This window comes from Cheilinus undulatus, linkage group 17 (assembly GCF_018320785.1).
Source record: "Cheilinus undulatus linkage group 17, ASM1832078v1, whole genome shotgun sequence".
Lineage (NCBI taxonomy): Eukaryota > Metazoa > Chordata > Actinopteri > Labriformes > Labridae > Cheilinus > Cheilinus undulatus.
In genome coordinates this window covers 32,508,358-32,652,536 of record NC_054881.1, presented here as the reverse complement: position 1 = coordinate 32,652,536, position 144,179 = coordinate 32,508,358, and the positions used below count along the sequence as shown (strand labels likewise).

At 39.5% G+C, this 144,179-nt stretch overlaps 2 protein-coding genes across 8 annotated transcripts; both read right to left on the bottom strand.

Annotated features, from left to right (window-relative positions):
- Positions 1-10,973: 10,973 nt before the first annotated feature.
- On the bottom strand, positions 10,974-34,002 carry LOC121525308 (ectonucleoside triphosphate diphosphohydrolase 2). The gene is made up of 9 exons (XM_041811216.1): positions 33,607-34,002; positions 26,328-26,445; positions 21,422-21,572; positions 15,585-15,744; positions 14,954-15,181; positions 14,036-14,305; positions 13,682-13,801; positions 11,926-12,060; positions 10,974-11,818 (listed from the first exon to the last, which is right to left on the bottom strand). Exons 1-9 carry the CDS (start codon positions 33,721-33,723, stop codon positions 11,603-11,605), a joined length of 1,515 nt encoding a protein of 504 aa, XP_041667150.1. The 5' UTR covers positions 33,724-34,002; the 3' UTR covers positions 10,974-11,602.
- Positions 34,003-47,878: 13,876 nt separating this feature from the next.
- On the bottom strand, positions 47,879-119,702 carry grin1a (glutamate receptor, ionotropic, N-methyl D-aspartate 1a). 7 transcript variants are annotated; one of them, XM_041811422.1, is made up of 22 exons: positions 118,995-119,702; positions 109,306-109,440; positions 103,788-103,964; positions 94,326-94,388; positions 93,476-93,573; positions 91,752-91,873; positions 90,579-90,753; positions 86,961-87,105; positions 83,340-83,426; positions 82,791-82,938; positions 82,348-82,475; positions 78,883-79,047; positions 76,255-76,373; positions 75,787-75,899; positions 75,055-75,203; positions 72,895-73,052; positions 72,172-72,333; positions 71,745-71,854; positions 71,241-71,386; positions 62,875-62,901; positions 62,065-62,175; positions 47,879-49,752 (listed from the first exon to the last, which is right to left on the bottom strand). In XM_041811422.1, exons 1-22 carry the CDS (start codon positions 119,241-119,243, stop codon positions 49,684-49,686), a joined length of 2,856 nt encoding a protein of 951 aa, XP_041667356.1. In that variant the 5' UTR covers positions 119,244-119,702; the 3' UTR covers positions 47,879-49,683. The 7 variants fall into 7 exon arrangements, with proteins under 7 accessions (XP_041667356.1, XP_041667357.1, XP_041667358.1 ...); XM_041811423.1 differs by having other exon boundaries at positions 82,803-82,938; XM_041811424.1 differs by lacking the exon at positions 94,326-94,388.
- Positions 119,703-144,179: the final 24,477 nt, after the last annotated feature.

Genomic DNA, 144,179 nt, shown 5'->3' with positions numbered 1-144,179 from the left:
TAGCTCAGTTACAGTTGTGGATGTGTGCCCTTTTGGAGGGTTTCTGGCAGCTTAGTGCTGCACCTGACACAGATGGAGCAAACTGTGAGCCTAAATCTGCAGGAGGATGATCAGGAGTGGATTGTCAAACAGAATCCATTTCAAAAAGGCAAGACCAGAAGATGAATCTTATTACAAACTGCCCAATTGTATATATTTTTGTTTCATGTTTTTTTTTATTTATTTTAAATCATATGTTGTTATACCGTTTATATGTGAATGTCATATTTCTGCTCTTTATTTTTAATGCTCATAATATTATCACTGTATGGATGGTGCAGTGGTTGATCTGAACCCCTGCTGGACAGGGTCTTTCAGTGTGGAGTTTGCATGTTCTCCTTCCTCTCACAGCACAAACATGTCTGTAAGGCTAGTCAGTGAATCTTAATTGAGAGTGACTGCTGTTTGTGTCTGTTTGTCAGCTCAGTGACAGATAGGAGTCTAGGGTGTACCTAGTCTCCCGCTCCGTGACAGCAGGGACTGCCTCAGGCACCCCCCAGCCAAGCCAGGGATATCAGGTGGAATAAATGATGGATGGATCTAATGGATGGACGGAATAAATGCATTCTTTGTATGTCCTTAAGCACCTTGAATTGCTTTATTAATGGCACTCTTTCAATAAACATGCTGTGCTTTGCTGATCCAACCAGTTAAATGCACTAAACAGTTAATCCATCAGGAAGGATAGCCTCATAGGACCATTGCCTGTTAATCACATTAAAATAGCATTTAACAAACAACAACACTGATGGGATTTTTCAAGTTTTCATTTTATCAGTCAGTGTAAATTCTTGAACTCTGACATTTTAGTCCACTTTATTAAGTCCTTACACTTCAGACTCTTCCTTTAGTCAAAATATTTATTTTCTTTAATTTTATTATTCTTATTTTAACATTAAACCAACATAACAATCATATTATTACATTAACATTACTGTAATTACTTTAAGATATACTGAAGAAAATACTGATGACTTAAATTTCCTCTACCTAGCCTTGAGTTTTGATTGAATGTATGGTGGAGCAATATATTGGACTCTGAATGTCCAATAGTTACAATTAAAGGTCACTTATTATCAGGCTTTTCCAACAAAAATATGTGCCCTGGCCTGTCCACAATCCCCCCAAGAATTACAACCAACCCCCTTCAAAAAATGTGTGCTGAAACAAGCCATTCTCAGATTTTCCCCTCATGACGTCATGTGGAGTTAGCCCCGCCCCTAGGTTTGATTGGCCCTCCCTGCTTGGTTGAAAGTGCTGCCCTCCTCTCCTGATCCTTCTGTCAGCTGGCAGCTCAGAGGAAGATCAGGAGAGCCACATCCATTTCCTGAGAGGGGTGTGGTCAGGGGCGGAGTCAGACAGCTTAGTAACATCTAAAAACACAGACACAGAAACAGCTGGTTCTGAGCAGGGCTGAAACAGAGGGGTTTCTTAGACATACAAAAATCCAAGACTGGCAGACATCACAGGCAAGTTTTGGAGACCTCTGAGACCAATATAAACTTATCTTAAAAGGGTAAAATAAGTGACCTTTAAGTCTTGTTTTGATAAATAAACTTACATTTGGTCAATTTTTATCATCACAGATGTATTTTTAGCTAGCATTAATCCAGAGGAAATCTTTACCATGAGGCAAGGACAGGCAATTGACTGGGGTCCTGGACTATGAGGGGCACTATGATGACATAATTAACTTAACCCTTTCTCCTGTATTCTTGCCATTTTCAAATTTAAGGGGTTAACACTTATTCAAACCTAGAAATACCAAGTAAAACATACATCAAAGGTAAAACTATCATGAGTCTCTTTCACCACAAACACAGAGGATGCTGAGAGGATTCCCTCACACTGCTGCCTCAGACTTACTGTATGGAGTTGTTTCAGTTCCACCTAGTGGTCACTTTGGGTACATCATCTGCCTGTATCTTATCAAAGTATGAATGTATGAAGTCATGGACACCCACCTTTACTTGATTAGAAAACACTTTACTACCTCAGATGAAGCTGGCAGAGCAGTAATGTAATTGAGTTAAATGATGGGAGGCTGACTCGACCAATGAGTGACTGCAGCTAATTAAACAAATGGAGCTCAATGACGGGACAGTGATTGAAATATTGGGCTGTAATAGTGCAAGGAGCTGGAGGGCAGTAACATTCATCTTTTATGTTCTTAGAGATGTGAGGGGATAGATCTCCTTCTCTCTGACTAATACTGTTAATTAATCCTTAACACAGGATCAATATCACAGACACAGACCTGTGTAAAAGGTCACTGCTCTACAGTTTCATTTGCATTACAGTACAAACAGTTAAACAAGGCAGTGAGTCAGTAAAATATGAGGGCCATATAGAAAGATGGAAAAAAATAGGAACTCATGATGGAAAATCGTGCTCATAATGTGGTGATCAATGGATAGCTTTAAGGTACCTGCAAGTCGAGGGGCCTTTCTCAGTTTGGGATTGCTGTCACTGGCACTGGCGAGACTAGGATGGGTGGTCCGGACAACGGGGGCAACCTTCTGCATCGTGGAGGAGGCAGCTGGGGGGATGTGGCGTGGGCCTGGTCCAGGCCTGGATGCAGGCCATCAGGAGGCCAGAGCAGTACAGGACCAAGTTGACATGGTGAAGAGCCAAAGAGAACTGTGGACCTCCTGGACTACATTCAGAGCAAAGATTGGAGCAATAATCCAATAAAAGTTCTAAAAAAATAAACTATTACATTTAATGTCACAGCATCTGTTTTCAGTGTATGATTAGTCCTTTCATTTGTATTGCATGTATTTTTCTCAAGTTATTCAACCTTTGAACAAATTTTGGATTAAAAAAGACTTACTGTATATATCTCTAGAAAGATAAGTAGCAAAATACATAAATAAATGAATAAACACAAGGAAACAAGCTGAATCTAGTTTAAGGATACGGGGAAAAGAGAAAAATAAAATAAAAGTATGCTAAAGTTCCAGCTGGGCCATAAATACAAAGTGAAATGGAACATTTCTGTTTGATTTACATTGGTCATCATTTTAATGGAATATTATTCAATTTAACTAAAGGAATATAAATGAAATGAGTCGATTTGAAGGCTGCTTGATGCGTTAAAATAGCTTAGAAAAAAATCAAAAACTAAGCATCAGTCAACTGGTGAGTTTCCTCCGGTTTCCTCGTACTTGGCGGACAACAGAGCCGCAGGTGAGTGACGTCAGTGACGTGGTCGCTCTAGCAACCTGTGGCGTCTGGAACAGTGACGATCATAGCCATGAAATTATTTGAACGTAAACAAACTCGGAGTTATCTGAGAAAAGTCTCAAAGTTTAGACGAGCGAGTTGATCGTTAGCAAACCTCTGTACTGCAAGATTTGTACAACAGCGACCTCCACAGACGATCATCGACCAGCACCATGGACAAACTGGATTTCCTCTGGACAAATGTAAGGCATTTGATTTGATGTTGAGCCTCGTGAGGCGACACAAGTCCTCACTGAACGATGTCACTGACAATGAGAATAAAGTCTGAAAAATGACATTTTTATGCTGAATTGATCACATTTGACAGACATTTGACAAACTCTACACAGGTGTAGCAGAATATTGTTAGAATAATCCACATTTGAACAAGAAGTATGAAATGTAGTCAAGCTGAAGCTCCTTTCAGGTCCACGTGTTTGATACCATGACATATAAATAGCTGCACTGCTTCTATACAGGGATATTTCTGCATATCCCCTTCATCACTATGTTATATTCAATTTATCACCCTTTGAATGCAAAATCTTTCAATAAACTGTCTTGAAATGAAAGAAACCCCCAAAGCTTTAATGCATTCATGGTGTAACACAAGGTCAAATGAGCTCTGTGTGTGAGCTAGCATCGTTTATAGACATGTATGAGAACTGAAAATCTCTTCAAATAATTATTAAAGAAGAGTTACTACTGATAGAAGGAAAGAAAGTTGTTTATAATGACGATGTTCAGCACATTACTAGATTTATTTAAAAACTAGCCCAAGCTTTGCTAATAGTTGGATATTCTAATAATTCAGTGAAAGGTAGAAGATGTTGCTTTCCAGGTGATTTATTATACTAATATTTATGTTTTTAATCTCAAGTGCAACAGTAAACAGTTCATTCAACGAGATGTACACATAATTAAATCAATTTCTAGCTGCTTTTTCAATGCAGTGAAGATGATTCTTAATTAGATATGTGTGTATATATTTTTACAAGTGATTGCTATAAAATGTTTTACAGAAACAAATCCAGCCAATTGAATGTACTAAAAAGAAAAAAGGAAAAAAAAAAATCATAAAAATGACAAAATAAAATTGATAAGAATTCAAATAAATTAAGGTCACAAAACAAAAAGTGAAAAAACGTTGAAATAAGACAAATTAAGTATGAGTACATTTTAAGTATCTAATGACATCTAAAGGTAAAAATAAATCAAATTAAAGAAATTAAAAGGAAATACTGTATAAAAAAAAATGAAAAAAGGTTAAAGAAAATTAATGTAGTTTAAATTGAGGTATGAAAACAAAAAATAAGAGACAAGCAAAAAAGAATAACATTATTATAAGAATTAAATACATTTTGTTCTTATTTTAACCATATAAAAAACAAAAAAAAGTATAATATCCTAACCTAAATGCAGACCATAAATGAAAACATGAAAATAAAACAAAATAAAGAAACAAACAAGAAAATGAAATAAAAACCCAAATAAAAGAATTCTAAAGCCTGTAAACACATTTCAATTTCTCATGAGTTAAAAAAACAAAACAAAACAAAACAAAACAAAAAACTATGGATAAAAATTAAAGAAAATACAACATTTAAAAATAAGAAATTGAATGTATATTTTGATAAATCAAATCAAACTTTTTAAAGTTTAAAAAATAATAATAATAATTATAAAAAACCAATAAAATATCTAACCGTATACCAGTAGCAAAAGATCATATGAGAAATGTGTCATGTGTCATGTTTTCATTTCATGGGAGGTTTCAGCTGACTTGTGTAATTCCTCTCTCTACATTAAATTGTTTTGGGACCATTTCATGAGGTGGAGGGCCGTATGTGGCCCCCAGGCCTCCAGTTGCCCAACCCTGATTTAGCCTGTTGTTACTTGAATTGATGCTAAAATATCTTTAACATAACTGTAGATAACTTGTTGAATGTTGAAGACTTTGACTTTAAATGGTGTTTGATGGAATAATGATTTCCTACAGTAGATTTGATTCTATTTCACTGCATTGTAATGGAATAAAAATGAGCTGATGAGTCTATTTGAAGGCTGCTTGATGCATTAAAACAGCTTTGAAAAAGTTGATCCAAAACTTAGCATCAGTCTGCTGGTGACTTTATCTGCTCCTCGTGATTTTGATGAAAAAGTTATTTTAATGGACGTGACGGTCAACAGAGCCGCAGGTGAGTGACGTCAGTGACGTGGTCGCTCTAGCAACCTGTGGCGTCTGGAACAGTGACGATCATAGCCATGAAATTATTTGAACGTAAACAAACTCGGAGTTATCTGAGAAAAGTCTCAAAGTTTAGACGAGCGATTTGATCGTTAGCAAACCTCTGTACTGCAAGATTTGTACAACAGCGACCTCCACAGACGATCATCGACCAGCACCATGGACAAACTGGATTTCCTCTGGACAAATGTAAGGCATTTGATTTGATGTTGAGCCTCGTGAGGCGACACAAGTCCTCACTGAACGATGTCACTGACAATGAGAATAAAGTCTGAAAAATGACATTTTTATGCTGAATTGATCACATTTGACAGACATTTGACAAACTCTACACAGGTGTAGCAGAATATTGTTAGAATAATCCACATTTGAACAAGAAGTATGAAATGTAGTCAAGCTGAAGCTCCTTTCAGGTCCACGTGTTTGATACCATGACATATAAATAGCTGCACTGCTTCTATACAGGGATATTTCTGCATATCCCCTTCATCACTATGTTATATTCAATTTATCACCCTTTGAATGCAAAATCTTTCAATAAACTGTCTTGAAATGAAAGAAACCCCCAAAGCTTTAATGCATTCATGGTGTAACACAAGGTCAAATGAGCTCTGTGTGTGAGCTAGCATCGTTTATAGACATGTATGAGAACTGAAAATCTCTTCAAATAATTATTAAAGAAGAGTTACTACTGATAGAAGGAAAGAAAGTTGTTTATAATGACGATGTTCAGCACATTACTAGATTTATTTAAAAACTAGCCCAAGCTTTGCTAATAGTTGGATATTCTAATAATTCAGTGAAAGGTAGAAGATGTTGCTTTCCAGGTTTTTAATCTCAAGTGCAACAGTAAACAGTTCATTCAACGAGATGTACACATAATTAAATCAATTTCTAGCTGCTTTTTCAATGCAGTGAAGATGATTCTTAATTAGATATATGTGTGTATATATTTTTACAAGTGATTGCTATAAAAATGTTTTACAGAAACAAATCCAGCCAATTGAATGTACTAAAAAGAAAAAAGGAAAAAAAAAAATCATAAAAATGACAAAATAAAATTGATAAGACTTAAAGTAAAGTTAGGTCATATAAAAAAGTGAAAAAACATTGAAATAAGAGAAATAAACAATGAGTAAATTTTAAGTATTTAATGATATCTAAAAGTAAAATAAATCAAATTAAAGAAATAAAAAGAAATATAAATAAATTTAAAAAATCGTTAAAGAAAATTAATGTAGTTAAAATTGAGGTACGTAAACAAAAAATAAGAGACAAGGAAGAAAGAGTAACTTTATTATACGAATTAAATACATTTTGTTCTTATTTTAACCATATAAAAAACAAAAAAAAAGTATAATATCCTAACCCCTAAATGCAGACCATAAATGAAAACATGAAAATAAAACAAAATAAAGAAACAAACAAGAAAATGAAATAAAAACCCAAATAAAAGAATTCTAAAGCCTGTAAACACATTTCAATTTCTCATGAGTTAAAAAAACAAAACAAAACAAAACAAAACAAAAAAACTATGGATAAAAAATTAAAGAATGTACAAAATTTAAAAATAAGAAATTGAATGTGTATTTTGATAAAACAAATCAAATTTTTAAGTCTTAAAATCATTTAAATCAAATAATAATAATAAAAAAAAACAAATAAAATATCTAAACGCATAGCAGTAGCAAAAGATCATGTGAGAAATGTGTCATGTGTCATGTTTTCATTTCATGGGAGGTTTCCAGCTGACTTGTGTAATTCCTCTCTCTACATTTTCTCCACTGAAGAAGAGACTGCACACTGACAATGGCCCTTTTCATTTCATATTTCACTTTATCTGTTTGACTGAGCTTACTGATATTTAGCTGATGGGTTGGTCAGTTGACACGCAGATTTTCACACCATGGGTTTGTTTCTGTTTTCAGTTCCCGAAGAGCTTTACGTCGGCGCCAGCACTGCTACTGGAAGACGACCTGGACATCCCCATCCTACGACAGCGATGGAATGAAGCCATGTCCCACAACAGCAGCTCTCCAGGCTGCTCACGCAAGTTCTCCTCTGTCGAACCTCCAGTGGCCTCCTCCTCCTCATCTTCCTCATCCTCCTCTTCTTCCTCCTCCTCCTCCTCATCGTCTTCCTCCTCCTCCTCTTCTTCTTCCTCCTCCTCCTCCTCCTCTTCCTCCTCATCTTCTTCCTCCTCATCTTCTTCCTCCTCCTCCTCATCGTCTTCCTCCTCCTCCTCTTCTTCTTCCTCCTCCTCATCTTCTACCTCCTTCTCCTCTTCTTCCTCCTCCTCCTCTTCTCAATTTTTTCCCTCATCCCCGAGTTTTTCCTCCTCCTCCTCCTCTCAAAGCCTGTTTAGCTCCCTTAGCTCTCCTCCAGGACTGCACCCTCCTGAGTCAGAAGATGAGCTCTGGACCTGTGTTCCACATAGGGAGCTTAACAGGATCGTTTTTAAAAGGGTGAAGAGGAGGAGCCAGCCCGAGGTAACAAAAGAGGAGACACACCCTGTTCCCCGGCCCCCAGTTAAGGGTCCATGCAGTTTTGTCCCACCTGCTCCAGTGCCACAGTGGGCGAAAAAATTACGGGCACTGTTGAAAAAGAGAAGCCAAGGGTGTGGACGTAAAAGGGCTGCTGAAAAGCCTGAGGGTTGCTCGCCAAAGAAGCGCCGTGCAAACAGTTAACCCTGTTTGCCAGCGTTTTATCATGTACATACATTAGATGTAGTTAGATGTTATTATAAGTTATTAGATGTTATTGTAAGTTATTAGATGTTATAAGTTTTTAAATATTATTATAAGTTATTAGATTTTATTATAAGTTTTTAGATATTATCATAAGTTATTAAATGTTATAATTTTTTAGATGTTATCATAAGTTATTAGATGTTATTATAATTTTTTAGCTGTTATTTAGTGTGCTTTAGTGTTTTTTGATGTCTTGTGCCGTGATGTGATGTGATGTGTTGTGTTGTGCTGTGGCGTGATGTGATGTAGAAAAAAAAAAAAAAAAAAACCACGAAAAACCCCACAAAAAAAAAAACAACAAAAACACAAAAAAGACAAAATAACAAAAATATTTCTTGCCTGTTTTGTCCCTTCATGTGATGTTTTGTCATTATTTGTTTTGTGTATGTTGTCTGCATGTTGTATGTATGTTGTCTGCATGTTGTCTGGGTGTTGTCTGTGTGTTGTCTGCATGTTGTATGTATGTTGTCTGCATGTTGTATGTATGTTGTCTGCATGTTGTCTGGGTGTTGTCTGTGTGTTGTCTGCATGTTGTGTGTATGTTGTCTGCATGTTGTCTGCGTGTTTGCATGTTGTCTGCATGCTGTGTGTATGTTGTCTGTATGTTGTCTGCATGTTGTCTGTGTGTTGTCTGCATGTTGTCTGCATGTTGTCTGTGTGTTGTCTGCATGTTGTCTGCATGTTGTCTGTGTGTTGTTTGCATGTTGTCTGTGTGTTGTCTGGGTGTTGTCTGCGTGTTGTCTGTATGTTATCTGCATGTCGTCTGCATGTTGTATGTATGTTGTCTGCATGTTGTCTGCATGTTTGTGTGTTGTCTGCATGTTGTGTGTATGTTGTCTGCATGTTGTCTGCATGTTGTCTGTATGTTGTATGCATGTTGTCTGTGTTGTCTGTGTGTTGTCTGCATGTTGTCTGTGTTGTATGTATGTTGTCTGCATGTTGTGTGTATGTTGTCTGCATGTTGTCTGCATGTTTGTGTGTTGTCTGCATGTTGTCTGTGTGTTGTCTGTATGTTGTCTGCATGTTGTCTGCATGTTTGTGTTGTCTGTGTGTTGTATGTATGTTGTCTGCATGTTGTGTGTATGTTGTCTGCGTGTTGTCTGTGTTGTATGTATGTTGTCTGCATGTTGTGTGTATGTTGTCTGCATGTTGTCTGTATGTTGTCTGCATGTTGTGTCTATGTTGTCTGCATGTCGTCTGCATGTTGTCTGTGTGTTGTATGTATGTTGTCTGCATGTTGTCTGCATGTTGTGTGTATGTTGCATGTATGTTGTCTGCATGTTGTGTGTATGTTGACTGCATGTCGTCTGTATGTCGTCTGCATGTCGTATGCATGTCGTATGCATGTTGTGTATATGTTGTTTGCATGCTGTCTGTATGTTGTGTGCATGTTGTGTGCGTGTGTGTGTGTGGGTGTGCATGCACACAGGGTGTGTGGAGCATCTGCTGCTGTCCTCTAGTCTTCAGTCAGTATTTTCTACATGCAGTCTTGTCCTCTCTTCCTGTCTCTCCTCTAACAGCAGCTGCTAATGGCTCGTCTTCTAAATACAGACTGAAAAAAGAGGAGGTGATAGTTGTATACTCTTCCTCTTATAGTAGACAGCCTCTCCACCACCAAGACTCCTGCAGTGCCTCCCCGTGGCCACACATGGAAACTGGGTCTCTCACAGTCTCAGGCTGAACTGCAGGGGATCTCGGAGCAGCAGTGGTCCCCAGAGATGTGGCGTACAGGACCAACTCAAAGTGGAAACTCCCTGACGCCCATCAACCACTGCCACTGCTGTGGGAGAATAGCCCCACTTCAGTGTCCTCATTCTTCTGAGATGAGCTTAAGGAGCCTCGTCTGACAAAAATAAAATACACTGTCACAAGAGTCAAAAAGGTTCATGAACTCAAGTTTGCAGACAACAGCAAGATATTAATGTAGTAAATAAGTTTAACATAACTAGATCAGTAAAGTGTCATCTTGGAGTGCTTCACACCGTAGGTAAGGTGCATGATGGTCACAAATTAATTCATGTAGTCTGTTATTGGAACATTAAAGGTGAGTTTGATTCTCATGCATGTTTATGAGAGAGGTTTGTGTTAGATGCTGGTTGACTGTTTTCTTTGTCAGTGTGTCTTTGGACTGCAGGATAGGGACCTTAAAGACAGAAAGACCTTCATCAGAGATACAGAAAGCCAGACAGACCCAGGATGAGCAACAAGGAAAAATTGTTTTCCATATTTCAACAATGCTGCAATATTCAGTCTTCTCTCGAGGAAACAGAGGCCTGCAGAGATCTGCAGATTTTCTTCCAGCAGCATCAGCCAGATCCTCTCCAAACATTTCACCTTCTCCTTTGTTCTCCTTCAGTCCCTGCCCCACTTTCAGGGCCTGACCTGCAGATTTAAAGGGGACTTAGATATTAAAAGAAACATTTTCATTGATTATTTTCTGATCATTCATTTAACCTTCAAACCTACATCGGAGTTTTCTGTGGTGGTTTTTCTAGGGCTATTGGCTGTTTAATGAAGTGTTCAGGGCTTCTTATTCACTCTCTCTCCTTAATTGAGTATGCAACTAAGATAAAATGATAATATACTGTAGTTTTTCAACCCGTGAGTATAAATACGCTTTTTTGTGTTTAAAAAGGCTAGATGTCATAGACAGGGGATCCTTTTGTAAATCAGTTTATTTAAAAAAAAGGACCAAAAAACAATAACTCCAATAATAATAAAAAAAACAACACAACAAACAACAATTCAGAAATCAATGATCTACAAAATATTTTCAGTTATTTTTCACGAGACACAAATACAGCAAACATATTTAGATGAAACTGAATGAACAGAGTGAAATTAATTGTTAAGACTTCAATAAGGTAGAAAATTCTGGGTAAAAATCAATAAAAATGTTCAAAAGTGTGATCAAAATTACATTCAGACATATTTTAGAGTGTTAAATTAAACAGGAGAGAGCTGTGTGCTTAGATTTACCAATAATATTTTAAATGTGATGAATGTTTTTATTTGGGTTGGCTCTGAACTCTACAAACAATAATAACTATTGGATAAAAAAAATCCTAGAACTATCAGGTTAAAGTCTTGACTTTGGATTTCAATTTGAGGATATTTGCATCTAGATTTGATAAAAGAGAGGATTCATGTTAATGTGTGGTCCTACCATGCAAAAAGAAATATAGTGGACATGTTCAAAGCTAATGATAAATATGTAAGTCCCCATGTTCAGGGTAAGTTTCCTTCCTCATTTAACCACAGCTGGGGTCCTTTGACTCAGTACAAAGTAGACATACTTAAAAACAGAAGGAGTTCAGAGCTGTACAGGCTGTTAAAATATCTAGATGGGGCTTTCACTGCCTCCTTTCTTCTTCCCATTACGGGCACGGATTAAAATGAAGACGAGGACTGCAGCGAGCAGGAGGACAAAAAGACAGATTAATGTTCCCCATGCCCCCGGGGTCAGGGCCTTCCTCAGCCCAACAGTCTCTGCAGGCAGCAGGTTGCTCAAACTCAGCATGTAGCCCAGAGCCCAACCAACTGAGGTGTCACCTGCCTGGAGGATAAACAACAAAATAAATACTCTTAATCTATAGGTCTTTATTTACTTAAATGTATAAATATATCTTCGGGTGTACTTTAAGGTGAAGATAAAGATGTCACCTTCTTCTGAAATGAAATGCGTGGAAATGACGTCTCATCAAAGCCGTACCCTCTCAACATGAGAACATTAACAAACACAGAGGAAGCACAGTAGTCCTGCAAACGAGACTTTTGCTCTGGAGCAAGAAGCAGCAGCTGAAACATACAAATAACATGTTAAAAATATTTAAACACAATGAAGAAACAAAATAAAATGTATATGTAACACAAGTTTGACACTTTATGAAGAGTACACAGAGTGCAACGTGTGCCAGTAGAATGTTTAAAAAACTTAAAGGTCCTAACTGTCAGTTTGCCCAAGTAAGAGCTGCTTTGACTCTACATTGCCCATAAAAAGCTCTCACCCCCTTTGATGTTTTACTCTTTTTTATTTTATAAATCAGTCATGGTCAACACAATTGGGCTTTTTGACACAAAAAAATGCAAAAGAAAAATACAAAAGAACAATTGGGCTTTTTGACACACAAAAAAAAACAAAAACAAAAGAACTTCTTTAGTGTCAAAGTCAAATCAGATTTCTAGAAAGTCGTGTCAATTAAACAAAAATACTGAATTCAACAGAAGTCCAGCCAATCAGTGCTAGCAGTCTCACATTCAGTAAAATGGGGGTCACCTGACTGCAGTGAATGTGTCTCAAGTGATTGTAGTATAAAGACACCTGTGTCTGGAAGGTCCAGTCACTGCTTAATCAATATTCCTCGCTACCATTACACCATGAAGACAAAAGAACACTCAAAGCAACCCAGAGTAAAGGTTATTGAAACTTATAATGTAGGGGATGGATCTCCTAGAGTTCAGTTAAATCAAAGGAATATAGAACGTGTAAATCTGCCTAGGTCAGGATGTCCTCACAAACTGAGTGACTAGTAAGAGAGGCCTCCAAGACACCTATGACTGCTCTGAAGGAGTTACAAGATTCAGCAGCTGACATGGAGGAGACTCTGCATACAATTATGGGAGAGTGGCAAAGAAAAAAACCACTGTTGAAGAAAACTCATTAAATCTTGACTACAGTTCATCAACAGACATGAGGGAGACTCCATGGTCAAGTGGAAGAAAGTTCTTTGGTCTGATGAGACCAAAATGGTGCTTTTTGGCCATCAGACAAGACACTATGTTTGGTGGACAACAAACATTGCACATCCCCACTGTTAAGCATGGTAGTGGCAGCATCATGCTGTGGGGATGCTTCTAGGCAGCCGGCCGAAGAAGGCTTGAAAAGGTAGGGGGTAAAATGACACAATATAGGAAATCCTGGAGGGCAACCTTTCCAATCTGCAAGAGAACTACAGCTTGGGATAAGATTTATTTTCCAGCAAGACAATAAGCTGAAGCATAAAGCCAAAGCTACACAGAAATGATTTAAAGACAACAAGGGGAATGTTCTGGAGTGGCAGAGTCAAGAAAGAAGTAAGATTCATCCTCCAAAAAGTATTTCAGTCCAAACTACAGAAATTACAAAGCTGTCATCACTATTTATGTCAGTGGAAAAAATCTACAAGTTGGATGAATAGGCTCCGTATTTGTAAAATTCTTTAATTGGCCAGCTTTAACTGGACTTATTCATTAAACTCTAAAAGTAAAAACGTTAATTTTTATTCTAATAAAAATCTTTTGAGTCATTGCCGATGGCCATTGAGATTCCACAAGATATGATGGGTAATAGACTTTTTTCAACTGCTCGTAATCAACACATGCATGTTCACATACATGAGATACTTAGAATAAGATAAAAATTAGCAGAAGAGACGAATACCTGATCGAAGGTCATGTTGCACACAGCTCTGGCTGCCTCCTCCAGCTGTGGAGGAGTGCTCACAGAGATGCCTGTGATTTGCTGCAGGAAGGAGTGAGTGTAGAAGAACGCAGAGAATGCCTGATAACAGAAATAGAACAAAATTACGGCCAAAGCTCATTTTGGGGTAATAGATATCATGATAGGAAGTAGTTCAGCTGTAAACACATATGCATATGGAAATCATCTGCAGAGCTTTATTTCTTTTCTCTTCAGAGTCCATGCTATGATTTCTAGCATGATATATCTGCCATTACAGCATGCAAACCCAATCTCTAATTATAGAAATTCTATACAACGAGGCCTGGTGCTTACCATAAAGCTTCCTGTGACGTTTGGCTGGAAGACTTTATCAAAGGAGCACTGGGAGAAGGGGCAGCTGTCAAAGGAGAAGATCTCTGACACATTGCCCAAACAGTGTTCATAATGTCCGCTGCCTTGTACTGTCAGAGAGGCCGTAGAGCTGTAGGGGCTGGGTTTGGACTCCACTGTACACGGGGAGTTGAATATGCTACTCATCTCTAAAGTCCGACTGTGGCCTGCAGGATAGCAGGGATGAGTGATTGAAGGAGAGTAACCCTGAGACTGAGAGAGAGAGAGAGGAATGACATGTTTGTCAAAGTCATTAAAACTCCTATGAACATCATGCCTTATATTCTGTTACAAGATTCAAAGAAAATATGTGGGTTCTTTATATTCTTTAAGAAGTCTAAAAATAAAATAATTAGAAATCAACTAATGTTTGTACTTCAGATTTTATTAGGAGAAGGGGTCGACTGGTTACTGACCTTGCCAATTATCTTAAAAATATTTGCCATTCAGCTAAATTAGTGCTAAATTTAACATTATGCCATTATGCTGAGGAGCTCTCAGAGCTCATAATAACCACAAGATCAACATTCACAGAAATCACTGGAGGCTAATGCCACAACTATAGCCAAGAACCTCATATGACCCAACATCAAAAATCCCGAAATATCCCTTTAATACCGGCAGCCATTCATAGCTGCATTGTAAGCGCTCAAAGTCCAAAAATTTCAACAACTGTACAGCACATTAATTGACCTTCCAGTCAACATGACCTCCTGCTGTTTCAAATGTTGATCAGATACCCTGATAACATGTTTTCTTGTTCAGTTTTTATTCTCTCTCCAGTGTTTTCATACCAATACTATAACAAGGTGGAAAAGCACTACATCTCTACATATTTACATGTTTGGTTTTTCATTTTACCTTCAGTACATGAGCCAGCAGCCTCTTCAGGACCTGATCCTGCCCGTAGCACAGGAAGCTGTGCGTGTACAGCGAGTACACCTGGCCATAAAGCTGCAGCTTCATCATGTCCTCTTTGTCCTCCACATCCTCCTCAGTAGCAAACGTTATCTGGGTCGATGCACCGCCAAAATCAAGCGCTCCCACTGTGGGCTTGCCAGAGCTGAACCAGCGCCCCACAAAACCATACTGGAAAGAAATGGCATGATTAGCTTTGTCATGCTTATTATTATCAGCACAGAAATCTGGTTTCTATGGGGGATGTATTTTATAAGCAAACTCTTCTCAATCCAATTTCTCCAGCTGATCCCAAGGTCGAAACAAAAACCCACCCAGAAGGGAGTTATGTATAACTTATTATTAAGAGAGGCCACTAGGTGTCCTCAGACTTCCTCTGATGAGCTTCAAACAGTCGAACAACTCAGATGAGATCATCTCTGCAAAAAAACCCAAACATGATACCTGACAATACTTTGCCTTTTTTTGTTGAAGATCCTTCATGAATCATTCATGACTGACCGAAGTTAATAACCATGCTCCCACTGGTTAAACCCTGCTGTAAACAAACAATACTACATTAAATCTCTGGCACCTTGATGAAGTTCTCTAAGAGATAGTTGACAGTGACCCAGCCGTACGCCCCCTCCTGCTGACCACTCAGTATGGCTGCTCCCCGATAGCTGAAAGGGTAGGACTGGATTTTATGGCCCACTTCCTGCAGAATCCGATCAGACTCCTCTGGAGTGGACATGCTGGTCGAGAAAGACAAAAAACAATTAACTAAATGATTACAGCAAGCTGCAACTACAGCAATATCATTTTTAGACATGAATTTAGAGGATGTAATAACTGATGCTTTAACCAAAAGACCCCACCACTGAGATCAGTTTTCTAAACAGACACCCCAAAAAAGCTTTACCACAAAAGCCTCAGCCAAACACTGGCACTATTTTAATGATTGATAGGATCACGTGCTGCAGATTTTTTTTGAGAAAATCTTACATACTCTGAAGAAAAAGCTTCAGCATACTGTCTAAATCATTATCAATATTATTAACAATATACTTTAAACATTTAACTGAAAGAGGAGATTACAGTCTGAACTGTACAAACACGTTGGCAATATTTGAACAAGAGGGTGAAGCTGGAGGGGGCACTTGTTCAAATATTTAAAGGCTCATTTATGAATACAGGCGGCGCTTCCCATTCATTTATTCTGTCCATATTTGTGTGTTTTCTGTCAAAGTTGCCAGAAACAGACCAAACATTGCAATACAGTTATCATGGGGGAAGTGGTAAACAATGCAGCCAACAGCTCAAGACAGAAAAAACACAACGTGAAGAAAATTTGAAAAATGGTGGGACTTTTTTCAAATGTTCTGAGGAATTATGGTGTGGTGTGAGGTGCTGAAACTACAAACATAGGGTGCATTCAGAAAGTATTCAGACCCTTTAACTTTTAATATTTTCTTATGTTGCAGCCCTACGTTACAGTAAAAAATACATTTTTATTCTCATTAATCTACACTCAGTAACCCATCATGACAAAGTGAAAACAGAATTGTTGAATATTTTGCAAATTTATGAAAGATGTCTCTTATATCTCTGGATCTTTGCTTTGATCTAAATTAAATTCACTGGACATGATTTAGAAAGGCACGCACCTCTCTACTGAAGGCCTCACAGCTGACAATGCATATCAGAGAAAAAACCAAGCCATGAGGTCAAAACTGCCTGCAGAGCTCAGAGACAGGCTTGTAGACAGGCACAGATCTGAGGAAGGCTACAAAAAAATTCTGTAGCACTGAAGGTTCCCAAGAGCGCAGTGGCCTCCGTAATTAAAAAAAAAAAAATGTAGGAAGTTTGGCACAACCAGGACTCTTCCAAGAGCTGGATGCCATGCCAAACTGAGCAATTACAAGAGATGTGACCAAGAACCTGATGGTCAGTCTAAGCTCCAGAGATCCTGTGTGGAGGTGGGACAAAGTTCCAGATGGATAATCATCACTGCAGCCCTCCACTAATCTGGGTTTTATGGCAGAGTGAGTAGACGGAAGCCTCTCCTCAGTGCAAAACACAAGAAAGCCTACTTGGACTTTACAAAAATAACTCAATGAGAAAGCCAAATGTGCTTTCATGTGTTTTACACTGAGGTGAGAGGGGTGTGAAGCTTTTCAAATCATGACTTATCAACTTGATACCACAGGTGGACTGTGGTATCAAGTTGATAAGAGGGAACTGTGCTAAATTTCAAGACAAAAGGGTCTCAATACTTGAATTGCGATACTTCAGTTTTTATTTTTAAATACATTTAAACAAATTTCTAACATTCTATTTTCACTTTGTCATGATGGGATACAGCACTGATCATCAACTGGCGTCCCAAGGGCCAAATCAGGCACCCCAAAGCTTCTTATTCGGCCTCCATTAAATTCAGAGAAGGAGGAAAAGAAGATGTTCTGGTTTTAAGATTATCTTTTGGCTTCAAATGTCTGCAGCTGTTAAATACATCCCAAAAACAATTAAGAACTGAAATATTTAGTTTAAGAATGATCTGATTTTGATCTGTTTTTACAGAAATTCACTCATCAGTCATTATTAGAAAATCTTTTTTTTTCTTTTTTTTTTAAAATGGGTTAAAACTAAAATGTTGCAAAGATGGCCAGAGTAAGTGATGAAAAGGGGTTAGAGAGTGGCAAAATGGGTTGTGGAGAGGCACAGAGTGACAATAATGTGCAGGAAAAGAGGTTAAAATGTGGCAAAATTGGTTAAAGAGCCAAAAAGTATAAAAATAGATTATTAGTGGCAAAAATGGTGCAAAAAAGTGGCACTAAGGGGATAAAACGTGCAGGAAAAGTGGTTGAAAAGGGGCTAAAAATAATGGAAAAATGGTTTGAAAGAGGCAAAAGCATCTAAATGGGGTTAAAAGTGGCAAAAATATAGCAAAAATAGCCTGGCAAAGTAGTGAAAATGGGTTAAAGAGTGGCACACAGGAACAGTAATTGGCAAGAAAGTTGCAAAAATGGGTTAAAGAGTGGCAAAATAGGCAAAAAGTGGCAAAAATGATCAAAAATAGGTTAAGATGGGCAAAAAAGTTCATCAGAGTAGACCAGAAATGAGTCACGCTGTAAGTGTTCAGACAACATACAACTGTCATGGAGAACCACAAATTTAGTACCAAAGTAGAAAGACTTCCTTTTACAGCAGTGAGCAGGAAAAGTTTTGTGCATGTGTTTTCCACAGATAAACATCTGAGCTCCTGTGCATTGACTGCAATTATATAAGTGTCAGATTTATACTAATGCAGAGGAAGGTTCTGATTGCACAGACAGGCTGTTGCCTTTCACTCAAACTTCAGGACACATTTGCACTGAGTGAATGATTTCCATATTCAACCCTGGCTGTGAGATTTGGCAGCTGCATTCTGCTCAACATTTGCATAAAGTCAAATCGTACTTAAGGACAGTGATGGCGTCTTTCTCAACAGTCCGTGCTCTTGAGGAATCGTGAACAGTCACATGGTACCACTCACCAAACTATCCAATACTGAGAAGGTGCATGCAGCGAGTTTATGACAGCAGCTATTACCAATCCATTTATGAGCTCTACACACAGGAACTTAAACCATTTTGCAATCATATGATTCAGACAACCCAGACTATACTCTGTGCTTGTATTCCCTTATTGAAATAACAGATGAGAAGAGACAGAGCTGATAATCTGGACAGACAACAGGCTGCAGGCGGCTGTGCATGCAGAATATTAAAATATGTGATTCGAGATAAGATATGCAAGTTCACTGAGTCGAGAGGATGTCACTGTAACTACTGTGAGTGCAGACGTCTGCGGATTCAGTTAAAATAAATGTTCTTTTACAGCAGTGTGTTGGATCAGATCCATTGTGTTGCATAAAGGGATGTCACTGCTGATAGCATTAAAACTACAGTGAGAAGTTTTAACAGCTTATGAAACTGACTGAAATAAATACTGATGCTTCAATATGACCTACAAAAGTTAAGAGACCATGAACAATGAGACTGAATCCTTCTTTACAGGGATTTTAATGCCTTAAAGCTGCCGCTGGGTCATTACAGGGACAGCACAGATACCAGAAGCCCCCTTATGAAAACTAATTTTTTTTCAAGTATTTCCCAAGTGCTATTACACAGAGCAGAGTAAGGAATGTTTAACACAGCTTTCCCATCATAGTTTTATTTTAGATGCTTATATGCACACAGAAAAAAAATTATTTCATAGTAAAAACAAAAACTACCTAGGTCTATTGAAATTATTAGCCCCCTTCAGAACTGACTTTTTTGTTGAGCCATAGCAAAAACCACTGTTGTGCTCTAACTTTGTGAAGCTCAAAGCTTGTAAACTCAACTTAAAACTGAGGGTTTTCTTCTAATTTACACACAGTATAAAAACTTCAGTAAGAGTTTGAGCTGTCACTGGAGAAAACATCATAATGGCTGTAGACGGGAGTGTTTATCTGCTTGGTATAACAAGCTTTACGTAAAAATGGACCAAGAAAATATGTTGACTCGCCCCTACAAAAAACGTACAAAGCACTTCATTTCTCCCAAAAAACCCTCTGTGTCAGGCACTAATTTACGATGCAGCTTTCTGCATTTTGTCTCCTCCTGCCTCTGCCTTCTTCTCAGGAGCGATCCTGAGTTACCTGGTGGAATAGGTGCTGAAAATGCGAACCCATGCACGAGATGGGTGCATGGGTTCGCATAATGGGTGTTATGGAGTGAAAAGGAAACACAGCTGACTATTAGCATCACGGGGGCTAATAATTTAGACCCTGGTAATTTTTGTGTTTTGTGAAATAATTGTGTTTTGTGTTGTGTTGTACAAAGTAAAATAACATAAGCATCCAATACAAAACTAGGGTGTCTTAAAAAACTGCAATACAAAAATTCCTTGCTCTATTTAAGAGCACTTGGGAAATACTTAAAAACTAAAATTTTCATGGGGGTTAATAATGTTCTTCTCATCTGGATGTGGAAGTTTAAAGGTCACATATTTTAGCTCTTAAACACAAGTTTATTCTGGTTTCAGAGGTCCCCAAAACATGCCTGGTAAGTTTGTTGCTGAAAAAACACTCCAGTAGGCCTGCACGATATATTGGTTTTATTGATTAATTATTAATTTTGTTTAGGATGAATCTTTAAAAAAATTCAAGATTTTCTGATATTCCTCCGCGGTCGTCTTTCTCTCCCCCTGGTGCTCCCGTAGTTTACACCGTACCCCTCCTTCACCACAGACGCACACACAACAGCACAGCAGCTGGTGCAAATCCTGAGTTTCGTCCCATAAGAACTGAATATTTTTTGTCAGCTGTTTGGACCTGGTTCAGGTTTGCAGTTTCAGACCATGAACCACAGCATGCTGCAAAATTTGTTTAAAAGCCATGGAAACTAAAGGAAGCAGCACGGCAAACATGTCAACATCTCAGTCAAGGACATGCAGCCGTCATGTTTTAACGTGAACGCCCCCCAATGGGAAATAAGGTGTAGTCAACTGCAGCTCAACTCACCTCAGCATTACAGAAGTGAAATCTAAAACTAAAGGAGCTGTTAACACCATATTGTACATACAGAAATAAAAAAAAACAAAACATTTTTTTTTTAATGTTTTGCTCAGACATGAATTCTGTATGCAAATAACTACAGCCTTTCTGTGTTGATGTAAACTCTCCTTGCAGTAAAAAGTGGCATTTTTGAGACCAAATTACAGCTTGCTCTAACCCAAGAGAAAAATTGAGTTGGAGTTTGTTACATTTAATTTTTAAAATAAAAGAAAAACATGCTTTTACTTTTTTGGTCATTTGTGTGTTCCTTAAACAAGGATAAGAAAAAATCATTTGAAATTGTAAATCAAATTTTCTAAAAGAAAATCAGGGATTAGATTTTTAGGCCATATCACCCAGGCCTACACTCCAGTAGTGGATTTCTGCATGTCTAAAAAGTCCTCCTGTATCTGTGGCTTTAAACTTTGATGAGCTGTCTGACTCCGCCCCTCTCAGGAAAGAGAAACTTAATGGATGTGGCTCTGAATCCTTCACTCAGCTGGCAGCTGAGAGGAGGATCAGAAGAGGGGGGTGGAACTTTCTTCCAACCAACCACATCTGGGGGCGGGGCTAACTCCCCACATGACATCATCAGGGGAAAATCTGAGAACAGCTTGTTTCAGCACACATTGATATTTATTGTTGTAAATCAGGATGTTTAGAAAGGCACTCTGCTGTAGCTTTAATATTGTGTAGTATTTAAAATAGAAGAAAAAGTAGATTCTCTGAGACAGTTGTAGAGCTACAATGTGAAGAAATGTGACATGTTAACAAAGACAAAGGACCACAGCAACATAAACAAAAACACAGAGAGTCTCCTCTCTCTCTCACACACACACAAACTGACTCACTGCAGGAGCCTCATGCCAGCTGTGGCTCCCAGGTACACAGGTGTGAGCTTGTGTCTCTCTTTGGGGATGTCTTTCACCGCTTGGTCCAGACAGACCTCCAAGCTCCTCCCCGCTGCTCCCTGTTGGCCTGCATAGCTCGAGATTCCTCCACCTGAACCGGAGACAATAAGGATAAAATACACCAAAATCCACATCAGAATACAACACAGACACGTACCATCTTGTTCATGCGCCATGAAAAAAATGCAAATTGGTCACACCCTGAAGACAAGAATTGTCCTAGTTACCTGACAACATGATCACACAATGTTCCAGCGACTGTGGGAACATTCAAGAAATAGACAAGGAGGCAATTACTGAGGAGATTACACTAAAAGACTGGATCACATGATATTCAATATTGTGCTGCTAAATCAAAAAGGAGGGGCGAAATCCTGCATATCTAGTGGTTTTTAGAGTAGGGATGTTTATTTCAATGACAGTTATAAGATCTGTTAAACAACAGTTATAATACTGATCAATCTCAGAATTTTCATATTTTTCCTTGAAAACAGATTTTGTTTCATAGTGGATTTGATTTTCATCTGTCCTAGTGGAATACAGATCTGCTTTTATCTTGAAAGAAAAAATAACTTCAGGCAGACTTGCTTACTTACTGATTTACCGACTTTAACTTTAAAAGAAAAAAAACGTTTTAATTAATCTTGTACATAAAAATTACTTAGTAAAATAGAGTCTTACGTTAAGGAAAGCAAATTGAGGTTTTTTTTCCACAACATTTGACATTACTGCCTTCTTCTTTTGACAGTCAGTGGTGGTTAGTAGATAGCTTTCACATGGAGAGGAGTCTGGCTGCAGACTGTTCATCTCTGACTGCCACTCTCACAGACAGTTCATCTGAACTGTTTCAGAACGGATATACAGTCAAAAAAACGTTCCATTTAGGATTAGGGTAAGGGTTAGGATGCCACAATAAAGCCAAATAAATAGTCTGGTTAAGAAAAAAGATCATCCTCCATGAAAACGTTCTAACTCAGCAAGCGTAGCTTACCTAGCACCATTAGCTGAGAAAGCTGCAAAGCTAACATAGCTATTTAGCTGACTTAACTAAAGCTATACTCAAAACTCAGCTATATATACTACATAACTATCTTGCTACGCATCTACGTTTGCTAAAGCTCCCGTTGCTAAAGCTAACTCAGCTACATTGGCTAAAGTAGTAATGCTAGTTACGTAGCTAGCATGTTAGCTTTAGTTAAAGCTAATGAAGCTAAAATGAGCCACCGTTCATGTTACTACTTCTTAAACAGGTCTAAACATAAGTTAATCCCAGATTGGCCTTCTGACTTTTATCTCTTTTCTATTTATGAAACGTAGCTTGTCGTGATGTTTGTGTGGTTATTTCAAGAAAGTAACTGCCAGGCTTTAAAGAGACATTTTAGCAAACATAGCGTTAGCTGGCATAGCTACAAAAAGAATGTAGTTATGTAGCTTATACAGCTGCTTTCTGAGTGTAGCTTTAGTTATTTTAGCTTCATAGCTATGTAGCTTATGTAGCTAATGGGGCAAGGTAAGCTACACCTGCTGAGTTTGAATATTTCCATGGAGGACGATCTTTTCTCCCTAAGCAGACTGTTTATTTGGCTTTATTATGGTATCCTAACCCTTACCTTAGCCCTTGTCCCAAACTTAACCCTTTAAAACATGAGTTTCTGGACTCTTTTCTTATTTTAACCATAAAAGGCCCAGAAATGTCCTGTGAGTATGTGCTTTTGCCCATTTTTCCACAATACTTAGAACTTTTAATACTTAGAACTTCCGGTTTGTAGATGAGACTGTAGACAGCTATAACGAGGATTTCCTGGCCGAATAAGTTTAAAAAACGGAGAAAACCCTTATAACCATAACTCGACGACAGAAAAATAATTAACATGGATAAAACATGGATAGATGGATGTTAAGAGTGTTTTAACAGTTTAAAATTGGAAAAAAAAAAAAAAAAAAAAAACGGGGGAACATTACGCTAGAGTCTTAGTGAGAAAAGGGGAAATTACAGTGATAACCACATGCTGGCTGTGAAGCACAGTTTCTCAGCTTTCAGAAACTGTTTGAATGTTTCCAATAACACAAATAGTCATGCAGTTATGGTCATGCAAAGTGCTCTTCAACAGCACGTTGTTGGCGACGCGCTAGAATTTAAAGGGTTAATGGAAGATTAATCTGATTTTATCTAGAAAGTTTTGAACTGTATTCCTATTCTCTAGTAGGTGCCACCTCAGATGAACGGCCCGTGAGTGGTCGTCAGAGATGTACTGTCTGAAGCCAGACTGTCTAGTTCACTAGCCACTGTTCGGCCATAGGACCACATTACAGCAAGGTAAAAATAATTAAATACTTTTAAAATGCTTATTTAACAATCATGATTGTTTCAACATTTAAAAATCATCACCCATCTCTATCTTAAAGTAATATAACTGTCTGATTTCAGGTTAGTTTTTAAATCACACAAAGTACTGGAGTTCTCCTAGACCTCTGCCATTTCAACACTTTGATGAACGTAGAGTGTAAACACCGTGCTCATGAGTGATTGAAGAAGAGAGTGTCTGTTTATCTTAGAGCAGAAACATAATGACCCCATGGCAGAACAGGAGTGGCAAAGCCCTGAGCTCACCCCTGACTCTCACCTGATTAATGATCGCCTCAGACTGAGATTTTTCTGCTCTGGCAGCGAAAATATAATCTCTTTACTTGAAGAAGGAAGCCCTTATCTGTACTCACACCCAGTGTTGATTATGTAACAAAAAACTAACTTTTTCAGAGTATTATTGGTCAGTTATTGAGTAACCACATCATTGAGAACAAGGAGTTTGCAGAGGTCACGTTTTGTTTAGTTTCACTGTCAGAGGATTAAAGGCAAAGTCCACTGGTGAATGGTGTTTTCAATAACAAAGAGTTTGCACTCAAATGATTTAAGAACTGAATGGCAGCCAAAGCTGTGCAGGTTATAAAGAAAAAACATGTGATACAGAAGAGTTAGTCATGTAAAAGTTTAAAGACTGAACAGCCCCTTATAGACTTTAGTTACTGCATTGTATGGCAGACTTTATGAGTCATGATAATGGCTAGAATGTTGGACCTTGGACTGTACATCAGAAGGCTGACAGATGTAATTACTTACACATAACACAAACACAGTTTTACACTTCCTAAGGATAAATTTTATAGCATCAATAAAAACTTTTCCAACTACACCCACTGTTAACTTACCTTCTTATTATCTGTATGTGCAGTATGCTGGTGTCATGGAATTTCAACCATAGTTCCCCAAGATTAAGTTAGATGCATATAGCTAATAAGGTTAGGGGTTAATAAATTAATGCAGTTTTCCAGGGTATTTAAAAATAGCCACGGTAATGCATTCATTGTCATCATGAAAAAAAGATGCTGTGTAATGTGTACATGTTTGTAAAAACTGATGTCCATTCCCAACAGCAGCACCATTACCTGTGTGGAGGTAATACAAAGTGATAACAGAACACCTGTTAATGATGTAGCCCTCATTTGTCAGATAAAGAACCTGAATTTGGCCTTTTTTTTTTTTTTTAACAAAAAAAAGAAACCTCCTGACTGACCTCCTTCAATAGAGGTCCAGCCAATTGGTGCTAGTAGTCTCAAAATTAGTGAAATGTGGATCACCTGAGTGCAGTGAATGTGTGTCGAGTGATTGTAGTGTAAAGACACCTGTGTCTGTAGGTTCAATCCCTGGTCAATCAGTATTCCTGGCAACCATTACACCATGAAGAAAAAAAACACCCCAAGTATCTCAGAGAAAAGATTATTGAAAAGTATAAGTCAGGGAATGGACACAAAAACATTTCCATGGCACTGGACATCTCCCAGAGTTCAGTTGAATCTTTCTTCAAGGAAGGAATATGACACGTGTAAATCTGCCTAGATCAGGCCATCCTCATAGACTGAGTAACTGTGCAAGAAGAGGACTAGTGAGAGAGGCCACCAAGACACCTATGGCTACTCCGAAGGAGTTACAAGCTCCAGCGTTTCCAAGTGAGATGGAAAAGACTCTGAATACAACAACTGTTGCCGTGGTTCTTTATTGGTCAAAGCTTTATAGCAGAGTGGCAAAGAGAAAGCCACTGTTGTAGAAAACTCAGATTACATCTTGACTTGACATCTTGAGTTTGCCAAAAGGCATCTGGAAGAAAGTTTTTTGATAAGATGAGTCCAAATTAAGCTTTTATGGTTTGTATTTATGTTCCAAACAATCACAACAAACACACCATCCCTACTGTAAAGCATGTTGGTGGCAGCATCACGCTGTGGGGATGCTTCTCAGCAGCCGGCCTTGGAGGGTTTGTAGAGGGTAAAATGAATGTGCGCAAAAATATAAGAGCCCTGAAACTCCACTTAAATAAACCGATGTTTACAGCTGATATAGTCAGATTTTCATAGCCAAAATATACGCTTTAAATAATGGCCGAAATTTTCATATCTGCTTATGCTGTAATCATACTGATAATATCGTGCTTCCCTGGTTGCTACTGTTGGAATGTTAACAAGAATTCACCAAGATAAGGTTCCAGCATCACTCATCTGATTTTTATTAAGAAAATGACCCAACAGAAGGGAAACAGACAGTTCTGCAGTTGTTATCAGAAACATTTTCATGTCCGTTTGGTCCTTTTTAAAAAATGTACTGTAAATTAAGGTCTCTGTTGGAATATGTTGTCCCAGCTTTGACTCTGGTCTGACTGCAAATACTGCCATTCTCCTAAAAGAAGTTATCAACTATTCAGAGCCAGCTCTCTGCTCTGTGTAGGAGCACTGGCACCAGTGTTTGATAAGCCTAACAGAGATTATTGGTGGAAAGAGAGGGATGATAACGTACCCTTAACATGACATTCCCTGTGCTGGGTGACCACGCCTGTGCCATTCTGCTTGTCTGCTGGCCATTTGTAGATGTACAAAGCTGTGTGTGAAGATCCAGCATCCAGGACGATCCCGTACTGCAAAGAAGGACAGGCAGAGACGATACAACATCAACACAGAGGGAAAGTGGTGGAGAATAAGCACAGGTTAACATTCCTTAACAAAATGGTGATTAAAAAGGAGTAAAGTTAACAAGGAGAAGAACATGAAAGAGTTTCTGATATTTGCTATGTAAAATACATGCATCTGGAAGGAATTTGGCTGCAGACTTGGTTAACTCATAAATTTGGTCTTCAAAGAAACCCCCCAGGTGTTCAATAGTCAGAGACAGGTGTGGGAAAGAGACAGTTGAGGATTTTACTGCAGTGTCTATAAACACTGCTTCCTAACTGAGGGTCTAGGAGTCATAAAAAGCAGAGTTCTGCATTAAGGTCACCAAAATTTGATTTGCGTATCAACTGTGATCTTGCTGCCCCACTTATCAAATAAGCCAAGGATACCACTTACCAAGGATATTTTGGTAAGAACATTTGTCTGTAGCCCTATTCTGCTGAGATTTAATCAATAAAAACAGTTTAGACTGATGTAAATTTTCTCTTTTTTGTGTGGGTCTTCAGTTCAGTTCTCTAGAGTAGGGAGAACTGAACTGAAGACCCACACAAAAGGTCCCTCTTACCCAGTGTTTATGATGCTTACTCATGTAATGCAGAGAAGGCATAAGAAAAAACAAATGATCTGGAAAAAGGTAATTTAATCACTCTGCACTTGTGAGCCTGGGCCCTGCTACACTGGTCAGTAGGTGTCTGGCCAAGAATTAGCATGCCACATTTGACTCACCTAGATAGGGCTTGTGCAAAAGGACCACTTCAAGCTGGTGTTCCGCAAAACCAAGTTGCAGCAATATTTGAGGTGAGCCCTGGTACCACCAAGTGAGCGTCCCAAGAAAATGACACCCTAAGGCAGGGCTATTCCAAATTCAACCGGGCAAAATTTTGAAATCAAGTAAGCTGGGCCGGACATGCCCAGTAAGCAGCTGAGCCAAATTTGGAACCAATACAGATCAATTTGATGACAAATATGCACTTTTTATTCATAGTCTCCCTTTTAAATTTGGCAAAATGATGAAAACACAGTAAAAAGTGCATAAAATACAACAACAGAGCTGTATTTGACCATATCTGAGGTAGTAGAGATGTTTTTTTTTTCACTTGTATAAAAATAAAATAAATAGAATGAAAAAATAAAATGAAATTCTATAAATAATTATGTACCCAGGCATATCTTAAAGTGCATAAAAACTAAAATTGCACAGCTGTAGCTACAGTTGAAAAGGACTCATTTTATACTCAGTATCTTGGGGCTACTTCTGTCAGCAACGCTAGCCATGCTTCAAAACAACGCAGTGCATTGTAGTTGGACTGTTGCTAGGCTAGGGGGAGTGTTGCATTCCTGTGGGAATTTATGCAAACTTGCGAAACAGGTTGACCTCTGCATCTCTGGCTTGATCACAGTCTGGGCCACTGGGGGGTTGGTTCTGGGCCGCATGTGGCCCCCGGGCCGCTCATTGAATAGGCATACCCTAAGGAGACGGTTTCTTCACCCTGTCAGCACTTAGGAACCATAGGCTGTCTTCTACAGAGTTGCAGTTAAGGTCAGCAGGATGATATGACTATAGACAATCTGGAACAGACTGCACACAGCCAATCTGCGGTCTCATAGTGCTGCCTGAAGGCAATTTCAATGCAGAAAGATATTGAGACTAGATTCTGCAACCAGTGGCAATCCTATATCTCCACAGTCTGGGACTGAAATCTCCTCTCACCCCCACAGAGCTTTATCAGAGTTTCTCAGAGACTACCTCCAGAATTTGGGTGTGGAGAGGATGGACTGACCTGCCAGCAGTCTTGACCTCAACCCCATTGAACATCTGTGGGATCACCTTGGGTGTGCCAGAGTGACAAATACGACCACGTTGGCTGACTTGTGACAAATGGGATACCACCCTACAAAGTTGTGTGACCAGGCTGGTGACTAGCATGAGGAGGCGGTGCCAGGCTGTTGTGGCTGCATTTGGTTCTTCCACACACTACTGAGGCTCCTGATTGTTAAAAGAAAAAAATATTTAAATGCCAATTTCTTCATATTTCAACCATCCAATCCCCCAAACAACACCAAACAAGAATCACTGGCAGAGAAGATTTGATAAACTTTTTTATGGGCACAACCCACATACTCAGCTCTGCTGCTCATCCCAAAAATGTATGTTCCTCACAAATGTGGCACCATTTAAAAGGGAAATAAACAGGCTTTTCAACAGTATAAGATTTATTGCCATGAAGCATTGTTACAACAAAGGAGTAATCTACCAAACACAAATTTCCTTACCTTTTGTACCAGTTTTAGTTTATTGGGCAGGGAACATGTACAACATAACTGCTTTGCCAAGATTAGCTATTATCCAGAGATCAGTGTCCAGCTTGGATCAAAAAATCTCATGCCCACTAAGTCTGCCCAAAATCTGAGTGTCATGATTGATGACCAGCCAACCTTTAAGGTTCATGTGGCCTCGGTTGCTCTGTCCTGCTGATTTGCCCTCTATAACATCAAGAGGATCAGACCCTACTTGACAGAACATGCAACACAACTTCTGGTACAGGCTCTTGTAATATCACGCATTGACTACTGCAACTACTGTAACTTACTGGCAGGCCTCCCTGCATGCACATTTAAACTTCTGCAAATGATCCAGAACGCAGCAGCAGCGTATGCTAAATGACATTGTGACCTTGTACTAGGTGAAGCTATTTTACATCCATGGTGCAAACAATACAATCCCTGCAATTGAGGTGATATTTTTTATATTTGAGAGCATCTAAACTCTAAAAAAAGTTTTCCTGTTGAATTTACTCATTGCTTTCCCAAAAAATAAGTATTTGTTTGTAATCGAGGATTTTTTTTTTTTGCCCCTGCACATGAGTTTTTGCCATCATTACCAAGCTTTTTTTAACTAAATAAATAAGATTAGGACTGTCTTCCCAGTTTGGTAGGTTAACATATTTCCTAAATTGCCTGCAAAAACAGCTTGTTAGTTTGGCAGTATTTCCAATTTCAGTGTAATATTGACAATAAAATCAGGGCAACTCTACTGCTTTAATGAAAGGAAACACTCAGAATGTGTAGTAATCCAACCATGCAAGAGGGAATGTGACAGACGATCCAAGGGAGAAGGGCTGCACGCACATGCACACATGCTTAACTTCATAAATCAGTGCAGAAATCGATACACACGCTCCTCCTTTAGTGCTTCAAGATTCAAGCGAGCATACGTCTCCATTCAGAGCAGGTGAACAGCAACATCACATGGACCTGTGCCGAGCTATTCCTCATAATATTTTGTCATTACTGCAGTGCAGTCAGTCGTAAGGACTCGCTCTAACATTTGCCAAAATCACAGAGGAGCTCTAATGACCTGCTTTGTCCTTTCATTTGAAAAACGATGGGAACTGTTGTACCCTGCAGAATTTAAGAGAAAGCCTTTTGTGTCCTTTCTGTTGTGACTGCTCGATCACATTGTGACTCACTGAAAAGGCGGCTACATGCACTAAAAAAAGGCCCCACGGGATATAACTGGTGACACAAAAAAAGGCAAGGAGAGTGAACAAAAGCAGGAGAGGACCTGTGCTACAAAAAGCTGCCCTGCATGCAAGGGGGTATTGCACAACAAGTGCGTACCTTTCATGTTTCAAGATATTTTTGATGCATTTATTAGATATAAGGTTACATAATCCTAAACCTTACAAGACTTGTAAACAAATCACATTTCAAAGTCTTAATCCTTGATTTGCATTCTGAATGCAGGCAGTCTCTGATATCAACAGGTCCAACCACACTCAGTAGTTTGATCCTTTTGTTTCCTTACAATGAGACAACTGTACAGATAATCATTTCAGACAACCTTTGGGAGACCTCATTTCAGCCATTAGGGCACCTGAAGGTGCATTTTCACAATACAATTGATGAGGAGTGTTGTCCTATTCCAGCCAAAGTAGTTAAACTTGCTCTTCTTTTCTGTTTTAGAGTGCAGAAAGCAATGCATGTAGCTAGTCGGAGGTTAGAAAATGTCAGACAGGAGGACATTTACCCCCTGTTTTGCCTTGCCTGCAGGAGCAATGGGGAAGTCACCCCTCATGCAGCAGCAGAGGTCATAGCAGAGGAGTAAAGGGAGGAATGCACTGGCAATGTAGCATCAGGGATGGCACCTGATCGTGTGAGTATGTGGAGCTCCTGTGGTGCATTGAACTATCTCTACATGCAATTCTGCAATGCTGACAGAAAATGTGCTTTTTGTTTCTTCAGATTTCTATTTTAGGGTTGTAGTTGTATGGCAGTAGATAAATAAGGATATAAGAGAGAGTTTGACAATTAGATAAGGAGCCACAGGTAAGAATCTGTCCCAAACTGACAATCTGATATCTTACCTTTCTGCAATATACTACACTGTGTCATGAGAAAATACAGGAAGTTACTCAAATCTAAAGTGCATTCATTAATCTACACTCAGTATCCACTCATGACATAGTGAAAAAATAATGAATTACCTCCGCCAAGGAGGTTATTTGATTGGGTGGGTTCGATTGTTTGTTAGCAACATAACTTGAAAAAGTTGTGGACGGATTTTGATGAAATTTTCAGGAAATGTCAGAAATGGCATAAAGAAAAACTTTTTTAAAGGATTCTGTACTATTGGGAGATAGGGCTAATGGCAGAGGTCTGCACTGTTACAACTTTACACCAGGGGATGGCGGACATGAGTAACTTCCATCCCAGCAGCATTGTTGGGTGTGTTTCTATTCAAAGTTTTGGAGTTTATAGAGCTTGAATAACGCATGCCCGGTCGAGGAGGCGAGTTGGAGCATAACAGAGAGAAAGCGAATTGTAGCGAGAATACTCACAATGCTGGGTGGAATAGAGGAATATTCACCCTCTGCCATTACTTCCAGTCATCCAGTGAGACCATGGGTGAGACTGTCAGTACATCTGTTGGCACCAGCAGGCAATGCTTCCACCATGACAGTCCACCCATAGCAAAGCCAATGCTTTGCCTCACTGTGATTCCACCCCACCAGGAAGGGAGTAATCAGCAAATGCCATGGTGGGGGGCACATGGGGATGGATCCAGGAATTTTTTTTTAAGGATTCTTCACTATGGGGAGATAGGGCTAACAGTGGAGGTCTGCGCTCTCCGAGTGCTTTTCTAGTTAAAAATAAAACTAAAATATCACACTGATACGAGTATTAAGACCCTTTGCAGAAACATTTGACATTTAGCTTGGGAGCCTCCATTTCTTTGGATCGTTGCTGAGATGTTTCTACAGCCTGACTGGAGTCCAACTGTTATAAATTAAATCAATTGGACATGATTTGGAGAGACACAGACCTCTCTACAGAAGGCCTCGTGGCTGACAATGCATATCAGAGCAAAAACCAAGCCAAAAGGTCAAAGGAACTGCCTGCAGAGCTCAGAGACAGGATTGTTCCAAGGCACAGAAATTTGCTGCACTGAAGGTTCCCAAGAGCACAGTGGCCTTCATAGTTCTCAAATGTAAGAAGTTTGGCACAACCAGGACTCTTCCAAGAACTGGTTGCCTGGCCAAACTGAGCAATCTGAAGAGATGGGCCTTAGTAAGACAGGTGACTTAGAACAAGACTGACTGAGCTCCAGAGATCCTGTGTAGAGATGAGACTGGCTCCCCTCGGTGCAAAACACATGAAAGCCTCTTTGGAGTTTGAAAAGAACTCCACATGAAAGCCAAGTGTGCTTTCATGTATTTTGCACTGACCTGAGCTTCCATTTAGCCTCTGCCATAAAGCAAAGATCAGTGGAGGCTGCAGTGATGGTTGTTCCTTCCTGGAACTTTGTCCCATCTCCACACAGGATCTCTGGAACTCAGTCAAGAGTGACCATCGGGTTCTTGGTCACCTCTCTTATTAAGACCTTTCTCCCCTGACTCCAATCGAGGTGTAGAAACATCTCAACAAAGATCCGTTTTCATTTTATCAGGATGGGGTACGGAGTGTAAATTAATGAGAAAAAAAAAGTTTTTTGACTGTAGCAGACTGACATGACTGAATGATTGGGCAAAATAATCGAATAGTGATTTTTTTCCCCCCAATATTGCAACTTGATTTGATATGCAATTATTCTTTAAGTTCTTCATCTGATGTATTTTCCAACAAACACCAGCAATACATTGTCCTTTAATATAACCAACATAGTATTAGATTGAACAAGGGCTGAACAATTTGGAAAAATATTTAATTGTAATGATTTTTACTTGTACTGCAAATTGGATATGAATTGAATAGAGGAGAGTGATAATTTTATGTCATTCTCATATGTAATGAGAAAAAAGTACAAAATTAAGAAAGTAGGATTTTTTGTAGGGTATTCTAAAAAATGCCACTTTAATGACTGCACAATAAATGATGCGTAACATCTCTGCTGCAAAAAAGTATTCAACTGGGTAATATAATCTAATTTTTGATTAACTTCCCAGCCCTACTGGAGATCATTTTGTCTTTATTTGTAGCTTAGGCTTACAATATTTAAGAAATAAATAATTTACTTTAAAAAACAAATACACCACACACAAGCCAGATTGCCTGCTAATATTTTTTAAATATCAGTGCAGACCTCTGCAGCCTTACCATTTTCAAATTAATGTTATTTTAATTTTGTCACACTTTGACTTCCATACAGTTCAGTATTAAGGGTGTAACATTAACCACAAAATAAAGCTTACAGCAAAAGCAAGGTATTAATATGAGCGTATAAGCTTAGCTTCTTTTCAATAAAACAACTATAATTTTGTCATTCCCTCATAGTTCATAGCTTAATATTACATAGACTGACTTATTATTTTATTTTTGTCACTCCTTGGCCTCTGTACTATACATTATAGGCTGCAAGGTTTCCTTATATTCAAGCTAAGCAGATATTAACCGATGACAAATATCAAATAATGAGATGTGTTTGTGAGGGGTGAACGCTGCTGTGGACTAAAGTGAGAGAGGGAGTAGCTTATATTAGCCTTCCATTAATGCAGGCACCGTAGTCACTAAATTCTAGTGTCACCGTTTGAAACGTAACATCTCCTCACTCCAGGGGCACAGCTTGGGTTACACTATCCCGAAATTTTACACCCTTCTCCATAAATACCCTTCAGAACCGACCTTACCATGAACCCCGGAGCCTCCTGGATGTCTTGAGTGGGTATGGTGAGTAGCAGGATCGCAACAAGTCCAAACAGCAGCAGCGCGATGGGGACGGCAGTGTGAGCGGCGCGCTGAGCCATGAAGTGAAAGTGAGAAGAGCTGCTCGTCTCTCCACCGGCACCGAATCTCGACTTAATAGCGGCCAAGTGGGAGAAGTGGCTGCTGGCTTCCCGCTGGCCGGGCGTTATCACTGCCCGACTGTGGTTCACGCTTCACCTGCTGCCTGCCTCCTGTTTTACATTTCACTTGAGCTAGCAAAGCCAAGTGTGACCTGAATTTAAGCTCCCGACTTCCGTGCGCAGCCAAGTCGTTCTCCATGAGCCGAAAACCTTCCTCCCGGGTCAGTGCCTGAAAACAGCTCCAAGGCTACTGGTGCCATGGAGGGAAAAATGTTTTTATGATGGCCAGTGCTGCTGGTATGGAAGCCCAGTCATGCCAGTCGAAGAAAAAGGATATGCTATAATGGTGAAAAAAATAATCCCAGTCATAATGAGACATAAAGTCAAAATTAGGAAATTATATTTATGAGGTTTTTAAAAATATCAGTTAGTCATAACTATGGCATATTTTTAATCTAATGATATCAGCTTTTAAAATTAGAGTTAGGCAATCTATCTTACACCTACTGCCTCATTATTTTCCCTTTCATCTCATTATAACTTACTATCTTGTCTTCATTTTTGACTTTTTATCTTTAATTTATTTATCTTACAATTATGACTGTCTCAAAAGTTTGACTTTCATCTCATCATTTTGACTTAATATCATAATTCTGGCTTTTTATAATGAATCGTTGACTTTTTATCAAATAGTCTGACTTTTTAATGCCATCTCTTTTGACTAAGAGTCTCATTATTATGATTTTTATGTCATAATTAAGACCTATTATCATGATTTTTACTTCTTATCTTGTGTTTTTGATTTGTATTATTTTTGCTGAGTTTCATCATAATAACTTATTGGCTCCTTTTTGAAGAATTTTATAATTAATGCAAACAAACATCAATGAATTTTTGACTTTTTAATCATTAATTTTTTTGACAAATACAATTTAAAAATCCTCTTCAATGTAAAAGTGAAACATATTTCTACAAAGTAATGACAATTAAATAACATGGATTACTTGAGTGCAGTGAATGTGTCTTAAGTGATTTTAATGTGAAGACACATGTGTCTGTAAGGTTCAGTCGCTAGTTAGTCAGTATTCCTGGCTACCATTACACCATGAAGGCAAAAGAACACTCAGAGAAAATGTTATTGAAAAGTATAAGTCATGGGATTGACTCCAAAACACTTCCACGGCACATAACACCCCTGGAGTTCAGTTAAATCCATCATTAAAAATGTAAGGAATATAGCACATGTGTGAATCTGCTTAGATAAGGCCATGCAAGAAGGAGACTAGTGAGAGAGGCCACCAAGACACCTATGACTACTCTGAAGGAGTTACAAGCTTCACCAGCTGAGATGGGAGAGACTCTGGGATGGGAGAGAAGCTTTATGGGAGAGTGGAAAAGAGAAAGACACTTTTCAAGAAAACTCAGATTGAATATCCACTAGAGATCACAAACGGCATGCGGGAGACTCCATGGTCAAGTGGAGGAAAGTTCTTTTGTCTGATCAGACCAAAATTGTGCTTTTTAGGATCAGACAGGACGCTATGTTTGGAAAACACCAAAAACACCATCCCCACTGTGAAAAATGGTGGTGGCAGCATCATGCTGTGGAGATGCTTCTTGGCAGCCTGCCCTGGACAGCTTTTAAAGATGTGGGAAAATCTTATTCAGTCTGACAACACTTTGAAGAAATCTGTTTCCACTTTGACATTAAAGAGTTTTTTTTGTCTGAAGAGCCAATTTATATTGACCATGATTGATTTATAAAGGCAATAAAAGGTAAAACACCCTAGAGGGTGAATACTATTTATAGGCACTGTAATTTTGACTTAAGTTTTATATTTTTTCCAAAGTACTTAGTTTTTATTTTCTTTCTTTCACTGGCAAGAATGGGCTTCCATATGCTGCTTACTTGTAATTGATGTTTGAGCTAGAGTTATGATCATTTCTTTGTTCGTCATGGAGACAGAAAGAAAATCAAACAATCCATGGTTGTTCATCTGTCATTGATGGGCAAATAAGGGCTGGCTTGAGCTGGCACAGCTCCACATTGTAGGGTGTTGGGCTGAGGAGCTGCAGAGCTGGTTGTTGTTTTCATCCACTATTTGCATGTGAATGGGAGCAGCTTAAAAACCTGACTTGCAAATAGTGCCTCATTTGAATGTTCGAGTTCAACATGGAAACAAAGTTTTCACCGGAGTCCTATAATGCCTTTTTAAAAAATCTATTTTTGCTGAAACTTTGTTCTGACACTGTCTAAATTTAGCAGAATATATTATGAGTGATTTTGAAGAAGCTTTTGAATATTGCACTCTGGCTTCTGTTCATCCAGGACACTAGTTTTAATTTTGGCATGGGTCACAGTTTGTTAGATATTACCAAAAAACTGAGTATCCTTCTTTAAATGTGTCTATAAATATTACATCTGAGTTTATTTCTTCTGAAAGACTTGAACTGTTAATGCCACAAAGAATTAAAATCGCACAAGCTCTAATACTCTCAGTCTCTCCATTGTTGGCTTTCCCAGTTCACCAGTACAGAGAGACAACAAAAGCTGTGTTGTATTTAAGGTTTTGCAAAACAGACATATTTAAAACAGCAGATTTGGTTTTTTTTTAATTTCTTTGCACTATCACTTAAAACTGCCAGTTCAAAGCCCAATATTTAGAAGAAGAAGAAGTCTCAGTTTCTGTTTGACTTTCATGGAGGCATAATGGAGGTCAAAGTGATCCCACAGGGTCATTGTAAGAGGGCAGAGACAGCTCTGAGTAGGTGGAGCTCCTGCTTTACCTGCAACACTTCTGCAGTGCCAGTATCAAGCTGTGGGGATGCTTCTCAGAAGCCCATCAGGTCCAGGGCACCCAGTATGAGTTGAGCTGTATCACTGTCTGAAAAGCATTCTTGTATCAAGTATCTGACCCTTCCCATCCCCGCTGTCCTGAGGACAGCAAGAAAGATGCACTCTATCTTGGACTTGCAGTTTTTCACAATTAAGTTGGCAACATATGTTGAAACTTATGAAAGCAAAGAAGACAGATGGCCCAGGACACCTTTGAGAGAAAGAACGGGAAATTTCCATCAAGAAAAACCCCAAAAAGGTGAAAAAGAAGACCCCAGTCTCAACTACAACTCCTGGCTAGCTTAAAAGCTGACAACAACTGCCAGTAACTGCAATGGAACACTGCCTGATCAACAGGAGACTACTGAATGCGGCCTATTGAGGTAGCATGGGGCGGCGTGTACGAATGCAGCGGCCCAGCACTCCATCACTAGCAGCAAAACACAGCTCTACACTCACACCAGAACTGGCAGCGTGCCCATGGAGACTCAGAGACTGAAAGAAGAAGGATGCGGAGCAGCACAACACCTACAGCCAAAGAAGAGGAGGAAGAGGCGGCATTGTATGAGAAGGCGGAAGCAGGGCTACAAGCCGGGCTGCAGGCTAGGCTAAGAGCAGCCCCACACAAACCTGACGTACCAAGCGTCTTCCTCCTGGCTGCCTGCTCCCTTGCCAGCAGGATGGATGACGTGAGGCTGCGGATTTCTAACCACTGCTTGGACGACTGTGTTTGCTGCTACAGAGGAGACTGCTAAATGTAATTTTGTAGTGTTTTTACTATGCAATGACAATAAACGACTATCTAACATCAGTATGAGATACACAATTTTGCCAGCAATACCCAAAAATTTGCAGAAGAGAAGTTATGATGAGGGAGTTCAGCTGGTACCTCTGGCCATCAGTCAGCATCCAGGCTTTATTGAGACTCTGTTGGAAAACTGTCTTCTGAAAGTGCTTGGATTTATGATGAACAAGTCAGTGCCTAATAGGCTTGACGAAATAAATAAGCAGTCATTTATTCATTTAGACTGGTAGCCTTGTGGGGCATGGGATATCCCACTTTCCTTTGTTGTTAAAATGCTAATTTCTGATTGCATTACAGCAGCCTAAGATTGTGGAAAGCAGTCCATGCCGGAGTAAAGGAAGCAGAAATGAAATCCAAGAACCATCCCACCTTTATCTGACGACAAATGATTATACTGATCCCTACAAACAGACATCTGCATAAAAATGCAGATTAAAACCTGCTCCAAGATGTCCCATCTCCAGTCTAATTCCATGCCTGTCTCTCTGCTGCCAGTTGGGCTGTGATCAATAACCAGCACAGAGAAGAGAAAGTCTTGGCTCTGACATCCGTTATTGATCATCCAGTCTAATAATTAAAAAACAGGATTGCACCATGGCAGATTAATAAGGTTTAGCCTGCTGTGCTAAAATTTTCTAACATGATTTCTGAAATCTGCTTGTTATTCCATAAAGAGAAAAATGTAAATGGTTTATGAGTTTGCAATATGCTTGAAAAATAAGGAAAATCCTACCATGTAAATCAGACTGCTGCTATAGATCAGCCTTTTGTCTTCTCAGCAGAGGACCAGTCGACACACAGGGTCACATTAATCTCTCTGATGGGCTGTAACAAAGTGTCTGCTGTGATCGGGGCAGAAAGTCAATGAACCGGAGCAAATGTCCCACCTGACAACATACTGCAGCCCTCCTCTTCATCACTAGGGTCTGTCATTAATTAACACTGACAGCCATGATTTAATTAATGATGATGCTCATTATTTCATTAAAAATTACACAGGCTTTGACTGTAGGTGCGTTATTCCAAAAGGAGAACAAGGATTACATTAGCACAGGCGTGTCAAACTGAAGGCCTGGGGGCCAAATCCGGCCCGTGGAGCAATTATCTCCGGCCTGCAAGCTCATTTCATATTTGTATTATTACTGGCCCACCAGTATGAGGTTGCAGATTTCCTCCTGTATAAGTTGTTAAGCCAAAAAATCTAAAAAGTAAAGAGTAAAAAGATTTCATAAAAAGTCAAGAATGGGGACAGAAATTAATTTGTGTTTTTATTTCATATTTTCAGTTTTGCATCTCAAGATTACGACTCAAAGATATGATTTTGACTTCTTTTTTCATACTTTGATCTTTTCAACTCATAATTTTGACTTTATATGTCACATTTTTATCTTTAAGAGTCCCATTTTTTAATTTAAAGTCATATTTTGACATTTTCAACTCCTCACTTTGGCTTTTTAATACCATATTTTGACTTTCATACTCATGTTTTCAAATTTATTCTCATATTTTGACATTTTGAATTAATGATTTTTACTTTTTAAATCATATTTTGACCTTTTAGACTCTCAATTTTAAAAATTAAAGTTATATTTTTAACTTTTTAAGTCATCATTTTGAATTCTAGCTTATATTTCGACATTTTCAACTCCTAATTTTGGCTTTTTAACTCAATATTTTGACCTATAAAACTCACATTTTAAAACTTTCACATTTCATGATTAAAATTTGGAATTTTAACTCATGATTACAAATTTGATCCTATATTTTGACCATTCAAACTTATGATTTCACCTTTCTCTGGATATATTTGCTCTTTGAAAACATTATTTTTCTATTTTTAGTATCGTGTTCTAATATTTTGAACTAATAAGCTGGAATTCTTATCTCAGATTTGAGCCTTTAAACTTATCATTTTTACTTTTTTAAAATTTACAAATGATTATCATTATTGCTGCTTTTTTATTTTTCATTACTGGTGAAAATGAGGTTGGCAGTTTATGGTTAAATACTGACCCTGTTAGGCCCTCAGGTTAGACCTAAATCCAGATTCCAGCCCCTGCTGTGATTGAGTTTGACACCTCTGCATTAGCAGCATGACAGGTATCATGAATAGTCTTAACATGTCTAAACAGCCTGGAGACATACATGTTCTTTTGGTTATGCAAGAGGATTTGTAGACTTAAGGATAATAAACTAGAAGTTATTGTACTTTTCCACTTACAGCTTACAGCGTATAAAGTGGACAGTAACCATACAGATGTGTCTTTAGACCAGAGTGAGAGCCAGTTAGGGTGACCTTGGGGACAGTGTTGTTGCTTTGAGGTAAATGCTAATGTCAAGCTGCTAACAGTGATTAGGTTAATATGCTGATGATTTGCAGGAAAGCATACATGTTCTGACAACCTCTAATAAGATGTTAATATATTGCTTGGACATTTTGAATTTTCTGTGATCAAATTAAAAGAAATAGTCAAGTGTCTTTAGATGTAGAGAATGTTGTCTGTACTGTCAGTGGCAATAGGGCTGGTAAATTTAACAAGATTTAACACATATCAATGTGTTTTCATACAAGATAGACTAACACTGTAATTTCAGCCTACGTATGGCTACAGAGTCGAGTCAACCTAAGTCCATTCCCTAAATTTACCTAAGGATCAATAAAGTATCCAATCAAATCTATTATTCATTACAAAGAGAATCTCTGTAATATCCTACATGCCTTACAAACTCCTCTCCTCTGTAATATTTTCATCCAGAATATGCTGTATGTTGGTAAACTCCTTTTTAACTAGCTAATAGCCTGCAACAAATCATATATTTGTGAGTTTAATATGACAAACAGTCAGATTAGTTTGAAATGAAATATAAAGCATCATTTATCTGTCCAGTTTTAGAAGTTTTTTTTTAACCCACACACAAAGTCTAGGAGTTAGATTTAGACGTTTAAATGAAACAGAAAAAGGGTGAGCGGTCCTATCCAGGATTAAATCATGTGTACTCCCGTTTTAGAAGTAGTTACTCAAATTGTAGCTTGCCAGGTAGTTACTGTTAGTGGAGCTACACCATATTGCCAAAAGTATTTGCTCACCTGCCTTGACTCACATATGAACTTAAAGGTGCAGTGTGTACAACTGAATATCAACATCTAGAAGTGGGTTCTAGATTGCATTCTTCTGCTGGAAACTGTGGCAACCGGTTGAATTTAATGTGTATCTGTAATGTGAATACAATGCAATAAAATACAATAACTTTATTTATCCTTTTTCCTTTTTTTCCTCTGTGTCACCATGGAAACATGTAAAAATCCATAATGGCGACATCCATGGAGGGGACCCTCCCTATGTATGAATTAAAGGTTTATTCTGAGTTGTTTTTTTCAAAATAGCTATTTTTGAATTTAGATGACTAAACACTTATTTAGATAGACCGTCTTAAAGATGTTTTGCTTTATTTTACCAAGTTTGTTCAGCTAAATGCTACTAGGCTAAATATTACACACTGCACCTTTAAGTGACATCCTATTCTTAATCCATAGGGTTTAATATGACGTCGTCCACCCTTTGCAGCTATAACAACTTCAGCTCTTCTAGGAAGGCTTTCCTCAAGGTTTAGGAGTGTGTTTATGGGAATTTCGGACCATTCTTCCAGAAGCGTATTTGTGAGGTCACACACTGATGTTGGACAAGAAGGCTTGGCTCTCAGTCTCAGCTCTAATTCATCCCAAAGGTGTTGAGGTCAGGACTCTGTGCAGGCCAGTCAAGTTCATCCACACCAAACTCTCTCATCCATGTCTTTATGGACCTTGCTTTGTGCACTGGTGCACAGTCATGTTGGAACAGGAAGGGGCCATCCCCAAACTGTTCCCACAAAGTTGGGAGCATGGGATTGTCCAAATTCTCTTGGTATGCTGAAGCATTCAGAGTTCATTTCACTGGAACTAAGGGGCCAAGCCCACCTCCTGGAAAACAAGCCCACACTATAATCCCCCCTCCACCAAACTTTATACTTGGCACAATGCAGTCAGACACATACCGTTCTCCTGGAAACCACCAAACCCAGACTCGTGCCAAATGGAGAAGCGTGATTTGTCACTCCAGAGAACACATCTCCACTGCTCTAGAGTCCAGTGGCGGCATGCTTTACACCGCTGCATCCAACCTTTGAATTGCACTTGCTGATGTTTGGCTTGGATGCAGCTGCTCGGCCATGGAAACCCATTCCGTGAACCTCTCTACGTACTGTTCTTGTGCTGATCTGAAAGCCACGTGAAGTTTGGAGGTCTGTAGAGATTGACTCTGCAGAAAGTTGTTGACCTCTGCACACTATGCGCCTCAGCATCCACTGATCCCGCTCCATCATTTTACGTGGCCTACCGCTTTGTGGCTGAGTTGCTGTCTTTCCCAATCGCTACCACTTTGTTATAATACCACTGATAGTTGACTGTGGAATATTTAGGAGTGAGGAAATTTCACGACTGGACTTGTTTGTGGAATCCCATCACAGTACCACGCTGGAATTCACTGAGCTTCTGAGAGCGACCTAACCTTGCAAAGCAGATGGATATGCCTGTTTCTGCGTTTTTCACTGGCAAATTCATCTTGCAAAGCTCTAATCTGAAATGTCTGGGCCTGATTAGAAAGTGACAGGACCAATCAGGGTTGAGGGACAGTACTTTCAGGCGTGGCAGAGTCGTGACGTTTGCAGGCAGCAAGAAGAAGCCGGTGCAGTTACTTCATTTGCGTGGATGCTGCTAAAGCGCAAGTTTTTATCAGAACTTGACAACATTTCTTCGTTAAAAGATCAAAGAACAGCAGTGAGTTGTTTTCTTTTCAAAAACGACAAAAGTTGTGTACTGACATGTCTAAAATCACCATGTTTCGCGTTATGCAGCTCTCTATGGAGTTTACTCTCGATGGCAGCACACCTCAGTTTGGGACTACAACGTCACGTGTTTTGTTGCTCGATCGGCCCGAAAAGATGTGACTGACAGACCGTTCATCCAATCACTCTCTGAGTTTTTTTTCAAAGGCTCTGCCCTTTCCCAAATGCTCTCTAGTGGTTTCCCAGATGGATGTGTGAAACAAATCCATCTGGTGTGCCAGGTTAACCAAAACCCTCATATACAACAATAACATGAGATTCAAAGTATTAATCTCTCAGTTTGTACTTCATAAGTGGAATTTACTTTTTAGGGACATCAACATAAATAGGAAAGCCTTTGCACAGTCACAAAGTACAACTAATAAGCATCTAGTGTTAACTATGTTTTAAACAAGCATCTGCAAAGTCAATTATGAATATATTTTCAAATATTCATCTCTTTAAATGTACTTAGTGAGTGTAAAAATTCTTTGACTTGCAGCAGTTCTATTTAAAGATATGTGATATTTATTTGCCCCGGTCAAAATGTTTAAAAGCTTTAAATTCTTGTGAGCAAAATTAATAATTTAACTTTAGTCACTTAATCACAACGATTAACTTTCACCAATGACTTTGATTCACATTAGTAGACAGTTTTCTGCTTTATCTGATAAATGTAAGGTTAAATAATCGTTTACTTCAGTGTTGTCTATTTGCATACTATTTAAACAAGTTCATCTCTGTTGTAGATCAGCTCTCCACCACATAATGTTGTGGAATTTGTTTGGCTCTCTGCTGCTTTCTGCTGGCCAGGTCACAAACACACAGAGAGCGTTTAACACAAGCCGTTAGGGTTCAAACATGCAGTGTGAAGGCAGAATATACAAGCAAGTCAAGAGATTACAGAGACTTCATGCTTTTTATTAATTAATTTATTGTAATGATGAGGAAACAACTATAAATGAAGTAGATTGTTCCACAGTTTGGTTTGCATTAGACCTCTACACTCATTAAAAATATACATTGTACCAGCTGCTGCCTCACCACTGGACCACTGCACAATATCCACACTTCCACATCTGATGCTTTAATATTGATGCTCCTTCCTTTTGTTCTTAGTCTCTCTGTGCCAGGCTGGTTTTTTACAAGAACAAGGCTTCTATGCTCCCTTTATTTTTTTCATATATCTGTTTGTTCTTTCTTTATAAACACATTGATTCTTTTTGATATGGTATGGGCTTACTTTCTTTTATATGTGACAGTGAAACCCTTTGAAATTCAACAAAGAAGAGGAGAATGTCTTTGCACATGACTTCGTGCTGCAGCAGAGGGCTGCAGGGCAAGAAGTGGTTTCTGCAAAGAGGAGGGCTACAAAAAAAGCTGTGTTTTCAGTTGTTTATAACAATGTCAAGGAGAATAAAAATATTCTCCATTCTTAGGCTATTTTTGTGTCGGCAAAGTAGTGAAATATTCAGGCAAAAAAAGTTTAAAAAAGCTCACAGAGAAAAGGCGGCAGGCAGGAAAAAAGTCTCTGTCTGAAGACTAGACGAGCGGTATCGAAAAACTCAAGTAGAGTCCGTTTCCACTAAGTGGACTGGTTTGGTTCAGTCCAGTTTTGCCGTGGTTCAGCTCATTTAACTCTGATCTTAACTGCCTCCTCAGCTTGCTTGTTGTGATAGGAAATCCGTCTCTTTTTTGAGATCCAGATCATTTTGCTCAGCTAAGTAGAGTTGGCTGTTTGGCCTCCAAATGGCTCTTCATTTGGTCACAGTTTGGCTTTAAAAATGTGGATTAAATAACGACCAAGTATGGAGGAAAGAAAACTGGCTCTCAAACCGGAACTGGCTCAGTGGCTGACACCCCTACTCTGCCCCTCACCCCACAAGGTTTGTTTAGTTGCTAGTATATCACTGTTCTAATCAAAAGCATGTTTGTGACAAAATTAGGATTTTTTTTATGTTAGAGAGGCTCAGCTAACCTCTTAGCTCACAGTCTACAAAGTGAATTTGAGTGATGTAATGTTTTGCATTAATCTAATCCTGTTTGGGCTTTAGTGGCAGTAGCATACTTCTGGGGGCTTTTATAGCTTGAAAGTTGTTCCTTTAATGTAGAAGAATGACTTCAGGTAAAGCGCATTAGGGTTGCCTGGGTGATTGCTTAATCTGCTGTGTTTTCCCAGGATGCCTTTGGGCATTAGACACTTTACACCCTGAATGAAGTTACTTAATCAGTTATTAAAGTCCTGCAACCATAATACACAATGGATGTTACATAACATTGCGGAAATTTGCCGTAATTTATTGGAAATTAATTAATTTTCTGCAAAAATTGCTGAATAATTCACAAGTGTTTCTTGGGTAATGTCTGGATATCAGCCACTAAATTTAAGTGAGTCTTTCAGAAGAAATTTTAAAAAATGGACCTGTGTTAATTTAAAGGTAAAGGTACAATACGAATTACAAATTTATGTAATAAATTACATAAAAATTTCTTGTGAATTAAGAAGGAATGAAGGAAGGACTCACTTTAATTATGGACAAAATATATAAATTGTCAGGGAATTATCAAGAAAATTATATAAAAATGATCTTAATTCTAAGAAATGACTTGGGAAAACATCATGGAATTACAAGAGAATTGCCCCAATATTAAAGGGGACATATTTTACCCTTTTAAGACAAGTTTATATTGTTCTCAGAGGTCCCCAAAACATACCTGTGAAGTTTGTTGCTGAAAAAATACTCTAGTATCGGATTTTTGCATGTCTAAAAAACCCTGTTTCAGCCCTTCTCAGAACGAGCTGTTTCTGTGGCTTTAAATTTTAATTAGCTGTCTGACTCCACCCATGACCACACCCCTTTCAGGAAATGGATGTGGAACTCCTGATGTTACAATGTTACAGACACTTTTATCCAAAGTTAAAGACCATCAATGGAATTTGAACCATCAGTCTCCCAGATCTAAGTCAGTAGGGTAACCCACTGAGCTATCCAGCATCTCAACTGCAGCTAAGAGGAGGATCAGGAGAGGAGGGCAGAAGTGTCTTGACGGGCCAATCAGAGCAATGAAACAAGTGATGTAGCTGCTACCCTGCTGCACGCCTGCACCCCTACTGAAGGAGTAAATTCAATAAAGAAAGGCATAACACCGCGAACCATGTAGACCAGGGGAACTCAACCTTTTTTTTTTTTTTTTTTTACCAAAGAGCCACATTGTCTAAAAAAACACTTTAGCAAGAGCCACAATACAACCCAGTTCATCTGTGGTTGAAATTATACTAAACTGTGAATTAGTGGATGATTATGAGGTTAATTGGATACAGATGTCTGTATAGTATCATAAGAAACAATCTGTCACTGATAATGAGCATATATTTATTTTATTCTGACATCAGGCTAAAAGCTTGTATCTCAGTTTTTCATGATTTCCATTTGTTTTTATAAATCAGTGCTATTGGTCACCCTTTACATCTGCCAGTGGTTTGAAGTCATTTTAAAGCAATAGCCTAACATATGTCAAAAGATCAATTTTTTTTGTTCCCTGAAAAGTGGTCATTTTGGAGAAACCAGTCTTTGGCTTAACACCAGCATTATGTGAGTTCCACCTGGCCCAAAGATTTTTAAAAACACTAACATGAGCTGAGTTTCAGCTATGAGATGCTATTCAAAGAAAAAAATGAATTATGTTTGGCTATTTGGGTATTTATATCTCAAACTGGGGTATTTACTGGAGTTCTGTGGCTTTATTAACATAGAAGTGATATTTTCTCATATGTTTCTACTTATTTCTCATTTTTTAGTTAAAGGGGGAGGGGCTTCATACTGGTCTTTGCGCTGGGCCTCCAACTGACTAAAACCAGCCCTGCCTCACACCTGCGGCTCTCCAGACACATCGTTTCATCCTGCCTTATTTTGGAGCTTTGGATTTATGTTTCTGCTCTTTTGACAATATTTATGATCATTAGTGCATTAGAGATCAAATCAAACACCCACCTTTGGACAACTTGCACTAGGTATTAGGTCATCTCCACATGTGAGCCGTGATCCGTGTGTGTTATGCTTGATAATGACTCGCATTGGCACAGTTGTCATAAGCTATGAGTGTGGGAGAGCATCGGCAGGAAGTGGCTGGAGAAAAAGTTCAAACCAGGAAATGGGAAGCTTCCATTTGAACACAAGACAGCACAGCTCAATGAATGAGCTTACTGAAGAGACGTGGACTTCCTCTGTGCTCCTCTTTCACACACGATCCTCTGTCGAGCACATCCAACGGTAAAAATATACAGATTTAAAATGATAAAGGCTTAAATTTTGAAGTCAAAGCCTGTCTTCTTTGTGTGGGTAACAGATTTATTGATGTGACCTAGCGTGAATCTTTATTGATGACAGTGTTTAGCTTCAAGACGGTTTTAGTTAAGGATTTTTTTTTCCAAGTAAGCCTTAAAAGAGCCGCAAGTGGTCACTTAAGAGCCACATGCGTCTTTGGAGCCGTGGGTTGAGCATCACTGATGTACACTGTAGACATGTCAGTACACGACTTTTGTCGTTTTTGAAAAGTGAACAACTCATTGCTGTTCTTTGCTTGCTTACGTCACGACTCCGCCGCGCCCAAAGTACTGCCCCTCAACACCAATTAGTCCTGTCACTTCCTAACCAGGCCCAAATGGTTCAGACGGGAGCTTTGCAAGATGGATTTGCCAGTGAGAAACACGGAAACGGGCGTATCCATCTGCTTTGCAAGGTTAAGTAATTAATTACTAGTAATAGTAATAGTAATAACCAATTACTATAAAATTATTATGTTATCACTCTACAATGACGATTATTAGTGAGTAATAAGAGCCCACTAAAATAAAGTGTTACCCAAATTGCTGATGTTGAAGATGCAGCTTTACGAAAAGTAATCAAACATGTTTTGAGTTGTATTTAAACATAATCTTTAAGTGCAGAAAGGTTTTCAAAATGTATTTTTACTTTAAAAGATAACCCCACATAAATGTACAAGTAAGATTTAGTTGATATCACTTAAAAGTAAATACATTTCACTCAAAGGAACTGAGTGAATACAACTTGTTAATGTAAGTTGAATAAACTTAATCAATTGTGCATTACCACTTGTAGTACAAGTTCATCCAAATATTATCTTTCTCAGTGCAGTACAAGACTCCTCTAGTCCCCTTTCATTTGGCAAGAGGACACTAGGGGGTCTGCAGGATTGAGTAATTTTTGATATTGTGGTAAGATTAGTTTTTGTAAAGTGTAGGGATTGTGCTTAATGTATGTAGACATTTTCTGATGATAATTGCAGTGTGCAGGGCCATTTAGAGCTGTGAAGTACTAACTTTCCTCTGTTCCCCTTCATTCCTAATGGCTGCACCCCACTTCCTGATCCCAACAAACAACTACAGCACAACAACAACAATCTGCCAGTTTTTCCCTCTGTTTTAAATCACTGGGAATTTAAAATCTGTTTGTTCAACTTGTTTGTAGAAAAAAACATTTAGAGGCACTCATATTGGGTTCTAGTGACTTATAATAGACCGTAACACATTAAAACATTTCTGTAAGTGTTTGTTTCAGGCTGAGTAAAACCACACGATTGTTTGGACTTGGCAATGTAAGTATATTTTATTTACAATTCTATAAACAAGATGATTCAATGCAAGATCTTCTTGGAAAAAGGTAAGAAAAACAAGTGATCCGTCCATTAAGGGGTTTTGTGTCTGTGTGTGTCTGTGTTAATGCATGCCTGTGTATCACAACTGTTGTGTGCGTGTGTAACTATTATTTAAGACATTCTCAGTTGCAGTCATAATACAAGCGCAGTACAATCTCCGCAACCCTATTCACACTGAACCAGACTCTATTTACAATTCATTCAAATGTGAGCTCGGCTGACTGTACACGGCGACAACAGGCATCCAGAAACAAACCAAAGCACTGATATTAACAAGTAAGCATGCATACGGCAGAATGAGGACATGATCAGAGGCAAACTCTCAAGTCAAGGTTAAGAAAGCAAGTTCTGTTGCAGCATGTGTTATTTCTCTTCTGAAGACTTAAAAAAGAAAAAGGATAAATTAAAATAACAGAAAAGTGGAGAAGTTATGTTGGTGATTGTTTGTTGACCTGTTTTCACAGATGTGGAGACCCCTCAGCATAAAGTGCTCTGCAGTGCCGACACTAGCCAGGATGTGCTAGTCTTTTCAACAAACAGCAGTGGTTTCTCAGCTCCAGAAAATGGGAAACGGCCTGTTTTTGCATCTAACCACGACTTGCACACAAGCTCGCGAGCTAAGCCACATTTTCAATTCACTCGGTTTCTTTCGTGTAAAAAGTTCTCCGGCGCTGTGCTGCGCGGGGAGGAAGTTTTGCATGAAAAGACCAAGTGCTGGTTGGGTGAAAAACCTGGCCCTTTGATGCAACCCCTTAGAGACTGGAAATGAGAAAGACTGCTGCAGCAGGAGAGAGGAAGAGAGAGGGGGTCCCCAGGCGAAACATGGCTTAATGTAGGGTGTCTCAAACATCAACCTTACTCGACTGTTTCATCAGAATTTTCTGTTAAATCTCTAGAAATAGTCACTAACCTTAAGCGTTATGATCATAGGTATAAAAAGGGGAAAATACAATTTAAGCATCTACATAATCCGATATATATAACCTTCATAATATCAGCTTTGTCATTCAGATACATAAAGCTCTTATTCATATACAAACACACACATGCTTGCATCATCTTCACTGGTAGACAAGATTAGTCATATCCCTTATATTAGTGCCATTATTAGTGCTTTCAAATGAAAAAATCATCTAAAAACCTTCAAAGTGTAGATATTAACAAAAGTAGTTCCTATTGAAAAATACTTGATATCCATTTTAGCTTACAGTACGTGTTGTATTGCAGTATATGTAAAGAAATGCTATTCATCACTGTGGCTAAGCCCTAGTTGGAAGTGATATGTTGAGTACGGTACTCTCACCTATCCTTAAACTTAAGTAAACTTATTCCAGCTTGCTAAGGTTAAACAGCTGATCAGGAAGTTTGACATTGAACATGAAGTACATTTCTGAGAGTAAAAGGACAGAAACAAGGTTAAATAAGTCAGCTAATAAGATACAGAAGGAAAAAATCGAATATGTGAGTTAGATGGGTTCTTCAGTGCATGCTCAGGGATCCTATACAAACATCTAACGCCAGGTAATCCTGACTTTACAAAAGGTGCAAGTTCAGTGTTTTTTTCAGCCACTTCTCCAGCAAGCGGTTTCCTCAAAAAAAAGCTCCTTTTTGGCAGGCGGTGAAATGAAAGCTTTCTGGCTTCAACAGCGAAGGGAACGAGGAGGTGGATTCTCCCGTCCTTTCTCCCTCTGGTCTCGTTTCCTCTCTCCTCTGGGAGCGAACCGTTGGCGTCGCCCTCTCTCTTTTACACCACGGTGCTGACAGACGGGTCAGACAAGTTGAGTTGGCCCGTGATGTCAGTGGGTGGGTACTGCTGCAGAAGTGAAGAGAGATAGGAGGACAAGAGAGGAGGGGAGACACATAACAGGGAGTCATTCCTGGACACACTGGAAGCTTGTTTTTCTAGCAGTGTTAGTCTAACTATAGATGAGGACAAAATTATTAGCCCCCTAAGAAAAATCAGAGGTTTTCTGAGCACTTCCCAAGTGCCATTTAACAGAGCAAGACATTTTTAACACAGGTTTTCCTAATTTTATTTTGGATGCTCACATTATTTTACTCTGAAATTACAGCCACAGCACAAACCAATGTTGTGCAATGATGTCCTGTGCACAACACATGTTAAGAGGCCATTTTTTTTCACACAAGAAATAAACTGGAATACAGCCTGGTTCAAAAAACGAAACGTGTCTCATTAGCTCATGTCCTCTCACTGTACGGGGCGTGAATTTTTTTTGTACCACAATCGTTAGATTATACTTAGGAAAAACCTCACTGCACACTGATTGCTGTGTCTCATTTGACTGACAGATAGCTTGACAGGCAGGCACTACTTCCAAAAGGCCGGCTTTGGTGCTAGCTTAGCTGACAGGAAGTCGAGCTCAGTGGGTGGAATCGTGTCTGCCGTTGGTTGATCCAAAGTTCGGTTGAGACAGTGATTTCAGTACGAAGGCTGCCACAGATTGGCTTCAAAAGCTGTTTGAGTCTGCCTATTGTAATCAAACGACTGACGTCACACAGGCTTTGTCCAATTCTTTCTACAGTCTATGGTCAGAGCAGATGTCAAATGTTTGCAGTCAGCTGTGTGCAGGTTTGATTCAGTATCATGAGTAGTGCTTCAACTGGCCAGCTGTTGACGGTGTCTCTGAACTGATGTTTCGCTCGTCTTTAGTCCAAGATAGTTCAACAAGATCTAAATTCTGGAATGAGATTGCAGGAATCATGAGCAAAATATTTAATTCTCATAATTCTGTAACTCATAATGCAGAGAAATGCCATGTGAATTTACAGTGCATCTGTATGTCATGCAGCAAGCATTTGCGTAGACAGGTACGGGTCAAACTGGTCAAAACGCGGTTTAAAATAAGCGACAGTTTGGTGCTCTAACTCCACTTAATTCACTCATCTTGCTTGAGAAAGAAGATCAGTACTAAACTATAATACTATGTACTAGCACTAACTACTGCTGTTCTAAATTTTATACCTCATTTCATGAACCTGACATAGACGGCATTTGGGAAAGGGCAGAGCCTTCGAAAGAAAACTCGGAGAGTGATCGGATGAACGTTCTTTCTGTTACATCTTTATGGGCCAATCAGAGCAACAAATTGTCTTTGTTTTTCTTCCTTTAACGAAGAAATGTCATCAAGTTCTGATAAAACTGACGCTATAGCAGCATCCACGCTAATCTCTTCCGCCATAATTGCACCAGCCTCTTGTCGCCGCTTGCTTACGTCACGACTCTGCCGTGCCCAAAAGTACTGCCTCTTACTCCTGATTAGTAAGATGGACTCGCCAGTGAGAAACACTGAAATGGGCGAATTCATCTGCTTTGCAAAGCTTGCAAAGTGGCCAGTAGGCTTAAAAGTTTAAATTCCAACCCTGCTAAAGATCCAGAACAACTTCCAAGACACTCATGAATGACAGCCAAGTCAGGAATTGTAGTCTGAAAGAAGACCATCACTAGAGTCCTGCACAGGGACGGACTAAGAAAACATCCACTTCTGCAGGAAGCAGACTGAAGCCAGACTGAAGTCTGCTAAGGACAACCTGGAGAAAGACTATGCTTTCTGGAAGCATTTCCTCAGGTTAGATGAGACCAAACTAGAGCTCTTTGGACAAAAAGACACGTTGCTATAACTGGAGAAAGAAGAGGGATGGTTTAACCCAAAGAACATTGTCCCCACAGGGAAGCAGAGCGGTGGGAGTATTAAGCTGTAGGGATGCTTCTGGAACTGTCAATGTCATAAAGGAGGAAGGAATCACAAAGAAAGAAGAACATGACGATTCTGTATGAAAACCTCGATCAGTCAGCAGCAAAACTAGGTCTGGGATTGTTGCTTTGTTTTCAAACACGACAACGAATCAAAACATATGTGGCTTTTGGCAAAGAACTACATCCAGAAGACCAAAGTGATTTGGTCCAGTTTGAAAATCTGTTAGGTGAACTGAAGACCAAGGTCCATGCCTGAAGACCATCAAATCTGGAGGAGCTTGAGAGATTCGCCAAAGAAGAATGGGCTGGGATTCCTCAAGAGACGAGTCTGAGACTTCTTGAAAAATACAACAAACATCTGTAGGCTGTTATCCAGCGAAAAAAGGAGGCACAACTGACTATTAGCATCAGGGGGGCTAATAATTTAGACCCTGGTAGTTTTTGGATAAAGTAAGCATCCAAAATTAAACTAGGACATTTGCAAGAGCTATTAAAATTTCCTTGCTCTCTTTAACAGCACTTGGGAAATACTTTAAAAAGTCAGACATTTTCATAGTGGTGCTAATAGTTTCGTCTTCATCTGTACCTAAGCATTCATGTTTGTTTTAATCCAAGAACTCCTTTGCTTCTTTTCTGCAGAAATGTAGAAGCAGGAGGGTTCTCTAGCCTCTCTCAGGCAGACCAACATTTCCTAGTTCTTGTTGAATCTCTTTAGTTTGTGTTTTCGTCAAACAGATTGGTTGTGCCTGAGGTGGGCTAGATGGGAGCAGACGTTAAGGTCCCGAGTCTAGACAACAGCAGATTTGATTCAGGAATAATTTGTTTTTCGGCCTTGAAACAGGGGTAGCACAAACAGCTCATTTGGAGTCCAATGCATGCACACCAGAGGGTTTTCTAATTCCAGCAGGAGAAAGAGGAGGAGAAGATTTTTAGGCTGATTCAAAGTGCTGTTGTGTGGGATTCTTACGTCCTGTCCCGGCTTCACTGTGCTTCTTTTAAAGCAGAGAGTGTTGAATTGTAGGCGTCTACAGTGCTGAAAGGGGAAGCTGGATCCCGATTCCATGCATGTGCCTAGTTTCTATGGTAACATTGATTTTGCTTCTGACTGAGCCTTTTGATGCTCAGAGTACTCTAAAAGTAGTAAGACATCATTTTACAATGCTGCGGCTGCTTGTGCAGCCTTGAGCAAAACGTGGAAGCAATAATTAGTAAGACATTGTTAATATTTGCATTGACATCATAATGGAGCTGGCAGCATGCAGATTATTTTGTTGCAGCTTCATGTTTAGAACACAGTGAGACTGGGCGGAGTGATAAACCAGTCTGTATTTCCAGCATGTCAATCTTAATCCTGGCTCACAGCTCAACATTGGAAAAACCTGTTTAATTACATCCAATGTGAAAGAAAGCAGCTTTTGTTTGAACATTGAATGCATTAAAAATTAATTAGGACATGAATGAATTTCAGCACCATAACAAGGGAGAGTCTTGCCTCAGCGAGGCCGCCTCACATGGAATTTTTCTGTTTTATGTGCCTCTCATTTCAAGCTGTTAGAGCCAGTACATTCAAGCGTGTGAGCTTCAGAAGCTCTTCTGATGCAGATAACATGCTGACAGATGAGGGAACATCCACTCTGAGTGGTAAAAGATCCAATTTGCTAAACAAAAGATGAGTCAGAGAGGATGTTTCTCATCTCCTTGACCCGCAAGTTGCATCATTTTATGGCTTATAGCCCCCCTTTGGTTCTCCCCATGTCTTGTACCTTGAGGAGCTGTTAACAGCGCACCCTACTGGGGTCAAGTAGACCAGCAGAAAAGACACTTAACTGACATCACATCCACAGTTAAGGATTTGAAGGTAAATTTAACAGGGCTAAGGTGATTCCTTCTATGATACTAGAGAGATTATTTCTACTTATTCTACTGCGACTACAGCTATGACAGTCATTGGCATGCTTGCAGAGGGAGAGAGGAGCAGTGTGGCATGTGGGTGAGGGACACTGACACTCAAGTCCATTGATATCCATTAATATAAAATAATAACATTGATATAAAATCAAAATAATGGTCAAAGACTGAAGATGGCACATCTTTGGATCGGAGCATCTTTTTTTCATGTTACACTAAATCCTGTTTAATTTTTCCACGTTGAGCCATTTTTTTTCCAACATAGGCTCTCAAAGCAGCATCCAGACCCTCAGACATATTAACAATGGAGATCCCACTCTTCGTCTCTTCAATCCAGAACAAATCTATAGAGAAACCTCCAGGGGAGAGTAAAGTTGGTGTGACTCAATGCAAAAACATCCATAATGTTGAAATAAAAACATCACAGGGAAAATAAAACAAGAGAGAAAGACAGAAATTCAAATTAAAACACATATAAACTTTTACATTAGCTTAGCTTTCATAGGCTACATCTCCCCTGGGAAACACATTCAAATCACAAAGTTAGTACAGCAACCTTTTGTCTGAAGGGTCTCTGCTATTGCAGAGATTTTTTAAGTATTTCCTTTTAAACACAAATGCCAGATTTGGACAACCTTTGTCTGTAGGAGCAACTGGGCATTTACAGCTGTAGGTCAGTAGTTTGTCAGAACACCTCAAGCAAAATGTCCCAAATGCAGTGAGCAGGACGTTTCTACTTTACTGTGAAGAAACTGAAAGAAAACCTGACACTCTCATTGTGCCACAACCAGCCTGTTCTCATTTTAACGTTGTCAAATACAGCAGCTTGGTCAGCAGTCATACACGATAAAGGTGGCGCTGTAGGTACTCAGTCTGTGCCATTTCTGACTGATATCCTCTGGTTTATGTTTTTAAGCCTGGTGATCTAGGAAAGATGAGTGTCCTAAACCTCTTTGGTTTGATAGCGTGCCCTGCCAATATAAAATAGTGACTTCTTTCAAGAGGTTTTACCTTAATGATTTACTCCAAATATATTATAACTCCTGCCACTTATGGAACAACATGACATACATTACTTATTCAAACAATACATTTTTTAAAGTGTTGTCAGTTTTAAAGTTAAAATTGATTGCTGTTTTTTAAAGAGCAAATGACAATTAATTGCAGTTTTGTTCAGGTCACGTATGGGAGCATACTTGGTCAGTTTAAGAACCTAACCTCATCACCTGTACTGCTCTGGCCTCCTGATGGCCATTGTCCAGGCCTGCACCAGGCCCATGCCCCATCTCTACAGGTATCCTCCCAGCTGGCCTCTCCATGACACATGCGGTCACCCCAGTGTCTGGACAGGCCCACTGGGTCCTGGGCACCCATAATGCAGTAAGCTGACCTCCAATTTCCACATACAGCAACCACGCCACGATCCACCGGTGAATCGTACTGCAGAGCAAATCGCTCCCTCTCTAGTCTATCAGAGTATTTACACAGCCAGCGCTCCAGTCTGGCAGCAGCTCATCCCGGGAGCACCACTTCGTTCCACTTCATTCAGATATGCTGCAGGTCTATTTTCAGCGCCGGCCGCTGCCAAACTGTGTCAATTCCCGTTGATCAGAAAGCTCCAAACAGGGACTCACAAGCATAGAATATCTAGTTCTTTCAAAATACAACACAATGCACAGACTCCAAATCATAAATCATCACTATTGTCAACATTATGTCTCATTCTACAGCGCGAGAAAACATTAACATTTTAACGTCCTATTGTACTCATCCAATGGCAGAAGCAATAATCTCATGGATCTATGCCGGATTGGATGATACATTCACCCCAAAAGGTAAAGTAGTCCTCTGATGAAGTACTATTACTGTGAGAACTTGCAGTTCTCCTGTGATCTCTGCCTGCTGATCAGGGCTGCACGCTGCAGTATAGCGCTCTAGACATGCTTCCAGTGGGCGAGGTCGCTCGCCTTCAGCCACAGCAAACCAGCAGTGCTTTGGTGTGTGGTGCAAATAGACACATGGTCTTACCAATGATATCGCTGAAGAGAAGTTGTCACAAAGAAGTTCAGGTGGCGCCTCTAGTCATCAGTCAACGTCCAGGCCTCAAAGAGTATAGTAAGAGCATAAGGACCAAGGACCAAAAGGTTCTGACTTTTGTTGCAAAGGCAGCTGAAAGGGTGCTGGCGTCCATTGCCTCCAGATTCTCAGGGTTGCACCCCCACACCTTTAAACTACAACGCACGTAAACACCTATGAATAAAAGATCTGTGCAGAGGTAGTACGACTGCAGATAGGCAAAGCCTTTGGAGCCCTCACTGAAATCCCACAACAAGCATCAATCAGGTAGATTAAACATTGCTGGTGGTGCTGAGGTGTCTTGATTGGTTCTCAACAGTTTTGGCTTAACTTGGGGCAGTCTTTCCAGGTTGGAGCATGGAACATGAGTTTAAATGGCTTATCTTAAATGTAATTATTTTACTATCTGAAACACTTTTTAACTTGATATTGACAATGTGAAAAAAATCCTGCTAGTGTTTTGATTTGGGAATCAAACAAAGGCCAAGAAATGTACCCTATGATGTAGATTTTTTGATTATTATTGAAATGGGTGCTGCACAGCTACACCAGTGTGGGGAGGAGGGAGTAGACAGCTTTATTGTCAAATTCAGTGTTAACCATTGTTATGAATTCAAAAAAATATGCAGGAGTGCATGTACAAAATGACTCACTGACCTTTTTAAAAGTTACAGTTTCATTTCTCTCCCTTTGTCAGTGACCCAGTAAAGCTAAGAGATATGCTCAAGAAACGGTTCTTTGTTATACTTTTAAACTGCAATTGTACTGTTTAAACTAAAGATTCTTAACTAGCTGTTTTGATGAAACAAATAAAGAATTATTTTGAAATAAGAAAAGGAACTTCTGGTAGGTTACAAGATTAGCCTCTCTACAAAGAAAAGTGAAAATGAAGGTGCTAAAGGGAATGGTTCTGCAAACACAGCACCATCTCTAACAATAAAGGAGACATGTCTCTTATCACAGAGCACAGTTTACTTCATGACTCGCCCACTGAGCTTTCTGGGAGTTTTTACTAAAATGGGACATTGAAAGGTGCAGCAGTGTCCTTATTTTCCACAACTGTGAGAGCAGAGTGATGAAACTGAGTAGAGTCCAGCTGCTGCAGTGCTACAGAAGCTTAGTTATGGTTCACATCAAAGCATCAGAGTGCATTTAAAAAAAATGAAATACTGTTATTTTCAGACCTTAATCTTAACACTATAAAAGTGTTAAAGGGTGACTGCCTTTTTAAAAGTCTTACTAAGAACCTCTGGGCCCCTTAACATAACCAACTAGAACTGTGTTTTGGGGCCAGTTGGGTTCAGTTGCTAGAGGAAGCACCCATATACAGAGACTACAGTCCTCAATGTAATGGTCACAGGTTCAAATCCTGATCCTGTTTGGTGCATTTCTTCTCCCACTCTCTCCCCATATTTCCTGACACACCAGATAGACTGTTTCATGTATCTGTTGAATGGATATAGTGCAGTCACAACATACAACAAAACCCACCCGTAACAATGGCAAACTCATGCCGAGGCAGGTTGACAGAAACCCTAACCCTTTTTCAGTGCTGTTCCTTGCTCTTTATCTAATAAAGAAATGTGATCCAGTTCTGATAAACCTGCCAGTACAGGTTTCTGCAGACACAGTGATGTAAAAAAGTCCACCACTGCTCTTTAATGTCTCATTACGCTTAAAAAAAAAACAAAAAAAAAAAAAAAACCCAACTCAGACAGCCCAGTGGACAAAAGTCATCTTCAACTTGTGATATCAAACATTTGCTCTTTTATTGCTCCCTTATTTCCTTTTGAACCCATAACAAATTCATTTTTCTGTGGTTAGGTTGATGTCATAACCTTTGAGCCACCCAAAGCTGTTTATTTTCTTTCAAAATAAAAGCAGGACTGTATTCAGACAGGAAGTCAATTTGTCTTAGTCAAAGAAAACCCAACTTTTCAAAATGATTAAAAAAAAAAAAAGTTTTAAAGCAAAATAGTGGAATTTATAAATGTGATAAAAGGGGCACAATATTTGTGATTATTAACTCGAGGAATTTTGAGATAAATCACAATTAAAGATGTTTAATCATTTGACAAGCCCTGTACGTATTTACATGTATTGTCCCATCCTTTTTGGTGGTAGCATTAGCAAGACATTCAAAATAATTCAAAGACTGCATAATTATTTAACCCTTTATGTCTGGAAGGTCAAGTCATTGGTTAAACAGTATTCCTGGCTACTATTGCACCATGAAGACAAAAGGACAAACCAAGAAAATCAGAGAAAGTGTTTTTGAAAAGTATAGGTCAGGGGATGGATACGAAAAAATACAGTTTACAATTCTAATTACTACACTGGAAGGAATACGGCTACATTTAAATACTTTGTTACAGTCGCAATGCCTGTTAGTAAAAACAGTTACACTTTTTATAGAAAATGGTCAATCTGCTCCAAAAACAGATTTGTTAATGTATTGATTGAGTGAAATCATCCTTCAGTAAATCAAATCTGAAACATTACATCATTATTTTAACATATTTGAATGAGGAGACCCATGTGTGTGCCAACCTGAGAAAAGTGTAGTATCAACAGGAATGGGCCATGATTTAAATATCTGAATAGTCATTATTGCTTCAAAAAATACAGCTTTTCATTTAACTATTATCTCACTTTGAAAATAAACAACCCCAGTTACAAAAAAAAAAAAAAAAAAAAAAAGGGACACTGTGTCAAATGCAAATAAAAACAACACAATGTTTGTCAAACCTCATAAACCCACATTTTACACACAATAGAATCTAAACAACATGTCAAAGGTTAAAACTAAGACATTTTACCATTTCATGAAAAATATGAGCTCATTTTGGATTTGATGGCAGCAACACATCTCAAAAATATACGGACAGGGCAACAAAAATGGTTTTAATGTAAACAGACGGAGGAGCATTTTGCAAATAATTTGCTCAACTAGAAACAGCCCAGTAACATGACTGGGTACAAAAGGAGCATTTTAGAGAGGTAGAGTCTCTAAGAAGTAAAGCTGGGAGGAGGTTCACCAATCTGCAACAAAATAAATCTAAACATTTTGAACAATTTAAGAAAAATATTCCTCAACATAAAATTGCGAAGACTTTGAATATCCCACCATCTACACTACATAATTTCGTTGAAAGATTCAGATAATCTGGAGAAATCTCTGTGCACAAGTGACAAGACTGAAGGTCAAGACTGGATGCTTGTGACCTTTAGGCACACTGCCTTAAAAACAGGCGTGATTCTGTACTGGAAATCACTGCATGGGCGAAGGAACACTTCCAGATATCATTTCCTTTCAACTCAGTTTGTGTGTTGCCACTCATGCTAGTTAAGGCTTTATGAGGCAAAGAAATCCTTATGTGAACACGATCCAGAAACACTGCCGTCTTCTCTGGGCCAAAGCTCATTTAAAAATGGACTAAGGCAAAATGGAAAACTGTTCTGTGGTCAGATGAACCAAAAGTTGAAATTATTTTTGGAAACTACAGATCCTGAGTCCTGTGGACTAAAGAGGAGAGGGACCATCCCCCTTGTTATCAGCGCATGGTTCAAAGGCCTGCATCTCTGATGGTACGGGGTTACATCAGTGCCTATAGCATGGAAAGGTTACACATCTGGATAGACACTATCAGTGCTTAAAAGTATTTAGAGGATTTAGAGAAACATATATTCCCATCCAGACGTGTCTGTCATATTCCAGAAAGAAAATGAGAAACCACATTCATGACAGCAGCATGGCTTTGCAGTACAGGGTCATTTCAACACCTGATAGTCCAGGGGTCTTGGTTCGGTTTGTGGCTCAAATTGCAACACTGTTGCACTTTCCTGTGGTTTGGTTTGCATTCACATTGCACTTGATCAAATGAAACCAAACTGTCTGGATAACATCAAGCAATTGTATGTTTGTGGCACTGTCACCCTGAAAAGGAGATGTAGAAGAACAGGAAACCGAACATCCATCTCCATCCACCTGTGCTTTTTTTAACCACATAAATAATAAAACAACATCGAAGTTATGCTGCTTTGGGATTTTTGCTTTTGCCTTGGGGCATTATGAGCAGCCAGTGAGGCAGCGAGCTGCCCAGCATGTCGTTCCTTATATGAGACAAATAAGCCGGTATGAAGAAGGCGAGCCACATGAGACGGAGAGCATGTGGCGTGTTGCCATGGTTACACAGATGCTGAGCAAAGTTCTGACATATTTTGAGTGTAATTAATCACACAACTATATCTGTAAATCATTACACTTTATGCCACTTCCTGCATTTGGTTCACAAGTTGGACCACTTTTCTTTCACACCTCAAACAAACCGCACCACTGTTCGTCTGGAAGTGACCCAAGTCCTGTTGGAGTCTTGAGTTTGTATGAACTTTCCCAGCACTCCAAATGACTATGCGGGAAAACGGACCAGAGTTTGTTTAATGTAGACTAAACAGCTCTGGTGTGAATGCATCTGATTAGTCCAAGTGCTGAACTGGCCTGCCTCAATTCCAGACCTTTCTACAATAAAAACCATTGGTGCAACATGAAAAGAAAATCCGGCAATGAAGACTTAAGACTGTTGAGCAGCTAGAGTGGCTCATCAGACAAGAATGGGACGGCATTACTCTCCGAAAACTCCAGAAACCGGTCTCCTATCTTCCCAGACAGTTGCAGACTGTTGTTAAAAGACAAGGGGACTCAATGGTAAACATGGCACTGTCCCTCCTTTTTTAAAATACCATTAAATTAAAAATTAGTTAACATTTTTCATGAAAGGGTAAAATGACTCAGCTTCAACATCTGATATGTTGTTTAGGTTCTTATTGTAAATAAAACATTGGTTTATGAGGTTTGCCAATCATTGCATTCTGTTTTATTTACATTTGACACAGTGCCTCAACTTTCTGGCACCGGTCTTGTAGTTTTCCCATTATTTTTATTCCTGCTTATAATTTTGTACAACTTGCAGAGGGTGGTCATGACACATTTAATGTTCTCAGTAGACCACTGTTAAATAATAATAATAAAAAAAAAACAGAAGAAGAAATCATTAGTGTCATCATATCACACAACTGATAAGTGGTCTTTTTTACTCTTGCTAAGAATACGATCAATAAAGTTGTCAGTTTTCAAGTAAACAAAAACATGTCTTACATGTCTTGAGCTCAAATAGGTGCAAGTGAAAAGTTATACCTATTAACCCCTTAATGTCAATTTGCATTACATGTGAGTGTTAAACTCACAAAGATTTACATCCAGGTCCATCTGCTCATAATTTGAATATTCCCAGAAGCACATCCCTAGTATCTACAGAATCACCTTTGAAGTGTCTGACTGCTGACCAAGCCGTTGTATTTGGCGAATAGGGAGTAAGAATGTACAGCTGGCAATAAAGAAGTCAAGCAAGGACATTAATATGGTGCTTCAGAAATAAAAATGATAGTTTGTCTTGAAAACACAGTGAGAGTCTCAGGCTTCTCAGCATTTTTGGTAAAAACATCATTTTAACAACGGAGAGGACAGTCTTCACCACCTGAAAATACACCCTGGAAGAGGCATGCACAGTTAAGAGCACAAGGACACTGAAAAATAAAACAATAATTATGACAACTTAAATAATATGACAAAGCAAAAAGAAATTGATTAATAGAAATCCATGAGTGTAATCCTGAAATAGACATGTTGATCACAACACATTAGTTTTCTTCTCTGCAGGACTGGCCATCACGACTACCTTGAAAATGGAGTTTGGAAAAAAAAAGACAGAACACCAGCGCATGCTTTTCAAACCAAAAGCAAACCAACTGCGGCTGTAACCCAAACAGAGGAAGTGCGGGCGGGATTGATGCAAAGAAACAATGGATATACAAAGGTTCAAGCAGTCAAAAGGACAGGACACCGACACAAATATAGAAACACGCTTACGTACAGTTTACACACGCACCACAACGCCACCATTAAAGGACACAATCGCCAGAATCCACGTCCAAACCAGAGGCAGGGAGGAAGAGCAGCCCAAGACAAAACAACCACTGGCAGACTGCTTGCTTTTTATCGCCCCCCTCCTCAAGAGGAACACGCTCCTAATCCCCGGAAACCTTGGCATTTTCGATGCCCCTTCCCCAAATTCAGAGCCCAGCTCCTGGCCTGGCCTGACCTGTTTTTCCTGCACTGATGCCCTCGGGCCTGTAGAGGAGCTACAGATGCTACATGGTGATGGCTGATCGATGGTGATCGGACAGACACGTGGCAGAGGCCGCGGAGCCGTGTGGAAATGGGTGGGTGGAATATGGCACTGTCTCGCGGTCGAGTATGGAGATGCGGAAGAGAGAGGACAGACAAAGAGAAAGGAGAGAGTAGAGACAGCAGAGAAGAAGGAGGGGGAGAGGAGAGAGAGGGAAGATGTTGCTTCTTCGTCTCCTTACCGTGTCTTTGGAGGACCTACGTCTCTTGATGCTGGAGGCCAGGGTGGTACTGATGGACCTAAAAGAGGCTTTCTTTTTGGGGTCGGGCTCTGCTCTACCACTTTTCCTATCCTAAAATGAATATATGTAGAAACATTATTCATGATCTCTGGCTGGGGTGAAAACCGTGGTTCCAGTCTCACCCATTCTCTCTTCCCGCCACCATCACCACCACCACCACCACCACCCAACCCCCAACCCAGTAAATAACCTACTGCCTAAATAGAGGGAGGGTCCTAAATGTGGCGTCCGCAAAGAGGGAGAAAGAGCCAGTTAGATGTCAGAGTGGAATAGTCTGTTCAGTCTGATATGAGGGCATTCATCTACATTTTAAGCAGCACTATCAGAGTGGGGCTGCACGACATGGCACAGTAGTCCTCTAGAAACGTGCTGACACATTCACTTGGCCCCTAGAAATGCATTGGAATGAAAGATGACTAGTAAAGATGTCAGTGGGTGTGATAGCTACTTTACGCGACTGTTCAACTCACTTCTAAATCTCACCAAGCTATCTTATATTAGATATGGAGCTACCCAGCACTTCACCTTTAAGGTATCTATTCTCTCTTTGTTCCTGATGCAGATCAGAGTACACACAGACATTAATGCAATCTATTCAGATGTATTTACCTATATCCTTGCGACACAGCGAGCCAATTTGGTGCCCTCCCTCCCTCATGCCATCAGAGTGCCCCACAGCTACTCTCAACACAATAACTAGGTATTTAAATGCAAATAAAATGCACAAAACTCATATTAAGGTATTCTTACATCCTGAGTCTCTAGAGAGGAAGAGGGCTGCATAGGGGAAAAAAAGAAAAATAACATAAATTTTCCATCCACTTTATCGTTATTACTCTAAAGATCCTTATGCAAAAGCCAAGGGAACCAAAAAGGGCGAGAAAATAAAATAAAAAATAAACTAGCAAAGCAAACATTCACATCCAAAGCCAGGCAGGTATAAAAAGTCAGTAGCTACAGTTTCGGATGCCGTTAATATGCATATCAAATAGGGAAAACAGCAGCGACAAAAGTCAGTAATTGAAGCCCATTTAGTCATTATACCTCAAAGCGGTATAATGGAAATTCACCCCACACACAAGGGAATGGGATGGAGAATGAGATGAAGTGCAAAAGAAAAGAAAGATCTAAGAGGAATGGTTATCTACTGCAGCTGCAAAACATAATCTACCTCTAAGTGCAAAAGAAGAAAAAAGATTTGCGATTCTAAGTGCTTGATTTCATAATCTGAGCAGATGGAGGCTAAAAAAAAAAAGAGAGAAGATGGATGTCAGTAAAATAGGAGAGGAGGATGAGTGAGGAGTTGCAGGGAAGGAAGCCCTTCGGGCAGGGGCAGTGTGGTGTGAATTTCAACATGCCAAAACGTCTCATGGATGGAGAGAGAAGTAAAAAAAGGGAAAACATAGTAGAAGTAAAATAAACACAAAACAAAGAGCATGATGAATCGATCCTGGCCAGCACTGGCCCCGCAGTACATCCTTTTTCATCAGGTCACATGACTAGGCACTTTTGGGGCACATTTTTATCACCCATCACCCCCCCCCCCACTAACCAGCACTTTCCACTCAACACCCTAATGACATTATATCAGGTGGCGAGCTGGCATTAGCTGGCGTTGAGGATAGATGAGAGCTGGTGTGAACCATCGCTTGATTTTAGAGCAATTAAGTGTTTTTCCTGTTGGAAGATGATATCTCATGTTAGTAAATGGAGAAAGTAAGCCTTGCATGACAAATCATTCTAACTGTTCTCGATTCAGGGGAAAAAAAATCTGATGTCTCCTTTTAATCTTTTACTTCCCACCGTTTCTTACACTTCTGAGCCGGAGTGCAGCCCGGCCGCTCTGAGCCCTGATGAGGTGCTGCGTGTGCACAGTCCCGGCCATGCATGGCATGCTGGACCATCGGATGAAGCGTGGCATGGGACTCGCAGAGAACAGCAGCCGCCTGTTTCTTGTCAGAAACAGTTGTGTGCCGCTGCAGTGCATCATCATTATACACCATCATTATACATCATCATTATACAGCATCATTATCATCACGCAATGGGGTTTCTGGCACTTTGTTTCCATCCCAAGCTGACACCAGTTTTAATCAGACAGTGCACTTCTGAGTAACATCTGTTTCAGAGGGAGAGCTTAAAGCCAAACCTGTAGCCTCTCAGTGATGTAGTGGTCCAAGCAGTTTTGTAAAAGACATCTTTAACACTGAACGTTAAACCTAGAGACAGAAATCTGTTTGATGTAAATTTAAAGAACATATTATAGTCAGAAGCACAGGGACCTAAAGAGAAAAACCCAGGAAGTGTTTGATTGGCCAACATTTGTTTGTTCAACATCAATAAATTACAAAAATAAATTTATGAATATATATATTAAAACAACACACGACAACCCTGACAAAGCCTGAGCACAACCACACAGAGATCAGTACAGGGAACATTAACAGGCTTACATGGACGTTAGGGTGACACATATATCTATTAGTACTAACTGTAGGAAAGACTCCCTGTGTGTGACGACACTGCCCCCACCCTTCCTGTGTTCACCACTCTGGCGCGCAGATGGTTGAGTGGTTTGGGGCGCTACCCATGTGTGTGGGCGGCCTGGGTTCGTGGCTGGCCCGGGGTTCTTTGTCTCTCCCCACTCTCTTCCCAGTTTCCGAGTCTATCTGCTGTCCTTCCTCTATCTAATACAGGCATGAAAAGGCCCAAAAATAAAGCTTTAAAAACAAAACAGAAAATGTCCCTGTATCACTCAGAGCACATGAAGCAGTCAGAAGTTCAGAGTTAGATGCTGTTTAGTAAAGAATCAACACGTTAGCAATTAGCATGCTAGCGGTTAGCGTTCCGATTAGCATTAGCATGCTAGCTAAAAGAAGGCAAGTAAATGCATTCATAGCCCCCATATCTTTCCTTAACACTGCTAACATACACACTCTTATTTGTTTTAGTTATGTTGATATTCTCTGTATATGTCTTGGTATTAGGGGGTGCTATTTGGGTTCTCCTTGCTATTGTATGCTAGCATATAGAGTATACTATAAGAGATAGCAATGTTAACAGACAGTGTCTGATTTATGTTTATTGTTTTACAGACCATACACATTCACACTTATAAATCCACCCTTAAATGCAATGTTCATCTTCAACTGTACTAAAGTGAAGTGGAATTAAAGGAGTAAACTCAAGAAGGAAACTGCTTAAGAGTGTTCTTACCGACACACCCTTACCAACACCCATCACCTCAAAGCCAGCATTACAGTCCTTACCTGGTCTTCACCAACACTAACGTACAAATAAAAATCAAGTCAAACTCATTAAAAAGAGCTGAAGGACAGATTTAAAATCGTTTAATTCAGTTAACTGCAGAATAAGCAATTTATCTGTAGAGAATTGCATTTAAATTCCTCCTAAGTCGAGTAGCATCACTACAGTGGACTTCAGTTTCCACCTTGTAATTAATGTGATGTTAAGCACACTGCTGACGGCATCTCCACTACATTCAAAGCGACCAAACTCCTCATTATACACAACATCAAGCCTTCTTTAACTTTAATTAGGTAAAAAAATGCAGCCTTTGTGCAGTTGCAGGGTTAAGAAAATTTGCTAGAGATTACATCCTGGAGAAAGCCTCACGAGGCGACTGGAGGTCCAACAATGAAGCCTCACTGTAAGGATCATATGTACATAAGAGACAAAAGACCTGATCTTACAGCCAACACAAAGCATCTAGGTGTGCATTGCAGGTGTCTTTCCTTTCCACCTGGCACAGGTGTCATTTTAACGCCTAACACTTTCACACTGCAAATAAAGTTGAGCTCCTCTTAGCACCCAGGGTTGAGTGGTCAAGCATCTTACAAAATAACTAGGGATGTCCCGATCAGCAGTTTTGGTGTCAGATCCTGATCCTAATGAAAAATTAAGTATCCACAGATTCCGAGTCCTGATCTGATACTCATACTTGCCTAGATTAGAGTTTCAGTGGTTTTTATTGAGAAAAACAACTCAACTAAACAGAAAAACTACTCGATGTCTCAAATTTATTCCATTTAACTTAGCACTAGAGTTACCAATTTCCTTCCCGATACAAATCCCCAAAAGTCGCACGAGTTCCAGACTCACTGAAAATGCTGCCGCAAGAAATTCAAAGGCATTAATGGCATCACTGGGCGGGCACGATGGCTAGCTTCAAGAGGAAAAACAAGTCAGAGGAAATGATTCATGGTTCAAAAGTTATTCAAACTTTTATAAACTGTGCCACTTCTTGTCGTGTACAACAGCGCGGGTCTGAAAAGCATTTTAACGATCACATTCAGAGAAAAACTGTAACGCAGCCATTCTTTGCTGCTGCAGTGCGTGCTTCAGTTCCTCCTCGCTGTTTTAAAAATGGCAGCTTATGCATGCAGTGCTGCAGTGCACTAACATTTAGCATGGCTAAACAAAGCAAAATATTAAGTTAAACCAAACTGTGTTGGACAGGTGCATAAACTTGTTTATTCACCAATACCTGCATTTTAAGCAGTATCGAATGTATTTCCGATAGTGGTATCGGAATCAGAAAAACTCTACTTAGAACAGCTGACGTCGTTTTAAAACACTTAAAATCAGATTTCTACTCAGAGTGGTGTTACAGTGGTGTTTCACTTTAATAGTCAAAAAATAAACTTGCATATTCACCTAGTGACTCAAAAAGGGGGCTGCACTGCGGCGTAGGGGCTAGTGCTTGCTGTTCTCTCACAGTAAGAAGGTTCCTGGTTTGCATGCGTGGGTTCTCTCTTGGTACCCTGGCTTCCTCCCACCACCAAAGACATGCTCGTTAGGTTTATTGGTTGCTCTAATTGGCCGTAAGTGTAAGTGTGTGAGAGCTGTCCAGGTGTCCAAGTTGGAACCGATCCCAGCTGGCTGGGATAGGCTCCAGACCCCGCGACCCCAAATGGGATAGCAGCATAGATAATGGATGGATGGAAGAATCAAAAATCCACTTAAAGGAGTCAAAACAGCTTGACCTGAGCAGTCTCAAAAATGAATTTCAAAAACAGTGAATTCAAAACGCCTCAGTCTCACTTAAAAGTGGTGTAAACAGCTTCAACAGTCATGATTACAAATAAATTCAATAAATGATATTACAATCCCATTTAAAATTGGTAAAATTATCTTGACTCTAATCATAGAAAAACTCAAAAAAAAAAAAAAAAATTCAAAACATCCCAACTCCGCTTATAGTGGTGTAAACAGTTTGACTTGAAGAGTATCAAAAACAAATGAATCATACAGATTCAAACAACAGTGGCTGTTTAAAGGAAAGCCAGCATCTCCATCACCTTTTCTGTGATCTTTTTAGCCACATTGCTCTCTTGAGAGTATTTATCTTTCCACTTAAAGTCTAGGGTTATTGGGTCAGTATAGCAGCCTACACCTCTGATGCATGTTTAGTTTGGAGACGTCGGATCAAATTGGTTGTATTAAACTTATCTCTATTGCTACCACCTTGGGAAACGGCTGTGTTACAGATGCTGCAAGTGGCAGTTGGACTGTTTTCCCTCTCAAGCTTTTAATATTTCCATACTGCTGACATTTGAGCTTTGAGATTGCTAATGCAGCTACTGCTGCTTTGTCGTCTTACTTGCACATTTACAGCCTGCCACAAGTTGAGCTCTGTTTATAACAGCTGACGTGAATGATCAGCTGGGCTGATCGGATCAAACTGCTGATCTTCACGAATAAAAAAAAAAAATGCTTATATTGCCTTTGATCTGATACAGGAGATCTGGTTCGTGACACCCCTGAAAATAAGTAGATACATATTTACAACCTGACAGAAAACCAGTCTACATAGTCTGATCCTATTGATTTGTCTGGAGATTTTGATAGTTAATAAGGACGGGGTTTGTGTCTCACATAAATAAATTTATCATGTTGTTTTGATTGTGTTTTTGATGTAGGAATGCTTCAGTGAGATATAAATAAAATCCTCAAACTAGTATGTTCTGATGGTGTATTCAGTGGCACAATGATTAGAAAAAAAGCTAAAAGAGTCAGCTGGAGTTTGGGCTACAAAAGAGTAAAAACTAAAATCTGCAGTGTAAATACCAACGTATCAGCCTGCAAGTGCAACTTACTCTTTAAGAGAATAAGAGCTGACTCCTACTACACACCCAAAAACAAATGACTTAATCAAACCCCTGTACGCTCTTGACCTAGCTTTGCAATGTAAACGCAAAATGCAACATGTAGATGGACACGCCTCAATCGCTTTTCATCATGTGCTTTAGACCAGTGGTTCTCAACTGGTGGGTTGGGACCCAAAAGTGGGTCATGGAGCAGTTTTCAGTGGGTCCCCACTGTGTGTCTGGAAAAAATTGGTATATGAAGAGCATGCAACAATACCTTTAATTTTACTGTTTTATTGTAATAATGGGTAAATTTAAATGCTTTATTGATATTTCAACTCATTTATCTCCTTTTCTTGCAATAGAAGAGCTTCTTTTACCATGTTAATAAAGTAATTTCTCAAGATCTCTGGAAAATTGGCTAAAATTTACATGTTATCATGGGAAAAGGGGAGGTGCAAAACATGTCAGTTTTGTCCTGTCTCTTGTTCCATCCAAGATCTTTCATGCAGCATTTTTATTTATTAAACATGGAAATCTTTGTCATCAAAGAAAACATTGGTCCTGAGGCTAGACCAGTTGAGAACCACTGTTTTACACAAAACGCCTTATGCTGTCAAGATATGATCCAAAACCTTGCACTACTTTTGCTGCATAGCAAAGAAATTGCATTGTGTTCACTTCATATAATGTAAGTTCTAAATTTACATCATACAGATTCAAGTGGACTTCAAACAGTAACATAATTAGCCTTCTATAACACATATAAAATTGAATAGCTACACCCCCACTACATCTCTGTGGCCAAAGCCCTTAAAAGCTGGGATATCTATTGCATGCAGCTCTAACAATGCATGCATTTTTATTTCTTTTTTAAGCATTGTTGGTGCAGTGCTACTTAATGAACTTATATTTCAAAGGCTTTTGAGCATAAACAGTTTTTTGCATGACACTTAAGATACTGTCAGCCTGCAGAGGATGAGGGATGTTCTACATAAACAGATTTACAGTTAGTCAGAGGTGCACGTTCTCTCAGGTTACATCTTTGAGTTTAAATATGTGTGGGTGCACACTACTGCACCATCCTGAGGCAGGACATAAGCACATAATTACATTACAAACACCAAACAAGCAGTCAAAATGATGCCAACAATGGGACTCCAGGTTTCAGTGCTTGCTGTCCTAAGAAAGGAGGAGGCCACATAAACTGTGATCTTTTATTTCCATCATTATGTTTGTGTCCTACTTTGCAAAGCTGGCGTTCTAAATTTTACAGATTAGATCATGGACAGTAATCACCCAAACAGGATGAATATTATCCAAAGCATTGTTCACGCAGAACAGAGCAGATTGTATGAGCTCGACTTGACTCTGTTGCCTTCCTCTGTGCATCTTGTGCAGCTCATTGCTGCAGTTCTATTTAGGGCTGAGAAGATTGTGTGAGTCCTTTATTGTAGCTTCAGGGCCCACAGTGACAGTCGAGCGAGATGAGCATGCATCTTTGTTTATCGGAGCAAGGAAATCAACATGATCATCGCTGACATGGATATGAAACGCACTGGTCTAGGGCAGTTTAGTGTGTCCCTCTCCTTTCTCAGTGTCGCCTGCCCTGCATGCATTCTCCCGCTGTATGTGCCTAGAGGACGTACATCCATATGAGGACACTCACGACAGTGACAAACACTTGTCAGGTCGATGGCAGACACTCTTAGAATGACATTGCTGACAGGCACTTGTGATTTTATACTGTACCTTCCTCCGGCCCTGCTGTTTCAATTCAACAGGGCCAAACTCTGAGCTCAATGTTTTACAAAGAGTCTGAAGACAGGCTGCCAGAGCCACATCACAGACTCACAGTGTGACTGGCCGTCAAACGTGGAAACCCTGTTCCCCCAGGCTATCCGATCGGGGAGTGTGACCATCAAGAAAATAAAGGGAGGGTGTGTGGATGGAGCAGGGTGCTCCAACTGTTCACAGTCACATTTGAGTGCGTATGTGTTTGGAAGGCATTTCATCTGCTAGTGGAGTACCTCATTTCTAAATGTAGCTGAGAGTTGCTTCACTCAAATCACAAAAAAAAAAGAAAGTAGCAGTGTTTCGCCATGGAGATATTTTTGGTTTACAAATACAATCGCACCTAATTTTGCTGGCTTAGTGAAAGATGTTTCATTACGTAGACTTCTGCAAATGCCAGCACATGAAAAACAAAATTTCAGACACAAAGGATTAACTAGCTTGTAAATTGATACCCTTTTACTTGCATTTCTTGTATGCCGCCCTTGGCAGGAGGTTTAATTTTGAATATTTGGTTTGTGCATTAAGCAGACACACTGTTCACTCTAGCACAGCCATTATGTCGACTACAGTGGGAGAATCACTGACGAGTGACTCACCCAGGGAATTGATTTTAATCTTTATGCTCTATTTGTATTGATAGCTCCTGGCAGCTGTTATGACCGAGTGGAGTGTGTCGAAATCAATGATGTAATTCATGTTATTTAACCGACAGTCATTGTTGTTTTTTTGTTGTTTTTTTCTGGCAGGACAGTAGCTGCTAATCCTTGGCTTCCATGTCAACATCATCTGACCTTATGAAGCTCATAAGCACCGCTGCAGCTGCTTAGAAATACTAGTTCATGCCAAAAATGGAAGTTGAAGTCAGATATCTGTTATGTCAGTGGGTTACGAGGTTAATTATCTTATTGGCACTCTAAAAGGACCGGTATGTTACATACTAATGAGGGCGTCCCAGCCACAGCTTGACTTGTAGAGGCCTCCTTATTCTCCTGCAGGCACACACAAGAGAAACGGCGCTGTTGGCCTCAGGACACTGTTTCAACAGCTAAAGGGTGGCCACTGAGGATACCTTATAGCAAATAAAGGCATCGGAGATCACAGTCGGAGATCTAGCAGTAAAAAGACATATCGACCCTCATGAAGAGGAGTTCTTTTGGCTTTTAGAATCTTCCACACTGCGATTGAGCAGGCAGAAGGGATCAGTCCTACCTGCAGGTTCTTCCTCCAGACATTGACGGCCGCAAAGGCCAGCTGCATCTGCTTCCTGCGGGCGTCTTTATGGCGCTTATAGGCGATTTCGATAAAGATGAGGAAGATCCCGGCTGCTATGCCTCCAGCCACCAGCATGAAGACACCTGTCAGGAGCGGAAAAGAAGGACACAAACAAAGCAGAGGTGGAGGGACGTGAGCAAGTGAGATGCAAAGCCCGCCGCTTCCACTGAGAATGAATGGTTTGTCATGCTCAGTGGGGCCCCATCTTTATCAATCGAATCCGACTAACGACGGCGGCTGAAAACCACACAGTATTATTTAAATCACAACCGCACAAAGCCACAGCACAAGATACTGTACGGCACATTTCCACAGAGCACCCACGCCGACACTAAAACAACGATTCAATAAAGGTATTGGACAAAAAAGCGCTACAGTACCTTACCACTGCAGTTTTTGTCCAATCACTTTTAACGATTCTTTTCGCAATATGGACCATACCTGCCATGTTTTCAAAGGTGAGTGTGGCTGGGGCATTGCTCCTTGAGTCACACTCCTGGTATCTCACCCAGGTTTTATCTAGGTCTTCCATGAAGCCGTTCTCATGAGAACTGCAGGGGGGTCAGGGGAGGCAGGGAGAGAGGTGACAAAGTTAATACACACCGCAAAGGACAACGTGTTCGAGCCGCTCACTCCCACAAAGCAAACACAAATGAAACTAAGACAGCAGGACAGGTGACAAACAGACAAACACTTGACAGAGACAAACAGACAGCAGGAGGTAGGAGAGGGGAGATACAGAGAGAGAAGATGTGACATAAGGCGATGTATCGGATGGCTATAAAAGAGGTCAAAACATGACCGAGAAATCATATTAATAAGAAACAAAAGAAGTCATACGAGTAATGCAGCTTCGGCTGGGACAGACCTGAGAATGGCCAGGGACACATTCTGTTTCCAGGGGCTGTCCTTGCGCATGCCTATGCCAAAGCCCGAACGGAAAAACAGCTCTCCCGTGGTCACCAGGTCGCACTTCTGCGAGGCTTCAAACTCCAGCACCGCAGAGTCCCAGATGAAAGCATGCAGCTTGCTGTGGGGGGAGGGGGAGGGAGGAGGAGGAGGAGGAAGGAGGAAGGAGGGAGGAGGAGGAGGAGGAGGGGAAGGAGGGGGTTACGGTGCGACAGTACAATGATTTACATACACATTTACGGCTCCCACCCTTCTCTCTCTCGCACACCAGATCTTGTGTGTCATTCAGCGTTTACCAGCAATCTCTACCGCTGCTTATGGCCCAAAAGAAATCCAATGCCAGAGTGTGAGGGCGCGTCCCCCATTGGATTCCCCTCATCTCAAAGAAGTTCGTCTGGGTACAACCTGAAAAAGGGTGCTCCTCCACTCAACGTTAGCTTAACCTCACACTGGTGCCAGTGCGTTGACACACCACACTTGTTCCTGTCCCTTAACATCTGACTTTGCCAGGCGATGGGCCTGGATCAGAGGGAAAGCAGCAGTAAATCCCGCCGCCCCCTTCTGGTCCAATGGTCCATGTCCCCCCTCCTAAACTGACTGGACTGGCCCTGGACAGTGTGCCTGACAGGTTGAGCAGCCGGCCGACACATGCTCTGGTCGGCCCGGCCTGGCCGAGACTCACTTGTCACGCACGGCCTGGATGGCCTCGGCGGCACTCTCATAGTTGTGCTTCTCCATGTGGCGGTACATGGTGCTAAGCTCCACTTGCCGCCGGAAGTAGATGTCCACGGAACTTTGTTTCACCGTGGCGTAGATGAACTTGTCTGATGGGTTTCTCAGCTGCAGATGGAGTCAGGGACAAGACACAGCAGTTAAGGAATGGGGACTAATAATTTTGTTTCTGCAGTGTAATTATACATAGTTATATTTTTGGTCTAACATGACTTGCTTGCTATGGTATGCCCCCTTTCAGCTTGCAACTATTGCACGTGGCAAACTGGTAGTAAACTAAATAATTAAAAAAAACACTGACAAATTTTAACAATGTAATATCTGTAGATAGTCTCTACTTTACTTTTGGTACAAATACCTATGTAGTAACACGTGACTGCTGAAATTCTTAGCATTTATGCTGCTTGACCTCTGGGTCAAAGCCTGGCGTGGAAACCATTGGAGCATGCGCAAACTGCCTAGTCCAGTTTGGATCCGATTGAGGTGCATACATGCAAAAATCAAAGCAGAAATTATATTACAATTGGCAAAAGCAAATGCAAACTGTCATTCACTTGTTAATCCAATGATTTTCTAAAGCAAAACTTGATCAAGCACTTCTATTTGTCCCTCTGTAACACTTTATCTTAGTGGGCCCTGATGAGCAAGTAATCGCCAAATAATTTCAATGTAATTACATAGTAATTTAATAGTAAGAAGTAAAATTATCTTGTAATTTCTCAAGAAGAGGTGGTAGATACCTGAAATTTTACCAAGTACTAACTCAGAAATATGATAAAAGGAAGTATTTTCAAATAATAATGTATCAAGAAATTCCTCGTAATATTGTTAACTATGCCAAAAACAAAAAAAAAAAAAAAAAAAAAGAAAAGAAAAGAAAAATTACATTTTAATATTGTGGCAATTCTCCAGTAATTAGGTGTTATTTTACCAATACATTATTTTCAGAAATATGCTAATAATTTTCTTTATAAGTTGCTTGATAATGCCCTGGTAATTTCATAATTTTGGCCCACTAAATGAAGTGGGTCCTTCCCAAATCAATTTCTTAAAAATGTCCTTCGTAATTCACAAGTAATTTTTCAGGTAATTTCTATATTTCAGCCCACTGAATTGAAGTCAGCCCTTCGTCCATAATTACCAAGTAATTTCTATGTTTTCCAAAGAATAACATAGAATTACATTATATTAAGTTATATTACAGGCACCATACAATGTCATTTTTTAAAATTATGTAGAAATTTCTTCAGGGTGTCAAAAGTACATGTGTCCGCCGCAAATTCTAGATATAATTGAAATATGGCCCACATTTGAGCATGAAGTTTGTGTGTGCTTTGCTGTATTGTACTTTGTATTTTCAGCACAAGCCCATGCTACCATGCTAATTCTGTAAACAAACATTTTGACAAGAAGAATTCACTGATGTGTTTTGTGTGACTAAATTGAGACAGCACTGTAAATGGTAAAATACCGGCAAGCAAAGTAAAACAATTTCTTGATTTATCACTCCCTGATGGAGTTTGGCAGCAAATAGCAGTACAAGTACCATTTCAGGATTTTTGAGGGTCAGTGGTTGTTAAAGGCCAAACAGGGCCTCCCAAAATCTGGTTGGCAGTTAACAAGCCATTTAGGCAGACTCAATCACTAAGCATATCTTAGCCTACATTAGATCAGTTTTACAAACTCTAATATCCTCAAGGTGAGGCATAAACCACCCTACTATAGTTCTGTATTCGGCCCTCGGAAAAAGTTTGGACGCCCCTGGGTTAGGGTAAAATACCACCTAATTACCAGTAAAGTGCCACAGTAAAATGAGGAATTAGTTGATAATTATGTTATTATTAGGTATATGCTTACTTACTACTTCAATGTTTCCAAGTTATTATTTGGTAAAAATTGATTCCAATTACCAGGGAATAACCACCTTATTCCTGAGAAATTACTAGATAATTATACCTATTGCTTTTAAACTACTACGTGATGACTAGGTAATTAGGACCCACTGACCTAAAGTGTTACCGTCCCCTTATTGTAGAGTATAACCATCATTACAATTAAAATATAGCTGCTGTAGCACTATTACATGGTCAGAGTATCATCCTTTACTTACCCTTGGGTCATTGATGCCGGTGATGCGCTCCTCAGGCCGGTCCAACACCAGGAAGGCAGCCAGGTTGGCAGTATAAGAGGCTACAATGATCATAGCAAAACCAGCCCACACCATGCCCAGGATTCTCGCTGAGAAGCTACGCGGGGCACCTGTGTGGTGAGTTCAAGTTACATCTTATAAGTCAACAACATCAGCCCCTAACTGAAATATATTCTTTTTTGTTAGGTCAGTTTGACTGCTTTTTTTTCAAAAGAACTACTAGGCTACTCAATTAGTTGTACTGCTAAAACTGCATTAACTGTATATAGCGCTTGATTATTATGAATTCACTTTTCATGTGTCAAAAACTACACAGAAGACATGAAAACAGCTTGAAAGTTGGAAACAAATTTAGCCCACTAGAATATCCAGCATGAAACGAATATGCTGAAAGACAAAGGCAAGCTGAAGTAACAGGTCCAGACTATTAAAAGACAAGCTGCAGCAAAAGCTGTCGTGGAAAAATGTAATTTCAAAGGACCTAATTTGTCATCCAAAAGGAAAAACATGACAACCAGGCAACACCTTAAGCCCCAAACACCTTCAGTGGTCTTTTACACATGCAAAGCTGCTTGAAGACTAAAGTACTCGACAGCATTACCATGTTCTGGGAAAAAGGGAGCATTTAGTGCTGAATAAATGATGAGTTGGACATTTTTCCGTGATGGCTTTCTTTTTCATTTCTTGGCCCACCTTCTCCTATTCCAGAGTTCAGCAACACTCCCCAGGAGAACCACATGGCAGACGATAAGGTGAGGGCATCTTCTTCTTCTTCTTCACTGTTTACTTTAAATCTTCCAAACGGGCTGGAGGGAAAAAATTGGGAGGGTTGCAGGAGAGAAAGTGAGAAATCTCCAAGAACCTGTAAAGGGGGAAAACCCTGGCACCCCCAGGCAGGGAAGGGAACTGAAAAATGAGTGAGCTAAAGCAAGAGGTAACTTAGAAAACAGACAAAAACAACTGCACAGGGACAGAGCGGTGGGATGGTTGGTGCCAATCTTCACCTCTTGTTGCCTTCAAGTCCACACCAAGGGAAGATCTGCAGCGCGCAGGGGTGTAGAGTATGTGCGCTTACATACACTCATGAACATTCACTCAGTTATGATATACATAAACGGACACACATGGGCACAGCCGTACACACACAGATCCCCCGTGTACCTGAACCGGTCTAGTAGGTAAAGCATCACCGCCACCACATGCACCGATAGACCCACCAGCAGCCACAGTGTGCTTTGGAACGGCTGCATGAACGAGTCCAGTGTACTGCGAGGGATTTCCTGAAAACACACAGTGTAGTTAGCTCAAGACTGAAGATTTTTAATTTGACATAATTACAGCACTTAAGCTATGTCATTACAGGCTGAAAAACACAAATCAAACTCTCAGAATTATTTCACATGAATAATGAAATGGTCATGGTAAGGACTGACGTAGTTCAAAAGTCAACACTGCATCACCACATACACTTAAGTGACTTAAATACAGATCTGATGAATGTTTAGGTGTTTAGAAATATTTCAACACAATTTTAAAAATAAAGAAAGCTAATAACTACTTATATTGGAAGGAAAAATATTCTAAAAATACAGCTGCATCATCTGCATATAGCTGAGCCATGTCAAGGGTATGCATTTCGTGGTTAAAAGTACCTTCTTAAAACATCTACAGTGTGCCTCAAATGGCATAATTCTGTCAGTATACTGCAAAAACAATTAGGGATGTGTGCAGTAAAACAGTTACATTCAGTTATCAAATCAGCTAGCATGAGATTTACTAGTCCATTAAACTAATTACCTTTCGTTTTTATAAACATGGGCTTGAAATCCTGGTATTTAATGCTAGTATTGTCCCAAATTGTCCACTGCCATTTTGCACTAACAGGAAAAGACAACAGTTTAACTGCCTCTGTTTTCTTCTACTTCTTTTTTCATAGTAAGTTACAAACAAACATTTAGAATTGAAACTTAATGGCCAATTTCCCTCACATGTAACTTATATTTTATGTTAACACTGGTCACTTAAAGAAAATGAATTTAACTAATTTTAAACACTCTTTTCTCAGTCAAAATCTGCTGCCTTTGCTAGTAACACAGTAGCTAGCTAGCCGATGCTAACACTAGCTAGCGCACTAGCGTGGTAACAGTAATGTCACCAATATGGCGTTCATTGAGGGTGCAACTGTTCATCGATCCACACTTGTTTTCTGGGCATTTTTGAGAGCGCCAGTTGTATACTGACTGTGAGTATACTTCTGAGGGTGAACGCACTTGTGCACTTAAAATATATAGTGTTTAGTACAGAGGTATGCTATTTGAGACACACTGTTAGTGTGAGCCTTTGATAAATGGTGATGGTGATGTGTCCACTAAATTACGGTGACCAGATTTCTGAAGTGAAAACTGGGGATGCTTCCGGTTCAGCAGAATAAAACCCTTAAATATCGTCTCCATGACATGCCAAATAGGGCACTTAAAGTTTCATGTATTTTGACAAAAGTTTTGTAGGAGATAACAGACACAGCCTTGAGGCCTTTGTCTGAGACTGTATCATGATAGCCATTTATCAATCAAAAAGATACTGGAACTACAGAGTCAATAATAATAATAATAAAAAAATATAGGTTACTAACATAACTCTGTTACATAAGTGTTTACTGTAACTATTACACTCCTCCTCTTCTTGTGTCAGTTCACTAAACTTCTGTATTTTTTCTTCTCCCCAAAAATTTTGGATCCAGAAAGTTTTATTTACTTTATTTTATTTTCATTAGAATATTTTTGATCAAAGAGCTGCCATAGGGCTGTGTCAAGTTATTGCTACTGAAAACCAAATATTTCCTGCTGTTACATCTTCCTACTAGAAACACTTCACTGGTAAAATGCAAGTTGACTTTTATTTTGAAGGAACATTAGACTACTTACAGGAAATGCCTAAGTTTAGCATTAGTGCTTAACTGGCCATCATAAAGCGTCCGGACAAAACAGCAAACGTTTTAGCTTTTGTTTTAGGAAAATATGTCAGGGGAAATTTTAATCAGTCTGTAGTGTATTTTATAAGTAAGTTGAGTAGTGTAAGAAGTGGAACCTCTTTTTAAGAATTCATACTAAAAATCTGGGGCATTTCTGGGGATGGCACAAACCTAAGCTGCGATATGGGGCCCATCTGAGATAATTTACTCGGGCCCTGACAGTTTTGTCTTCATTTAGATCCCAAATGGGCTAACCAAGGTGGGTCATGGAAAGCCTTTAACATACCAATTTTATGCATATTTTGCATGTTTGCAACCTGAATAGTATGCCCATTACTAACCCAGGTATATTCCTTTGGTTGGCCCATGTGGGCTTTACCACCAACCCTCTAATAAGCTCTTTTTAAGCCCAGACCCAGTCAAACTCAACCTGGTTGAAAAGCATTCTCCATGGGTCATCTCTATTTCCGCTGCAGAAATCTTTGCATGAACTTTTGCCTGGTTACATCATGGTACTCACTATTCATGAATGGTGTCCACTTTGTTCTGACACTGAGCTAAGGGTGCTAAGCTCAAAATAGTTGAGCCATGCTCCAGATTGAAAACCATATACATGTAGGAAAACTCATAGATTGGCCTAATTTTAGGACTTCCTGTTTAATCAGCAGAATAAATAACTGGCTAATGTTTAAAACAGCTTACTTATGCATTTTCCCGCTTTCTCTCTGCCACGGTGATTTGCTGGTGACTGTATGTAGGGAAATAAGGAATTTCTTAATTCAGACAATTGTCTGACAATAGAGCAATGGGGCACTTACCTTTTTAACAAGAATGGTGAGTCCTTGATATTTAAAGGGTTTCGAGAATTCGATGTACTGGGCTCGTTCATTGTTTATAGTCAGTGGGGCCACAATCATGTCAGCCAGGCCCCCCAGGAGCTCTCCCATCATGCCATTCCACTCTTTCTTGTTACTGTTGTTTACCTGGAGTCCCAAAAGGAAGGTGTTAACATGAGAATGTGCTGTCAACCTGCTGTTGTCTAGACAACAGAATGTTTACAGGCTTTCAGGATTTGGGTTTAGCCTTGTGGGGATTTAAGTTTTAGGCATGCTTCACAGCGTTGGAACTGCCTCAAAAGTGGGTTTGTTATTTTTAGGAACTCTGATGCAATGAAGGGTAGTTTCTAAAGTTTAAGTTTGTTATCCTTGACATAGTACACTTGATGGGACTACCTGCAAATATTTTGTTGCACTATGGTGTTCTGCTCCTTTCATCTTACAACAGTGATGATATCTGCTAGATTCTGAACAGTAAACACCCTGGGCTGAATACGTGAAACAGATGTAGTGGTAACCATGACATCCCCTGTTTGAGTGTTTTGAAGCATTGGCAATAAACATCAATTTGGGGTGACAGTAGCTAAGTGGGGCAACAATAGCTGTTGTTAGCTCAGGAATCTGATGGTTGTTTGTTCAGCCAAGTATAGAGCTGGGTCTGGTAGCTGGAGAGATGCCAGTTCACCTCTGGAGTACTGCCAAGCTGCCCTCTGGCAAGACACCTAATGCCAAGCTGCTCCGGGTACCAGTCCCTGTGCAGCCCCCTCACTTTGACATCTGTCCACCAGTGTATGCCTATAGTTCCTGTTTGCTCTTTCAGGCCTATGCTTGTGGGGAGAATGTCTAACAGCAATATAGTGAAAAGCTGAAATTTCTCTTGGTATCAATAAAGCAACTACATTTCTTCTTATTAAATGATAAGATCTTATTAAATGATTGAAATGCCTCCATCCTGTTAATCAATCCCTATAGTAGCTTTCACTCCAAATGATACCATAATTTAGGAACTGAACAGTGAAGGCAGTGCTGTATTGGAGAACATGACCTCATTTATAAAAGTTTGCGGAGGCTAACTGTGTCACATTCTTTCCTCTGGTTTCATACAATCAGGAGTCTTCCTAACAGCAGTGAAATTGTCCTCAGCTAGTCATTAAAAACAATACATTTTTAGGCACTTGGCATCACTTGACTTCCCTTTTGGAACCATAATATACATCCAATCTTTGAACGGCCTTTGGCAGGCATTTAGACACATTAGGTGAACCATAGTGTACTGCTAACACATTGCTGTTTATTGTGGAGTTTTACAGATGGTGCAAACCTGCCTACTCTGTGTTAACAGATGGTTGTTATGTTCACAGAATTTTGATTGTTTTACACTCCATACACTCTAAAAAAATGTATTTGAGTGTTTGTTGAAGTAATACATATTTTGCGTGAATTCAATCCAGTTCTGTACTTTAGTGGCAGTATGGTACTTTTTTGGGCTTTTCCAACTTGAAATTGTGAGTTCCTTTAATGTAGAACTATAAACGCAGGTCAAAGAACACCAGGTTTACCTGGGTGTTTGCTTTATCTGCTTTATTTTCCCAGAATGCCTTTGGGCATTAGACTCTTTTGCACCATGAGTGAAGTTACTGACTCGGTTAGGGAAGTCCCACCTGTGGGGAGCAATGTTATTAAAGTTAACTAAAAGTAACTAAATAATTAAAATTAAACTTCAAAAATCATTGCATTAAACTGAAACTAAATAAACACTAAGCTTTACCAAAAAAAAAAAAAAAACATATTGAACAAAAACTAACTAAAACTTCAAAGTGCGCTTACAAAACTAAGTAAAATAAAATTAAAATAGAGACCTTATATCCTTCATTTTAGTCTTCGACACAACCATACTGACTGGCACCTACACCCAAGTTGGAGAGTGTAAAATGGCCTTAACTGATTTGTTAAGACTTCACATGGTGGTAGTTTTATGACTGAAGTTGTATTCAAACATCATCTTTAAATAAATGATAAGTGAACAGGAGCCTGTTTGAATATGATTTCAAAAATAAATGATGTTCACTCAGCCCTGACATTTATCAAAAAAAAACACAAAAACTAAAATTAACACTGAAACTATTAAAAACTAAACTAAAATGAAGCATTTTTGCAAAATAAAAACTAAACTAACAAACCAGCAGTAAAAACTCATTAAAACTAAACTGAAATTAAACACGGACGAGTACAAATCTCTCTGGACGTACACTTCCTTCATCAAATGCACTTTTCAGTATTTTGCTTTAAGATCAAACAATAGAAGGTTGCTAAAGGAAAGGGGTTGTGTTGACTTAGAAATTCAAAACAGCTATGCCAGCTTTATTTTTCTGAGTTATCAGAATAAATCTTTAGTTTTAAGTGAACAGTACTAAATCCTTTTTAAGTATTTTTTGTAATTGCATGTAAATTATTTGACAGTCATCCTTTATCTGCAGAGTCTTCCAAGAATGCCTTTTTGTATTAGACACTTCTGCACCATGAGTGAAGTTACTGACTCAGTTAGAGTAGTCCTGCCTGTGAGGAGCAACCAGAATACACAATGGATGGCATACTGAGCATGATGGAAGAGGACATCCTGGTTCAGTGTGCACCTTTCAGTTATTGTCATGTGTAGTTACTTAAGTTGGCCTAACCTTGGTGGCATAAATCCTCAACATTAAGGTATAAAATAGAAATAAGGGAGAATTACAAGGATAAAGACCATGCAGCTTTATGAAAAGTACTCCAACATTTTGTTTTGAGTTGAATTTAAACAGAATTTCTAAGTGAAGGCAAGTTTCCACAGTGTAATTTAACCTAAAGGAGTTAAGTTAACCAAACATAATTTATGAGTAAAACTGAGTTGATATAACTTAAAAGTAAAAACATTTGTCTCAAAGGAACTGTGTTAATACAACTTGTTAATTTGAACTGGGAAAACTTAATTCAATTGCATGTTACTACTTGTTCATCCAACTGTTGTTTTTTCAGTGTGCCAAAAGTGGATGCTGAGTAATAACTGAAAGCTCTTTTTAACAAGTGCAGAAGAAAGACTGTAATAATAATGGCTATGTGGTCACTGAACTTTGCATTACTGAGGATGTCTGCTTCAAACTGACATGAGAATCTGTTCTGCTGACTGTTCCAACATGAGGGAACCTGGAGATAAAATTTGAATATTTAATATGTCCTTTGGTTAGCTAAAGGGCATGAACACTCCAAATTATGTTACCAGAATAGTATGCCAATGCTTGTTGCAGTGGACGTTTGGCTTCACTTTAGTACAGCAGAAGGAGATGGAGACTTGATGCTCATATTTATATACAGTCAGGAGTTAAATTAAATGATGTGATTTGTAAAAAGTACAATAATTCTTTCAACCTCCATCACATGCAATACTATGACAAACATGCTTGTAACACTTACGCGCTCTTGGGTTCCAAATTTCCCATCAGCTACCAGATGTACCTCGTAAGTGAAGTTCATGGTCATAGCCAACTTGATCAGGAGATCAATACAGAATCCATAACAACACTGGGGAACAATTGGGCGTCCTGTAACCAAACCAGAAACAAATTTAAGTTACAATCACTCTTGGGGATACGCGTTGGATTGTTTTGTTTTGATCCGGTGGCGGCGCACGTAGACGGAACGGATGCGTGACACGGTGCACTGCAGACGACCACACGCACAATCACGCCGTTTGCCACACGGAGCACACACACCAAGCATCTCCCAGCGACCTCTCATTCTGAATGGCACACTCAGCTACATGCATACATATATAGATACCTACTGCATATATATGTATGCATCTCCAGTGGGTGTTTGGCGGGTGCAGTAAAAGCACAGTGATAATATAAACGTCCCTGATGTGTTACCTGGGATGGTCTCATTGGGCCCAGTGCAGATAACCTTTTTAATTAAGACTCCATTTAATGTCATTTCCTCCTTGCATGTTCCATCCGGCATAGTGGGTTTCACATACACAAATGGCTCCTGGTGTATCGTCACTATCTACAACAGACGGGACAGAAAGCTGTTTATCACAAAGCCAGAACACAATGTGGTTGATCCCGAGGGACTTCATCGAGAAAGAATAATAATGCTCGGAAAAAACAAGCAAAATACAAAAAAACCAACGTACTAACCCCCAGATACACACAGACAAACAGAGACGGACAGAATGATGTAAAATAACTGACAAGGATACAGATGAGCGCTTCTTCGCAGGCCTATGACAAATTTAAAGAGATGAAAGTCATAACAAATTTATCACTTCTGCTTTTATAAGCATAGATTAACTTCACTCCCCTCTGAGAATAAAATGTCATCGCACTGTCCAACACGAGCATATCAGCTGAGGGCCGTCCTCTATCTGTGCGGACGTGAATGTCACATTGAAGAAGGAGCCCTACCTTTAATCGAGTGGACATCTGGAAGCCCTGTGGTTTCTCTGTCTCTCCCCCGGGCCAGATGATCTTCCGCTGATTGTTCATCACCACCTGCGGGGATGCCACACACATGTACAGTATTATAGGTGAGTGCTGACAGAAGGCATGCAGCTGATGAGGCTCTAACACTGTAGGTGAGCTTCGCTAATGAGTCAGCTTTATGTAACAACAGCTCAGCACTTCTTTTATTTACCTCAGAGACCTCTGACTTATGTATCATACCTGAGGCTTTCAGGAACGTATTATTATCACTGCAAACACCAGTGAGCTCCAGTGCTAATCCTGCAGTGACGACTGTTTGCTGTATGTGCAGCTGGCTCATTAAAATGCCCACTCTTAGTTGTATATAAATATAATATGACGGATTAATCATAAAGGAGCTTAATAGCTTTTCACACAGCTTTCAACTGAGTGTGACAGTCTTTTTCTGCAGGGGTAGTTAGCTCAGCTCTCGGGATGTGTTTTCCTCATTAGCCTCCTCATTCACTAATGAAGAGAGGTTCTGCTTTGTAAATCCTGCAGAACAGTACTCAAAGAATGCTTTTATCAAAGAAATTACAGCTTTTACAGCAGTCTATGGGTGCTCTTAACAGGCTTGGGGCGAGTCCATGTATTTATTGCTAATTAAACGGCGCACTACACATAGAGCATAAAGAGGTCAGATCAGTTGTCTGAGCGTACATCAGTGTGTTTTTGGTGCAACATGAATGCCAGCTCTTATTCCCTTTAAGAGTCAGGTGCACTTGCAGGCTGGAGCGTTGGTACTTAGACTGCAGATATCGGTGTCCAGGCTTAATCTCCTAAAACCAAAGCTTTCATTTGTTATATTTCCTGGATATTTGGGGTTAGCAGGACCTAGTAAGTAAACTAAACAGTAAATTGACAACAAGTAGCTATAAAAATGGATGTCCTCATGTGAGTACAGTGGGTCTATTTTACTACATAACACAAGAAAGACACAATTGTGTATCACATACGGGCACAATGGTACACATTTCTATATTTTTTCCACTTAAATCTTTTTTTGTATCCTAATGTTTCCTAATATTTTTGTCTTCCAAATTTGTCTAACAAAATGTTAATGTTAAAATGGAAATGATATTAAAAAGCTTTTAGATTTTGTATGTATCGTCATACAGAATATGTGTTTTTTTTTTAATTATTTACATTTTTCAAGTATTTTTTGGTGACGTTTCTCTATTTGTAATCATATTTTTAGTTGTAAAACACGTAGTCCCACGACAAATACGTTTGAAATTAAAAAAAAGAAAAGAAAACAAATGTGATAGTATTTATCCGCCAATCTTGGCAGCAGTGATGCTGGTAAGTGTGGTTGCTAACAGCTATTAAACCACCAATGAAGAAGAAGAACCCTCTTGATGTGAAAGCAGAGAGGGTCAAAGATATTACTGCTGCTAAAACATTTTAAAGACTATACACTAACCAGCAGAAGTAAACCGACAGCAAACATCTATTTCAGCGCTGGTTGCATCCTGTGTTTACATGAGCTAGTTTGGGATGCTTCACTGACACAGACGAATATGAGACATTTGCTCTGAAAAGCAATACTTTTAATTTTGAAACGCATAGAAATATTGGGCTGTTTTCTGGTTTGCTTTCCGTTTTGCATATTTTTTTGTTTTCCTTTGTCTCATGTTTAATACCTCACTGGTTGAACCAACTATCACTGATAGTTCCTAATAAAACTAGACGGACCAAAGTATTGATCAACTGAAATTTATATTTGAAACATCTGAATAAAATATGAGCGGCACTAACATTAGTAAAATAAGAAATGATAACGTGAGGGAAATCTGGAATTATAAATCTGGGACTTTTTCTTTTTTCTCGATGAACTGATTTCAACATTGCAAATGAACTAATTTCAAAGTAAAGAATTCATCAGTTTTCATCCACATTTAACTAAACAACATAATAATAGTTCAGTATTTAACATTTTAAAGAAATAATGCCGTGTTATGATAGTAAAAGCAATGTTTCTGATGTGACAGCAGTGATTCAGTAAAAAACAAATCTGTACAATAAAATTTGTATTTTTTTGGTACTTCTTTTCAAATGGTATCCAAGAGGTATTTTTGAAAAATGTAACCAAAAAACTTGCAAAATTGTGACAGTAATGTATTGTTCTCCAGAGATGAAATTCTTTTTACAAAATAACCCTGTAAATGGATATTTAACATAAATGTAGCTTACAGTTATCTGAAACTGGTTCTTGTGTTTCATGAGATCATAGCTGAAATTGCTTAATATGCTAGATTAAACCAATTTGACCCTTTTTTTTGTACCATAGATTGCATTGATTTGGTGGAATTCTGCAGCTATGGAATCAACACAGTGTTGGCAACGTTTATACACCACGCACCTTGGCCTATTCCTAAACACTTCCACTTTCTAATAACATTACAAACAGCTGACTGTGAAATATCCAGCAGGGATGAAATTTCACAGTCTTATTGCAAAGGTTGCATCCATCGCAGTACTATGCTTGAAGCCACTGAGCTCTTCAGAATGACCCAGTTTGCATGGCTACACGGGTAGCGGCTCGATTTTATGCACCTGTGGCAACAGGTCTGATTAAAACATCTGTATTCAATGATTAACAGATGTGGCCAAATACTTTTGTCTATGTAGTGTAGGTACAGTGGACCATCAAGTAGACTGCTGTTCAACAAGTGTTTTTTAGGTAAGTAATTTTAGCCCCTTTCCTGCCATGTCTGTTTTTTTGCTTTTTTTTAAGTTGACATTCAGTTCTGAAAATAATATTTCTGTCTTATGAAAGACAAGACTTGACTTGGTTTATGCATGATGAAATAAGTGGAAATCTGAGGCCTAACAGGAACAGATAGCTTTCTGAAAAAGGAATGGTAGGGTTTCAATTTCATACACATGCAGCACCATCTGTCACTCTACAGCTGAATGTAGCTGAATGTAGCTGAGCATTTGAATAGCAGACAAAAGACATCATAAGGCCTGGTCCACCTTGAGGTTAAGCATTGCTGCAAGAGAGGCTAAGCCGTGCAAAATCAGCTGATAGAGTGTAACTTAACAACCCAAAAATCCTGTGCTTTCTTCTAGCCGTTTGACTCCTCATCAGGAATGCAGGCTGTGGTCAAAGACTTTGAATTTTAAGCCAGAGAGGGCAGTAAACGGCTGCTTTTCAGCCAAATGTTAAGTATTTAAAAAGACATTTTTTCCCTTGCCTACTCTGCATTCAGTCGTCGTTAATTTTTCATGAACTCTTCATTCATTATAGCAGAATAAATGTAAATATTTGAAGTACCACTCAGATTTAGTGACAGAATGCAGCAGCAGCTTTGGTAAACTGACTGGGAATGATGGAGCTGCCCTACATTAGGTGTGTTCCACTAAAGACAGAAAACTGGAGCTGCGGTCCAGGATGAATAAAGAAGCAGATGAGGATGCAGATATGATGGAGATATGATGGAGATAGGGGCAGTATGCATTAAGAAGGCAATAGTTTAAAAAATATTATGTCCTTAAATTCAGTTTAATGCTGAAATCAGCTGCTTCAAACAAGTCAGTATGTTGATTTAGACCTATTACCTGTGTGCCGTTGTAGATCCCCACTTGAATGAGTCGACTCTTCTGGTAGTTTAGAATACTGTAGTGGGCATACTTCCTGTCCCCGTCATCGTTGAACTCCACGCGCCCCGTGAGGCCCTCTGGGTATTTAGATGACATCAGCACCCTGGGGGGTTAAAGTGAAATTATTACTTGCTTGAATTAGTACACAGGAGTTCATGCATGGATAACAGGTGTGTTCTCCAGGGAACATGCATTTTGTTTTTCATCGCTCAGGAAAAATGGCTCCCAATTCAGCATTTGCAGTACAGCGGCTGTTTCACCACATTTAAATTAAGATGAAGATGGCAGAGCTGTGGGTTTTCAACAGAAATGTTTTTGCTGTTTTTGTCACCTCGTCTAATTAAAGTAGTGTGGGTTTTTTGTTTTGTTTTGATGCTGAGAAACCGCTCTAAATGGGTCAGTCATAATTAATTTGCCTCATTTGAAAGTGAAAAACACAGGACTTCTGGAACACTTCTTTAAACTCTATAAACCTGTTCTTCTTTAATTTCTCAACCAAAAAGATGGAATAATTTTTTTGGCTGAGTGTGAGAAATTATTAATTATATCTGTGAAATATTTATTATTATCAAACCTTAATCACGGCCAAGAACATTTACATTTTTGACCTGACTAAGCAGAAACTGAGCCAACCTGAATAATAATGTTAAAGTCAACTAAGACAACTGAAATGCCTTTCCTTTGCTTGCATTTATTGAAGTTCAACAAGGCTTGGATTGAGATTTCTTGAACCATGATGAGAATAGATCACTTGTCCATAACCAAACAGTATCCTAATAATCCTAATCCTAATTCATCCCAAAGGTGTTCTATCAGGTTGAGGTCAGGACTCTGTGCAGGCCAGTCAAGTTCATCCACACCAAACTCTCTCATCCATGTCTTTATGGACCTTGCTTTGTGCACTGGTGCACAGTCATGCTGGAACCAGAAGGGGCCATCCCCAAACTGTTCCCACAAAGTTGGGAGCATGGAATTGTCCAAATTCTCTTGGTATGCTGAAGCATTCAGAGTTTCTTTCACTGGAACTAAAGGGCCAAGCCCAGCTCCTGAAAAACAAGCCCACACCACAATCCCCCCTCCACCAAACTTTACACTTGGCACAATGCAGTAAGACAAGTACCATTCTCCTGGAAACCACCAAACCCAGACTCATCCATCTGATTGCCGGATGGAGAAGCACGATTTGTCACTCCAGTGAACGCATCTCCACTGCTCTAGAGTCCAGTGGCGGCGTGCTTTACATGACTGCATCCGATGCTTTGCACTGCACTTGGTGATGTATGGCTTGGATGCAGCTGCTCGGCCATGGAAACCCATTCCATGAAGCTCTCTACGTACTGTTCTTGAGCTAATCTGAAGGTCACATAAAGTTTGGAGGTCTGTAGAGATTGATTCTGCAGAAAGTTGTTGACCTCTGCGCACTATTTGCCTCAGCATCTGCTGACGCTGCTCCGTCATTTTACATGGCCTACCACTTTGTGGCTGAGTTGCTGACGTTCCCAATCGCTTCCACTTTGTTATAATACCACAGACAGTTGACTGTGGAATATTTAGGAGCGAGGAAATTTCACGACTGGACTTGTTGCACAGGTGGCATCCTATCACAGTACCACACTGGAATTCACTGAGCTCCTGAGAGCGACCCATTCTTTCACAAATATTTGTAGAAACAGTCTGCATGCCTAGGTGCTTGATTTTATACACCTGTGGCCATGGAAGTGATTGGAACAACTAATTTCAATTATTTGGATGGGTGAGTGAATACTTTTGGCAATATAGTGCAAAGAGTGATAAGCTACTTAAAAACACAGTATATGAATCCTACCACCAGGGGGCCTCTCAATTACAGCAATAACAAAATGGGAATCCTGCACTTTTAACTCTTAAAGCTTGTTTAAATATTAGTCACACTCAAGCTGCTTAGCACAAAAAGGCACGTTTCATACAGTAGCTATAAAAGTAGACAATACATCAATACTTTATTTGACTTTCATTGAGCTATTTTTCACTTTACAACTAACCAAATTATTGATATCAAATATGCATTAATTCTAAAAGATTTTAACCTTTTGAATGCCAGTTTTTTGTCATGATGCCTCCATGATTTTTGATGGAAAAAAAATTTAACTTTTCAATATACTACATGCCAAGTCAATATTTTTTGTGTTGAATTATTACAGCATGGGATATGTCAATGATTAGTGGGTGTGCTCCAACTGAAGGTGAGTGGCCTCACCCACTGGAAGCGAGTCTAGAGCGCTCCTTCGCTGCGTGCAGCCCTGATCAGCAGGCAGAGATCATGGGAGAACTGCGAGTTCATGCAGTGATAGTGTGTCAACAGCGGATTATTTTACCTTTTGTGGTTAATTTATCATCCTTTCCGGTATAAGTCTATGATATTATTGCTCCTGCCATTGGGTGAGTGTTTTAGGAAGTTAAAGGTTAATGCTAGCTTAAAGGATTTGGGGTTTTATGAAAAATTCTTTGTTTAAATGTCCTCAAAAGTTAAATTTTCCACGTCAATGGCGCCGTTGCAGCTCTGTGACCCACTGACCTCTCGGTGACCCTTTGCTCTCGCTGCAGGATGAGACGTAATGTTGATATTGAGATGATTTATGATCGGGAGTCCGTGCATTATGTTGTATTTTGAAAGAACCGGATATTCTACACTTGTGACTTCCTTCCTTCCTTTGCTCTGATAGACTAAAGAGTCAGCGATGTGCTCCGCAATACGATTTGGGCGGCAGACTGGGGTGCGGTTGTTGTATGTGGAAATTGGAGGTTTTTCTCCACATGCCAAATTTCAAAATGCGGCCACCTGGTGGAGGGTGGTAAAAATGATCATATCCAAGGCAAAAAGCCAGATTAACACCCAGGTATTATAAAGTGCTTGGATTATGCTTTAATGGAAGTGAAATCAAAAGCTGCAGTTTGAATGGGTTTCAATGGTGCATTTTTTGCACTTAACAGCTTAAGTGTAACTCTTTCTTATAAACATTGCATTTTAGATTTATGGAGAAGCTGAGATGGAAATAACAAGCTCAAATAAGAATACACAGTCTTGCCAAAATTCATGCCATATACATGAACCCAGCCAAAATTAACAAAAAACATGAAGAATGGTAAGTGTGTAAAATATGAACATTTCCACTGGGGACAACTTTCTGTAAAGTTCAGTGAGTTTTTGAGCATATCACAGCCCCCAAATTAGTAAGTCTTCTGCCAGAAAAAACACACATACAAATACAATAGGGTCCTCGCTGACCCTAGGTTGGTGCTCAGGCCCTCAGATCAGACCCTCTAGAGATTCTTGAGCCTGGCTACCTGTTCCCACAGCCACTTTCAGTAGAGACAGTGTCTTGGTGCAAAAAAAAAAAAAAAACAGGATGGTGCAGCCACAATGCAAAAACTCAAGGCTTCAGGACTGAAGTCCACAAATCAAACCAAGGTCATGCAGGCAGCGCCAGTTTCTTTTAAACTGAAATCATAAATCCCTCATCAAAGCATGAATTTTAAAAACCATCACAGCTTTTCATCCGTGCCACCAAAAGAAAAGATCTATCTGCACAAGCTTACCGTTTAAAGAGCGGCCCTGTTTTCCAGATGTTGGTGTTGCCCACGCATCCTCTTGGGGGTTCTGTGATGTTCTCCTTCTCAAAGAGCTCCTGGATGGACTGAGCCACCACGGCTACTGCATCATTGATATGTGCTGACTCATTCTTCCCGTTGATGAGCTGGAGGCCGATCAGACCTGAGACCAGGCCAACAGGAGAAAAAAAAAAAAAAAAAAAATCACCAACCTGAGCCAACTATGGCACCTCACAGGATCCTTTTGCAATTCACAAAGTGGATTAAAAACTTATAGGGCCTCCAGTTTAGACATCCTGGATAAAGGTCAGACATCAGCGGCATGATCCATCTTCTTTGCCTGCTAATCTCAGGAAGGGTAACAAAAAAATACATGTGATTTATGAGACGAGGCAACAGAACTGATGGATCATCATCCTGATGTTGCCACTGATGACCTTTTCACAGCATGTTTAAGAGTCCCTTGAAGTTGGATCTATTTTTCTGCCCTACCAGCTAAGGCTTTGGGAGTCAGCACAGGCAAAGTAGTTTTGTGTTAGGGGACAAACAGAAAAGACCTAAACTTCAACCAAGCAACAATCCAACTTCAGCTAAGTTTTCTGATTGCAACCAGGTCCCTCTAGCTCGCAGACTCCTGAGAGAAGCTGCAGTGGAAGGTGAGTATCGGACAAGACAACGAACGCTCTGCAAGGGTTGGTTGTGTCAGAGTGCCCGGGGGGAAAACAATTCACATTTGTGAGCACAAAGTGTTAAATACTGTGAGAGATTTGTGAGAGAACCCAGGAATAGAGACAAGAAACTCTGTTGTAGCTTACCATTCTATCAGCTATCTGTCCCAAAACTCTCCCTTCATAATTCATTAGAAACCAGGGTATTAATACGGCAGAATAGCACAATAAATTGATCTTTGTATAATCCACGACATACACAATAAACTAGAACTGTACTGTAGATTAACGGCACATTTAAACCTTTAAACACGTAATGCTTAAACGTTTAAATGCTCAACACAGAGGAGTAAGTAGTTACACAGTTAATCATGTAATGCATCCATCGTTTAACGGTTAATCCCTCTAATCCCGTCAATGTTATGATCGGCCTGCGAGTAAAGCCAGGGGTTAACTTGTGTATGCCCACTCATCTCTGCCGGATGAAACGTACCGTCTGGCGCCTCACTCAGGGCTTTACCCGACATCTCCCGCTCGCCCACCAGCCACACGTAGCCCGAGCCCGTCATGTTGAGGAAACGGGCAGCCTTGTACACCGCAGCAGCGTCCTCCTCACTGGAAGAAAAAGGCAAATGTTGTTTCCATCACAACCGAATATGTTCATTTCAGTCAGGCACAGTTTAGGATTAGTTGTAAAATACAAGACCAGCTAAGCTCATCGTTGTTGAGTTATCATAACACTGAAGCTTCTGCCAATTAATTATCTACTCTCTTTACATTCAAATAGGGAGATAGGGGAGATATTATGTATGAAATTCATGATTGAGGGAGCATGTTCTCATTTGAGTTTTTCCCTGAAATTGCCATATAAACTTTTGCAATGATAGACTATCAATGCAATGCCCCAAACATTTAATTTTGAAAACCCAGAGTCCCTAATTTTCCCCTTAATTAGCCTTTTAATTTTTCAAAATGCCATTTCCTATGACAGGGTCTCATATGTTTCAAATGTAGATTAATTAGAGCTGACAGCACTTATATAAGAGTGGATATTTCAAACCAGTGCCAGACTCAGGAGGGCTCTAAGCCAAATGTTTTCCACATAGAGGGCATTTAAGAGGGCAATTTCAATAATTTTATCTCTTTAGAGGGCACCAATGACAGATCTTTGTCTGATTTTTTCCACTCAGAGAACACAAAGCCAAATTTTTTCAACTAAGAAGAAGATAAGCCAAATTTTGTCCACATAGAGGACACTTAAGAAAGCACAAAGCCAAATCAAGTCCACTTTAAGCGCACTAAGCCAAATTTTGTGCACCTAGAGGCAACAGAGAGGGCAAACGGTCAAATTTTGTCCAAGTAAAGGGCACCAAAGAGGGCAATTTGCCAAATTCTGTTCACATGAGGGGCACCAAAGAAGGATCACTGTCAAATCTTGTTCATTTAGACCATACCAAATCAGGCCCTTTGGCAAATGTGTCGACATAGAGGACACTTAAGACAACACTTAGCCAAATCTTATCCACTTAAAGTAAACTAAGTCAATTGTGTCCAATTATAAGGCACTGCAGTGGGCAAATTTGTCAAATTTTGTCCACTTAAAGGACACCACTGAGGGTAATTTTTCAAATTTTGTCCACATAGAAGGCCCCAAAAGGAGGCAATTTGTAAATATCTGTCCATTAAGACACCATTTGGCAAAATTGTGTCTGCTTGAAGTGCACTAAGCCAAATTTTGTTCACTGAGAAGGCGCCACAGAGGTCAATTTGTCAACTTTGTTCACACAGAGGGCCTCAAAGGATGTAATTTGCCAAATTGTGTCCACAAAGAAGGCACCAAAGAGGGTAGTTTTCATTTTTTCTCCAAATAAACTGCCTCAAAGAGGGTAATTTGTTAACTTCTGTCCACAATAAAGGGCATCAAATGGGGCACTTTGGCAAATGTGCCAAAAGCTGCAGTGGAAAGTGCAGCTTTTTGAGTTCTTTTGTTTTTAGTCCACCAGTGCTTCAAACCCAATGCCAGCAACAGTGATAAGAAAACAGCACAAATTGAAAATGGATCCATTTAAATTTAATTTCTTTTAAGTATAATGTACTATGTCAGCAAAGATGCTTGAACTTTTTGCAAATTTTGTCTGAGAAGATAAGAAAAGTATGCATGTTGTAACATCAATAATTTAACATTCATTATATATATTGTAATGGTTAATGGCTTACCTGGCGGACAGGATGATGACTCGGGCCTCCAGCTCTTTGGCCTCCAGCAGCAGAGCAGTTAAGTTAGTCTCCTGGCTGAACTGGAGGACTTTCTCTGCCTGTGATCGGGGCATAAGAAAGGTCAAGCCAGCTACTTTTCCCTACCTCAGACATCATGCTGCCTCTTTACCTGCTGGGTTTGAGCTTGGCCGATTTAGTTTGAAAACGGGACACAGAGATAAAAAGGAAAGCGATCCAGGGGAACCGGCTGAACTAAAAAAAAAAAGCTTGAAGGGAAAAAAAACTTTTGCATTTGTTTGCATGCAAACTGAGGGTTATCAAGGCTCCAAAGAAGGACGTGCATGTGTTAGGTAGGGGGGAAGAAGAAGGTCAATGCAACCAGTAACTAAAAACGGGTGAAGGGGGTGAGGGGGACGTTTTCCCCCAACAAAAAAACTGCTGAAAATCAGGGAAGTGCTACAGAACAGGAGGAAGTAGCATCTGGGAAACGGTTTTGTCCCACACTACCGGTTCTCCACAAAGGAATGAACTTGCAAACTCTTTTTGAGTGTGAGTGTGTGTGTTCAGAGTACATGCATTCCTTTATTGAAGGAGAAAATGAAAATGAGTAAAGCGGGGCGCTGTTCACTGCTTTCTTTTTTCTGGAATGACCGAAAATTATAGATTTTTCATAACAAAAATCATTCTTTATTTAAATCATAGGGAAATGTCTCAAAGTAAAAAATTAAAGAAAACACGTGCTACCAAGAGAGGGACATTTCTGGGTCGGCTGGTGACTGGTTTGGGCTGGTTTCTAGTTGCTACGATTGGAAAAGTTGGTGGGCGGCGTGCATTGACCATGCAAATATACCTTAGGTCCTCGCTTGTTGTCATAGGACAGTTGGTCGAGGTTTTCATAGTTCCTTTTTTTATTCTGATGAGTAATGTGCACAGAGAAAATATGCAGACACAGAAAAATATTATAAACAGTTGAAAATGGAGGGCAGTAAAGCATTCCAACAAATTTCCACTTTTCTGCTTCAAATTGGGACCTTTAACAGTGGGGCTTGCAAAAACATCAGAGATGACCGCTCGCTACTAAGACTGAAAACACATCTGTTTGCTAAAAATATCAATAAAGATTTAGGGAAATGCAGAGACATTCAATGCATGAGTTATCTGTGATGCAGATTCAGCTATATCAACCTATATGCCTTCATTTTTCCAAATCATACTGACATCAGAAATCATCAACACAAAACTCTTATGAATACATTTGAAAACCTTAAATGTAGCATATAAACCATCTGAGTACTGAATGTCCTTAACTTATACTGGAAAAACACCCACACGTATAACACAGTGTACTTGTGAATAAGCCACATTAACACTGGCCTAGGAAACAAATAAGTAACTAATTGGTGGCTGAAATACACTTAAACTGGAATCATTGTCTGTTTATATATGATTAACTGCTGTAACAAAGGAAAGAATAAGTAACTGATGATTAGCCAGGAAATGAAAAAGACACCAACCACGAGTTAACCTGGAAGTGAATGAGTCATTAACTGCAAGTTAACCTTCCCTAAAACTAGTATATTTACCAGGGAACAGAAAAGTAACTCACTGCTAGTTAACCTGGAAACAAATGATAAAATTAACTGCAAGTTAACCAGGGAACTATTAAGAACTAACTGGTAGTTAGCCATGGATTAACTGACTAACTAACTGATAGTAAATCGTCACTAAAACTGGCATATTTACCAAGAAAGAAATAAAAAAAAACTCACTGCTTGTTACCCTGGACACAAGTGATGAACTAACTGCAAGTTAACCTGGGCAAGAATGACTTACTAACTGCTTTTTAACCTGGGAAAAATTGAGAAATGAACAGCTAATCATTAGAAAAGGACTCACATCAAAGCAAAAAAATTTTTTAGGATTTTTGCACATTTTGGCACCTGAGGTATCTAACCCACAATATATGATATAAGTAAAGCCAGTCCTTTGTTCTTGGTCAGCCTATGTCAAGACAGTCTGGCTGCAGACCGTACCGCTCTGACAGCCAATCACATAGGCTGTTGAGGCTGACTCTTTCAGAACAGGACTGCTGTCATTTGCAGTACAGTGACCGGTACAGACCTGTTTTAGAAGTAGTTACACGAACTGTGGCTTGCTGTAGCTTCATTAGCTTTAGCTGAAGCTAAAATAGCTATGCTAGCTACATTATTAAAATTACTACATGCAAATGTACCAAAATAAGCTTTAACAACATGAGCGTTAGCAAACGTAGCTGAAGCTAACATAGCTATGAAGAGAATGCAGCTTTGTGCTATCTTTGTGAGCTCTGCTTCAATTATGCTACATAGCTACATAGCTTTCACAGCTAATGCTCTGTAGCCTATGCCTGCATGTTGGAATGTTTTCATGGAGTATGAGCTTTCTTCCTGTAAGCAGAGTGTTTACTCAGCTCTTTTAAAAGTTTTGTCATCAGGTTTTGCAGGTCAGGTTTTTAAGTTTTGGTTTCCTAACTTCTACCTTAACCCTAAATAGAAGTTTCATCTGTTTTTATTCTGAAAGTTTTAGCGTGTATTTCTGTTCTGAGGAATACAGAAACACAGATGAACATGGAACAGCTATGTAACATGGTGGTAGCATGGTCTGAGATGGTGCCATCACAAAAGACAACATAATCATGTAGTCTGATCTGGCCTTTTCTCATTTTGTGTCCCTGTAAGGTGGCACCATAGAGAGTAATTGCTCAGTATCTATCATTACTTATTTGTCCCCTGGTTAACCAGCAGTTACTAACTTATTCACTGCCTAGTTACTACACCAGTGTTTGTGTACCTAAAGTGTTACCTACTTAACTTTTACTACACATACATAGGTGTTCAGTGGTACCATCAGATTTCAAACACTACACCAACAAACCATCAAATATAAAGTTTGATCTAGTTCCTTTTTCTCTCCAGAGGAGCTTTTTAAAAACCGCACAAGGAAACAAATCTATCCAACCATCTGTTGAGGTTTGTCAATCTTTTTAATGAGCTCTGTTGTGCCAGCTTTGGGGGCTGCAGCTTAGATTTAACATCCAGACTGATGAGGCGTTCAGAACAACTCATCAAAATTTAGACACCCTTTTGACGTACTGCAGATTTTTACTGGATTTATTTTGATTCTGTGACTATTATAAACTTTATTGTGCTGCCAAAAATAAAATCCAATTTATGGAGATGCCGTAATCAAGCTTAAAACCTAAACACAGGCTGAGGATTCTCGTATTGAGGGTAGAATTTGAGGCTCTATCACAGCTGAAATGATTGTGAGTTTTAGTGAGAAATTTTTATTTGAAAACAAAAGAATTTATAATTGAGGAAACTATTCAGCTTTGAAGCAAGAGTTGTGTCATCCTCTTGACTTTTAGTGCATTATGCTAAATAGAGTTTAAGATGAAGTAGTTAATACTGTGTACACACTCATACACAGTACTGCAGGGCTTTGGTCAGGGTCCAGCATGCTAGCTCTGACCTGAGCATGATAACTTCATGCTGTCTCCTGAGGGGTCACCATTTTGGATTCCACTCAGGTCGTGTCTCCTGTAAGAGGAGACAGGAAGCCATTTTGCAGGAAAACACATCATCTTTCTGCCTCACAGGCTTTCCTTCACAGCTGCCCGGCTTCACAGCTCACACCTAAGTGCACTCTGGGTCCATTTCTCTCCCTTGGCTAAGTTGACGTTGTCGGTGCATCAGTGCGGTATTCAAGCTGACAGGCGGACTCACAGTAAATACCAGTGTAAAACTCCTCCATTCACAGCTCAAAACATGGAAAACATATCACACAGGCTGATGCTATGGGGACCCCCGTGACTGGAGTTTCAAGTTAATTACATTTTAAATGCCAGAGGAGGGAAAGTCAAATTGTTATCAAATCTTGACATCACTAGCATTTATTTACTGCTTTGATTGTGTAAATACTGTTTCTAACATGAGCTCTTGAGTTTTTCTCTTTGTGGAACATAAATGCATCCTGCTTGGGCCCCTGCAGACCTGAGAGGTCCAACCCATTGATGCCAGTCTGCACTGTACTGTCACTGTGGTCAGTGGATTTGTCATCAGCTTGGCCAGAATGTTTTATCTTTTATTGATTTTCTAAATAAATCATGGTCAATATAATTTGGCTTTTTGACAGAAAAAAGCTATTTTAATGTCAAAGTGAAAACAGATCCCTAAAAAGTAAGGTAAGTCAAACAAAAAGAAATAAGGAAAAATAAGTGACTGCATAATATTCACTGGTTAAGCAATATATCTGGCTACCATCACACCATGAGGACAAAAGAACACTCCAAGCAACTAAGAGAAAGGTTAATAAGAAAGTATATGACATGGGATGGACACAAAAATTCCAAGGCACTGAGCATCCCCTGGAGTTCAGTCAAATCCATCATCAAGAAATGGAGGGAATATGGCACATGTGTAAATCTGCCTAGATCAGGCCGTTTCACAGACTGTGTGACCGTGCAAGAAGGAGACTAGTGAGAGAGGCCACCAAGACACCTATGACTACTCTGAAGGAGTTACAAGCTTCAGCAGCTGAGATAGGAGAGACTCTGCATACAACAACTTTTGTCTGGGCTCTTCACCAGTCTAAGCTTTATGGGAGAGTGGCAGAGAGAAAGCCACTAATAAAGGAAACTCATATTAAATCTCAACTAGAGATTGGCAGAAACCAAACACTGCAGATCACCACAAGCATTGCCCCCACTTTGAAGCAGGGTGGTGGCAGCATCATGCTGTTGGGATGCTTCTCTGCATCATACAAGGCGAATGTTCTGGAGAGTCAAAGCCCAGACCACAATCCAATGGAGGATTCTGTGCAACCTGACAGAGCTTGAGTAGTTTTGCAAAGAAAAATGGAGTAAAATTAATGATTTAAAGGGGGTGAATATTTATGTAGTTACTTATTTTACATTACACATTTTCATTTAACAGATATTATTTTGTAGAAATCTGCTTTCACCTTGAAATTAAAGTGTTTTTTGTCAAAAATGCCAAATTATATTGACCAAGATTGGTTAATAAAATCAATAAAGGAGTAAAACATCCACGTTACATCCAAGGTAATTACTACAGCAGCAGCAGCCATTGTTTACCAACTAAATCCCACCCATGGCTACACCCTCATGCTCCTGATTGGTCTATTCATTCTCTGACCGGGCACAAATATTTCAGATTGAAGCTTTGCAAAATGGATTTGCCTGATGACAGACGTGGAATCTGGCCATCTAATCCATCAGCTTTGCAGGGTTAGGGAGTTTAATTTTAGCATTAGTTTAATTGTCAGTGGGATGACAAGTTTATTAAAAGTCTAGCCAAACAAAAAATACACATAAGAGGATTTTTTTTTTGTGCTGTTACTGAGAAAACTAAAATGTAGGGACTAGTTCTAGATCATTTTTATAACAGTTCAGAGGAGCTAATCATAAAATTACACTACAACAGAATTAACAAGCAAAATGTATGTATAATGCATTGTGGCACCAAGTGAGAGATGTTCTGTTTTCGGTGCTTAGAAACCATTTTCGTGAGCAGCACCCTGCAGCACTGTAGAACAAAAAAACCTCCTTTGTCTTTTTTTACCCCAGAGATTTTCCTCGCACTCTATTTTTGTATCTCACTAAAGCATTAATATTTCATGCAGTGTAGGTCGAGTTGGCACTCAGAGAGCACCCCTGTGTCCAGAGCCTCTTTGCTGGTGGTGACAGTGATCCCCCTGTGACTGCATGACCTCGCTAAAGATTTGCTACAGAGCTAAAAATAACATGTAAATGTACTAAGTGTATGCAGCACAGCAGGGTGATTAGCAGGAATAACACCTCTGGCTTTTAATTAGAGCATAATGAGACAGAGTTACAATCTGCCGTGTATAAACTATCACCTTAAACTGTCAAAGCGTCGCAGCATTTACAGCCTGGGTGTTGAACACTGCACCTTCCAAAGTCTCACAATTAAAGAGCTGCTAAATGTTTCATCTGGCTGATTTGGTGAAATGCATGGTGAGTCAGAGCAGTTAACCTACAGGGGGCGCTAAAACTAATTAAATTTGAACTTAGCAATTGCTGTTTTACAAATGTTGCCACAACTTGCAAAACTTAAATTTCTCACTAAGTAATTTGTCCATAAAAAGTCATTTTACAAAGGTAGTTCTTTCAGTGACACAAGGCTAAATGGAGAATACTCAGTTCTTACTTGCCTCTGATGCACATTATTCAGTATTATACAGCACTTTTTTCTCAAGGATGGCTAAGGCATATTAAGTCTTCGTCTGCCTCTGATTGGATAGAACTCGCTGATGCTTCTGTTGTTTGATTGGGTAAGTATCTGTGTAGGCCAGTCACAGGCACAGGAGGCCAGGTAATAATTAGCTTTTTTCTGGATGCAACACATCAGGCACCACTTCTTTCCGTCAGCTTGCCTCCAGCATAATAATTTCTTAGTGATCCTTACTGCCTGGAGTCAACTAAGAGGCATAAGCTAAGAGTACAACAACTTCCACCAAGACAGTCTGGCTGCAGCCTGTTCATCTCTGACGGACACTCTAACGACTGTTTATCTGAGTCGCCGTTTTTCTCAGAACAGAAAGACACGCTAAAACTTTCAAAATAAAACCGTATAAAGGTTCAGTGGGGGGTAAGTGTAAGAATTAAGGTAAAGGTTAGGACACCATAAGATAAAAGTTCAAACCTGACCAGCGAAACCCAATTATGAATTGTTTAATAAAGCTGAGAACGTAGCTTACATAGCTCTGTTAGCTGCATAAGTTACGTAGATAGTGGAGCTATGGAGCTAACAGAGCTAAAGCAGCTAAAGCTAAGCTTACAAAACAGCTGCGTAAGCTTATCTAAGTAGCAAAGTAGCATTATTTTGCTAAAAATCAAATTCCTGAAGCTAATTTAGCTATAGAAAGCAAAGCTATGTAACTACCTTAGCTCAAAGCTTAGCTCACAAAGCAGCTATAAAAACTGAGTAGGTATGTGATCTTTAGGCTATGTAAGCTATGTTTGCTAAATCTCACATTGCTAAAGCCTATTTAACTATAGATAACACAGCTATGTAGCTAATGTAGCTACAAGCTAATCTCAAAAAACAGCTGTTGAGCTAAGTAGATCTACATAGCTGCGTAAGCTTAAGGTACATTTGCTAAAGCTTACATTGCCAAATCTAATTTAGCTACAGAAAATGTAGCTTTATACCTAACATAGCTAAAGCTATGCTCACAAACCAGCTATGTAAGCTCTGTATCTTCTTTATCTATGTACAGTGCTTAACAAATTTATTAGACCACCACCCAAAGTAAGGTTTATGCCACAGCTGCTCTAAATTAACAGCATTGGTAATTACCAAAATCATTTTTTATGTTTCTGCAATGGTTAATACACCAATATGTAGAAGCTCTTTAACCCAAATGATATTTATAATGCTAAATTATTATTGTTATCCATAAATTTTCAAATTTACTGGTTTACAATAAAAGCTGAAAAAAATAGTAAAGCACATTATTATTTCTTGATTAATATGTCAAACTATAGTTATTTACTTTCATTCCTGAACAGAAAAAATTAGTTTTAGTGGTTGAATGTTATGCTTGATTCATTTCTGACTTCTCAGAGAAACCCAGTGAGCCGGCTCAAATTTGGGTGAATTCAGTTTGAAATTCTTCATTCCTGTTCAAAATGGTAAAACGTGGAGAGCTCACTGAAAATGAAAGAGTCCGCATTAAAGCACTTCATGATGCTGGATGGTCTCTGAGACAAATATGACAGGTGGTCTAATAAATTTTGATAAGCACTGTAGCTAAGTTAGCTTTACCTATGTTTTGCTAAAGCTCATGTTGCTAAAGATGATTTAGCTATACATAATGGTGCTACGAAGTTAATGTAGCTAAAAGCTAAGCTCAAGCTCACAAAGCAGCTATGTAAGCTCTGTATCTACATTATCTGCGTAGCTTAGTTAGTTTTACCTGTGTTTTGTTAAAGCCCACGTTGCTGAAGATGATTTGGCTATAGATGACGGCACTACATAGCCAACGTTGCTAAAAGCTAAGCTTACAAAGCAGCTCTGTGATTTAAGTAGGTATGTTATCTACATAGCTACATTACTCTAAGCTATGTTTGCCAAAGCTTATGTTGTCAAAGCAAACTTAGCTATAGATAATGTTGCTGTGTTGCTAATGTAACTAAAAGCTAAGCTTGCAAAGCAGTTATTTAAGCTACGTAGGTATGTTATCAAAATAGCTATGTTAGCTTTGGCTACGTTTGCTGAAGTACACTTTGCAAAAGCTAGACTTAGCTAGACGTAGCTCATAGCGAGCTACCATTCATGTAACTACTGCTAAAATGGATCTATGCATAGTCTAGGATTGGACCTTTGACCTTTTTTTCTATTTCATTTATGAAATGTTGCTTAGTTTGTAATTTTTGCATTGTGGTTGTTTGATGAATGTATCTACCAGACAGGCTAATTGTAGCACTTTCTCCCTGAGATATTCTGCACCTCAGATGAATGGTCTGTGAGACATTCTGCCAGAAATGTAGTCTGCAGCCAGACCCCTCTCACATCTGCAGGCATCAGTACACTTCTTTATAATATATGTACGACCATTACTGTATCAAATATCTCAAAGCTTTATAACAGTGAATCTTCATAAGAGTTTTGTCATGAAAATGTACCGTGAAAACACCTAATTGCTCCCACTTTCAACCTCATTGGTTGTTACAGAACACAAAAATCTAAAAACAGCCAAAAACATCCAGATTCATGACATTTCTAAGCTCAGAGTTTCACCACAACAGCAAGGTTATGCAGGTTTTAGCAAACATCATGGAGAAACTTGAGCTTTTAGAGAGGACTATTTTTATCCATGGATTAATACACATTTACTGCTTTAAAAAGTATTTCATGCAGTGTGACTGTGTGAGAGATTAAGTTCAAATAACCTACTCCTAGATTTATTTTGCCTGTCACATAAACACAATACATTTTATTAAACTCATGATATTGCTGCCCTGGGTCTTTTCTGTTGATGGTGAAAAAATCATACAATTTTAAATAAAATAGCCTCAGTTTTTTGCCTCTTGATTCATTTTATTATTGATGCAAACATTTGTAGATATTCTCACATAATTCCTGCTCAAGGCTCGCTCAATCTGGCCCTGCAGTCATATCTAAATATATGCATAATTAAAGCCGCATAGTAGAGAGAGTCAGAGCAACTTCGCTCAGCATGATGAGGCTGTGTGGGATGCACAGATGGGTGATTATTGAGATCAAAACTCAGATGATGCAAACATAAAAGGAACTTCCTGAAATCTCATCAAAGGGCTTTGAAAACATAAATTTCTCTTCCTCTGTGCAGGATGTGAGCTGCATCCAGATGATTTAAGAACAGATTGATGGCTGCACGATCCAGTGTGACTAACTGATCCCGGTCATTTAATCTGCTTTAACTACAGCGTGAATTACCTCGGGTGCATGTCATATTCAGCGTCTCATTTGCCTTTGATTTAATTAAATCTCAAAATCAGGACTCATTTCACTCTGCAGCACAATTACAGCAAAACCCCAGAGAGGGAAAAGCATCACAGAATACTGAGAATAAAGGAAATATCCCAAGGTAATTTCACCGTATTAAAGGGATGCACTAGATGGCAGTTGTTTTTCTTTTTCCTGTCTGTGTCTCGGTTCCTAAAGGGCACATCATCGCAGTCTCAAGTCTGTTTTGGCTCAAAGAAGATCAGCATTTCACTGACCCACATACGCAGCTCAGAGCTACACTTAAAATGGATGCATCAGCGGTATCTGAAAAGGCACAAGAGAAAAAAGGGTCTCCCATGTGAACATGACCTAGCAGGATCCAAACACAAGGCCTGTGTGCACAAATGTGAAGCTGGTCATTCATCACATGCCAAGAGGGAGAAAAAACACCTGACTTCCTTCAAGGACCCGGCTAAAAGCTCCAGTCTGTGATGGTTTGCAGAGCCCCACGTTAAAGTCCACTATTTGGCTCCCATTGTGGATAGACACTGAATTTGGACTATGGCGAAAAGCAACGTGAAGATGAGCAAATAAACATACAAACTTTTGTCAGATTAGACCACATTAGACGCTGTAGATGTCTCTAGGAATGTTAGCCAATGTTTACACAATGGTGAGAAAGAGATGTAGCCACACAACAGAAAGGAAAACAGTTACGTACATAGAAGACTATTGAGGTTTAAACCTTTACACACTCTCATTCTCACACACTCTGCTGGCCGGTCGGAGCATCTCACCTTTGTTTCTCTTTCCTCCAGCAGGGTCTCAAGCCTCTTCTGAGCAGCCCGCCCCTCGTGGTCGTCGCTCACGATCAAGATGATGTGGTTCCAGTTGAACTCGCGCATCAGGTCGAACCACACGTGCGCCTGGTGGGAGTACGGAGGGACTGTCCGCAGGAAGGACAGGTGGATACTCTGAGGAGCAACAAGCAGAAACTGCAGGTTAACAGGTTGTCAAAACAGTTAGATTTTTCATGAATGAGTCATTCCTCACAAACATGTGCAAAGAAGTGGAAAAATAAAACAGCCACAAGGGCAGATTGTGGACAGGTATGTGAACACCGCTGTCCCCCTAGCTTTTTGTGTAAACAGTGAGGAAAAGACTCTTGTGTTTGGACATAACAATGCCCCTGTGCATCACCAATGCCAGGGCCATAAAGGAGGCTTTCCAACCCAGAGTTAGTGGACTAAACCTCTGGCCGCAGAGGCAGCTCTGACCATATTAGATTGTTTCTGAGCCACGGCGGACTCTGAAAAGAAAATGTACTTTCAGAGAGTTGTTTCCATGCACCCTTCCAGTGGATCATGAGATATTTTACTTCCATTTTTGAATAAGCTAGTAGAACGATTACAAAAACATGTTTAATAACCTCATCTTTGTCTTGGCAAAAAAATTGGACCTAAAGGAGATATCAATCCTGTTTAAAATGATCAAACAGACATAACTAATATAAATTAGGGCTGTTAACATTAACACAGTAACGCTTGTGATTAATCTTGAAACCTTAACGTGTTAAAAAAAAAATAATAATAATGCTGTTTAATCATATGACTAAGTTTGACCACAACTTGCTCCCATAGTCCTCCAGCGTGGATGTTTACATGCCTATAGTTTGGTGGCCAAGAAGTGTCACACGAATGCAATTTCAAAACGCTTTGCAAAAAGAAAAAACACAACGACATTTGAGAAAAAAACACAAAAACAATAGTTGACAACACAAATACAAAAATTTGCTGCAGCACATGAATACAAACACTCAGCACTGCGCATGGATACATAAACTCGGCACAGCGCAGAGGCAAACAGATTCCACAACAGCACAAAAATACAAAAACTTGGCGCAGCAGATGCAAATAAAAAGTCACAACGGAAGTGGGGCCGTTATTAGGGACGGACCGATTCCATCAAAGCGGGAACCTCTGAAGGCTCCGGATACAACGGCCATGACACCAGCAGTCACAACCACAACGCAAACTAACTGAAGACATGCTTGGATCCAGTAATTAAAGTAAGTAAACACTGTTCATTCGTCAGGTTCAATTCTTGCACATTTTATTTTGTAATCGATGAGTTTTAGAAGTAATTTTAACCGGCAAATAGCACAGACAGCTACATTTGGGGTCCGATATGCATGGTGTAAGCTGTCAGACGAATGAATGGACTCGATTAATCTGATTTAGAGAGTAGTTTACATACATATTAAACTGTACAGGAGGTTACAGTTATTAAAAATCACGAAAAACACACTACAAATTACATACAGTGAGTACAGAAATTATTTTGAGTAGCGGTGTTTTACGTAACTTTATTGCTTATATTGTAAAACTAGATAGATAGATAGATAGAGTTAGAATATAAACGTAAACACAGCCGTTAGCAATAAAGTTACGTACAACACCACTATTCAAAATAATTTCTGTACTCACAGTATGTAATTTGTAGTGTGTTTTTCGTGATTTTTAATAACTGTAAGCTCCTGTATAGTTTAATATGTATGTAAACAAATATCTAAATCAAATTGATCGAGTCCATTCATTCGTCTGACAGCTTACATCATGCATGTCGGACCCCTAGCATAGCTGTCCGCGCTGTTTGCTGGTTAAAATTACTTCTAAAACTCATCGATTACAAAATAAAATGTGCAAGAAGTGAACCGGACAAATGAACAATGTTTACTTTCTTTAATTACTGGATCCAAGCATGTCTTCAGTTAGTTTACGTTGCGGTTGTGACTGTCTGTGTCATGGCTGTTGTATCCGGAGCCTTCAGAGGTTCCCGCTTTGATGGAATCGGTCCGTCCCTGATAACGGCCCCACTTCCGTTGTGACTTTTTATTTGCATCTGCTGCACCAAGTTTTTGTATTTTTGTGCTGTTGTGGAATCTGTTTGCCTCCGCGCTGTGCCGAGTTTATGTATCCATGCGCGGCGTTCAGTGTTTGTATTCATGTGCTGCAGCAAGTTTTTGTATTTGTGTTGTGAACTTTTGTTTTTGTGTTTTTCTCAAATGTCGTTGTGTTTTTTCTTTTGCAAAGCATTTTGAATTTGCATTCATATGACACTCTCGGCCACCGTACTATAGGGGTAAAAAGGTGAGAGGCAGGTCAAACGCAGCCATCAGTGATAAGTGAGGAGACAGACCCAGGTCTGTTTAAGGGCATTTTTCTTTTTAAATCTGGCAAATGTTAGTTAAGATAAAACCAAAACCATGGGTACATACTGCAGTTATGAATTGTCTTCATACCGAAGCACGAGTCTTAAGTACCACCTTCAGGCAAAGCACGTCTTTGCTAATGTTAGCAAAGACGCTAACAAGCCATGGTCATACCACTCTCTTCAGCTGCTTCAGGACAGTTTTCTTCTTCAGCTGCTCAGATAAATGCTGAAAAGTGCCCCCAAACTTTGAGTAAGTCCTCTTTGTTAACAATATTAGTCCAGTGTAGAAATGCGCGGTGGAAAATTGAAGTTCATTAGCAAACTTTATGAGCTGAAGACGGAAAATATGATGCGTTCAGGTAACCTTAGACAATTAGACGACTGTAGTCTATATGTTATGATGTGTACAAACGTCACATAAAAATTTGATATTTTTTTATGAGAAACTTCAACAAATACAGTGTGAATGTTTATATTTGAGGGATATTAAAAAAATGTGACAGACTGAAGCAGCTTTTTAACTCAAGCACTACTCAGCTAAGGCCGCTTGTAGTTTAAATATTTGCCCTTAATCTATATTTCCAGCAAATTATAGACTTGATAGTGGTATCGATGAGGACTCAGGACCCAGGACCCAAGAAGAAAAAGTGACATATTGCCACCAAAAATCAACAATAAGTGAAGCAGATAAAAACCTAAAAAAAAGAGCTATACATGCTTTTCTTCTTAAAAGACCTTTGTATAAAGTACTTAACACATTAAAGCCTGAAAACAAAAATTATAGCCGGAAAATTCTATTTTTGGGGGGACTGAAATGATTATCTAACTTTCTACTGAAATTAAAAAAAATCTAAATTTCCATAAAATGTAACATATAGGCCTATATTTTTGTCAATCAATCAATCAATCAAACTTTATTTATAAAACGCTTTTTATATGTAACATGTAACTGAATGTGCTTTACATAGACAATCTCATTATCTCATTTGATACATTAGGTGTTTTTGGTAACTGATCATCCAATTGAGGGCATTTTTATCATTTATCAGATTGTATTCAGAAGGTTTTTAGTATTTATTGATCAGATAGAGGTATCATAAAAGTATTTATCAAATATAATACAAAAGGCTTTAAGGGGTTAATAACTGCTTTAGCCTGGTTTTAGTCAGTATTTGCAAATCTAATTTTGCCTCAGAGCAAACACCAGACACCAGCTTGGGAAATAATGCAGCCCTTTAACAAAATCTTTGCTATTGAGTCATACATGATTTTTTTCTGCTCTTCTCTTTTCTTCTGCATTTCCCACTGCTCTCTCCTTTTCTACATCTCCATTTTCTCTCTCTCTGCCAGTCATTTTACCCTCTACCATTACAACTGTCATTTCCAGTGTTGGCTGGCGAGAAGCATCCCCACAGCATGGCGCCTCCACCACCATGCTTCACAGTGGGGATGGTTTGCATGAAAAAGCATCATGTTGGTCTCATCAGATCCAAGAACTTTCCTCCACATGACTGTTGATGTGAGTTTTCTTCAACAGCGCTTTCTCTCCCATAAAGCTTTGACTGGTGAAGAACTCAACCAACAGTCATTATGCAGAGTCTCCTATCTCTCTCAATAGTCACTCACTTTGTGAGGACGGCCTGATCTAGGCAGATTTACACATGTGCCATATTCCTTACATTTCTTGATGATGGATTTAACTGAATTCTGCGGGATCTTCAGGGCCTTGGAAATTGTATCCATCCCCTGATTTATATGTTTTGATAACCTTTTCTCTGAGTTGCTTGGAGTGTTCTTTTGTCCTCATGGTGTAATGGTAGCCAACCAGTGACTGGACTTTCCAGACAATCACTTGATACACATTCACTGCACTCAGGTGATCCAAATTTAACTAACTGTTAGACTGCTAGCACCAGTTGGAGCTAGCACCAGCTCTGTTAAATTAGGTCAGTCACTTTAAAGGGGGTGAATATTTATGCAGTTACTTATTTTACCTTACATATTTTTGTTTAATTGACATTACTGTACTCTGTTTTCACTTTGACACTGCAGAGTTTTTTGTGTATTTTTTGGGTAAAAAAATCTCTCCTTCCTCTCTTTCTGTTTCTCCCTCTTGTCTTTTCTCCTGCATCTTCCTCTTCTCTCTTTTCTCCATCACTCTCTGTCCTTTCAGCCAACACAGCTTCAGCAGACGGCTGTTCAGCATGAGTCTGGTTCAGCTGGAGTTTTCTACTCAGTAGAAGGAAGTTCTTTCTTGCCTTTGGTAAATGTTGCTTAATGCTGTGCTCATGATGGATTGTTGTTGGGTCTTTATGAATAATATAACAGAGTGCGGTTCAGACCTGCCCTCTTTGTTAAGCTTGTTGAGATAACTTTGGTGATGATATTGGGCTGTTAAGATACTCAGAAATAATGTCCAATCATTAGAAAATCTTTGGTGTGTTGTTATAAATCAATCTCCATAGTTTATTTAACTAAATGTGAGCAATAACAAAAAAGAGATTGCCTTATTGTCAGATTGGTGCTTATTTTTGAATGGCATGTTCACTAATTAAACATGGCCGTAATGACCAGAGTGCTCTACACAGACATGCAATATATTGAAGCTTGAAATGCCTGCAGCTGAAATTGTTCTAAAAATAGACCCCATGCAAGCTGTTTAGGTAGGTGATAAATACAATCCAAGCTACTTGAAGAAAACTGTAAAGGATCTACATATTCAGTGCTGTATCTGGGTTTAATGGCTCTGATTTATTTGATCTTGCAGGGTCAAAGGAGATGTCATTGAAATAGATTTTGTAAAACAGTTATTAAAGATCTCAGGATTTTATTTATTTGACTGCTTTAAAGTTTAATTTTAATGGCTTGTATTTCATAAAAACATTAACTAAGGTCAGAGGCATTATTAATGATGCTCTTTCAGTTTTCAGTTGGAAACCCATTTAATCACAGCTGCTCTAATGGACAGTGATGGGACGTTTAATCTAGGAAGCTTTAGAAGCCGCCCCAGGGGAGCTCCTTACTGCCTCTCTGTGTGTTCGCTCTCTCCCTGTTTCCCTCCCTCTGTATCTCTCCCTACATCTCCGTTCATCCATCACTCACCTTGTCCGAGTAGATGGACATGCGGGTGGTGAGTCCCACCACGGGGATGCGGTAGAAGCCTGCAGTGTAGGAGACGGGCGTTGGAGTGAGGTGGTCATTGGACTGGGGAGGGTGACTCACCAGGATGGCGTAGACCTGCAGAGAAGCAGAGGAAGAGCACTCAGTCATTCTGACAATGGCTCTAAGACAAATTGGTTATACCAATCATTCCTGTGTAATACAAGTCTTAAGATATCCTTTTAGGGCATGCTGCAAATTTTCTTTCTCTCTCTCTTTTTGCAAAATAATGATACCAGGAATAACAGCCGGAAGATCTCACACTGCAATTACACCCTCATGTAATGGATTGGCCCAAACATCCTCAACAAGAAATATCTGAATAATATCATTCAACAAATGTGAGTTCTTACATTTCTAGCATTAGCAGCTGCTTTTAACCAAAAGGCTAAGAAATATATATTTAAGTGCTGTTGACATGTTTTTGCTGTGGGCTGAAACAACATCAGAAACAAGAGTCGACAAGCGGGTAACATAAGAAAAACATCTTTTTCTGTGCACACTTACAAGACATGACTGTATGGTATTTACATCATAAAAAGTTAATTTCAGTCTGTTTGAGAAAACAAGATGCTTTCAAACTAAGAAACATCCTGAAACTGGGGAGTGTGCCCCAGGGCAAAATGGGCCCCCTTTTGGCCCCCACACCAAACCATGTTTCACAACTGACTTTGCTAAATGAATTAAATAAAAATAAGTATTAAAGAATATACACAGTTAAAATAAAATGGTCCTTTAGAAGAAACTATTGACCATTTATATTGGAATTACTTTATGACTAATAAACATTAAAATTCTTGAACTTTCCCAACATAAAAAAGATAACAAATAAATGCCCAAAAACCAAACAAAGCTCAAAGTCTTTTGATTTTTCAGGTCTGTAACAAACCATCCAATTATTTGCCTCTATTTTAGTTAAATGACAGTGTAATTTATCTTGTTACAGTAATGATCAAGGATTATCTGAAAACATTTCAATAGCTTTATTGTAAAGTTAGCAGTGTTAAAAAAGATTTATGGTGTATTGATAAAAATTTAAGCAAATGCAAACTAATGAACATAAAAGCTTTAGAGTATAAAGTTACTTTCCAGTGAATCTCAAAGCAAATATGATGCCAGCAGAGTCTAGTAATATAAGCATAGATCACATTTGTGGTATGGCTGAATGTAGCAATAGGCTAGTTCATGATGAAGTCTGGGAAAGTGTTTATTTTGGCAGCTATTTTTTTTTTTTTTCAATTTAGTCTCAGTCTTTGTCTTTATACTGAAATGCCTTTTAGTCAAATTTGATTCATTTTCACTCTTTAGAGTTTAGACTTAGCTTTAAATATACTGAGGAAAACACTGGCATGTGCTCTCTACCTGATCTCTGCTTGTGTTTAACTGATTATATTCATGTAATATCATACATTGTAAATATCCAGCAGTCCAGGGCTAACATTTTAGTCTCCAAGATGAAACTATACATACATTTTGTCAGAGTGTTTATCACAAAAGATCTACTTTGAGCTCGTCTTATAGCCTTCCTTGTGGAAAAATGTAGTTGATAAACAGTCTTAGTTACAGTTTGAGTCAACACAGTTAGCGCTGCTCTGGAAGAAATATCAGATTGTCCCATCAGTGACTGTTTTCAAGTCTGATATTTTCCCCCCTGCAGCAGAACTCATCCACAGTATGTACCACCTCAGCTTCTCCAGATGACATCAGACTTGGTTAAAAAAGGCAGCCGACTCTGTAGAACACAATATGCTTTGATAGATAAAGTCTTATCTTAATACTGCTTGTACTGCTCCCAGTATTTAGCTGGTCGTTTTTTTTAAGGCTAGTTGTCCTGCTGTTAAACCGAGTGTTAGTGATGAATGTAGCATTGGTGTTCTAGCGTCAGTACAGTTTGGCTGCAGCTCTTAGACACCCCCACACACCTGCACACCACTACTGTGAGACGCCGCCTGCGTTAGAGTGGAAATACATGCTGAAATGTTCCAAATAAAATTGGATTAAGCTTCCTGTAAGGGCTTAAGTAACGGTTAGGAAGCCAAAAGTTAAAATTCAAAAACCTGATTTGCAAAAGCTAATTACTAAACATTTAAAGCCTCAGCCCCAGCTAATGCTAACAAAGCTACATCAGCTATTTAAGCTACAGTGTTAATTTTGACAGCTTTCTTTTTCAGTTTTAAGTCTCAGTCTTAGACTTTAGATTAAATGCCTTTTAGTTTTAGTCACATTTTAGTTATTTCAACCCTTGAAAGTTTTTGGCTAGTTTTAGTTGATGAGAGAATAGTCTAGTTTTAGTCCATAAAAAGTCCCCACATTCTAGTCTTAATTTTTAGTCAGAACACTTATTTTCTTGCCTGAATCTGTTACTAAATCGTGGTAGAGTGTTCTATGCACCCTGCCAAACCGGATTTACCCACAGTGGAGAAATATCATGGATTTTGAATGTCCAACAAAAACTAAATCTCATTTTAGTCCACTTTAAGTCATCTTAACAAAAAACAAAATTACTTTTTCTTATTTTTGTCATTAAAGATGAATTTTTTTGTCTTTTTCATGGAAAAAACGGTTGCTGACAGGCATTTTTTGTCAGCTTTAGTTGACAAAATTAACAATGGTAAGCTATGAAGATAGCATAGCTAACACAGGTCAATCTAAAGCTAATGAAGTTACTTTAAACACGCTAGCTTTTGCTATATTTTGCCTTAGCTACATTAGCTATATGTCAGCTGTGGCTATGTTCGCTAATGTTCACGTTGCTAAAGCTAGCATAGCTACACTGGCTTACATAGAAACATTGCCTATGTAGCTAGTGTAACTATGTTAGCCTTGCCTAAAGCTAATAAAGCTAAAGCTAGCCATGGTACACATATCTACCCCTAAAGAGGGTCTATACGTAATATAATTCAAGATTAGACATCAGACCTTTTTTGTTTTATTTATGAAATCCTTCTTATTTTGTAATGTAACTGCATTGTGGTTATTTCGATTCTTATTACAGTTCTTAAAGTGTTGTACCAGCAAATAGAGCTGAACAGTGCCCATCCACTTTGGATGGTTCTGGAAGTGAAATTCACCATTCAAATCGACATTTTGTCAAATCCTTATTGTGATGCTTTTGTTGTATGAACCAAACTCAACAGCAACCTGAGTCCTCATGACCAGGGACGTAGCACAGGGGAAAAAGAGTACTGATTACCCAGTCCCATGGTGGAAAGGGGGTCTTGAGAAGCCTGCAATGAAAAGTGTGTTTTATCTATTTTTTCTTAGTAATTAGTGCAATTATTGAATCAAAAGTAGCCAAATGAATCAGTCAACAAACTGATATTTGTATTAAATATTATGATGTAACAATAAACAAAACATGAGCAAAGGAATGGCTACAATGATAACTGTAGAACACACGACATCCAAAAAACTCACCAAAAGAATGATGGGAAAACTCCGCCCACCAAAATATGACATGGCAGTGTCCCTCCCCCATTCGCCCGCCCATTAAGAAACACATTTTTCTGGAGTTTACTATTTTTAATCCAACATGATAATCTTATCTTATTAGCACGTTAAAAATGATCAAAATTTTGGCAAAAGCTACATTTTTGTCACATTTTGATTTTCTGTTTTCCATATTTATCACAACAAATATTTCACTTTCCAGTAAATTTGTACAAACTGAATGTCATTTTTGCATAGATTTTTACACATTGCATCCTTATTTTATAATTTTGCAGATTAAAAATGGTCTTTTTTGGGGAAAATCTACATTTTTCACTTTCGTTTGGTTGTATTTATCAAGATTCTGCTATTTTCTTAAAATTTCGAAGCAAATTTTTCTGTAATTAGTGGATTTATGCAAACTAACTCACTTTGAAATACATTTTTACAAATTCTACCCTTATTTTATTGTTTTGCAGATTGCAAATGGTCAATTTGCGGGGAAAAATCCAAATCTTTGCATTTCTTTTAAGCCTGTAATTTAAGTAAATTTAATTTAACCAAAGTAAAAATATTACTCAAAAATTGGGAAATTATGGTTCAAAAATACATCAAAATGCACAAATAATTAAAAAAATGATGCAACATTTGTTGCTTCGCAGGTAAGGGGGGCCCTGTGTAATATTCTTTCTGGGGCCCCTCATCTCTAGCTACGCCCCTGCACATGACTATGAAACATCCAAACGCAAAGGCAAAGGTATATATGTACTCATTGTGTCCACATATTCAAGGTGCACAAAAAGGCAGAGAAATATTTACAATGAATATAATACAATGCAGCACGCTCTTCCACTTCTGCTCTCTGTCCTGAACCATGAAGAGCTTTTTATTTGTTCTGGGCTGAGGGCTTTGACATGTCTCCCGTCGGCTACTATCAAAAGCTTTCTCCTGCTGTTTTTTTTTTTCCTCTTAGAGCTGACTACCCCAGCTTTAAGACAGCGCCTTTATTTTAGTCCTGAATGCAGGAGTCACTTAAATTATTTACAGTCAATAAAATGATCACACAAACTGACAGCCATGTTGAATCTGGGGCATTTGAGGCCACAGAAGCCTGGTTTCTTACTTTGTCTGCTCTAGCCTTGGTTTTCTCCCTTAAGATGAATTACACTTGTGCTCAAATAAAAACAGTCATCTTTATTGGCTGTGACTTCTGCTGTAAAATGTTGTATAACAGGTTAAAAATAACATTTTTGAACTGAACATTTACATAAATTGCAGTTGGGGACAAACTCATCGACGGCAAAGAAAAGAAGAGCAAAGAAATCTTTCCTTTTGTTCAAAGTGTCCTCAATGTGTGGGCTGACAGAATAATTTTAATTTGTGGCTGTTTGGTTAAGTCTTATCCCCTCATTAAGCCGGCCAGCTACTCCAGTAGAGAAAGAATATCTGAGCTCAGCCTTGGGAAATGCCTCGGAGATGTGAAGGAGGAGGGATAAAGCTGGCAAGGCTGTGCGAGCATGGATTATTGGATGTGAGTAGTCCGTATGGTTGGGTCAGAAATGGGGTCTTTCTTCCAAAGACTGCTCCCAGGCATCTACTCGTCCATCTGCCATGCACTTTTCCCTCTCAGTACCCATCATCGCCCACAAGCCAGTCCCATCTGAATCCATGCAGCATCGGTCTACATACAGGAGATGTTGTGTTGAGAAGTGAACCACTGTTGGTGTTATCTGCACTGCTTAATAGTGGATTGCACGGGTGAACATATGACAGGAGACTGGGTGAGGCGGTATTGTTCTACAAGCCTGTATCAATTAGAGTCATTACAGCATGCAGAGGACAAGGGCATCAAAGCAGCTCCGAAGCTGTGTAGGTTTTTTTGTTCTCATGGAGCTTAATTATGTGTGTGGGAGAAAGAGGAGTGAGAGCGAGAGGACTTCACGCCTCGACATGCTGTGACATAATGTTTTTTAAAAGCCATGTTGAGAATCACACGAGCGGATGGCCGCTGCATTTCAATGCGCTTCAGCGTTTTAACATCTCTCAGAGGCGCTCCTCATGCATTACTCATGGAATATGTTTTGTCAGGCTGATGTGCTGGACGTATGTGAATCTTTAGGCTTGTTAAACAGCTGGAAAACCTGCGCCGATGCACTTTTAAAAAGCACCACTCTCAAACTGTTGTTATCCTCGCATCATGTCACACAGACTGCAGCTGAGTGAGTGATCCACCCCTGCAGGACAGCACACAGAGACTCAAACTGTCTGCAGCCGTCACAGCTTCCTCTTTGCCAAAATGTTCTCATGCGGCACGCACACGCACAGTGAACGCCAAGTTGTTAATTGCAAATGACATATCCCTCATTTTCACTCCTCGCTGGTTCCTGTGCAGCTCAGTAGATCTGCAGCTGTGTGTCCTGAAATGCAGCCCACAGATGCCCTCTCATCCGAGATATGCCTCAAACCAAAGCCTATTTTTGGAAGTCTGTAAAGCAGATGAGCCTGGAGGGAGTTTGCTGAATTAGAAGTTTGGAGGGTTGACTACATTTTGAATGCTAAAGTGGACAAAAGACATGCCTGTGGCTCATTCTTAAAGCTCTGTGATAAATTCGGTGACGATGGGTGAACAGTTTGCCAATGTGAGCCTTTGGGATCTGTTTTGTATGCAGACGTTTTTGGCTTGGGTGGCCCATCTGGGACGGTGACTCATGTAAAGGTGGCCTGAAGTTTGTGCACACATTCAAGAATGGATAGCTTCTTTTTTTATCCTTTTCACTTAATATATCTAAATAGACAATTAATTATAAAATATCCCAGCCACTGCAGGTCACACCTACCCATTCACTCCACATTCATACACTGATGGCAGAGGTGGCTATGGAGAATTGGCCATCAATATCAGCTAATCCCATTCTTACACATTTACACTAGAGGTCAACTGATGTTTGTTTTTCAGGGCTGATACTGATACAGTTATTCATAATCAATGAGGCCAATAACTGATATTTGAAACTGGTATGATTTAATACAACTTATAAACTGTGCTGAATGTGGCAAAAGTAAAAATGCATAATCAAAAAATTGAAGGAAAATGTACAATTTTGCCCTATCTCTATCAACATGAGAAGCAGCACAGAGCAAAACTGTAGCAGCAGGAAAACAGGAAGTGATTCCAAACTGTGTCAGTGGCACTCAAGCTCTAGTGCTGATTGGCTAGTACTCATGTGACATCAAGCCAATCAGACTGTGTTGTATGCAGGACATTTGGTGACACTTTTGATTCATTCTTTATTTTTTATTGGTTAAATAAAGTGATACTTGTAATGGGCTGCAGGGGCCCCCCAGAAAGAATATTACATAGGGCCCCTCTTAACTGCCCAGATAAGCAACAAATGTTGTGTCATGTTTATCTATGCATAAAATGTATTTCCGAACCATAATTTCTCAAAGTATGAGCAATATTTTTACAATGGTTAAATTAAATTTACTTGCATTGTTTCTGGACTACACCATTTGGACTTTTTAAGGGAGGAGGAGGGACCCCCAGTATTTTATAATACTCTATTTGATACAAATTTCAGTCCACTGATTAAATCATTTAGTTGCTTTTGTCAAACAAATTAGTTTCCATTATTAATCATGATTAATCTCACATTATTGTTACATTTTGAAATTCAAACTGCCTTTGTCTCTTTGTGATTTTTTTAAACTACGGTTTACTGATGTCCTGTACTTCCTGGACACAGAGCTGCTTTTATTTTGAAATAATATAAGAAACTGGAGAGATTAAAGATAATGACATAAACTTAACCAAGGAAAAAGAAACTTGATATGGACTGCAAAGAAAATAAAGGGGCAGTAAAAAGGTAAATGTTTGATAAGACAAGGTGTAGATGAGTTTGATTTGTCCACTGAGCTGTCTGTGAGATTTTTCTACTGAAATGAGACATTAACCTCCTCAGACCATGCATGTACATATGAGTACATATGAGGCTATTTTGGGGAATTTTCTTTAAATTTCATGGAAATTTCAGGGATATGTTTAAATATTTTAGAGACTTTCTTTAGAGGTTTTGAGGAACATTTTTTTTTGGCATTATCATGGGAATTCATAAATGTATTTAAACTTGGGGAAATTGATTTAAGTTTTTGGGGAGAATTTCCTTTGTAGTTTTTGGTACTTTCTGGGGAATTCATGAAAAAAATAATTTTTAGCCTCTTAGAATATATTTGGGAATTTTGGGACAGGCTGACATTTGAAATTGTTGAGATTTTTTTGTGGAAATTTCAGGGAAGTTGTTTGGATGTTTGGCAGGAATTTTTACATTATTTTCATGGGACTTTTGGGAATGTATTGGTAAATTATAGTGAATTCGATACAACATTTTGGGAGAATTTGCTTAAAAATATTTGTGAATTTTTATGGAATTTTGGGGGATTTTTTTTTAGAATGTGTAGGGTTTATTGAAATTTCATTTGGAGAGTATTTTAAGAAATTTGGGGGTATTTTTAAATAAAATACTTTAAAAATTTGTTTTAGAATATCACTCAAGCTTAATTTCTTTTGAATTTTGGGGAATTTGTGTGGATTTTAGAGAGGAAAATTTGGAAGAAATTCAGAACACTAAGTGGAAATTTTGTCCTTGTGGTCTATCATCAGTCATAAGAAAAAAGACTCTGCCCTAGATCTCTCCATGGCTTACACCAATTCTGCTGAGCTTTACTTTCTGCAAAGACAGGGCCTTTGTGGACATCATTTTCGGTTACCAAAATGCTTCCTGTTCAGTAGGATGAGCTTTTAAACCTATCAGGTCCCACTCATCTTATTTAAATGGGAAAAACTAAAATTGCATTCTAAATCAAAGCTGGGGTCTCAGGAGGTTAAGGCACCGTGGATATTTTACATCACTGCGGCTGCAGGGAGACGTTGCAGTGGCTTAACCAAAAGTGTACTGAAACAGACAATACAGCATGAAATCAATGCAATTCTTAAAAAAATAATGCAGTCATTAAGGACTATCCTGGCAGTCTTCTTTGAATCATTTTTAAGGACTTTGAAAGAGGAAGTCAGAATTCACAGTTTCAAGTCAAGTACCAACAAAAGCAAATGTGCCACACTGGAAGGTAAAAAAGCTGCAAGCGGCCTGAAAAACAGCCTTAAACATTAAACACAGTACAAGTATCATCTCTGACGAGGCACACAGCCGATCATGGTTCAGAATTTTGGGGTGGGCTGATCTTTTTCCTGGATGTGCCCTGGTTTGTATGGCTTTAGAGCTGAAGGTTGATGATGATTTGATCATGGCTACCAAACCGCTTCTCACACCGGTGGTCCTTGAGTGAGATAGGGGGACTTCAGGTCAACTGGGACATAAAATCTGAATGGGACGGTTAAAGCGAAGCTGAAGCACATAATGGAAATGTCATGCCCTCACTGGTGCGACATCATGTAGGTGGATGGATGAGGGTGACTGGTGGGAAAATGACAAAAGCTTCAGCTGGTTTTCATGTGAGGAAAATAGATGATGCATTGCTTGAGCTTTTGGTGCAAACATTACAGTGACGCTGCTGCAACAAAACCAGTAAAAAGACAATATTACTATGTTTTAATGTTGGAATAAGGCTGTATTTATGCTGTTTGGGTGGATTGGACCGCATAACTTTGCTTGAAAAGGGCTTTTATTGTGAAAAAATACTCTGCCTTGCACTGAAATGTTCATGGTAACCTGGATTTTGCTTTTTGTTTCCTTATTTTCCATTCTAAAATAAATGCACGTTCAATGAAATTTCATTCAAGCACTATTTGAGCTCAATTAAAGCAAATATATAAGGAAAAAGCTCCCAGTAGCTTTAACCAGTGATTGAATGTGCTGTCCCAGTCACTCAGATGTTACCATTAGATTATGGGTTTGGATCAGTGTCCACCAAAGTGTGCACCATTCCTTCTTGGAACATGATAGAGGCTTTCTTTCTTCTGAAGTCTCAGAGAGCTTAAAGAGGACAGAAATTCAAAAGTCGTTACCCTACATGGCTAACATGACATGTTTCCAACTTTCTCTACGCACGGCGCGAGTTTATTCCTCCTAAACGCCTGTAGTATTTCATCGGTTTTCCAGTTCAGCTGAGGTGTTCGTGTCACGTGTAGCCTGAGTTATGTCAGAGATCGATAAGGCAGTTGTTTGCAGCTGTGGCGGCTTACTAACCTGGCTGGAGATGAGGTCCTCGCACACGGACAGAGCCATCTGGATGGCGTTTGGTTTGTGCGTTACGGAGATGGCGGTCAGCTTGAATTTGTCCCTGCCGTAGACCTGGTTGGCCTGGTTCACGGCATCTTTAAAGACCTGCTCGTATCTCTTCTGGCTCAGGACGGCCCCGATGTTGACGATTTTGGGCTCGCAGCCGGCCCGCGCGCAGGAGCACGAGAAGAGCACCGCAAACAGAAACAGACGCATCGTGTGGACCACCCAACAGCACAGTGCAACCCGGTCGCTTTTCTCTCCGGTGGCGGGTCGGCTCGAGCTGCTTCTGGACAGCGGCACGGCTCAGCCCGATGAATGCGCGACTGCAGACACGATCCAGGTGGGCGGTGAAAGCGGGGGAGGGAGGCCAAAAAAGGGAAGAGGGCTGAGAAAATGGGAGGCTCTATGTGCAATGCGGAGGAATGTGCATGATCATATTAGTGGCATGGTCCTCCAAATCGCATCGTCAAGCCTTTTTTTTTTTTTGCTCTCCTTTGCAGATTTGCTCCAACCTCCCCACGGCTTCAAAAAGCTGATCAAACCATCCTCCAAGCGTCCACGCTCCTTCTTCTCCGGGCTCTGAGTCTCTCTCTGCAGCCGCTGCTCCGTGCGCTCTGTGCGGACTGATCCCACCGATGCGTCGCTGGATGGACGCTCCGAGCTGAGCGGCTGCTGTCCTTGGTGCTGACAGCTGTGCATGCGCGCTGTGGTTGTGGTGGTGGTTGTGCGCGCTCCCGCCGTATCGGCTCCCCACTCTGGGTTTTGCGCGTTGGCGTGCTGCTGCTGCTGCTGCTGCTGGTGATGCTGGTGTAGAAGCTGTTGTATGAAAAATAAATGTGCACAGTTGCTCAGAATACACTCGATTACCATGTTAGTCATAATAAGACATGAAGGCAAGATGTGTGCGCATGCAGTTAGGTGGGGTACCTGCAGGGCATGATGAATAATCAGAATAATCTGCAAAATTTATACAGATTACTGTGTTGGTTTTGTTAATGTGTGGGGTAATAAGAACCACATGGTTGGGAGATTTCCTCTCCAACAGCCTGATTTTAAGAAGGCTGGGTGATGGACCAAAAATCATAGTTCTTTATTTTAAGCTGACATACACAACAGATATTTTAACGTTTTTTTCAGTATAGATAAAAAAATAATTCCTAATTCAAATCCAGGTGGACAAGATGTTAAATTTCATAAGCACTTTTATTTACAGCCTGCTGCACAATATTGAAATGCACATGAGAAGTGGCATACGAATAAACTACCCTCTGGTGGAAAAAAAAGAAAAAACAGAAAAATGCACATTGAATTAAATTAGAAACTGAAATCCAGTGAATGCAAACCTATTACCATGGACAGTTCAGATAGTGTGACTGCACTGGCCTCATCTTTTATCAGGGCCATGATGCAAGCATGAGTGTATCAGTCAGTTTTCATCTCCACATTATACATTTAGGGTATCAATGCACATGCCTTCATGTTGCATTTATGTAATATGAATGCATGATTGAAGTGTCTGGCTGCAGACCGTAGCTCTCAGACGGCCCCTTTCACAGACTGTTACTGTGAGAACTTTTAGTTGGGTAATGGTCAAGGTGAGTTGAGGATATCAAAACCTAAGGCCCTGTTCACACGGAGACGAAAAAACAATATATTGCTGTTTCGTTTTGAAAAAGTTTTCCGTAAAGACGGGACCGTTTCAGGAAATATCCGCGTAAGCACAGAACGACTGAAATGACTGAAAATGCTGTAGTGCGTATGCCAAGCCTGTATGTGGCGCTGTAACGCTGCCACAGAAACGCACCAAACAAGAGAAGAAGATCACAGAAAACTGACACAAACCTTCTTCTAGCTTCCCTTCTGGTTGTTCTCCGCGTTGGATTTAACAACATACGGTGTTGCGATGCATTTCACAGTGGCGGTAAAGGAGCATCAGATTTTGCTGTAAAAGCCAAAACAAGCTCAGTAGCTTCTGCAGCATGAACACAACCCTGTAATCGGCCGATGTTGTTTTGGTCAGACCCGTGCAGGCGTCTTAAGAGAGCTACGCTGTGTGTGATGCTATCATTTCAAGAAAGACCACATGGAGACGAAATGGTAGTCGTTTACAAATTTCTGCACTCTGGGACCTGTTTTCAAAAAGTATCTTTTACAGTCACCCAAAACGCCGTTTCCGTGTGGATGAAATGCCAATGTAGCAAAAAAATGTTTGCGTACACTCCTGAATTCATCTCCGTGTGGACAGGGCATAAAAGTTAAAAACCTGACCTGCAAAACCTGATTACAAAATGTTTAATAAAGCCGGGAAAATGATCTGCTTATAGGAAAAAAGCTTGTCCTCCATGAAAACATACTAACCTAGCAAATGTAGCTTATGTGGCTCTGCTAGCTGTAAAAGCTATGCAGAAAACAGAGCTACATAGCTAACATAACTTAAAAAATGCTTGTGAAGCACATGATTATCTATACTTATAAAGCTACAACACTAATGCCAGCTATGTAAGCTACATAGCTACATTATCATGTAGCTTACATTGCTAAGTTAGCTTGAGCTATGTTTGCTAAAGCTCATGTTGCTAAAGCTAAATTAGCTACATTGACTTATGCAGTAATGTTCACTATGTAGCTAGCATAGCTATGTTAGCTTTAGCTAAAACCGACAAAGCTTAAGCTGTTCACATGTGGCTGTCGAAAGCCAGGTCCAATCCCAGATTAGACCTCTCACCATTGCTGCTTTATTCATGAAATGTTGCCAAGTCTGTAATGTAAACAATGTAGTTATTTCATGAATGTTCAGTGTCTTAGTTTAAAAAAAGTCTTCACTCCCTTGGATATTTTATCCGATTATTGATTTTATACATGAGTCATACTCATTATGATTCAGTTGTTGTTGTTTTTTTTTCGAATAAAAAAATCATAAAAACTTTATTTTCAAAATGAAACAGATCTCTAAAACGCTACGTCTCTTAAACAAAAAAAAAATTAAGGTAAAATGAATGACTGCATAAATAATCACTCCTTTTAAAGTGACTGACCTAATTCAGCAGAGCTCCAGCCTATTGTAGACTAGTATTATTTTCACAATTAGGGGATCAGTGGGGATCAACTGAGTGCAATGAACCTGTGTCTGGAAGATCAATCAGTATTCCTTGCTACCATTGCACCATGAAGACAAAATAACACTCCAAGCAACTCAGAGGAAATGTTACTGAAAAATATAATAATTCCGGGGATGGACACAAAAATTTCACCCGTAAATCTGCCTAGATCAGGCCGTCCCCACAAACTGCGATAGTGCATGAAAGAGATGAGTGAGAAAGGCCAAGTGAGATATATGGTCTGCAGCTAGACTGTCTTGGCTTTTATAAATGACTGTTTATTAAAATTCTCTTATTAGCTACCTACTAAACTGTTTCCAAGTAGTAGTTTTAATAAACCATTCTGAAGTGATAATGTATTGACCCTTTTTAAAAGTAGATACACGAACGGTGCCTCGCTTTAGCTTGGTTTGCTTTAGCTTAAGCTAACGAAGCTAAGCTAGCTACGTAATTAACGCGACTATATAAGCCAATGCAGCCAAGTATGCTTTGGCGATGTGAGCTTTAGCAAACATAGCTACAACTAGCTTAGCTCTGCATAGTAAAAACCTACGTAGCTTACATATCTGCTTTTCGAGTTTAGCTTTGGCTTCGTAAGCTGTATGGCTTTGTAAGCTATGTATACCTACGTTAGCCATGTAGCTCCATTATATCTAGCTAAGTTAGCTTTAGCAATGTGAGCTTTAGCAAACATAGCTAAAGCTAACGTAGATAATGTACATACACAGCTTATATAGCTGCTTTGTGAGCTTAGCTTTAGCTACGCTAGCTACATAGCTTGGTTAGTTACACAGCTCCAAATTTGCATAGCTAATGCAGCTAACTTAGCTAGGTAAACTGCGCTGGCTGTGTTAGAATGTTTTCATGGAGTACGAGCTTTTTTCCTGTACACACACTGTTTACTCGGCTTTATTAAACATTTTGTAATCAGGTTTGGCATGTCAGGTTTTTGGCTTTAAACTTTTGGTATCCTAACCCTTACTTTACCCATACCCTAACCCTAAATGGAGGTTTACCCAATTTTATTTCGAAAGTTTTTGCATGTATTGTCGTTCTGAGATATACAGTGTTTCAGCTGAACGGTCTGTAGCTGATTGTGTTGAAATTTTTAGAAATTTGGGTTGCGACTTATGGAAGAGTTGCTGGAGGGTCCTGAGGCTGGACCACTAAAGAACCATTGCTTTAAGTGAACATACATTTGTACAGTTTTCTCTCAGCATAATAATTTGTAAGTTTCAATGTTTTCTCAATAGTTCAACTCTTTTAGCTCCACTTCTTGGGATAACAAAGCTGCTTTTCCACGATAATGAGGGAGACCCCAGAACAGACTGTGAAATAAAATGAACATTTCCTATTTAGACTTAACATTTTAAAGACAGTATCTTAGGTTTGACAAGCATATTACCATGTACTGGCATTTACTGTGAACAATCTTTGTACCAAGCATTGTCTCACCTTGTAACATTTAAGACACACTGATTTATCTTAAAGCCCTAGGTTGGAGGAGAAGGTTTGTCGGGGGCTGTTTGTAGGTTTCTGGGTTCAGGGTGAGAACATGGACCCTCGCTCTGATATGAGTTATTTTCCTCCAAACAGAAAGGAGAGTCTGACGGCTTCTTAGACAGCTCATTAATCACGCAGCTTGTCAGAGCCATACGTCTTTCCAGCTGTCACACTTCATCACCAGCAGACCTGCCTCTCTTGTGTGGTGGAGTGGTAGGGATGTTTTATAATCTCCAACCCCCCTCACTTTAGAGCTTAAAAGTAAATGTTTGGAGCTACCCTGCAGCTAGATACATGAGCAAAATCAAACTCCTGGTTACCTTGGAAACAAGATCTTTTTACAATACACGCATGCATGTGTGCGCGCACACACAAAAGGATCTTTGCAGAGAGGAAATTTTCTCTGGCAAGCTGACAGTGAGTTCATTCATCCCAGCAGGACGGAGCTCACTAACAAAACGGACATGAACATAAAAATAAAGAGATAAAAAAGACGTTTAGTCATAGAAGCACTTGTGTGAAGCAGTTTAAAAGCCGATTATCTCCTTATTTCAATTATTCAGAGTCTATTCGAATAGTTTGCCCCAGAAGTATTTGTATTGCTTGTGTTTATTACTATTATAAATGCCAACATTTGCCGCCATTGGTAAAAAGTGTTTTGGAAATGAGGCCAGGATAAAAATCACCCAACAGTCTAGTGAATTATGAATCACACAACACTGTGCTGTCTCAGTGTGTTGCAGTGAGCTGATAAATTAATCACAAGGTTGAAGAAATCAACATTCATCAGCTGCTGGCTGTGTGCTCAAAAATGAGCCCTCTCAGATGTGATTTGGTAGATTTGACTTATCAGGATAAGATTCATGTTTAGTGTTGAAAAGATCAGAAAAGGTTTATGATAGCTAGAAGGGTGAGGGTTTCCTCAAACTGCTTAAAAAAAGCCACAGATGGAGGGATCAAATTTGGTTTACTAAAACTGCAGAATCAGGCACCAAGCCAGGCAGTCTCTGCGGTCAATGACTGTTAAGGCTCAGCGCTCTGCTAATTCCACAGCTGAAGAGGTCTGAACTTGCGCTGTTATTCATGTAAGAACAAAAACTGTGAAGCAGAAGCTTCGTGGAATGGGTTTCCATGGCCGAGCAGCTGCACAAGCTCTGCCAGGTTGCACGTCGATCAGGTGTGAACAGCCCCTCTCAAGTCAAGCCTCAATTTCTCTATTGAATTGAGATCCAGGCTTTGACCCGGCCACTCCAGAGCATTCACCTTGTTGTCTCCAAACTGTTTCTGTGTAGCTTTCACTGCACGTTTCAGGTCATTGTGTTGCTGGAAAATAAATCTTCTCCTAAACCATACTACTGTAGACTGAATAAGATTGTCCTCCAGGAATTTTTTGGGTGCATTTATTTAACCCTCTACCTGTACAAGCCTTCCAGGGCTGGCTGCTGAGAAGCATCCCCACAGCATGATGCTACCATCACCATGCTTCACAGTGGGAATGGTGTGTATGCGGTGATACGCAGTGTTTGCTGTCCGCCAAACTTCTGTCTTATCTGAAGCACCGTTTTTGTCTTGGTGGTCCCTCTCTCTTGTCTCCTTCTTGCACGGTCACTCAGTTTGTGAGGATGGTCTGATCTAGGCAGATTTACACATGTGCCATATTCCTTCCAAATTTTTGATGATGGATTTGACTGAAGTCCATGGGATGTTCAGTGCCTTGGGTTCTTTTTTGTATCTATCTGCTGACTTATACTTTTCAATAACCTTTTCTCTGAGTTGCTTGGAGTGTTCTTTTGTCTTCATGGTGTAATGGTAGCCAGGAATACTGATTAACCAAACACTGGACCTTCCAGACACAATTGTCTTTACACTACAATCACTTAAGGCATATTCCCTGAACTCAGGTGATCCTTAATTCACTTATTGTGAGACTACTGTCACTGATTGGCTGGACTTCTGTTGAATTAGGTTAGTTACTTTAGAGAGGGTGAATATTAAGCAGTCACTTATTTTATAATATATATTTTTGGTTAATTGACATTACTTTGTAGAATTCTTTTTTTCACTTTAACAATGCAGAGATTTTTTGATTTTTTTTTGCATTTTCTTTTTGTCTAAAAAGCCAAATTACATTCATTATAATTGATTTATAAAATCAATAAAAGGGTAATATATCCAAGAGAGCAATTGCTTTTTATTGGCACTGTATGGGTGAAGCATTTCTAAACAACAGAGCAAAAAAATAAATCTGTGAGTTATAAATCTTAAAAACCAAAGGAAGGGGTGCTTCTTAGACTCAATAAAAAGTTTGTTTTGAGGTGCTCTTTGGAAAAGGGATTCATGGAGTTGTTGAAAAAATAAGAAAAAAACTCCAAGGCACTCTCTTGAAGCATTAAAATGCCTTTATTTTCACGGCATGGTCACATGTCGACCTAAAAATACACTTCAGTGCGTTTTAGCATCAGGCCTTCATCAGGGTTGGTTTTTGACTTCTGATGTCATTTATTCAACAAGGGTAATAAATCTTGTTCTATCTTCTTATCCTTCATAATGAGCCACTTCAGCTATTAAAGTCAGTGATTATAGACTCTCTACTGTGTTGGTGTTGGATTATTTTCATCCATAAATCACACAATTATTATGTTACTGTGTTTTATTGACTTTTAACAGGCCATCAAAAAGTCTGCTCTGCAGCAATTTTTGGGAGAGTGAATATTTTAGAACTATATGATGTTTTTATGTTGGCACTAATCCAGTATTAGTGTCTATGTTGGGCTGCATGGTGATGCAGTGGTTGGCTCTGCTAAATCTCAGCTAGAATGTTCCCCATCTGACATGATCTGTCCTGAGGTTTGCATGTTCCTCCCTGAAGAAATTCGGCTTCCTCCAGCAGACCAACGACATGCTCCTGGTGTCTCTAGATTGGTGCGACTGTGACTGTCACTGCGTGTTTGTCTATGTATATCAGCCCTGTGATTGACTGACTAGGATGTATCCCGCCTCCTGACCAATGGCAGCTGGGATAGGCTCCAGCCCCCAATCACCCTGAACAGGACAAGTGGTGCAGATAATAGACAGATGGATGAATGGATAGTGTCTATGTTAGACTGACCCCTAAGTCTATAAGTGATAGTCATAACATTGATTTTTTTTCTGACAGTTCATGGATAGTGGTCCTCATTGTTATTGGCTTTTAACCACAGAGTAGACATGGGCTGCAGTGATGGAAGGACTGACTCTGAGGTCAACTGGCTTCTGTTTTAACTGCTGCTTGCTTGTAATCCATTTCACTATGTAAGTAAGTAAAGTTTATTTTAACAGCACCTTTTCAGAGCAGAGGTCCCATGGTACAACCCCAATTCCAAAAAAGTTGGGGTGGTGAGTAAAATGTACATTAAAAAAAACAGAAAGCAATGTTTTTCAAATCTCTTAAATTTTATTCACAACAGAACGTTAACAACATATCAGATGCTGAAACTGAGACATTTGACCATGTCATGAAAATTATAAACATTTTGAATTTGATGGCAGCAACACATCTCAAAAATGTACAGACATGGGCATGTTTCCAATCCTTTCTTCTGTTAACTACAGTCTGCAACCATCTGGGAAGTGAGGAGACCTGTTCCTGGAGTTGTGGGAGAGGAATGTTGTCCCATTCTTGTCTGATGTAATATTCTTGTTGCTCAGCAGTCCTGGTCTTCTTTGTGGTTAAGCATTGTCTTTCTGAAATATGCAAAGCCTACCCTGAAAAAGACATCTAGATAGGAGCACATGTTCCTCTAAAACCTCTGTATACCTTCAGCATTGGCAATGCCTTTCCAGATGTGTAAGCTGCCCACGCAATTGGCACTAATCCAACCCCATACCATCAGAGATGTAGGCTTTTGAACTATGCGCTGATAACAAGCTGGATGGCTCCATCTCTTCAGTCCAGACGACATGGCATCAGTGGTTTCCAAAAGGAATTTCAAATTTTGATTCATCTGATCACAGAACAGTTTTCCATTTTGTCTAAGGCCATTTTAAATGAGCTCTGGCCCAGAGAAGATGGTGGCTTTTCTGGATCTTGTTCACATATGACCTCTTCTTTAATTAGCATGTATGGATGGCACAGCGTGTTGTGTTGACAGACAATGATTTCTGGAAGTGTTCCTGAGTCCATGCAGTGATTTCCAGTACAGAATCATGTCTGTTTTTAATGCAGTGCTGCCTCGGGTCCTGAAGATCATGAGCATTCAATATGGCCTTCATTCTTGTCTCTTGTGAACAGACACAGTTTTTGCAGATTGGCAAACCTCTGCCCATCTTACTTCTAAGAGACTCTCTAAATTGCTGTTTTTAGACCCATTCATGTAACTGACTTTTCACCAGTTCACCTAATTGCAAAATGCTTCCTAGCTGTTTTTTTAATAGAACTACTTACTTAACCCTTTTGTTGCCCTGTCCCTACTTTTTTAAAATGTCTTGCTGCCACCAAATTTGAAATGAGCTAATACTTTTCAAGAATATATTTCAGTCAGGAACACTCTCATCATACATTTAACCATTTTATTGCAAAATGGATTTACAGTTTTACTTGGCAGAGAAGGCTCTGACCAAAAGATGGTCCCTGGGTTGGTCAAGCAGATTGCTTTGACTTTACAGGGAGCGCATGGCTTGAAACACCCATATGGTACATACATTAATGACAATGCATACTGAATACAATAAAAGTAGTTTTAAAGCAGTTAATGCAGGGTGGCATGAATCTGAATGTGGGTGCAGCACTTTGTGCTATGAAGGAAGAGGCTGTGGTGGAGGAGGTCAAATTTTGCCAGCAGCAGCAGCGTGGTGCATCAGCACTAATGCAAGCATGGATAAGTGAGAAGTATACATCATATTTAAATGCATCGCTGTGATTGGCTGTGGGGGCTGGGAGGCATTAATTAGGATCAGCTGGCTGTCAGCTGATCACAACAGGGTGTACGACCACCATGTCCTGTATGGACAAAGTGACTAACACTTTATGAAATAATCTGATAGGTGTAAAGTAAAGCAGCAGGCAACCTGACATGCACAGCAGCATGCGTTGCAATGCAAAAAGAGTAGGCTATGGATTGTATAGATTATTACATCACTTTTCAAAACTGTGATTTTCATTCTTCTTCTTTCTGCAGATCTGAAGAGATGTTCAAGGCAAATCGTCCCTTTCTGCCAGTCATCCCATCCTTGTCATCCCAGGAAACTGTCCCTTATCCTAGTATTCCTGTACAGGTGAGTGATGCCTTTTTTGTCCTCTTTTGTCCCTTTCGAACAGCATTTTCCACTTTTAGAAAGTCAAATCTACGGCATCAAGATCTGCATCTCATTACAGTTTTCTTCCCCTTTTTCCTGTAAAAGCCCAGCTGTTTAAAATCCATTCTAAAAACCAACAAATAAAAAAGAGTGGAAATAGAGGAAGAAAAAAAAAATCACCTAAAGGCAACACAACAATAATTTCAAAGGAAAAATGACATTTCTAATATCCGTTACATAACAGCGCTGAGGCAACATGTCTGGAACAGAAAATTAGAATACATTTTGGAGAACCTTAGGCTAAATGTTCCAGGATTTAATACATAATGCCACATAAAAAAATAACACACTGTCTCTAAAACGCAAGCTGATATGACCAGAGGAGACATTCGTGTCAGCGTCAAACCAGCAAGAATAACTAAAAAATGAAGGTGTTAAAGAGGGCACCTAGTGGTTTCCCTTACAGCCGCCTCACTGCTGCCAAAACCAGTTTGTAAGCTCACCACTTACAGGCTGGCCTTGACAGTGGTGGCCTCTTAATAAATGAGGTTATGAAGCTTTCCTCTGCTGCTTCTCCAGCTCACTCATCCACCACACACACAAACACACTTCAATAAAGCCGGACCAATCTGTTCTGTGGTCGTTATATAATAAGCAGCACAACACAAGAGTCCAGTAAAGACTCACTGAGACAAACTCAGAAGGCTATCTGTAGCACAAAGATCATCACAAGCTTTTACACACAAACATAAAGAGACGCACTCACACGGACACACTTTGTGTTCACACTTCGAGGTGTCCACCCACACAGAAGTAATCTAGACTCATACACACCACCCACGCAGCGCTCTACAGGCCTATAAGAGGGACGTTTTCATGGGAATGCATGCTTTTACTTGGATGGAAAATGTTTCTCTTGACAAGCCAAGGACACTTCATTCAGATGGCAAATTTCATACATAGAGGCTGCTTTAAACTCGAACGCTTAACTGCAAATACACAAGCTTTAAAGAGGGAAAAACTTCTGCATGTGAACAATTCATAGGCAATGTTGGTACTACATTTTATCAAGAAAGGGTTATGGGACAAAAACAGACAGAATTACACCTAAAATGTTACCAGACAATCTGATGACTCAGTGATCTGTCCAAGCAAGGCCGCCAATAAGGGGGGATAAATGGGAGAGCTTACTGGGGCTCAGCCAACCGGGTGATTGGGGAGGGCTTAAACTGGCAGAAAAAACACAAAAAAGTGGCAGAGATAGGGAACAATTGGTAAAATGAAGCGCAAACAGGCAAAAATTGGCAAAAATGGGGTAAAATAGGTCGATAGCTGCAAAGATGGGTCAAAGGTGGCATAAAAGGCATAAAAAAAAATTTAAAAATTGGACAAAAGTGCCAAAAAGGTGGCAAAATATAGACGTAAAACAGCAAAACAGTTGCAAAAATGGAATAAACGTGCCAAAAAGGTAGCAAAAATGGCTGTAATGTTACAAAACAGGGGCAAACATGGGTGCATTGTAAAAAAAATACATCAAAATTAGCAAAAGAGTGGCATAAGCAGCAGAAGAGCAAAAATGAATGAAAAGTGTCAAAACTGTGACAGTGCCAAAAAAGGTGGTAGAAAAAATTGGGCAAAAAGGCTGAAAAACAGCAACAATGAGATAAAGTGGCCAAACAATGGCCAAAATTTATGCAAAGTGGCATAAGGGTATAAGAAAGATGCATAAAGTGGCAAAAAGGGTGACAAACAGCAAAAAGGAAGCAAACATTGATTGAAAATGTGTTTAAAAGCGGTTAAAAAGTAGCACAAATTAATAATTCCAACATTAAAAAAACACTAAGTTTGACACACTTTTCAGCTCCAAAATGAACAACCTATTAGCCAGGACACTTGCACCAAAGCTGATCCAACACACATGTATTGATATAATTAATGTTTTCAGGGCTCCAGTAAATTCAATGAACAGCCCTGTGTCTAAGTGTAGCTTTTGTGCACTCTCCTGTGTGATGAACCAGGTATAAACTTTTCCTTTTGGCAACAGCATCCTTTTTATTCTGATAATAATAGAAGCACATTAGGTAGGGTAAGAGAAGCCAGGCTATCTAAGCAAGAGCTACAGTAGCTAAAAAAGTATTCACCTCCTTGGATGTTTTACCCTTTTGTTGATTTTATAAAGCTAACATGGTCAGTATAATTTGGCTTATTGACAAAGAATGAACAACAAAAATGTCAAAGTGTAAAAGAGTTTTTAGAAAATAATTAGATAAATGTCAGTTAAATAAAAGTGTGTGATAAAATGTCAGTATTTAGTAAATGCACCTTTGGCTGCAATCACAGCACTGAGGCTGTGTGGATAGGTCTCTCTCAAGCTTGCACATCTGCATACTGAAATTTTACTCCAATTTTCTTTGCTAAACCGTTTAAGCTCTGCCAGGTTGCATGGAGATCCAGCGTGAACAGCCATTTTCAAGTCCAGTGACAAATTCTCTATTGGACTGAGGTCTGAGGCCACCCCAAATCATTCACCATGTTGTCTTTTAACCATTTCTGTATAGCTTTTGCTGTATGCATCAGGTCACTGGTGGCTTCCAAATATAGCATCTTGTCTGATGGCCAGAAAGCAGCATTTTGGTCTCATCCGACCAAGGAACTGTCTTCCACTTGACCATGGAGGACCCCACATGCCTTTGGCAACTTCTAGTGAAGATTTCATCTTAGGCTTTCTCTTTGCCACTCTCTCACAAAGCTTTGACAGGTGAAGAACCCAGGCAACAGTTGCACGAGTCTCTCCCATCTCAGCTGCTGAAGCTTGTAACTCCCTCAGAGTAGTCATAGAGTAGTCATAGGTGTCTTGGTGTCCTCTCTCACTGGTCTCCTTCTTGCACAGTCACTCAGTTTATGGCAACAACCTGATATAGGCGGGTTTACATGTGCACCATATTCCCTCCATTTCATGATGATGGATTTCACTGAAATACGTGGGATTTTCAGTGCCTTGGATTTTTTGTATCTATCCCCTGACTTGTACTTTTCAGTAACCTTTTCTGTGACTTGTTTGGAGTGTTCCTTTGTCATCATGGTGTAATGGTAGCCAGGAATACTACTAAGCATCTAATTTTTGATAATCCATCTCATTACTTATTCTTTTCAACAACCTTTTCAAGTCAATGATAAGTCAAATAATTTGGAGATGCATGTATAAATAGTACTTAAATAAACATTGAAAATCTTTTACCACAGCCAATCAACTCACCATAAGAACAGCATGATGCAGACTTGCCACAACACACAGGGTTCAACATTCAAGCCTGCATCAGAGGGTGCTGATGGTACACAAAGTACCAGTCCCAGTGGAAACTAACAAGTACACTTTTTTTTTTTTACTTTTATTTTTGGCCTTTTTGCCTTTATTAGATAGGACAGTGGATAGAGTCGGAAACAGGGAAGTGAGCGGGGAGAGACAGACAGGAAATAGTGCCACGGGCCAGATTCGAACTCGGGTCGCCTGCGTATATGGCGCGCGCCTTAACAACTCGACTACCGGCGCGCCAACAAGTACACATTTTAAGCATTATTAACAACCAAAATAGTAAATGAGTGCACATTATGGAATCAATGACAAGAATAATTATCAACATTGCTACACCAGCAGTTAAAAAGTCTGAGAAAAACTTGCTACATCATGTTAAAGTCTAAACATGTGGACAACCTTGTTTTTTTTTTTTTTTTTCCTTTCAGCACCGGCCTTTCAGCTCTTTCCACAATTTTCTGTACATTGTTGATCCAAACTATCAGAGGCAAAGCCAGCAGAAGTCAAATCAAGGGAGAAAATCACAGACACACACTGTAAATGCTTCATTCTGCATATATTAAACAAATTTCCTAAAAGTTGCAGGTTTGCTGATTGTTTCCTCTGAAATCACGACTAAAGATGACTGTTCACAGCAGCCTTGTATCTACTTTTAATGAATAATTTTAACAGGCTACCAATCTCAGTTATATAAAACTGCACTACAATTTAATTTTACTGTAAAGCAGTTTTACGTTGGCTTCTGTTTTGTTGATCATCGTCTCTATTGAGAATCTTCTCTTTATTAATAGGTCTTTAAAAAACATTTTAAATGTTTTTTGCTGCCCCTTGTCATAAAGTGATGTCTTGAGTGACGCACTTTGAAGTTCCCTTGCCACTGAAATGTGTGATATAAATAGAGCTGCCTTGCCTTGTTTGGGCAAGGGACATGTTTTGCATAACCAATGTAGGAAATATTTTTATTTTCTTATCTTCCAGGTTGTTGACTCTTCTGCAGTGTGGTGCTGTAATGTTCATCTTTTATACATTTTGACTGTTTGTACTTTACCTATCTCTCCATCCTACCCTGCTGTCTACCTGCCTGTCTGTCTGAGATGTGTGAGCTACAGGAAGATGATTAATCTCCTTAATAAAAGGACAGAACTTACAGCACTGATAAAGAATAAATGTACACCACATTATGCATTGTGTTATGTATGTATGTTATTTTATGTTAACTTTCTAAAAATCTTTGTGAGATGTGTGTTTCTGATGTTTTGAGCGCTGTTATTCCCCCTGCTGAAACAGCAGAAAACAGGAAGTGAAATAAAGCATACTGTACAGCGTGTTTGTTCTGTCAGAAAGTCAAAAAATGCCATCCTAGAGCTGTAAGCAGAGTCACCTGGTTCTGACACGAATGACAGGAGATTTTATCTGGTTCAAAAATAGGTTTAATGTCAAAAAATTAAACTGTCACACAGTAGTAAAAACTATGTGCCCCTCTGATTTAAGCAGCTCTCTCTCAACCCTACAACGAAGCCTGTGATATCACTCGGTGTTAAAGTGAACACGCCTTTAAACAAACCAGTCCTCAACATTCGTACGAATGTACCCCGAGCAACTCTCTGTAAAACTTAAGAACAAGGTTGTGGCTCTACAGTGTTATATACGGTACTTTTACAAATCACTCAGGGTTTGAGGCAGCACTCCTCTTGCACAAAGCACCCTAGTGGTTTACCTGTAACGTATGTGTGGGTCAGCCTGGCCTGTAGCAGCTGTAGCCTAAACGCTCACCATCCAACGGCTTTGGTTGTCTTCACCAAGTCACCTGTAGAGTTTGGCTGCTTGCGCTGCACAGGCAGAGGTTAACGTGAGGAAGAGATATCCAGCTCATTTTGACAGCGAGTCCAGAAAGCCAAAATAAAATGATGGAGCCTAAGATTCAAACCTCAAATCAGAGTCTTACAGCTTGTAGAGGCAAGTACAGGTCAAGTTTCAAGCTGCATGAGCGACGCAAGTCCAAGACTGGTCGCGTGAGGAGCCACCAGTACAAGAAGTAAAAGAAGCAAGCCTCTCTATAATGATTGATCTCTGGATAATATGAATCAGTATTGTAATTTAAAAATGAACATTGTACTGAATCAGAGAATCTATTTTTATAACACACTTCTACAGCTAAATAGTCAACAGACAGTCCTGTACCTGGTTTGATACGTGTGACAGTGCACCTTACTCAAAAAATGCAGGGCAGAGTCTGCTTTGAAAGCTTTTAGTTTTATGTGAGTGAACATCTGTTTATTACTGTGAAACTGTGTGGTTACATATATTTTTTTTGTTGGATAAGTCTGGAGACTGGTTGGTGAGGGCAGGAGTACTGGGCAGTCGCCACGGCAGCTCATTAGGCGTCACAGCTGCAGCTGTTCCTTGTAAATAAAGATCTTGTAATTTAACCTTCAGACGCCAGAGTGTACTACAACTTCCAGTATGGTAACCCAGCTCCTCTCCAAACTTTGACTCAAGTGATTTTTGCTAGTGATTTTTCAGTGAGTTTTTGCTTTGTCTAACTTACAGCAAATACAGTTAATTTTACTCTATAGAGTGGAACCAAATGTTATTTTTTTCAGAGTATAATTTTATTGAAATTGAGTAAAATTTATTCAGGTAAATTTACAGTGTGGTGGAAAAGAAAAAGACCTCTTACAACCAAAAAGAAAAAAAAAACTGTAATGTCAATTCTTAACTAAAACACATACACCCTGTAAGACAGATTTAGCATTCTTTTGCATTAATTAAGAGATTTCATAGTGAAAATTCTATGCATTGTACCTTTAGATGAATCAAAGACACGTAACAAATTGTTTAACCATAGATAGCACAGACTTAAGTGGTAAAAAGTGCCTTTAAATGTTGTCTAATCCTTGTATGATTCATGGAGTGGGGCTGAAAGAACAGACAGAGCATGTCACACTTCAACTCCTACATGCTTTAGCGCTTAGCATGACAGCAGCACGTTGGTCTGAAAACTGCATGTCATCAGCTCCTCGTGTTGCTCTTTGTGTCACATGAGCGCCCTTTCCAGAACACATTTGCTCTGACCTGAACACTGTGAGGAGTTGAACCATAAACGTGGTCACTTAAAGGCACTGAGTGTTGTTTTATATGTGACCAATGTCTGTGTTTTGTCTGTCTCCTCTGCCACGGAGCCCCCCATCATCTGATTAGAGCGGGGAGCAAAAACAGGTCATGCTCTTGTGCTGTGACAACAGAGCTGATGAAGTCTTGCAAATGGATTGCCTCAATGAGTCATCTGCAGATGGATGCCTGTCTCTCTGATGTGTTTCTCATGTAGTGTGAAGTCCTTGCATAAATTATGGATGTGTGAGCCCCCTCGGTGCTCGCTCGCTTGCCTGTCCCGATGCATGACTGAAGTATTTATGGTGCGGAGGAGACAGCGACTCTTCCAGATTTCAGATTCCAGCTTTACTCCCAGCGTGCTGCAAAGCCTTATGGGGGCTGCTGGCCTGATCAATATGGATCAATCCTTGTTTTCACGGTGCAGAGGTCTGTCAGCTTCAAATTCATGTTTCAGTAATTGAGACGGTCAAATGTGTTGGGAGAGATAGGTTTTGATCTGAATAAGGATGTAATCTACCCCAGATGATACTGTTCTTGTTAAAAGTTCTTCAATATTTGATGTAAATGGGTTGTTTAAGGAAGACACATGGTGTGTGTGTGCATAGTGTGTCAGGCATCAAGTGCTATAGTCTTGTCTTTAGAGATTTTTCTCATGAAACATCAGTGTGCTCAAGGCAAGAATTGTACAACTTCTTTGGAAAATTCTGCTAAAAAAAAAATCAGAATCTGGGAAATGTTTTCCTGTCACATGCAACATGTACACAATTTCTCACTAGATATTTCTGAATCTCTGCCAGCCATGGATTGTTTAAAATATGACTTCAAATGTGAGCAATCAATCTGCAGTTTGGCCTGTAGGAAGTGTTTTCATTGATTGCAATAAGAATTCAGAATCCATGAAACCTAAAGGATCTTTATTTGTGGACCTCTTACCATAAGTTAATATTTTTTAAATGCTCTTTGTCTCTTTTTTAGTCTTCATAAATACATCCGATTTATAACCTTGCAAAGCAGATGGATACGCCTGTTTCCTTGTTTCTCACTGGCGAATCCATCTTGCAAAGCTCCCATCTGAACTGTTTAGGATAGAAAGTGACGGGACCAATCAGTGACGAGGGGCAGTACTTTCAGGCGCAGCAGAGTTGAGACGTAAACAAGCAGCAGCAAGAGCTGGTGCAGTTATGGAGGAAGAGATTAGCGGGATGCTGCTAAAGTGTCAGTTTTATCAGAACTTGACAACATTTCTTCGTTAAAAGAACAACAAAGAACAGTAGTGAGTTGTTTTCTTTTCAAAAGACAAAAGTCGAGTACTTACATGTCTATAGCCGCCATATTTCGCATTATTTGTCAGCAGCTGTGCATGCACAGCTTAATAGCGGCTTTGTCACGTGTTGTGTTGCTCTGATTGCCCGTAGAGATGTGACAGACAGAACGTTTACCCAATCATACTCCGAGTATTTTTTCAAATCCTCTGCCTTTTCTCAAACGTTTCCTATTGAAGCTTTCCCAGATGGATGTGTGAAATAAATCCATCTGGCATATCAGGTTTTCAGATTTATAGTTCATGAAAAAATAAAGCAGTGTTAGCTGTAGCTACCTGTGATCGACAAACTGCTACCATGGCAATCTGTCATGTAGAGGCATAGCACCCATGCTGAAAAACAAGATGGCAATCACTAAAATGCAATCTCAAGTATTTGCAATGGAGGATTAAATGCCAAAGATTAAGAGGATAGCATGCAGCATCACAAGACACTACATACTGCTTTCAAATGCAGTGTGTACTGTATATACAGTACTGGACAGCAGTGGGCAGTTTGCCTTAGCCTATCTAATTGTTAATGATGCTATAGTGCAGCATCAACTGAGAAAAACTAACAATGAACTAGTGATGTTCTTGGACAAAAAATTTAAAAATAATCCACTGCACTCTGAAAATGGCTTTATTCCACCCATCCATTTGTTATCTGAGGTCGGGTCGCAGTGGCAGCAGGCAAAATAAGTCAACCCAGACATCTCTCTCACTAGAAGCATTTTCCATTTCCTCCTGAGGGATTCCGAGGTTCCCAGGCCAGATGGGACATATAATCCCTCCAGCGAGTTCTGGGTATGCCTCGGGATTTCCCCCCAGTTGGACGTGCCCAGAAGACCTCCACGGGAGGCATCCTGATCAGACGCCTGAACCAACTCAACCCTCTTCCCCACAACATTTAGGCACAAAATCTGCAACATTACTGATGCTGCACAAATCTGCCCATCAATCTCCATCTACCCTCATTCATGAACAAAACACAGAGATACTTGAACTCCTTCACTTGGGGCAAAGACTCATGGGTAGCAATCTACCATTTTTCAGCAGAGAGCCCTGGCCTTGGACTTGGAGGTGCTTATTTCATACCAGAAACTTCTCACTCATCCCTAAGGGGTAGTTTCCAGCTGAGGAAGTGAACAGAACTATGTCATCTGTAAACAGCAGAGAAGAAATTCTGAGGTCCCCTCTCCTCAGTGCAAAACATGTGAAAGCCCACTTAGCTTTCACTTAGAGTTTTTTGCAAACTCCATGTGGACTTTCATTCTGTCTAGCCATTAACCCAGATTGGTGGAGGGCTGCAGTGATGGTTGTCCTTGTGGAGCTTTGTCCCATCTCCACACAGGATCTCTGCAGCTCAGTCAGAGTGCATTGGGTTCTTGATCACCTCTCCTACCCTGACCCTTCTTCCCCACATTGCTCAATTTGGCCAGGTGACTAGGTCTTGGAAGAGTCCTGGTGGTTCTTCCATTTGAGAATCATGGAGGCCATATGGAGGCCATGGTGTTCTAAAGATGTGTGCACCTTTTCAAATCATGCCCAATAAATTTAATTTACCAGGTGGACTCTAATCAAGGTGTTGAAACATCCCATCAAAGGCATGAGAAACAGGATGCTCCTAAGCTAAATTTCAAGAATACTTATGTCAATTTGACTGCGGTTTTTTTTTCCCTGAAATTTTGCAATTTGAAAAAAACAAATCTGTCTTCACTTTGTTTTCACTTTGCACTGAGTGTAGATAAATGCTACTGTAGCTCTTGGAGCTGCCTTGCAGCGTTGTAGGTGCATTAAATTACCTGTGCAGCTTTTTAAATTAAATTCATCTTCATTATCAACACCAAATAAAGGAATTTGGCCTTTAGAAATTCTGATTTGACATTTAGGGGAAAATGTCTGGTAATGGCACCATCAGGACCTATACAATCTAAAACCATGTATTAATGAATTGATAAAACAAGACTTCATTATTTTTTTTCTTCACACAATCAGAAGCTTTGTTGAGCAGGAATGCATAGCTCTGATAATCTTAAAGGTGGAGGTGCTTCAACAACAAAACAACTCTTAAGGAAGATATTTCAGCTTCTCTTCTGGCTTTCATCACTGTCTCTGACGTCCTTTTGAGTGAATAATCTGAACATAAAGGATTAAATTGTAGGGCCAAGTCCTTAAGTGCTCTATGAAAGGAGATCAAGCTGGGTTTTTGTTACTAAGAATACGCAGCAGTAACGTCAGAGAGCATCTGAGCTGTGAAGATGAGAAGTAGGTCAATACAGGCAAAGAAAGATGTGACGAGTTTTGATCCGAAGTCAAACCTCCGTTTATCCACGGAGCTGGAGCTGGGACGCGCTTCAAAGACAACCAAAGTCAGAGGACAGGACTGATATGAGAGTGGATCCTTCACTTTAGCATACATATCAGTAATGTTATAAAATAAATTTCTTCAATATTCAAACTCTTTTGTGTACATTTAAAATATTGGAATTCATCCCTGATGTGCATCTGAAAAATGCTTTATCTGACTATCTCCAAACAGACAATTTCCAATAATATATAGAGAAAGACTTCCATACAGGATTAAATCAGTCCAAATGTGTTTTTAGCATCATCAGGAATATATTTACGACATTTTGAAAATTCATATTTCCAGAGACAACAGTTGACTTCTTGTCTAAATAAACTTTAAATAAAATACACTTGATGGCTATTTTCTAATCATTTTGCAGGAGAAAGATCACTAAAATCAATCAGTCTGTCATCTGCGTATAAGGTTATCTACTGCTGAGAGGTATAGGCAGCATTATAACAGGGACAATGTTATGAGGAAGCAGCCCAGCAGGAAGAAGACAGAGATGGAGGAGCAGAGCCAGTGTAGTCGAATCAGTCTCACTCCTTGGAGAAGGCAGGAGGGCGCCTCCAGTTGTCCCCACAGAGCAAAGCAGTATATCAATGATGTATTGATAGCCCAGGCCAACAAGTAAGGTGGTCTAATTTTAGAAACAGGATTGGGTTAAATCTTTAAAAATGTCTTGGTTCAAACATATCAGGATTTGGAATAAGTTTATAGGTTTTGATTTTGGCCATCTGATCATCAGTTACAGAGAATTGCAGAGATCTTTTTAGTACATTTGGGAAATGTTGCTTAAAATGTGATAATAAAAGTGTTATAATCTTAATACCATGGTGCAAACAGAGGAGTGGATTCCGGCTAGATTAGTTGAATGATAACCCAACAGTCACAGAGATACCCTGATTACTTCTCAACAGTCGCAAAGTTACTCTGATGACCACTCAACAGTCACAGAGTCACTCTGATGACCACTCAACAGTCACAGAGTCACTCTGATAAATTCAGCAGTCACAGAGTCACTCTGATGGCCACTCATCAGTCACAGAGTCACTCTGATGACCACTCAACAGTCACAGAGTCATTCTGATGACCACTCAACAGTCACAGAGTCACTCTGATAAATTCAACAGTCACAGAGTCACTCTGATGACCATTTAACAGTCACAGAGTCACTCTGATGACCATTTAACAGTCACAGAGTCACTCTGATGACCACTCAGCAGTCACAGAGTCACTCTGATAAATTCAACAGTCACAGTCACTCTGATGACCACTCAACAGTCACAGAGTCACTCTGATAAATTCAGCAGTCACAGAGTCACTCTGATGGCCACTCATCAGTCACAGAGTCACTCTGATAAATTCAGCAGTCACAGAGTCACTCTGATGACCACTCAACGGTCACACTCAACAATCACTGCTGCAACTTTTTCTTTTTTTGCACTTCCATACCTTTTTTTATAACAATTCCATACGCCTCTGTTCATATATTTTGTTGATTTATTTTATTTTATGCACTACAACCACTTTTTTACCTAGCTTGGTCCATTTCACTTCACCCTGCTAATTAATTTATTTCCAATTGAAATCTTTCTCTTTTTGCACTACAACCATTCTCAGCTTTCAATTTTTAACTGAAGTTGTACAGCTCAGTTCACATATATAGCTGGTGTTACTGTCAATATCTAAGACCTACATTTAAAATTGACTATTTATAGTCTTCATTTTTGTATATATGTGCATATATTGTATTTTTTTTAGGATGCTTCTCTTACTTTATATATTTTTATATTGCAATCGTGATTTTTTTTGTTAATTGTCTGCTCTTTGCTTCTTGTGTGTATTGAATTCCCCCTGAAGAAAAATAAAGGTTTTTAGATTAAGCTGAATTGAATAAGGCTCCTGGTTCAATTCCCAGATAGGAAAGGGCCTCCCCCGACTGTCCAAAAATATGCTAGGTTTAAATGTCCATATGTGAGTGTGAGCAGTTTTTCTCGGGATGTCAGCCATGTGATTGACTGGTGGCCTGTCCAGGGTTCCCTGCCTATCCAATGACAGCTTGGATCAGCTCCAGCCCTCCAAGACCCTGAATGGGACAAACAGCACAGAAAACGGCTGGATGGATGTGTCACCTGTTCATCTGCATTTGACAGTACAAGAAGATTAAAGTTAAGTTTTTTCTAAATTCATATCTGTAATCAAACTAATTCCAGCAAATGTTACTGAGAATCTAGCACTTAAGTGAAATGAACAAGCTGAACCTGGATTTCCAAATCTGGATTGTTGTGATCCATTTCAAACTATTTTTAGTCCTTGCGATTTAAGGCCAGGATTTATAACAACAACTAGTCCAGGTGTCTCATAAACGTTTTGTTCTGTACAGCTCCTTGCTCAGGTTCCTGAGCTCTTGTAGTGAGTCATGGTGTCTACAGAAGAGGCCCGACGCCTTGACCCTCCTCAGCCATGCAGCGCTGGTTCAACGTGAGGGTGCAGCAGACTGAGGTGGCACGGTGATCTCTGCGTGCTAGTGGAACAGCTCCCTGTAGATGGGGCACTCGTGTCGACTGCTGCTGCCTCACAAGCTCCTGACACTTCCAGTGCAGCCGGCCTGATCCGTGCCAGCCAATTCCAGCTCTTGTGGAACAGATGTCATTTGGTCAGACCCATCTGTCACTGTTTGCATGTCTGCTTTGAGTCCCATCATGGCTGTCCTGATGTTTGAGCTGAAGCAGAGGCTGAATGGCTGAGCCTCACACATCTTCATGCATCTCTGTTGTGTGTAAAAGTCTGTTCTGTAGCTGGCATGCAGAAACATTTTCCCTCTCAGTTTCAACATCTCCTGCTCCAGCAATCCTCCGTAACAAAAAGACTGAGACAAAATCTCACTGTTTCACTTTCTTCTTGCACAATCTGTTGATGTAAGACAGAAGCATCTTCAACCATAGATAAGATGAGCACATTAACAGATAAGGAGCCACAATCTGAGCCTCAGAGAAGTGCCACTGGCCAAGTAGTATAGTGAACATTTCACTATTCCGCTCAATTTAACACGCTTAACGTATTCAGTGCAACGGAAAGCTTTTGCCGTTCAGGAATGCATGAGCAGACACATTACAGGCGAGCAGACACATTTATTCTGCACATTTAAAATAAACATGACATCTGTATGTTAGCCACTTATAAAAATACATTTCAGGACTGAGAAGGAACAAAAGAGAGGTGTTGATCTCGTATCCTTGAAGAAGTACTGAGCTTTTAACCAGTTTGACATTTCAGTTTATCTCCTCTTGTCTGTCACCATCTGATGATTGAATGGAAAAAAATATAATGCTAATTATATCAGCGTATTACAGCCAACTGAGGATTTTTAATATCAAGCAGGCACATTTCCAAGCATTTATTAAACCTCACAGTTCTTTAGTCATCAGAGATGCATCAGGAATAAAAAAAGCATTTTATGCATAAATATAACGGCATGTTGTTGTTTCACAAGCAGATTTAATGGAGCAGTAACGGAAAGAAAATATATAAATAAAAGTGAAATAAGGATGATAACTTCAGTTTTACTTTCACTTCTGAAATGTTGTTTTTTAAATTAACAGACCTGAAAGTGTGTCCAACATATTTAAATACAAGTTTTGCATTCCCAGAAAGTATCCAAAAAAAAATAAAAATAAAATAAAGACAAAGAAAAAACATTAAACATTTAACTAATTTGGGCTATTAAAGCAAAGAATCGAACTAAATATAACCCTGCACTAAAAAGGAACAAAAAAACAGAAAAATATTACTTTAGAACAACAAACTGTGCTTAATGCACATACTTGTAAAGCCCTTCCTTGTGTCACTTACAGTGTCTTATTTTATCTGAATAAATTAAACAAGATCATATCTTTTTTTTTTTTAATCCAGGTCAATCATTTCCTTTCATGTTTTAGTCTCAGAACAGACATCATTATCTAAAAATAATCACAACACTTAGTCGCCTTTTGTTCCACATTAGCAAACTGACAATGACAATATACACTCTCATGAATTTGAAAAAATCTCAGTAAGATGTTTGGTAGCTTATTTGTTTTTGTAACATTGCTTCTTGGCAGTTACTTATACCGTTGGATAGCCTGTTTATTTCCCTTTTAAATGGCACCAGATTTGTCAGGAGCATGCATTTATGGGATGAGCAGTAGAGCTGAGTATGTGGGTTGCAGTCATGAAAAATGTGCCAAATCTTTTCTTTCAATGCCAAACAGCTCATTCTGCCATTGCTACTGACTCTTGTTTTGAGCTTCTGGTACCCTAGGTGCCTGACTGTCATCACTGGAGGCAATTTTAGTGCAGACCCCATTGAACACTTGTGGGACCAGCTTGGGTGTGCGGTTTATGCCAGAGTGACCAACACAACCACTTTGGCTGACTTGTGACAAATGCTGGTTGAAGAATGTGATACCATCCCACAGTAGTGTGTGACCAGACTGGTGACCAGCATGAGGAGGAGGTGCTGTGTATGGTTCTTCTACACGCTATAGAGGCTCCTGTTTTTTAACTTAATAGATGGTTAAATTTCCAATATGTCTTGTTTGTTTGTTTGGCATTGGCAGAGAAGATTTCGCAGATTTTTCATAGGTGTAATCCACATACTCAGCTCTGCTGCTCATCCCACAAATGCATGTTCCTTCCAAATATGGCATCATTTAAAAGGGAAATAAACAGACTTTCCAGTGGTATAAGATTTATTGCCAAGAAGCATTGTTACAATGAGGAAATAATCTACCAAACACAGATTTCCTTACTTTTTGGCAGGAGACAGCTGCCACTAGCAAAAATAAAAATATTATCTAAATATGTTTTTACTTGCCCGTTGCCACGCAGTGGCCGAAAGCAGAAAAACAAGCTGCTGAACTAAGTGAAGAATTAAGGGACAAAAGAATCCAATAGTAATAGCCATGAGTTTGTTAAAACAAAAAAAAAAAAGTGGGTAATGACCTCATCTTTGTCCCACAGGTTACTTTTAATACTACAATTTTTACCTATTTCTAAGATGGATAACCTGATGACAGACATGGATTCTGACCGATCCATCTGCTTTGCAAGGTTATGCAATCCCAACCTTTTAAGGGTACTTTCACACTAGGCCCAACTGTTTTGACCGTGCCGCTTTTGTTAATGCATTGGACATATAAAATATAAAATA

What these genes read in the sequence shown, in the direction of transcription:
- LOC121525308 (XM_041811216.1), bottom strand. Translation starts at nt 33,723, where the DNA reads ATGGCTCAGCGCGCCGCTCACACTGCCGTCCCCATCGCGCTGCTGCTG. An exon ending in ACGTCACAGGAAGCTTTATG is followed by an intron (nt 13,802 to 14,035) that starts GTAAGCACCAGG and finishes TTCTGTTATCAG; the next exon opens with GCATTCTCTGCGTTCTTCTA. An exon ending in GCATTTCATTTCAGAAGAAG is followed by an intron (nt 11,819 to 11,925) that starts GTGACATCTTTA and finishes TTTATCCTCCAG; the next exon opens with GCAGGTGACACCTCAGTTGG.
- grin1a (XM_041811422.1), bottom strand. Translation starts at nt 119,243, where the DNA reads ATGCGTCTGTTTCTGTTTGCGGTGCTCTTCTCGTGCTCCTGCGCGCGG. An exon ending in CACCTTTGAAAACATGGCAG is followed by an intron (nt 71,387 to 71,744) that starts GTATGGTCCATA and finishes CGCTCCTGACAG; the next exon opens with GTGTCTTCATGCTGGTGGCT. An exon ending in GTAGGTCCTCCAAAGACACG is followed by an intron (nt 49,753 to 62,064) that starts GTAAGGAGACGA and finishes TCACTTCTGCAG; the next exon opens with CAGTACCCACCCACTGACAT.